This window comes from Eleutherodactylus coqui, chromosome 2 (assembly GCF_035609145.1).
Source record: "Eleutherodactylus coqui strain aEleCoq1 chromosome 2, aEleCoq1.hap1, whole genome shotgun sequence".
Classification (NCBI taxonomy): Eukaryota; Metazoa; Chordata; class Amphibia; order Anura; family Eleutherodactylidae; genus Eleutherodactylus; species Eleutherodactylus coqui.
Window position 1 is genome coordinate 154,899,202 of NC_089838.1, and position 144,179 is coordinate 155,043,380.

The 144,179-nt window shown below is 41.6% G+C and overlaps 1 protein-coding gene across 1 annotated transcript; it reads right to left on the reverse strand.

The window, feature by feature from the left end:
* Window positions 1-23,436: 23,436 nt before the first annotated feature.
* TFEC (transcription factor EC) lies at window positions 23,437-87,763 on the reverse strand. Its single transcript, XM_066589885.1, has 8 exons — window positions 87,715-87,763; window positions 55,246-55,488; window positions 52,836-52,931; window positions 40,891-41,011; window positions 29,759-29,815; window positions 28,833-28,908; window positions 26,097-26,244; window positions 23,437-23,873 (listed from the first exon to the last, which is right to left on the reverse strand). The coding sequence occupies exons 1-8, from the start codon at window positions 87,745-87,747 to the stop codon at window positions 23,526-23,528; spliced, it is 1,122 nt and encodes a 373-aa protein (XP_066445982.1). The 5' UTR covers window positions 87,748-87,763; the 3' UTR covers window positions 23,437-23,525.
* Window positions 87,764-144,179: the final 56,416 nt, after the last annotated feature.

The following is a 144,179-nucleotide window of genomic DNA, read 5'->3' on the forward strand; positions in this document are numbered from 1 at the left end:
GGTAATGTACCTTTAATAGAAGAATAATTTGTACCCAACAATGTTTTACTTCAGAGACTCCGTGAATGCTTATGCAGTCCCAATTGTGTGAAACGTAAAGCAGAAAAGTGTTATTACTATCCCCAAAGTATCATTTTACAGTAGGAAATGTTTGCTACACTAGGAACAAGAAATAAAAGATAGCCCTTAAATATACTCAGGGAAATATTGGATCAGCTTGATAAAATGCACATATTACTTCATTCATCATTCTGCATCCCTCCCAGGTGACGTAGTGTTTGGACTGAGCCATAGTGTTTAGACAGAGCTAGTCACTCGGTGAGGAAATAAAAGAATGTCATCCTGAAAGCATTATTCATGGTTAATACAAATCCAGCATCGTTTCTACAAAGCTGCAACCTTCTCTTGGTCGCAAACAGCATTCAGAGTGCCAGCTAGCATGGACGTCATAATGGAAACATAATTACAGACTGTGTTACACACTTACGGCCCTTTAATATGAAATGATATCATTCAAATTTTCATTGAATTATACGAAAATTAACAATAATCGTTGAGTGTAAACATGGCCAATGATTGAATGATAAACAATAGAGATGAGTGAGTATACTCGCTAAAGGCAATTGCTCGAGTGAGCATTGCCTTTAGCGAGTACCTGCCCGCTCGAGACTGAAGGTTCGGGTGACGGCAGCGGGCACGGAGCTGCGGGGGAGAGCGGGGAGGAACAGAGGGGAGATCTCTCTCTCCCTCTCTCCCCCCCGCTCCCTCCTGCTGACTGCCGCTACTCACCGCTCCCCCGCACCGGCACCCGAACCTGCAGTCTCGAGCGGGGGAGATACTCGCTAAAGGCAATGTTCGCTCGAGCAATTGCTTTTAGCGAGTATACTCGCTCATCTCTAATAAACAATAATTAATTCACTTATCGTTCGTTTTTTATTTTTTGCAGGCATAAAAATCATTGTTCATCGTTTGCCATCGTAGCATGCAAAAGACAATCATTCAGTTGTTTGAAAACCATTCCCAGGCATTTCTAGGATCTCCTGACAGACCAATGATGGACTGAGCAAGCAGAACGAAAAAAATGAATAAAAAATATAAGCAATTATCTTAACGTGTAAATGGACAGCATTTGAAAGCAAAGAATTCATTCACCAGTTAGCTCATTCGCTTGTTGGTTTTGGTTGCCTTGGGGTCTTCTGGAGGGCAAATTAGTGAACTCGATTTTTACTTCCAATTGACTTTAATTGGAGTCGGAATCAACCATCCCAATTCACGATTATTTTTGTGAAATTTGCCTGATACTAGCATAAACCAATTATTCTACTAATCACTCATCTTTACTTTTTGGTCTTCATTTTGAGGTGCCTTGCTGTTATATAAAATTGGAATAAAAAGCAGATTACCCCCTTAAAGCCACAGGATGTAAGTTTACGTCCTGGCTGGGTGGTACTTAACACAATAGGAAGTAAACTTATGTCTAGTGAATGGCACAAGCTCAAAAGTGAGCCCGCAACATCCCACAGTGGGGATGGGTGAGAACAACAATCCCTGTTGTTAACCCCTTACATGCAGTGATCAATGTAGGTCTTGGCGTGTAAAAGGTTCACAGACAGATAACTTTACGCCTAGCCCCTGCAACATATGCAACATGAAATTTCACCATGCAGGCATTTTAAAGTTGAGATGGTTGGATGGTAGTGCTAATTGTCGCTGCCCCTCTGCCAGACAGGAGGCGGCTGGGTGTGAATGTCTAAAGTCTGAGCACAATCGTCTAGCCTTTTCCAGCACTAGATGTTAACCTGGGTAATTGTTTAAAGAAGCACTGAACTACCAGGTTCATCACATGGGCCAGGCAAAGTACAAGTGTGAAATTGCAGAGGCAAAAGGCTGCCAGTAAGTTGGCTCTATTGTTACAAACAGCTTTGCCGGGCTTCAGATTGCGCGGGATCAGCCACGTGTCAGCCTGGGCCTGCAGAGCCATCAGCAGCTCTTTGGCCGTCTGGCTGCACCCCCTAGACATATGAGTTTTAAGAGACAGCATTTTGGCATTTACTATGTGCGCTGCTGTATTAAGTTGGAATTTTGTCATATACGGATGTCTGTGCTGATGTGGAGGGTGTTGAACGGTGGTATGAAGATGTTGAGGAAGAGAAGGAGGAGTAGAAGGGAGGTGAAGAGTGTATCAACAATGATGAATGTCCTGCAAGTCTTGGGGGTACCATGAAATGTAGACCACCACTTTTGGCTTCATGTCCCACCTGAGGGACATTGACTCAGCATGCTGTTAAGGACATGTGGTAACTCTAGCCGTTCTTGTTTACCACGTGTCCATGGTCAAATACACTCTGCCTTTGACAGTATTCCTCAATTTTTTAGGTCCACTTTTTAGTGTAGTTTTATGTAACGAATCAACTAATTGTGTAGTTTGCAGAAAACCATTCCTAGCTGTGTAAGACCTACAAATAATTTGTGATGGTTGGAATGGTGACTTTGAATGATGTCTGAGGCCACTGACATTCATTGTGTGTTTTTGCTGTTTCCCTGTTGATGTTCTTTTTTTGTTAATATGAAACAAAAAGAAAACCAAACACCTAAAAAAGTCACAATTCCTGGGAGGCAGGATATATAAGAAGTCCACGGAGTATAGTTTGTATTTTTGTAAGCTGTTCCTGTTTGGCACAGCAGAATTGAATTCCCCAGACCCCACTGCTAGCTGCGTATGGTCTGCTAATAATTTGTAATAGCTGGACTGGTGACATTGAACAACGTCTGAGGCCACAAACAGAGGACTGCAATGTTCCCCATGCCAAAGTGTATTTTGTCTGTCTACTTTGCTGCTATATATGTTGACAGCATCAGAAATATACCCTCTCCTGATGTACAGACCATTTTTCATATAGGCATATAAACATGATGCACCTTCTCTGCTCCCTCCAACAGAACCCCATTTAACTTATCTACTGGGATATAAGCTTTCACACCCAGCAAAAATACATTCTCTGTAGAATATTTGTCCCTATTAACAGCAGACCACATGATATATAGGCATATAAACATGATACAGTTTCTCTGTTCTGTGCCCAACTGTAAAAGGGTCGCAGGTAACATTGTGCCTATGACATATATAGCTAGGTCATGTGATGCAGGTGTCCAATAAAACGGCTGCCCACATGCAAGTTTGGAGGATACAAGGTGCCTTGTCTGGTAAGTGGCTGCACACTAATCTCTGCAGCAGGCATTATGGGAAATCTTTCCACAATCGTTATGGACTCAACTGATTTAATTTTGCAAAAATCGGGACAACTTTATCGCTTGGCCAATCAAGATGAGCAACACTACTAATAAGTATTGGTGCACTGCAGGTCACACATTAAAAATTAGCACAAGAATCAAAAAAATGTGTGATAACACAGAGACAAACTAATAAGTAGGAGAGATGAATATTTAAGAAAATCTACAATTATTTTATTGAACATATTCAAACAACTGTTGACATTTAAAAACAGACATCTAATATTTAAGGGAAGACGCTAAAGAAACCCTTAGGAAGCCACTGCAGAGTGACGATACATGTGGGGCATCTCGCCTTACTCCACCTTTTTTTTCCATATTATTTTAATTTGTATATATTGTACCAAATCACCATAGGAAAATTATTTTACAGTGTGCTATTGTCTTTATTTTGTTGTTATGTTGTAAGTAGAGATGAGCAAGCACCCAAATGCTCGGGTCCGCGTTATTCGAGTAGAGTTTTTCGTAAAATTCGAGAGCTCTGCTCGAGTAACGAACCCCATTGACTACAATGGGAGACTCGAGCATTGTATGTGGGACGCCGGGTGCCGAGCTTTTTTTTTCTTAGTTCGTTCTCTCTCTCTCTCTCTCTGCCCCTGCCTGCCAGCGGAAAAATTTGCCATTGACGCGCGTGCTGCATCGCGGTGGGGAGGGGCCAAAACAGGCACGTCACAGTGGGGAGGAGCCAAGAACTGGGTTGGGGTCGAATGCGGCATGATGCTCGTTTGAGTAATGAGCACAATCGAGTACGCTAATACTCGACCGAGCATCAAGCTCAGCAGAGTACATTCCCTTAACTCTAGCTGTGAACCTTTCTCAGTGATGCATGCTGTGTGATGGGAGTTTTCTTTCGTAGGGCTGATTTTCTATCATGTTAGTAATCTCCCTTGAATTTTAGGTGTCTGTTTTAAAATATGTTTAACCAGGGTGTTTTGGTTCTAAAATACAAGACACTTTTTAGAGATTTTACCCTCGTTGTGGTTTTACTGTACTATTTTTTTGCTTCAGCTACCAAAATTATTTTTGCTGCATTTTTTTTCTGTGATATATAGGGCTATTATTTTATATCTTTTTTTCACTAACTTTTTTCTGTTATTTAGTTTTATTAGGTGTAAAAAGCTAAAAAAAAAAGGTGTTTTTGTACATTTCTTTATTGATGTTTATTTTGAAAATAAGTATATTTACACTAAAATAAAGTATGGGAATGGGTTCCTCATTTTGTTTCGGACGTTTTGATATATAATTTGTAAAGACCTGGATTACAAGGCACATATGGCAATGGTATTGGTTGGTATTGGGTCATTTTTTTTTACATATATATTTTTATTTTATTCTGTATTTTAAAAAATATATATTTTTGTAACCATTTTTTTACCATCTATGTCCACCATTATGTCATTATGACCTCTGGGGGTCAATCACATAGGGTTTTTCTTTGTTTTATTTCATAATTTTCCTCTATAGCAGCAGCATCCATAGGAGCCCCAGTTACAGGGGAAAACATCCACCTGTAGTGACAATAGTCACTAACAGAGCTGATCAGGGTCTGCTAAAGCCTTGCAACTCTGCTTTGAAAGTGAGCATCCAGCAGTCATGTGATCACCGCCTTTCATAGCGGCATTAACACTTCTACTCTTTAAAAAATGCTTGTCCCTTCTCCTCCAGGTCCTCAGCTGTTTCTGACAGTTAAAGAGCCCACCTGCTCCTGCTTGATTGCAAGAGCAGAGGCTTTAATCCTGCGCCGTATTCTTACTATTGGACGGGATTAAAGCGCAGGACCAAGAGCTGCATATTTACCATGCTTGGTCCTTAAGGGGTTAAATATCAGAAGTTGTTTGAATGTGTTTGTTAAAATTATAGGTGATCATTATAGGGGATCATCTATTTTCTGGTGTGCCTCTGTATTATCACACAATCTTTGATTTTTTTCCTTCAGACAATTTTAAGAATGGCTTATATTTACAGCAATGCTTGTAAGTCAACCACCAAAATCAACAACTGTAAAATTGGTCATGGACTGAGATGTCTGTCGCCTAAACAATTGCTTAGTCAACTTGCCGGATTGCTCATAAGTATACACATTTTCATCAATAGAAACAAAGAATTGTGCAGATTAAAACCCATCTCTCTTGGTCAGAGGCGTAACAAGTAGAGATGAGCGCGTATGCTCGTCCGAGCTTGATGCTCGTTCGAGCATTAGCAGACTCGAAAGTACTCATTACTCAAGCGAGCACAACGCGGTGCTTGAGAAAATTTCACACTCTCCTCCCCACATGTTTATTTTTTGCTACAGTGTATGCAAAATAGTATTTTGCATACACTTTAGCAAAAAGTAGACAGTGTAAAATGAGTACAGTCTTGTTATATAGTGTGGATGGACAGGACACAAACTAAATTGTTTTCAATGGAGCCACGGCTGATGCCGGTGGCTCCATTGAAAACAGTCGCCTGCTGGCACCCCTGAATTGTTTTTCATGGAAGGGCTTTACATATAAGCCCTCCCCTGAAAAACAATAATTATAGTGTAAAAAAAAAAAATAATAAAAAAAAAACTTACCTCTCCACCACTGCCGTGTCCCCTGTGGGGATGCAGAACACATCTGCCGCAAGCGGCAGATGTTTCTTTTATCCCTGCTAGTAAAAGGAATTCCCTGCTGCTGCATCTGCCACATCTGTGACAGATGCAGCAGAGGAATTCTTCAATTCCCAACGGCAGCTGTCACACATGAAAGCTGCAGTAGAGGATCCTGCTGCCGTCACCCATCATGGGATTTCCGAGAAGGGCTTTAAATATAAACCCTTCATTGAAAAACCAGTAAAAAGTAGTGTAACCCCTCCCCCCCCCCAGAAAAAAATACATACTCACCTTTCTTCAGCTGCCGGGGCTCAGCCGCGTCTTCTCTCCGCTGTCCCCAGCTCTGTAAAGCTGATCTATCAGCAGGCGGGGATTTAAAATCCCTGCCTGCTGAAAGAGCTGATTGTGATTGGCTGAGGCGCTCAGCCAATCGCAGGCAGCTCTCGCCGAATGAATGACAGGTGAGAGCTGCCTGTGATTGGCTGAGCGCCTCAGCCAATCAAAATCAGCACTTTCAGCAGGCGGGGACTTTAAATCCCCACCTACTGATAGCTTAGCACTATAGAGCCGGGGACAGCAAAGAGAAGACACGGCTGAGCGCCGGCGCCTGAAGGTAGGTGAATATGTGTTTTTTTGTTTTTTACACTACTTTTACTGGTTTTTCAGGGAAGGGCTAATATTTAAAGCCCTTCCCTGAAATCCAATGACAGTGAACTGGCAGCAGGATTCTCTACCATAGCTGTCATGTGTAACAGCTGCGGTAGGGAATTGAAGAATTCCTCTGCTGCATCTGTCACAGATGTGGCAGGTGCAGCAGTAGGGAATTCTTTTTACTAGCGGGGATAAAGGAAACATCTGCCTTTAACATCTGCCATGTCTTGTGCATCCCCGCAGGGGACACGGCAGCCGCGGAGAGGTAATTTTGTTTTTGTTTTTTCTTTTACACTAAAATTATTGTTTTTCAGAGAAGGGCTTATATGTAAAGCCCTTCCATAAAAAACAATTCAGGGGTGCTGGCAGACCATTGTCTTCAATGGAGCGGCTGGCAGCAGCCGCGGCTCCATTGAAAAATGTTCGAGGCTCCCATTGACTTCAATGGGGTTCTTTACTCGAATCGAGCTCTCGAGCATTACAAAAAGCTTGGCTCAAGTAACGAGCCCCGAGCATTTTGGTGCTCGCTCATCTCTAGTAACTAAGACCCTTGGGCCCGATGCGAAATGTGTAACAGGGCCCCCTATCTACGATGTACCATTTATAATAATAGTGCACTGGTATGTAACAGGGGGTCTTTGGGCCCCCTAAGGCTGCTGGGCCTAGTAATGAGTGCTACCTCTGCACCCCCTACAGTTATGCCGTCTTGGTCAAGGAATCAGAAACATGAGATTGTTAGAGAATCCTGACAAAATCAGTTGGAGTGCCAATAAAAATATCATGCCTATGACCGGCTTAAAGTGTCTGTTTTCAAGACTTTCCAGATGCTGAGATTCTAAATCTCTTCCGCAGCTTTGCATCTTCTTCTATGCTGGTGAGAGTCAGTTTGGTCTGCTATATCACAACAATTGGAATCACCTTTATATAAAATCATTCTGACATACTTCTTCAGCAGGCTTTCTGTTTTGACCAAGGTTCCAGCTGTGTTGTCACACCTAAGATTCATGCTCTAGCATGTAGCCCACGTTGTACTGAATGTAGGTTATACGTCTGCTTAGTTCAGAGTTTCAATGCTTCCATTAACTTCCATTACCTCCTTTAGGAATCATATTTACAGATATATTTTCCTCTAGAAACATTGCCTCTAGGGATGAATACCGCCATGTATATGTGCAATGGAACGTGTCACAATAGTTTTACTGTCTGATTTTATGAAATCCTACAGAAAATACCTCTGCATGCTTCCATATGAAATTGGAGTCATACTGAGGTGCAGTAAACGCCCTATGTATGTCTGCGGCAGCCCTATTATAGCTCCGTACAAAACTGAGCCGGTACACAGCAGTGTTCATTAGTCCTTATAAATGTTCCTCTAATAACAAATTAATATTTATATAGCTTAATATGTTAGGGCAATGCTGGCCAACTACTGAGAGAACTAACCAGTAGGACATTGGGAAACTAGCTGCTAAAGAAGAACCTTGCAGTCATTTCAAGCAGTAATAGTCATTTGCAGTATGTAATATATTAGTTATATTGCTTAATCATTTTAATTGTAACTTGATAGCAATGTATCAACCAGTCGGAAAAAAAACAAAGCAATTTCTTAGTGATTACAACCTTTAATGCAAGTGTATATATTAGACTTCTGATGGCATGCAAGGCAAGCGACAAAGCTACACTGTGGGTGCAATAACGAATGAAATGAAGAGTCATGTTCACATAAAAGTGGATGTCCTTGAAAGATAAAATGTCTGTATGATTGAATTGGATTTACCATATTAAATGTTTTTAAAGTATGCTATTATCCAATATAATATCTAGCAACATTTAACCTTGGCCTTCAAGGGAAAAAAAAAAACTTTCAGGTGACACTCACTTTTTTGTCTTACAATGGATTATGCATTCAGTGTTTAATGTTCATCTTACAGTCACATTTTGTTTCATAGGACAATACACTGCACACAGCTTAATATGAGAGGTAATTTAAAGGGATCTATTGGCATCATAAATCAGGAAAGGTCTGCTGGAGCAGTTTATGAATAGTTGTAAAACTCTGAACCTGAACTGCATCATTAGAATCGGGTGCCACATATTGTTATTTATAATTGTGTCTACTGAATGTCTATTAACTGTTACTAGGGGACTGAATGTTCTACTTTGATGATGAAAGATTATTCGTTCACTTCTCGCAGCATAATTTGATGTGTATTGTGCTATAGACAGAGCAAATATAGTGTTCCGGCGTTTAATAGAATACTATGAAAAATGAAAAGGTGTTGTCACATTTGCAGTCTTTTAAACAGAGTACTGCTTCAATGTAGTTTCAAAATTTGAACTGAATGTCTGTCGAAAGGTAGCATTTCGTAAAAAGGAATATTACACCGTGTCAGCTGTTAAAAACTGTATGATGTTAGAGACTTGTGAAAAAAAAGACAAAAGTATTCTAAAAATGATACCCAAATTGCTCAACTAGAAAAATTAACAAAAATTACAAGTAGAAGCCCTTGTGGGCATAGATACTGATGTCTATGACCCTCAAAGGGTTGCAATTGTAATTTCTCTCATACAAGCTAGCATTTAAAGTAGAGTTAATGTAATCCACATAATAACCCTAGAGGATTGACTGGATTGCTCTTGAAGGTATTATCTGAAAGTTTAGAGCAAAGGGATATTCCAATTTTGTAATGCTCATATGTATTTTTATATCGAGGTGATTTCATTAGGAGAAATGGCATCTTCGTTACCACCCAGCAGCCTATACTTTCCATTTCTCTGCCTGAAGGCACTTTGTAAATGTCTAGAAACCTACTCATCATTAAAAAGCTTGTCTTCAGTTACATAGTGACTGAGGACAGAGGAGAGAGATGGGAGAAGAAGGAAAATGTTGCAGTCTCTCGGCTCAGTCTGGATTTGATACTATGATAGAGGATGTAGTAGTTGAAGGCAACAGAATGGTAAGAGCACACAACACAGCTTTCCAGCTCCACACCAGGAAGAGCAACTCAACCAGCACATTTATAGAGAGAAAATGAGTTTTCACAGAAATCATGAGTGATGAATTTCCTTAGTTCTGATCCTTGCAGAGCATTTATGTAAATTCTGCCCCTCTTTATTACATTAAACCAACAAGGGCTTTGATAATGTAAAGGAAGTGGCCAATAATTTATGAAGATTTTGGGGGGATGATTAGGTATTTAGAGGTAATGCACAGGTGGTTGCTCACAATTCAGTGAAAGTTTTTGATCATGTTGATTAGAACTTTCTACATTCTAGAAGGGTTACAATTTTGAGCAAGTTTTGGGGTTGGGTTGAGCTGCTATATTATGGGGCTAAATCAAGATGAATCATTAGCCTACAACATGCTATGAGGCAGGGCTGTTGATTGTCTACAGTAGTAATGGCCTGATGGTGAAACCTCTGACAGCCTATATGAAGTCTAGGCTGAGACGAACTGATTGTTCTATTTGTTGTTCACATGAAGATGTGCCTAATTGTTGTACAATGTGAATTGAAGGTCCAGCGAGACCTGTTTTCATTTTTCATCCCTATTGCTATTGAAATATTTTGAAAATTTAATAAAAAAGAGATAAAACATAAAGTCTAGGCTGAACATATGGACCCATGGAGAAAACTGTTTTCACAGAGGCAGTAGATTCTACTAGATAACTAAAGAAGGTTTCACTGTGAGGATTCTAATCGACTCTTGAAACATAACTTTTAATAGAAATAAATTAAAAATTAAAAAGACCTCCAGAAGACAGGTCTTGTATAAGACACACGAGAACACAAAAATTCTTTCAACAGATCCCTCGGACGTATTGAGGAAGATGGGAGACTGATGTGGAAGGTTTCCCCTTTGATAAATGAAGGGATAAAATGAAAGAATAACAGGCTGTTATCTCGTTTTCCTAGCCTGAAAATCAATGTATAGTCGGCCTAGAAGTAGAACAGTTCCTGTGACCTCTATAAGCGTGGGTAGATAGAACTATATCCGCTCTGTTCAGAGGCGAAAATATAAGATTTGGTCAAGCTCCAAGAACAAACTCCATAAGGCAGTTGGGAAAGTGATAGAGGTTTGGTCAGATACAGGGCTACAGATGTACCTGAGCAGTCAGGATCGCCCCTTTAATTGGTATAATGGACAGTGATACCGTCCCAATTATCTCAATCAAATGAGAAAAAAATTGTTTTGGAGAGATCACAAATTCTCTTAGGTGAAACTCCAGTGCCAACTTTCCAAGTTGAGGATAGTAATTCTCAACCTTGGGGGTTGGCACCTTTTCACGTCTTTTGTATTGCCGGGTATATCAAACCCCCTTCCAAAATGCTCTGTAGATAAGTCAACCCCAGTGACTTAGATATAGGAAAGGATTCAGTCAGATTTTAGTTGAAAAAGGTTTGGCGCGTTTCCGCTGCATATAGTGTAGCATCATCAGGAACCCAAACACACAAATGTGCAAATAAATGCACGAAGAAATTCCTATACTGGGTCGTATGTAAGGCATAAAGCCCCAAATCTAGTTCCAAATTCTATCTTGCAGAAGGACCAGGTTTTTCTGTGGGGGATAGACGATCCTATCTGATCAGGCTTTCTAACATACTAGCTTGATCCCATTAACCCACCCCAAATCCCAAGCAGGAACAAATCCTCACAGTGAAACCATGGAGAAAACTGTATTCTATACAAACAGTATGCCTATACTACTTGGAAATGTTGTGTACTATTGAGTACTACCATCATTTGAAAGCATTCCTATAGATACTCCAGATCAATTTAGATATATAGGCTTAATAGTTTCTCACTACTGCTATGATATTGTTGAGTATTTTATTTGTTTTTTATTAAGAATTCAATAAATAGAAAATAAGGAATGAAACATTCAAATCGAAAAGCATGGAGGCGGTAAATCGATTTGACTTCACTGGACATTGAGGCAAAGTAATTGAGTAAATGGGAGAAAATTAGGACAAGTGGCATAATTCTTACACTTGAGAATAGTATTTTCAAAGTATAACACTTCGAGGCTAGTAGAATAGAGAGATTAATAGAATAGATATCAAATTATTTCATACGTGAACTGCATTATATTCAGTTAAAGGGGTTGTCTCGCGAAAGCAAGTGGGGTTATACACTTCTGTATGGCCATATTAATGCACTTTGTAATATACATCGTGCATTAAATATGAGCCATACAGACGTTATTCACTTACCTGCTCCGTTGCTGGCGTCCCCGTCTCCATGGCTCCGTCTAATTTCGGTGTCTTTCTTGCTTTTTTAGACGCGCTTGCGCAGATGGGTCTTCTCCCTTCGGCTCGGCAGCAGCGGCGTTTTGGCTCCGCCCCTTGTACGCGTCATCGCGTCGCTCCGCCCCCGTCACATGTGCCGATTCCAGCCAATCAGGAGGCTGGAATCGGCACATGTGACGGGGCGGAGCTACGCGATGACGCGTACAAGGGGGCGGAGCCAAAACGCTGCTGCTGCCGAACAGACCCGATGGCAGAAGACCCATCTACGCAAGCGCGTCTAATCGGGCGATTAGACGCTGAAGTTAGACAGAGCCATGGAGACGGGGACGCCAGCGCAGGGAAGGTAAGTAAATAACTTCTGTATGGCTCATATTTAATGCACGATGTATATTACAAAGTGCATTAATATGGCCATACAGAAGTGTATAACCCCACTTGCTTTCGCGAGACAACCCCTTTAAAGCTAATCTGTTTTTTCAGATCACCTTTCAGAATAAACTGCTGTGTAAATAACACTATATCTAGCCACTATATGTATCCTGTATTTTTCTTCACTTTCGTCCTCTGTAGTTTGCATATGTGATTCTCAGTTCTCTCAGAACTGGTGGGAGGAGCATTAGCTGTTATGTTGTATTCTACACAGCCTGCACAGAGAACTATAAATACTGCTTCCTAGCTGACTGTGACACACAAAGAGATGTTATATCATCATGTAGGACAGTCAGTACTGACTATTATAGGCGTGAAGGAATAGCATTAAGTCACACACTATTAGTTCTAACAACACTCATGTGTGAGTCTCTGCTTCTCTCCTCTCTCTCTGCACTCATAAACTACTTTAAGTAGGATGAACCATCTCCCTTTTACTATTCTTTCTCCTGCTGACTCAATTAACATAAATGTCAACAGGTAGTAAACAGCAAATTATGAGGAGAAAGAGAAACCCCCAGTCGCCAGCACTTTATTTTTCAGCACAAAAAACATTGTGGGAAAACAAAGTGAACTGCAAATTTGCTAGTTATCAAATTGGCACAGAAGCACAACTTATTTGAAAAGTTAATGACCTTTTAATAGTCATACATCCCATCTGTTTCTAAATCAACTATATACACATCTCAGTGATTGCTGTTGGTGCTATTTATAATTTCCATTGGTATCTTATTGGGTTTCCATTATTTCACTGTTTTCATTATCACTACAGTTAGTGTCTATTAGTCTAAAATTCTACAGGGGAGAGAAAGCTTTTAGAGGTTATGCTTAGAAGCACTAAAGAAGCATCTAACATAACAGGGAATCCACAAAAAAGGATGTACTGGTAGCACTATTACTTAAAAGACAGTATTGCTAAAAAGAAGTACTAGGGGGCACTGTTACTAAAAAGAAAGTACTGGGGACCACTATTACTAATAAAGAGGCATTTGGGGGCACTTATAAAGAGTGTTTGCTTAGGTCAGGACAAGGTTATTGGGGGGAGGGGTGCAACAACAAGGAGCCAAAGATGTCAGTGTTGCAAACTTTACAGAGTCAAGTCATGGCTAGAAAAAACCTTTATGGCGGTATGGGCAGGATAGAAAAAAAGCAGGGAAAAGTGAGCTACAGAAAGGACATAACCTATGAGTCACTAAATATAACTGTACTGTAATCACTTGTATGGTATTCCAAGCACCTGTCTACCATGATCTGGTTACTTTGTACTGAGAATATTTGGCTTTAAATACCCATTATAATTAGGATGCAACTCTGTGATCTTTTGATTTTGCGTCAATAGACTTGCGGACAGGCCATGCCAGTCATCTGTATTATGTGCACAAAAATGTGCTTATAATATGCTAATCTGAAACTGACCTGAGAAGGATTATAGGATTCCTGGTTCTGGTGCTGTATTTATGTAATGAGATTAGTTCTGGTATTATATTTATGTAGGTTTTGGTGCTGTATTTATGTTATATTAGTTTGGTCCTGGGGCTGTATCCTATGTTATGAGCTTGGTTCTGGTATTGTAGCTATGTGCTGAGCTTGGTTTTGGTGCAGCATGCATGTTATGATCCTGGTTCTGGTATTGAATCTATGTACTGAGTTTAGCTGTTGTGCTGTATTTATGTTAAGAGGTTGGTTTTGGTGTTGCATTTATGTTCTGAGCTTGGCTATGGTACTGTGTTCATTCTAGTGCCATATTTATGTTAAACAACAGGTTAAGAGTAGAAACACATAGTGCAATTGGTTTTGTCCTGCCAAACTACCCCCACCTGTAGCGGCCACTGCCCACACAATTTTGGCATAAATTTTGCTGCCATGAGCTGCAGTGGGTGGGCATCATTAGGCTGCATGCAGCCATCCACACCATGTATTTACACCTTTAGGATGAACCTCTACTCATGGACCAGTGCTGCGTGCTTGCCCCTGGGTTTGTATAAGATGCTGTACACAGACAGTTGCTTCCTTGCTTCTCCTTGTTACTTCTGTGAGTGAGCAGCTACAATGAGCTCAAACACAGCAGTGTATAATGATTAAGGGCTAGCTGGGTACACTGACCTGGGGTAGGAGATGAGGCATCTAAAGGGCTGCTTCTGACTGGACTGCAGTCCTGGGACCTGGCAGACACAGAAAGTACAGATTGTCTGGGCTTAGTATCCCTGCATTGGCCACTGCTATCATATTAGTAAATAGCACATGGAATTGCACTGACACTGTCACCTCCCCTTCTTTCTCCACTGTTCAGTAGAGCAAATGGCAAGATGGAAGGAGGCAGTATAAAGAAGCAAAGCCCTCCCAATGTGGTTCACTGCAATACACTTTTAGTTTGCAGTCTGCCTCTGGTATGGATTATTTAGCATTACTGGTTGTTATGTGGATTGTTGGCATTCTCGACAATTTTAATGTGGGGGGAGGGCGGGCTTTTTTGCTGTTCGCCTTATTGATCAAATTCCCTAGGAACTGCTGTGACTGCCACTGATTGACAACTTACAGTACGTCTCTTCTCATGTAGGAAAAGCATTGTGGGAACATGGAGGACGGGCACTAAACTAACTAGCTATATTATGAGCACTACTCTACACTGGCTCTATTTTGGTGGCATTCTTGTAGATGGCCTCTGTTATAGTAGTTTTCTTTCAAGCTAGATGTGCTATTTGCGTAAAACTAAATCTATAGTGGGAGAATTACTATAACTTACTTCTGTTTTAAAGGCACAGTTGCATAACACAGGAGGCTGGGGGGGAAGCATCTGTGATCTTTAAAGGGGCACCAACAACCTCTAATACAAGCTGTAACCACTTTTTGTTTCACCACCATGTACTATAGTGAAATGTAGGGGTGCTTCCAGCTGTGCTGTCCTCAGCTATGTTGTTGCGTATAATGTGAAACAGGTAGATGGTATATTATGGCGTGGCAATGACAAACGGGAAGTTAGAATTTGTGTTTAACAAACAAACTTTACTTACTTGGCAGCAGCAAGGCACATGACAATATGTGCCTCTCTCAACCATGTCCATGGCTGTTTTCATTTGAATGAAGCACAAACGTTTTACGGCACCTCACATCATAACCCAACCTCTAATACTCAACATCTATAGCCACAAGATCCCCAACATCATAGATGTCATTCCACAAAGGTCTCACATATGATCATAAATCCTAACTGCTGCCATACATCAGGTGCCTTGCTGCACCATTACAAATGTCATTCATTTCACATTAAATCATGGACATATATCAAACAAAGTATTGATATTTACCCTTTCTTGACCCTATGCAAGGCCTTGCAATAAACTAAAGTATGGCATCATGACTCAGTCACACTTGCAAGCATCACATGTCCATGACCCCCACCCTGGCCAAGGATTTTACATTACACAGTCCCGAGAAACAAGTACACTTACAATGGATTGTGATATCCACTTTGCTGAATTTTGGCCTCTCTGTGATGTGTGGTCTTGTGCTAAAGCGACCATATGCATGATCAAGATATACTCCATCTTCGATACCGGCACTTTGGGATTAGGTATCTGCGAGGAAGGGACTAGCTCTGCTCCCATTTGCTGCAGGGTCCTTCATCTTGGTTGTCTGGCCAGAGAACAAGTCTGCACAGATCTTTTGCTCACTCCTCTGTGTCTCATAAGGTCCCTGAGAGTTCCCCAGAATGCCCCTTAACACTGCATCCACCACTTAAATGCTGGCTCTATGCTGCACTACAGTCTCTCTTTACTGTTGCTGCATTTCTCAGAGAAAACTGTGATGCAGTTATCTGCTTTTTTATATCATGCCCTTGCTCTCTCCCTCTTCCTGAGGTTTCAACCACTAGAAATGGGCATAACTACAGTCCAAGTAAAAGTTTACTTTCATACTATCTGGGTGCCCTTCTCAAAGATGGCTGCCACTGTTTGTGGGCGGGTCCAAAAGTCATTCAGTTATGTTCCCTGACTGCTCACTTATCATAACTGAGCTCTATTAAATTATGTGAGCTCATTCTGAAGGTCCTGGCAAAGCCATAAAACAAGGTACAGCAGTAATACTTCCATAGGCAGGTAGACAGGAGTGTTTAATTCCTTACATAATGCACCCCAAAAATGGCCAAGAGACAGGAAAGCAGATTAACTCACATTTGCTTGTATCAATATTTGATGGTTTCTCATCTGCATCCCAGAGGTAACACACATGAGCAATGACTCCTGGTGGTGGTTGTAATGCTTTGTCTCCTTCTCAGTCAGCGTTACTGGACCTTGGATACTCATGGTTAAGGCAGGCTACTCCCACTTAGATCTTCTTATTGCTAAGGACTCTAGTTAGCTGGTCCGTGTTGGCTCTCTGCACTTCATTGCACTGTTTCTCTTTAACTTTTTGCAGCATCTCTCCTATTATATAAAGTCAGGTGCCGATGTTATACAGCTAGTTTTCTGCTCTCACCTTTCCTGTTGGACAAGCAGAGTTAGTTGTACTTCAGACTATTCTGCTGGGAATCAATCACTAGGTCACACCAACCTCTGGCTAAACTAATGGCTTACAGACATTTCTCAGTAATGTATAGGCTGAAATAGCACTGCATATAGAGATTGAATGACTGAATATAAGTTTTTGTTATTTCATAACATTTTCTGCAGTTAGCCAATTTTTTTTAATAGTGAGTTGATTTTTTTAACTTTTGCTTTACACGAGTATTCAAAACAGTTACTCAAAACGATCTAGAAAAGCTTAAACAGTGGGCGGCGACTAACAGAATGGTATTTAACAAGGAGAAATCAAAGTCCTACATCTGGGCAAGAAAAATGAAAAAAGTACATACAGAATCGGAGGAATTAGGCCAAGCAGCAGCACATGTGAAAAAGACTTGGGTATACTAATAGATCATAGACTGAACATGAGTCAACAATGTGATGCAGCAGCCAAAAAGGCAAACACATTTCTGGGATGTATTAAGAGAAGCATAGATTCTAGATCACGTGAGGTAATTATCCCCCCCTACTCTTCCTCAGTCAGACCTCATCTGGAATACTGTGTTCAGTTCTGGGCACCCCACTTTAAAAAAGACATAGACAAATTGGAGCAAGTTCAGAGAAGAGTTACCAAGATGGTGAGTGGTCTGCAAATCATGTTCTATGAGGAACGCGTAAAGGATCTGGGAATGTTCAGCTTGCAAAAAGAAGGCTGAGAGGAGACTTAATAGCTGTCTACAAATATCTAAATGGCTGTCACAGTGCAGAGGGATCAACCCTATTCTCATCTGCATAAGTAAAGACTGGAAACAATGGGATGAAACAGAAAGGGAGGAGACACAGATTAGATATTAGAAAAAAAAACTTTCTGACAGTGAGGGTGATCAATGAGTGGAACAGGTTACCACAGGAAGTGGTGAGTTCTCCTTCAAAGGAAGTGTTCAAAAAGAGGCTGGACTAATATCTGTCTGTGATGATTTAGTGAATCCTACATTGAGCCCGATGACACTGGAGGTCCCTTACAACTAGTTTATTTACTGGTTATTGCTGCAGAACTGAAGCTTTTCTGCTGATGGTTACACACAGCTAGTAATTACAATACTGAAATGCAACCTCGAAATGTCATTAGAAAGTACAACAAAGCTGAACAATAAACTGTTTCTTCAAAAGTCTTTTAATATCAATATCAATGAATATATGGTCATTTGCTTACAAACACATGTAGTATAAAATTGTAAATTTTATAAGATTTATAAAAGGGAATATTTGAATAGTCAGTATAAAATATCCTCATAATACTGTACAGACATCAAAAATCACCTAAAAATGAATTGAAGGTGTCGTAGAGGTTTGTTCCAAAAATCTCTGGAAGTTATTACATTTTTTTGGCTTGTTTCATCATACTTGCATTACTCTCATAAAAATATACATGGGGTACTGATGAATAAGAAATCCAGAAAACTATGGTTTTTAGGGTTTCAAAATATGGAAATCAAAACATGTTTTTGAGCCAGAACAATACATGTAATTACTGCACTACCTTAAGGCTAAAGGTACACAGCGAATTTTGGCCACAACAGGGGCTATGTGCCTAAAGATTGCTGCATAGTCCTGTGACCTTGCACTTGCATTGAGGTCAGTGGGGTCACTGATTACAAGTGTTCATGGCTACAGGTTAACCTCATTGGGTTATTTTGCGAACTCTGACCTATACTCATGGTAACCTGAGACTCACATTGTAATCCTACTGACCTTAATATAAGTACAAGGTTACAGGGTTATACAACAATCTGTGGTTGTATAACCCCTTTTGCAGTGAAAGTCACCATGTTATCCTAGCCTAATGATTCCATTCCTGTTTTTCCTTCAAAAGAAGATTAGGTGATGTCTAAAATCATATCAATGCCTACCAATGATACCTCTACACAAATACTTCACTGTGCAAGCTGGACATTAGAAAATAATTTTTCAGCTTTCAGATTTTTTTAAGTCTTTTATCAGAATTGTATGCCCATATAATACGTATCAGATATTATTTTATTGCCCATTTCTATATATGTTGGAGAAATGTTTTTCACTTTCATAAAAATCACAGGAAATAACTGTGTTAACCCTTTGCAATCCAATTTTGGATTCAGAGCTTCATAGGGGGATTTCTCTTTCTGCCATTATACAATGGTGCTATCTGCTGGCTAGAGCCAGTACTGTGCTATGGGACATGCTGGAGAGGCCCCGACAACAGAGCGGCCAGTAATATACAGTAAGAATACCCTGCCGGACGTCTTCCAACATCGGAGCCGTACAGGCTTCAATCAGAATGTCTTTAGACGACAGACATTGGATTGGAAAGGGTTAATGTGCAATTAATAGTTGTGAAAACAGGCTCCCAGGGAACTATAGACACAAACTGATATATAATTATTATTAGGAATGTTTATGTTGCTAAAATATACAATATGCAGTAATATATAGTACAATATAAGTTAGATTGTCTTCAGTTGGCAATAGGATTTCCAATAAATTTGCCTTGGACATCACAAAATAATTCTACAAACATTTGCTTGAAATATTTCTTAAACAATTACAAAACTTTCTATAAGGAGCAAAATATCCTTACAGAATAATTATTGCTTAAATACATAAACTTAGAGTTTGAGAAAGAATTTCAGCTACTAAACTGTTCACGCCATAAGGTACCTAGAAGCTCTGGCACACACCTAAGGGCATGTGAAATGAATAGGCTGAAGACTTTTTTGCTTGTGGAAAGATCTCTATGGCTTTAAACTGCATAATAGATATGGAGCACACTATAAATTATATTTGGAAAATACCTATTTAAGACACATTAGCGTAAATATAGCCTCCGGTATATAAAGAATTTCCCAGGAAAACGTATCACACTATGTTTGAGTCAATTTATTTGGTTATTTCTTTTGTTTTACTGAGGTTTTAGGATACTGAAGTTTTTAAGTGCTTCTGTAAATCACTGAGCAACTCTACAGAGTTTATAATATCAAGGACCAGATTTAATCTTATAGGGATATTTGCATTTATTTAGAATCTCGAGAGATCAGTCTTAACCATGAATCCATTATGCCTGCTTCCATTGTAGAGCTGGAATGAAAATGAATGATTTGATATTTTATAATGTAATAATGGCTAACTAAAATGAAAATTTGTAAGAACAAATTATAATTGTTCAATATGGAATAATATCCTAATTATAATGTCATGATTATAACATTATACTTACCATTTCCATTCACAATTGGTACTCAAAAGAAGAAAAAGTACATTGAGCATTTTTCTGAATTACAAACATAATCATAATCTCCTTATTCTTTAATATACTATTTAAATTTGCAAGTTTTTTCGGTTTGATAAGGGTGTAGTTAAAAGTGGCCCAATTATCTTTCAGTCTTAGACCTCAAGCACACAACCTTACTAACTCTAATCTAATGCATAGTTTCATCTAGAGTGGCGTATGTCTAATGAGATTTCCCCTAAAAGCACTGAAAATAGAGCTTTTTAGGGAAAACTTTGTTCAATATAGATTATCAAATGGATGATTTTGCATTTTTAATGCAAGCTCTCATAAAAATATCTGCATAAACATACAGCAATATTCATGGTCCCATTGAAATGCAACAAATGTGTGATAAGGATGCAAAATATGGGTGTTTCCAAGTGGTTTAAAGCAACGTTCATCCTCTTGATAGAAGGGTTAAGAAAAGAAACAGCAAAATATCTAAAGTATTTCATTACAATTTGCATAATTTAAATTTTGTATAATAACAGTATATGATACTACAGCTACTTAAGGCTTAATGCAGTAAAGCTAATAATTGCCTAAAATTGCCAATAATGTATTTTTCTAGTCTTCTTAGTATTTAGATCTTGGTCCTACTGAATGTTTCCAGCTTGTGCTAATGAGGTAGCTCTGCATACAGTGACTGTGACAAAAAGTTGACAATCCACTTCACAAAAGTAATGAATAGCACTTGAGTCTCTTGTGATATCATGACCAATCTATACAGTGTATACTGTAGCATTGTTAGAGGAGCTAGTGTTTGTCTACACAGACTAGAGTCACACTGTAGACCAAATAGCCCTAATCAATGCAAAAGTACTATAAGTGATAGAAAATTACTTAACCAGGGGTTAGGAAACATGTTACAGTATCTAACAGTACAGATGTCATGCAGTATTTAATACAGATAATATTTGACTCTTTTTAAAGCTATGACAGCATTGAGAAATCTGGTGATACAACAGCATTACCAGTTGGAATAAAGCAACAGGCGATGTCCTTTCAAAACACCTTAAGGCATATTCATCAACGCAATTCTAATAGTTTTATAGCATAATTGCATTGAGAAGAGTGACACTCAGACTGAGCACCACATTAAACACACTTCTGATGACTTTTGAAAATTAAAATAACCCTCCGAGCCTGGATAAACAAAGATTGCAAATAAATGATGCATTACTATTAGAGATGAGTGAGCGTACTCGCTAAGGCAAACTACTTGAGCGAGTAGTGCCTTATGCGGGTACCTGAAAGTACCTTTACATCTCAAAAGATTCGGGTGCCGGCGGGGGAGAGCGGTGAGTTGGGGGAGTGAGCAGGGGGGAGCGGGGGGGGGGAGTATAAAGAGAGAGATCTCACCCCCATTCCTCCCCGCCGCTCCCCGGCCCCTGCCGGCAGCTGAATCTTTTGAGACGAGCGGGCAGGTACTCACATAAGGCACTACTCGCTCGAGTAGTTTGCCTTAGCGAGTACGCTCACTCATCTCTAATTACTATGCATCATTAGTCAGGACACTACATGCATCTCTAATCTGCCTGCACTACCCATGTGAGCTGCACTTACTAGTCAGAACAGCATGTAGTGTCTATAACGGCCCTTTTACACACAAAAATAATCTTTTAAACTTTTTGAAAGATGTAGCGCTCTATTTGCATAAAGTGTTAATGTACATTAACACATTATTATCTTCATTTGCATATAAAAGGACCTCTAGGAGTTGTTTGCAGAGCCCAGCCTGTGTTTAAACACACACCCAGCTGTGTAAACAGCTGCTATCACATTCCTTTGTTCTCCTTGGGGCTGCCAGCAGATTCCATTGTTCTCCTCCCATCTAGTGTAAATATGCCGAGGGGAGAACATCCTGCAGTCTATTGAAAGATGAGCAAAATACATTCAAAAGGAATATATTGGCTCAGTCTTTCAGAGGTGTAAACAATGGATTTTAAGTGAACTGAAATCTGCAAATGCCTGCGTTTACATGTAATGATTATCACTAATTTTCAGCCGTTTGGACAAATTTTGAGCAATAATCGTTGCGTGTAAATGGTCCTTTAGACTAATGATGCATACTAGAGATGAGCGAGTATACTCGCTAAGGCACATTACTAGAGCGAGTAGTGCCTTAGCTGAGTATCTCCCCGCTCGTCTCTAAAGATTTGGGGGCCGGCGCCGGTGACAGGTGAGTTGCAGCAGGGAGCGGGGGGAAGAGAGGGAGAAAGAGATCTACCCTCCGTTCCTCCCCGCTCTCCCCCGCTGCTCCCCGCCCCCCACTGGCCCCCGAATCTTTAGAGACGAGCGGGCAGGTACTCGGCTAAGGCCCTACTCGCTTGAGTAATGTGCCTTAGCGAGTATATTCGCTCATCTCTAATGCATACTAATACACAGTGTGCTTTAGGCAGTCAGAGAAGTGGTGTGCCCATTTTGTTTGTCCAGGAGGGTTACTTTAAGGATTTAGCTGTAAGTTTCGGAAAAAAGCTAATATGGTTTGCAAGTAGTATACTGTGTGACTTATTTACTAAATATTTCTGCCAGTTTCGGCGCAGTAACTGTTCATCAATTGATGTCTGCTTAGCAGAGGTATTTAGCATGCTGTATAATCTACAAAGTTCTAGAATACTATACTGTTCATTGGCAGGTCCGTGTTTGTACATATGCCCCATTGCAACTATTGAATTAAAACTAATATAGCCAACAAAAAAGAGAGGTTTAATGTCCTAATCTGTGCTGGAGAAATGCCAATTGTAGTTATTTTTGTCTGTGTTAGTTTTCACGCTTTAGGCTCATTGCTTATTATTCAGTATCACAGAATGATAGACTACTACAACACAGTGGTCCCCTGATGTCAGTATGCATGGAGTATAAACTAAATTATTAATGCCTTAATGAGTTAGTGAAAGCTGATTGTTCAAAATGGTTAAAATGATGCTGTAGAACAGTGCATCAGAAATGGAGAACAGCAATTTCCTCATGAAAATCCGAGTCAGCTATGAAATTAGGAAAATGGAAATAAGTTCTTCACATTGTAAAGGCCACAACATTTTCATTATACTGGAGTGTAAGACTAGTACTTTTTGCAATAAATATCTGTTGCTATGGTCCACTTCAAACACCCTTAATTAAATTTGCTAACAGGATGATCCATTTACCAAAGTAGCAAAATAGCAACTTAATTACAAGTGGGAAATGTTATACTGTAATAAATATGCACAAAATCATTAAGACTTTTCCAGTCACCAGGTGATTTTAGCCCCAAGGTAAATATGCTGAGCAATATTTACTAATTGGAGCTGTGATAGTGGAAAATCACTTAAGCCCATGTAATTTAATGGGCGCAAAATATAATGTACAACCATGTCACTTTGACATTCATGTTTCAGAGAATGAAGTTGTTTATTCTGCACTCTTTCCCTGCAGTGAAAATAGCTTTTCCTTTTAGTCTGTATATACTTGAAGCATAATAAAAGTCCCGATCACAGGTTCCTGCTCATGAGCTACTGTCTTTAGGGTATATTCTGTGTTTTTATAGTTCATCGTCATTATCAGTGCTGAAACTGCTTCTTCTGCTGCTTCCTTTGGAAAGGTCGGGTGATGTTGCAGACAGAAAGGGGTCAGTTCCGTATGGAGACAATTCTTCTAACATCTGTTCCTTTAAAGCAGCGCTGAAGGACAGATCTGTAAAGTGTGAGAGTGGATCAGAAAATCCTGATGATCCATCACATAAGTCAGTTGGTTGTCCATTAGACATGGGAAGCTGATGCGCATAATCTTCTGTCATATTTTCACCATATGTTTGCTGTTTGATTACTTGTGAAGCTAATTCTACTGTGCACATTGGCAAACCATGAGCTCGGGCTTGTATTTCAAGTTCCTGCAATAAAAACATTGTGAGATATATTTTTTTTTTCATTAGAAAGTAAGATAAGTTTTTAAAGCGTGTCTATTATTTAAGGATGATCTGTCAATTATCCGGTTATCCCCATTAAATTTTGGCACTCTGGCTAAAATATCAATTCTGGATCATCTTTTCTTACTATGTTGTCCTGTTTCTCTAGGTAGACCCTCCTGGAAATGTATGAATAAACTGACAACTGGACGTTTCCATTCCCATTGCTAATTGACCTGTCCATAAGCAACGTTAACATTATCAAATCAGTGCTAAAGGTGTATTTACACTGAGCGATGATTGCTAAAAAGCGATTGTTTTAGCGATCATCAGCGTGTCTAAACGTGTGCCCATCGTGCGCTTTTCGGGCACTGCTAGCTGATCGTTAAATTCAGTCCAACCTAAAAATCGTTGTTCAACCTTATCAGCAGTTCTCCATGGGGAGTGCTAATAGCATTGTTTCCCTCTGGAGAACAAAGGATCTGAGTGCAGATAAGAGCCCTCTGGCTATTAACTGCATTCAGTGAAGGCTTCATTTACACACTTAATTGCTCTTAAGTAGCTGAGTAGCTACTTAATAGTTTATGCAAAATGATCGCTCAAAGCTGTCACTCAAACTGTCATTTGAGCGATCATCAGCCTATGTAAATGGGCCTTAACAGTGTCAAACTGATGGTCCCTTTACACAGGACAAGTTGTTGGGCAAACGATGCCTAACAGCTCGCACCAGTGATGCTGACTCCTATGCTGTTGTACATTATTGAGTATCATTGACTTCGCTCACAGTGCTCCCGGCCTAGAGGCAGATCGGGAGCGTTTCTTCCCCCGCCAGCCTCCATCCACAGTAAGCAGACAGTCATTCAAAAGTGAACTACTGCTGTTTGCACTGAATAGCAGGTCATTCATTTTTCTACATGCAGAAAATGAATAACTGAAAAATTCTCATTCCGTTTGATGCATGCATCTACATGGGACGATTATCGTTCAGATTTCCAAGAGAGCATGGGAATATTGATGATAATCATCCTTTGTAAAAGGGCCATGAGACTGTGTAGCAGAACACCATATTGCCAAGGAAAACAACAGCACCCAATCGTCAGTTTATCCATTGATTTCCAAAAAGAATAATACTGTATTGACAGAATGTGAAATTTTAAGAATAGATGCTTTATAATTGGTATTTTATAAGGAATGCTTGTATTTATGAATACAACATGGCAAGATAGCAGAAAGAGCCTCTTTAAAAAAATTGTATGACATGTCATAGAGACGTGCCAGAAGCTTGGGTCAGATAGGGGTTGGGGTCTTCAGACCCCAATCAATGAATAAAAACAAAGGGACACTCTTTCTTTGCTGAGTTTCATACCACTTTGACTCCTTATGTCTTTCCTTGTAGCATGCAAAAGTTAAAGACAATCCAAAGAAACTATATCACCTATCTTGAGTTAAGTCAATAGCATCTGTAACATTCAGTGAAGTGCAACTCAATGAGGTTGCTTTATTCAGGTTAGCGTGGGTCATAGTACCAAGAAATATGTTAGCATGTTTATAATACTGACATGCAAAATTGGGGGGGGGGCAATATAATAATAACTATCATCTTCATTCATAAAGCACATGCATATTACATCGCTTTATATTGGGTTACTGTTACAAACTATATTCACCTATTTGTATATTTTGGGAATGTGGAGGAACGCCAGTGTACCTAGAGAAAGCCCATGCAACATCTTGGGGAGAACAAACTTCATGAAGATATTGCCCTTTGTGGGATTTGAATCCAGGATCCCAGTGCTGAAAGGCAACAGTGCTAACACTATACTGCCCCTACTTATATATGAGAAGCCAAACCAACTTATCTTTGAATATAAGTTATAAAGGAAACCTTTTATGTAAACCGGAGAACACTTTTAAAGGACCACATTTTTTTCTCTTACACGACACATTTTTTTTATATCTCTTGTTTTACACCATGAAAAGGCATTCATTGGTGCCCTTGATTCTTAGCACCTAATAGGTTTCGAATCAAATGGCTCCTCATTTAGTAATGTCAGAGTGAATTCATCTAAGCAATCTTTTCAAAATGTTAAATCTATTCTGCTGCTCCAAATGGTTCCAGCGGGTTCCGGTTATAATAAATAAATATCTAGTAGTAGAATAGGTGGGAATAATTTCAAGAACTTTAGAACTTTTTCGTACTTAACCAACCTGAATACGCAGCAGCAATCTTCTGTTGGCTTGTTCTAATTTTTTCTGCCTGTGTTCTAATTCTCTACCTCTTTGTTGTTCTTTTTGTAGCCACTTGATGTATTCAACTGAAGCTTTTAAAATAGTTCCTTTGTTCCAGCGCATATCACTGCAAAATGGCGAAATAACCTTTTCACAATTGTGCACATCAGCAGAATTCATAAGAACTTACAAAATCTTTTACATTAACCTGAAATAATGATTTACATGACTATTATTCACTGTTAGATATTATTGCTTCTGAATGGAAATTTTAATAGAATAGTTAAGAACTCCTTATATAGTAAAATTGATCCTGGAATGAAAATATGTGTCAAAAGAAACTAATAGAGAGACTTTTTGTGAGAGCGCTAAATGTATTATGATTCCACCATTACAGTTTTTATATTTTAAGTGAAAATTGCTTTTATTATTAAGTTTTAGATTAAAATCTATGTGCAGTACTTATACATTAATGGAGAAGAAAATGTTCATTGCCAAGGACTTCAGATTACATTTTTAAAGATCATTTTACGTATAATATTCTTTATATTTGACTCTTTTCAAGAAAAGAGGAACGTTTCATTGTTAAAGTAAAAAAACTCTATTCTTAGTAGTAATTCTTATTTAAAAATGTACATAATATCAAAGTATAACATCAATGGAAACTACTACTTGGCTGTTTATTTTAGCTATATGTTAAGACCATCAAATCTACTGGCTTGAATCTAATCATATATAAACACAATGAGACTGTGCAAGAAAAGTAATACAGTGTATACTAGGATGCAAAGGAAAACCTTTATTTATAGGCACAGATGTAGCAAAGTTTAACTTGACTCAACGCGCTAAAATAACTTTCTGTGCCACCGTTAGTTTGCCTGTTCAATTGCTTTACATTGGGTTTTGCTGTGCTAAGATAACATAATAATAGTTTTTCAATGGCTTAATGTAAGATAACTTGTAGAAAGTTATAACAGTCAAGTCAAACTTTGCTACATCTGTAAATAAATATTAAAAGGGAATGGTAATATCACCAGAGCTAGAGTAAGGGAAATATTTCTGGTGTGGCCCAACAAGTGGGACCATTTACTTAGCAATACAGGTATTTTCAGGTGTGCGGCCATAGAGTAATTGGCATATTTTCTCAACCCTACAATTTTCTAGATTCCTTGACAAATTTGACCTGATAAAAATTATATTATTGGGTCAACTAGTCATGCCATTGAGCTCTGCTCAAATATACTGTAGATTCAAATGATCACATAGTGTGAAGCACGAGTTTGTACTTCACAAAATGTTTTGTATGCTGTATCAGTTTATAGATGTTGCAAAGCTTAACTTGACTTTTACCACATTAAGGCCTCATTCAGATGAGCGTGTTTTACACGCTGAGGGCTTAGTCAGACAGGCGTTTTTTCGCGCGATTTGTGCATGCGTCCGGCGATTTTATAAAACCATTGCTTTGCAATGGTATCGGACACATGAGCGCTTTTTATGCGCTCGTCCAATAAATTATAGAACAGAAATCGCAGATCGCACCTATCTGCGATCTGCGATTCCTGTTCTCTTCTCTATATGCGCTCAATAGTAGACAAATCATTCTCCTCTGCCACAGCTGTAACAGCTGTGGCAGAGAACAATGATGTTTGCCCATTGAATTCAATGGAGCCGGCAATACAGCCGGCTCAATTGAAAGCAATGGGCTGCCGGCGAGCGCGGGATGAATTGTCGGGAAGGGCTTAAATATATAAGCCCTTCCCTGCAATTCATCCAGAAATGTGTAAAAATAAAAAAAATATATATACTCACCTTGTCCCGGCAGACGGAGTTCAGCGTGGCCGGCCAGCAGTTCTCCTGAACTGCTCTCTGTAGTATACAGCAGCCAGGGATTTAAAATCCCCGCCTGCTGAATGAACTGCCTCTGATTGGTCACAGCCTGACCAATCAGAGGCAGCTCTCACTCACACCCATTCATGAATTCATGAATGGGTGAGTGAGTGCTGCCTCTGATTGGCTCAGCGCAGGGACCAATCAGGCGCAGCTCTCACTCACACCCATTCATGAATTCATGAATGGGTGTGAGTGAGAGCTGCCTCTGATTGGTCAGGCTGGCGATGAAGGTTCTTTGATGACATCACCGTCATGTGACCAGGGGCGAAGCTTGTAAGTCATTCACTCGGGAGGAGAGTCACAGTCATGTGATCAGGGGCAGAGCATGATGGTGATGTCATCACAGGTCCTTCATCTCCAGTGCTGTACTGCTTTTGATCCCTGTTGTATGGGATGAACAATGTATGTAGGAGTGCTGTCTGTGTAAAGCGTATGTAGCACAGCTGCGTGGCACATTGCACCCCCAGAAACTCTGGTATTATAATTTCCTAATAATTACTAGTTTCTGAATAATAGTCTAGGTGCCTATAGCCTAAAATAAAAATAAAAATGCTGTAGTATTAGAAACACCAAAAAAAAATTCAGGAGTAAACACTTAGTGACTGGTGGTCACCATGTCAGCATGTATTTCCCATTGCATTTTTGTATTTCAAATCATTGTGCAGGTAGACTGAAGTGAGGTTCTCCTTTGACCTGCCATCTTAACATAAGAAATAGTGATGTTAATTTTCCTTTGGTATGATTATAAATCTAGTACTGACTGATCCTAAGTATGTATTAAAAATATTATAAATGAAGGAAGAATTGAAATTACTGTAGACTCACGGATCATTTGACTTCGGGATCAGTGTTCCAAGTTCTTTAATCCTGTAGTTAATATTATAACGTCTCCTCCTTTCAACTGAAAAAACAATGCATTTTTCACTAGAGTTTACTGCGGACTAGATAGTAAAGATTCCTAGACACTTATCTGTAAATTATATAGACTTCTTCATTAAAAGCATTTTTAGGAAATTATAGGATATCATCACAAGAAATACTGTACGAACTAAGTAAATAAACCATAATAGTGCACAACAGTTCTGCTAGAGTTTTTGCACAAAGCACGACTAACACATTATTATAGTGTGTGAAGCCAAAGACTATATACATTTTGAAGACTCAAATAATAGGTGCTAAAGAAGAAATCAGCATCAATAATCAATATATCTTTTTCTAATAATGACAATATATTCAGATTTGCCTTACAATCTTAACAAGACCTTAGGCCTGCAATAACTAAATGTTCTTCATGTAATATTAAATAGTTGTTTAGCCCTGACAGAAGTGTTCTTTCCCTATGTAGATAATTCAAGACTTTATCTGACCCGCAAAAGTCAATGTCTAACAGAAACAATGTGGTTTGACTAAGAATATGTTAATGTTACTGTATTAACTCTTCAATTATGGGTCAGTAATTTGCCAATCAATATGTAAGGTGGTTCTTGTTGGCAGCCAGCCAGAATCCAGCCTTAAAAGCTAATTCCACAGGAAAAAAGGCAGATTCTCTTACTATCTCCTGGCATTTATTATCCGAGCCCATAAACTCATTTCCTGATACTTTTTCTTCTATTAAATCTGTAACGCTTATTTTTGTCTGTAACACCTATTCTTGATAAACTTTCTTAAACTGCAAACCAAGAGATCAGATTACTTGAGGCCTTCCCCATCACAAATATAATATAATCCACTAAATAATATGTCATCCTTACTAAGATTATGATTGTCCTTCTTCTGCCTCTCTTTGGCTAATGCTCTTGTATCCGTATCTAAAGAGAAAAAAATAGTAAATGAACTGTTATTGCATACAGTACAACAGGTTTTTTTTTAAATATAAACTTTTTGGATTGTTGCCCTTTTAAATTTTTACCTCTTCCTACCATAGTCATTTGGAAAAGATGTTTGGAAACAAAAAAGCAACGTACATGTGTAAGTAGAAGAATTGATACTGTTGTGAAGCAAAGGGTGGTCACACCAAATATTGATCTGATTTACATTTCTCTTTTGTCCATTCAGTTTGCATTTCGTTAATTGTCAAAAATAAACTATTAACGCATCTATTTTTGAAAGCATTCTTACGGGTAATGCCCACGGACAGATAATCGCTGCGGGATTCGCAGTCAGACACCCACCGCGAATCCCGCAGCAATAGCTGTCCATAGACATGCTATGTTAACAGATTCTCTCCTGCCCACGAGCGGAAATCAACTGCAATTTTCCGCTCGCGGGGTAGAATTGCAGCATGTACCATTCATCGCGGAAAATCATGTGGACAACTTCCATTGCAGTCAACGGAAGCTGTCTGTCCTGCGCTATTCCACGCTGTGAGTACAGCGGGAGTATCGCGGGAAATCGCATCACCATCATGCGCTGCACTGCGCATATGCACCGGCAGAGACTCTTGTTGTGGATCCGGAGAGGTGAGTATGGGGTCTCTGGGGGTCGCCGGGTCTGATTCCGCTGCAATATTTTGCAGGCTAAATCCGACCTGGTCATGGGCATGAGCCCTTACTGTGCTGCATTATTCCCACACCTGCCTCAAAGTGTTGCAAAGTACTGTATGTATGTACTTTGCAACCTTGCAGCATTAACTGCAGCATCTAAAGGAACAACAATCGGGATATATACCACAGCTGGCACCTGCTGGAGAACATTCAGCTCATTTGCCTGCTCCATACTTTCCCTTCAGGCATCCACCATATGTCAGGAAAGGGTTAAGGTATTTTGCAAGAAATACACCAGTATGATGTAGTTCACCTAATTATTTCATTCTGCAGAGAGGATTAACTTCATAACAAAATATCTTCAAATTACATACACTGTAATCAAAAGCATGAGAAGCATATTAGCTCTGGCATATTGTATTACAGTCCTATCATCACATGATATGATAAAACAGCTACAATAATTGCTTAAAGGGTTTTTCCATTAGGAAAACCCCTTCCCTAAAGGCAGAACTACTGCAGGGAAAATTAATTACTCATAGTAAGACATGGTGACACCAAGTCCTCCAGAAAGAAAGATATTTTTTGCATTGACTCTCCATCCTAGCAAACAGAGGATGTTCCCAATTGGAGGTTTCCCTGTCTGATGTCCATACACCCTTTTAATGCACATGGGGAAAACTCTAATGGCTCCTAACTCTATAACTGACTCATTCAACTTTTAAAAATGGATCGCCTATCCTCATGATAGGCCATCCATATTTGATCCATAGGAGATCACCTTCTGGGGCACCTGCTGATCAGCTGATTGAAGAGGCCATGGTGCTCATGTGAGTGCTGTGTCCTCTTCATTGTTTACATGGGAGTATAATCCTGTTCGTACTTAGAACCCTGCACTGTTTGTAGGAGCTGTTCTGAGGACTGCAGTATTCTTCTATAGAAATTAACAGGACTACACTGCAGTACTCAGAGCAGCCACTATGAATAGTATTGTGTTCTTGAGTATGAACAGGATTATACTCAAGTACTTGCAACTGATTGGTGGGAGACCTGGACAACACCTTAGACTTATTCACCCTAGAAAAAAGAGGTTAAGGGGCGACCAAATAACTATGTATAAATACATTAGGGGACAATACAAGGATTTCTCCCATGATCTGTTTATACCCAGGACTGCAACGGTAATAAGAGAGCATCCTCTACATCTAGAAGAAAGCAGGTTTCATCACCAATACAGGAGGGGGTTCTTTACTGTAAGAGCAGTGAAACCTGTGGAACTCTCTGCCTGAGGATGTGGTGATGGCAAAATCCATAGAGGAGTTTAAGAGGGGACTAGATGTTCTTTTAGAGTACTATGATATTACAGGATATAGATATTAACAGTCAGAAGGGTTGTTGATCTGGAAATCTTCCGACAGCCAGACTTGGAGTCAGATAGGAACTTTACTCTGAAGTGTGTTGATCCAGGGATTATTGTGACTGCCATTGTGGAGTTGGGAAGGATTCCCCCCCCCCCCCAATGGGGTAATTTAGCTTCCACCTCACTGTTTTTTTTGCCTTTCTCTGGATCCACATGGGGTGGAAACAGGTTGAACTGGATGGACATTGTCTGCCTTCAGCCTAACATACTATGTTACTATCTAACATACTCCTGGTGATAGGCAATCAATTTTTAAACATCATATTCTACTATAAAATGTCTTTTGCTTATAAACCTGTCAATTAATATATTAAAATATTAATTGCTGAATTGAAGCTGAACTTTTAGAGGTAGTTTATAAGAACTGTCTATGTTGCAATCCTACTGTTAGAATTACACATTTTTTTTACAATGAATGACTCTTGTGATAAAATAATTAACAGTTAAATACACTTATTAAAACACTAATTGTAAAAAAGTATCCTAGAAATTTTAGACAGCTGGAAATACTGATTTAAACAATTTTGTGTCAACTGTTTTCACTTTCCATGTCATAAATTAGTGCAACAGTCATTACTAAAAGTCAAGATAAGTGGAAAACTGATTGTGATGTGTTCCATTTCTTTAGGTGTTTTCAAGTGCAGTCATTTCCAATACTTAAATTCTCCTTCATGCCTTCCTGCCCTACTTTTCCTTCCCCCTTCCCTCACTTTTTTGGTTTATTACAGTTTTTTCTTTATTGTGTTTGTTTTATATCAAGTGCCTGAAGATTGCCCCGTTTAACTTTTTGTGGCACATTCTTGTTTAATTATCTTATGTGCATGTTACGGATTTATGTGACTAAGACTCGGCCTGCGTGATGACATTTTTATAAGTTTATTTTCTATATTTTGAAAATGTTAAATAAAAGAATTTTTAAAAATGTCCGTCATGCCGAATCTCAGAAGTGCAATTAAGGCTAGATCATCCCAGGTCACAGATGGAATCAGAGATTTATAACTGATGTGTTGCCTTAAATCAGAATCAGCAGAGCTGACTGCATGAATGTGCAGCCACTGCCATGCTGACTTGATCTCCATTTTTTCATACTCATCTTCCTTTGCCTGGATTCCTCTTAGGTCCAGGCTCCCAGCACAGTCAATGAGTCAATTGGGTAGTCCGCACTGCTCACTCTCAATGGGTGATGTCTGACTGTCAAGCATTGAGAGTGAGCAGTTGGGGCCGACCATTTGCTGCATTGACAGTTTCGGCAGCGGGATCTAAGAAGATTCCATCTGGCTGCTGTCAGAGAGAATGGAACTCATAGATGGAATGATGCGACGCAGGCTGTAGTTGGGAATGTAGTTTTCTAACAGAGAGCATATTAGTGCTGCATCTCCCACAACACACTGTGTGTTGGCAGTCCTTCCTGTCCCTTCTGATGTGAGCTCCATTCTTTCACTGACAGCAATGGAGGCTCAGACACAACAAAATGTTATCTTGGATGAAAAATCCAAAATTTAGGCCTCATGCACATGGGCGGTTTTTTGCTGTGGAATCCAGAGCGGGTGTCCGCCTCCGGATTCTGCAGCAATAACCCTCCAAACCATGCTAAGGAAAAATGATTCTTCATGCACACAAGCGGAAACCAATTGTGGTTTCTACTGGTGGTTGAAAAATAGCAACATGCTCTGTTTTACTGTGGTTTCTGCACAGACAGCTTCCATAGAAGATGTCCAACCCGCAGCCCATCCACAATTAATATTGCGAACAGCCCACGGATTCCGCAGGAAAAGCAGGGGTTTAAAAACAAAATCTGCACTGCACATGTTCGATGGCGAGCCATGCGGACCATCCATAGGACAGAAAAAGAAAATACAGATACACACTAATGCCATCTTGGGCACAAGGTTGGATTCCACTGTGGGCTCCCGCATGCGGAATCCAACCCGCCTGTGTGCGTGCGGCCTTACTCTTCCTCTCTTTACCAGGCTGGTTACACAGACAGGGAATGAATACTGACAGGCAGAGCAAGAAGGATGGATTAGGTAGGGATTCAACTCTCTATCGTTATGCAACCCATCCTGTGGCAGAAGTAGTATGGAAAAGCTTTGTGTTTATTTAGGTGACAGCTGTCCTTTTAATTCCCCTAATGATTGTCCCCCACAGAAAATCAGCAGTTTGAAATAATTAAAGGTATTTAGTAATCAATTTATAATACTGTGTTTTTTTCACCATTTTTTAAGAATTTCCGAGACACCTTTTTGAAATTGATGTGTTGGAATCAGAAGTAATAAACCAGTGTGAGGATATGAGGGACTTTAACAAAAGCAAAATTTTGATGCCTAGACAACTTGGTTAGAGCATCTCCAAAACAGCAGGTCTTTTGGGGTGTCCCTGGTATGTACTGATTAGTACAAGGTGATTTTCTCACTAGAAAACCCAAACATTCCTCAATAACTTTATAATTTTTGTATGTTTCCCTATGAACATTGATATGTGTTTAACTTCTATGTTGCAAAACCATTTTTAGACCGATTGTCATAAATCTGCTCCATAGTTCTCGCCCATGTCAATTTTCATATGAAACCATACAAAAATTAAAATGTTATAGAGAAATTTTTGGGTTTCCTAGCAAGAGAATCCCCATGTATGTTCCAGAAGTGCTCCAAGGAAGAACAGCCAGTGAACAAGAAACATCATCATGGGTGTGCAAGGTGCATTTATACATGTGGAGAGCAAAGGCTAGCCTGTCTGGTCTGATACCACAGAAGAGCTACTATAGCACTAGATCGGTGGAGGTCTGCCACCTGGCAACCTTACTGATCGCCTGCTTGTCAGGCCGTTGTGCTCATACAGTGAGCGGATTTCTGCAGAAAGCTGACAGCTCTGTTCTTGGTGTAGTGGCTAGGTTTGGTATTACCAGCAAAGTCACCATTCTCTTTACCAGGAACTTTGTCTGCAATACCAAACCTGACCACTACAGTAAGAACGGTGCTGTCTGCTTTCTGCAGAAATTAGCTCATCTTACAATCACATTGTCCCAATGAACAGCTGATCGATGGGGATACCAGGTGGTAGACAACAGCTGATCAACTATTAATGACCAATCCTTTGGATAGGCCATTAGTAATTTTCAACTGGAAAACCCCTTTAAAGGATCTACTGCTAATGTCTTGGTATAGGAGTCTTGTGGAGTCCATGTGATAGGTCAGCACAAACTAAACTCTGTACACTGTATATCTAACTAGACTATAATACTTGATGTCAGGTCTTTGGTCCTTCTGTCCTCCACTCCTCACCATAATGAGCTTGACTGAAACAAGAACATTTAGTCACCATGTTGTATTAGCCTATACATGCATATGCTAAACTTGCAAGCATTTTACCTGTAATTGGGCATTTTAGTTTTGCAGTCCCAATCATAGAACATTCTCAAATCATCCCTCTTCATCACTGCTTGACCTCTACCTGGTGATTAGCCTTCTATTTGTCTCACTTAAGCCCCATTTAGACAGGACGAATGTAGGGCAAGCGATCTCCAACACTCGTCCCCGCACATACATGCTCCTGCACAGGAGCTTGTATCGCTGGCTCACAGCGAGGCGACAGGAGCAGATTTCAGTTCTCGCTCCCCCCCCCCTCCATTCAGTTAACATAGTGGCTGTTCAGTACTGAACAGCTACTATTTACACTGCACTGTCATAGTTAAACTCATCACTCATCGTTTATATGAGTTTAGAGTGTAATGTTCATGTTTATATCAGATATTTTATCTATGCTGTGGTCTCTGGCTTTTGGGGCAAATTTGGTCATATGTTTGTGCACTTTGAATATTACATAGTGGCTGTTTCTATGTTATAAGGGGATGGTTCTACGGTGTCCTTCTGCTGCCTATTTTTCAGACTATACCACATGCTCTTTTCTATGTACCTATAGTTACTGTTAAAATGTTTTTAAATATATTTTTGGTGACTGGGGCTTATTGGTAAAGGTAAAGTCCTCTGGTGCAAGCACCGAGTCAACGAGTCATGACTCCTAAGGTGATGTCACACCTTGACGTTTTCTTGGCAGACTGTTTTTGCACTCAAATGATTGCATTCAGCTTTATTTCTTGTACATTCCTTAGTAAGGCCTCCTGTCCATGGGGTGGCGTTTTAATGACGGGGATTTCCATTGCGGGAGCCGCCACGGGAGAGCATTAAAGTCACCGCGATTTTCCGTGATGAACCTATCATTATGATAGGCTTATCGGGAAAAATTGCGGCATGCTGCCATTTTTATACACGAGCGGAAAATCGCTGCAGATTTCTGCTGGTGCACACCAGGCTGCGCTTTTCATAGTTATCCTATGGAAAGTATTGCATGCGTTACCCGCGTGTGGATTATCGCCGCGGATAATGCTATGCAATATCACCCATGGACAGGAGGCCTTAAGGAAATCAAAAAAGGAAACTTTCTGAGAAAAGGAAGCTGTAGAAACCCCAACATGCAACGGATAACAGGAAAAGAAAGAAATGTTACTTTTTCTAGGGAACTAATCATCATGTCAAGATTTATAGTAGTTTTCTATACAAGAAGTGTATTTAACCATTATCCAGTAGCTAGGGCTTTCTGCATTCCCTAGTTCAATTCTAATCAGATTTCTTAAAAATTTCCACTGAAAGAATCCTGTGTTTCCTTTCCATGACATTAATAAACAGTAAAAGGTTTTATAATGTTGAGTACTAATTGAATGTAACTTTTCAAGCTGTTAATCCGTTAATATAGATACTTATTGAATGGATTTTCTGTAAGCTCTAAAAAGCCATTTGTTCTATCATGAAACACATTTAATAGGAGATAATTAATTTATGCAGTTGATCGCCAGCCAACATTTCAAAGAATCTTGTGTTTCCCAAAATAATTTGATTATGGAAATGCATGATGTTCATATTGATCACAAAGTCACCATTGTTTACAAGCTTCTAAACTAACAGGGCAGAATAAACATGCTTGGAGATCTTTGCTCTGACTTCACTAAAATAGCAAGCCTTGTAAAACACACGCCGATGTGATTGTAAGATCATTATCATTGTTGTTCCATAGAAAGAATTGTTCTGGCCCGAAAAAACTTTGTGGGCGAATGTTTTTTTTAGCTATACATTTTATTTCCCTGAAATCTATCTTCTATGTTCAATTTTGAAATGTAATTATTCACAAGGCTTAGTTCTTAAAGAAATACTGTAAATATAATTTAGATTTCGCCAGTTATCAGTACAGGGTTCTATACATTGAGACTAGAGATGAGCGAGTATACTCGCTAAGGCTAACTACTCGAGTGAGTAGTGCCTCAGCCGAGTATCCTCCCACTCGTTTCTAAAGATTTGGGGGTCGGTGGGGGGCGGGGAGCGGCGGGGGAGAGCGGGGAGGGACAGAGGAGAGATCTCTCTCTCCCTCTCTCCCCCCCCCCCGCTCCCCCCTGCTCACCGCCGCAACTCACCTGTCACCGGCGCCGGCAGCCGAATCTTTAGAGACGAGCGGGAGGATACTCGGCTAAGGCACTACTCGCTTGAGTAGTTAGCCTTAGCGAGTATACTCGCTCATCTTTAATTGAGACATAATATCTTTCCCAAACATCCTATTTTTTCTCACCCATACTACTAGCGGGCAAGAATGTCACCAATGAAAAAAAATTTGAATCAATGGTTTCATTTCATCTCATTTTGCTAATCACGGCCGAATAATGGGACAAAATCTCACCCATGTGAAGAACCCCTAAAAAGAAGTTTGTAATATTGACCAATATTGTTTCCACATGCTGGGCTCTTCAAACAGCTCCCGCTTGCCCTTTTACACGCAAATGAAACTGATAAAGTGGTAATGGACATCAGTGTCCATTAACACTTTATGCAACATGATCACTTAAGCCTTCAATCTTTCAATCATTTGAAAGATTATCTTTTCATGTAAATGGGCCTTAAGCCCTAGATAGATAATACTTCCGCAGGAGATGCTTTTCAATGCATGATAGACTTCATGCACATGACCATATTACCCATCCATAAGAAAGTAAATTGCAGTATGCATAATGGCATCCCATTTTATGGAAATATTCTCCTCTAGAAGTATTTCTCCCATGAGAGGACATACTGTTGCACAGAATCAGCATAGGTTGTAGCAGCAAAAACACACGAGCGTATGCACAACTATGCTACAGAGCTTAGTTGTGCATGTACTTTATTTTTTTCTATTGGGCCATTCAAACTCGGCACCATAGCACACGAGTTTGAAAACAACAACAGGAAGATAGGTCCTGCCCTATCTTTCCCGCACATAGTATTAACTACATGCGTGAAAGATAGGGCAAATCCTATCTTTTCTCGCCCGTACTATTAACGGGCAAGAATACCACTAATGAAAATGAAACCATTGAAAACAATGGTTTCATTTCATCCCGTTTTGTGGCCTTGATAACCACGGTCGAATAATGGGACAAAATCGCACCCATGTGAAGAAGCCCTAAAAAGAAGTCAGTAGTACTGACCAACAGTGTTTCCATATTTTACCTTATATGGTCCCTGCATACAGCAGAGTAATGTGCATGAGTCCTAATTAAATATAGGTATAATGCAGCAGAATATGGATAAGAATTATTTTATTAATTTAGAAACCACAGGAGCCATAGTTTGAAATAATTTCTATGGAGACAAATAAATACTAATCATCATAATATACTCTATAACATTATAAAAAAGGATTTTCATTATGTTATTATGATTACATGTTAAGAAAATAACAGATCTTCACCGTGTAGTATGTACAATGGTGCTCAACAATTTTGTGAACCCTTCAGAATTTTCCATATTTCTGCTTATATTTGACTTTAAAGTACATCAGAATCTTACACAAGTCCTATGGGATAAAGAACACCAAATCAAACAAATGAGTCCACAATGATAGACACGGTCATTTATTTATTAAGGAAGATGATCCAATATCACATGTAAATGGCAAAAGTATGTGAACCTTTGCTTTCAGTATCTGGTGTGACCCTCTGTGCAGCAAGAACTGCATCTAAACATTTCTGGTAATTGTTGATTAGTCGACTTGGAGGAATGTTAGCCAATTCCTCCATAAAAAAACAAGCTTTAACTGTTATGTTGCTGGGTTTCCTCCCATGAACGTCTCACTTCAGGTTCTTCCACAACATTTCTATGCGATTAAGGTCAGCACTTTGACTTGGCTATTCCAACATTTTAACTTCATTCTTCTTAATCATTATTTTGTGGAATGCCTTGTGTGCTTTGAGTCATTGTCCTGCTGCATGACTCATGTTCTCTTGAAATTCAGCTCATGGCAGAAGTCCTGACATGTTCCTTTAGAATGTGCTAGGATAATTTAGAAATAATTGTTGCATCAATGATAGCAAGCCATCCTGGCCCAGATGCAGCAGGACACGCCAAACTATGATACTCCCACCACCATTTATCACAGATGGTATGAGGTTTTTATGCTGTAATGCAGTGTCTTATTTTCTCCAAACATAACACTTCTCATTTAAGCTCATTTAAGTAATATTTTGGTTTCATCCATCCACAAAACATGGTTCCAATAGCTTTACCAAACTGCAGATGTACAGCAATTCTTTTTGGAGAATGTGAGAAAAGCCTTTAGTCTCTTAGAAGTCACCTTGGGTTCATTTGAGACCTCATAGACTATTATATAACTAATTCTTGGTGTGACCTTTGTTGGTCAACTACTCCTGGGATGGAAATAGTTTGTAGGGTACAAACTCTTTAAAAATGTTTTTATAACCTTTTTCATATTGATGAGCATCAACAACTTTTCTTCTGAGGTCCTCAGAAATTTCCTTTCTTTGTGCCATGATACACTTCCACAAATGTGCTGTGAAGATCAGACTTTGTAAGATCCCTGTTCTGTGGGCTGCATTCCCACGAACGTATATCGGCTCGATTTTCACGCCGAGCCGATATACGTCCTCCTCATCTGCAGGGGGGGAGGATGGGAGAGCCAGGAGCAGGAACTGAGCTTCCGCCCCCTCTCTGCCTCCTCTCCGCCCCTCGGCACTATTTGCAATGAAAGGAGGCGGGACAGGGGTGGGGCTAAGTTCTGATAATTAGCCACGCCCCTGTCCCGCCTCTCCCCATTCCAAATAGTGCAGAGGGGCGGAGATGAGGCAGAGAGGAGGCGGGAGCTCAGTTCCTGCTCCTGGCTCTTCCATCCTCTCCCCCCCTGCAGATGAGGAGGACGTATATCGGCTCGGCGTGAAAACCGAGCCGATATACGTTCGTGGGAATGCAGCCTTAGCATGAAACAGGTCATCTACTCATACCTGATTGTCATCCCATTGATTGGCAACACCTGACTCTAATTTCACCTTTAAATGATGTGCTTATCCTAAAGGTTCACATACTTTTGCCACTCATAGACATGTAAAATTGGATCATTTTGCTCAATAAATAGATGACTAAGGACTAATGCCCACGGACGGATTTATGCCGCGTTCCCCGTGGCGTAAATCCTTGGTGGAATATCACAGCTATTAGGTTCTATTGAACATAATAGTTCAGTCCTCACATGCGAGATTCTGCCGCAGATTTACGGGGGAAAAAACTGCGGCACATTCTATTTTAACACGTTTTTCTGCAGCGGGAGGTCTCCATTAATATATTATTAATGGAGACCGTGGACAAATGTGGTAAAAAGCACGTTTTTCCGTGATCGCCAGCAGAGATTTTTTTGTTTGTCTCCGCAGGATTCCTGTGGCATAAAGCCGCTGGCGTATCCTGCTCTGTTCATGGGCATGAGCCTCTTTTAACTCAGTTGTTTGATTTGGCTCTTTTTATCTACTGTCAGGATTTGTGTGGAAATGTGATGTAGTTGTAGGTCAAATATAAGCAGAAAAATGGAAAATTCTGAAGGCCTCACAAACTTTCAGGCACCACTTTTATACGGAGAACAAAACAATTTTCATAAACCAATTAATTGAATAGTTTACCTATAACTTCCCTCTTTACACCGACTCCAGCTGTACAAGATGTGTTAGACAGCCCCATGGTGGAACTGGAAATGCTTTGGTCACTGTTATAAACATCCAAAATACTATTGGATAATGAATGCTGAGAAAAAAAAGATACAATTATTGCATTGTGATCTGAAACAATAAATGAAATGTTATAATAAATTGTAAATCTACTAAAACCTAATGATCTAATATTGTGAACGCATTTATCAGATTCGTGTAATTAATAATATGTGGTATAAATTATTCTGAGTGTTCTTGTGTTATGGCACTGTTGGGGTACATATCCCAAACCTTGGGTCCCAGGCATGCTTGCTACACTGAAATGGATCCCTACTTTCATAATGGCAGCTCAAGCATAGTGGGAGGTTAATGTGCTAGAAAGTGTTACTCAAACCAATAAAATATCTTATTGCCTGTTACTAGGTGACATACAGCTTAACCCCTTAATGACGCGGCCCCTTTTTCTATTTCCATTTTCGTTTCTTCCTCCCCCCTTCAAAAAAATCGTAACTCCTTTATTTATCCATCTACGTCACTGTATGAGGGCTTGTTTTTTTGCGGGACAAGTTGTAGTTTTTAATGGTGCTTTTTAAAAATTGTAAGTGGAGTAAAATGAAAAAAAAAAAAATGACATTCCGCGATCTTTCAGTCCGTCTTGTTTCTACGGCGCACTAACGGCAACAAAAGCGACATGATAACTTTATTCTATGGGTCGGTACGATTACTACGATACCAAACTTGTATACATTTTTTTTTTACTGTACTACTCTTTTTTTTTCAAAGACATTTAATTTTTTTCAATTATTTTCTGCAGCCATTTTGTGCGCGCAATAACTTTTTATTTTTCCATCAACGTAGTTGAGCGTGGGCTCATTTTTCACGGTATGTCCTGTAGTTTCTGATAGTACATACAACTTTTTGATCGCTTTTTATTGCGTTTTTTCTGGGAGACAGGGTAACTAAAAAAGTGCATTTCTGCAGTTCTTTATTTGCTTTTTCGGATGACATTCACTATGTGGGGTAAATAATGCACTACTTTGATAGATCGGACTTTTACGAACGCGGTGATACCAAATACATATTATTTTATGATTTAGATTTTTTAATAATAGATATGGCAAAAGGGGGGTGATTAAGACTTTTATTTTTTCCAATTAATGAAACTTTATAGATTTTTTTTTCCTACAACATGCGATGCTTTGATCGCTCCTGCAGTATGATGTAATGCTATAGCATTATGTCATACTGCCATTTGACAGGCAGTCTATCAAGCCACCCCACAGGGATGGCTGGATAGGCAGTCTGCTAAGGCATCCCTGGGGCCTTTCAGAAGGCCCCCGGCTGCCATGACACCTGCATGACTCCCCCAATCTCATAGCAGGGGGGGGCCATACGGGACCCTCGAACGGCCGATAGCAGCTATTGCCCGCGGGTGTCAGACCTCTCTTCATACATACTCCAACGCTCCATGACGTACCCTTACGTCAGGGAGCAGGAAGGGGTTAAAGAGGCATTCTCATGACTTAAAATTCTTTCGCAACCAAGTTGTTGCTGACCAAGACATGTGACTGATAGAGCCAATCACTGGTCACAGTAGTGACCTGTTATAAACAGTGATTGGCTGCAGCAACCAGAAAGAACAAAGTGATTGTGAACTAATTATAATTAGTGGGAAAAGTCGTTTACAGGAATATAAATGAAAGCGTGTAAGCTACATATACATTGGTTTCTAAGGCCATTATCCCTAGATAGAATTTTACAATATGTGCCCTTGATACATTTGTACTCTGCATAACTGAAATTAGCATCAACTAGTTAATAAAATGTGCAGATGCAAAAGTGTTTAAGTTTATAAGAATAAGGGTGGCTTCACACGAACGTGTTTTTGCGCGTCCATAGGTGCGCACCCATGTATGTGCAAAAACACGCAAGAATGCAGGTCTGTGCAGTGTTTTCAATGGAGTCACGGCTGCTACGGGCGGTTCCATTGAAAGCAATGCTCTGCTGGCACCCTTGCATTCTTTTGCAGGGAAGGCTTTACATATAAGCCCTTCAATGAAAAAGAAACATTTTAGTGTAAAAAAAAACAAAAAAAACCTTATCTCTGATGGCACGTCAGCCAATCACAAACAGCTCTTTCAGCAGGCGGGGATTTTAAATCCCCACCTGCTGAAATATCAGCACTAGAGAGCCGGGGACAGCCAGGAGAAGACACGGCTGAGCTCGGCAGCCGAAGGGAGGTAAGAATGTTTTTTTTTTGTTTTTACAGTACTTTCACTTGATTTTCAGGGAAGGGCTTATATTTAAAGCCCTTACCTGAAATCAATTAGCAGCAGAATCCTCTACCACAGCTGACATGAGTGACAGCTGCGGTAGAGAATTGAAGAATTCCTTTGCTACACCTGCCACAGATGTGGCAGATGTACCAGTAGGGAATTCTCTTAACTAGCGGGCATGAAGGAAACAGATGTGTTCTTTATCCATGCGGGGGTCACGGCAGCGGCGGAGAAGTAAGTTTTTTTTTACACTAAATTGTCTATTTTTCAGGGAAGGGCTTATATGTAAAAAGAATGCAGGGGCCGGCAGAGCATTGTTTTCAATGGAGCTGCCGGCAGCAGCCGCGGCTCCATTGTAAACAATGCGTGCATTCCCAATGGTGCACGCATGTCCTATCTTTGTAGGCACACACTAAAGGGAATGCAATGTTGCAAATACAAGCATGTTTTTGTGCGTGCGTGCACTCACAAAAACACGCTCGTGTCAAGCCACCCTAATTCCAACAGATGTAGAAACTGGGTTAAATAAATTAAAACTCTCCTTTAAAACAAACTATTTAAATTCTGCTTTTGTCCTTCCATTCCTTGCTTACTGTCCTCTCTGTCAGGCCTGTGTGTTCATCAGGCCTCAGAGACATAGCATCCATAGACATGTAATGTAACACAACCATGCTATCCTATCACTATGCTACGAAATATAGTGCAAATGTTTTTTTTTATCTTCTCACAGTCTTTTGTCAGTTTAGTTTTTACATAACCCCTAAATGGAAAAATATTCTATATTCACTTACAGTGTAATTTGCATTTGTTTCTTCATGATGTCTCAAAATTGATGAAATTGCCTTAATTTTTTACATCATGTCTCCTAATCACCAAACAAGAAGGGAGTCTTATTGTTTTATTAAACTTTATTGCTTTTTGAAACTCTTTTTTTCTGCATAGGCTCAATTCTAAAGCCTTCACCAATGCCTAGAAAAAAAAGAGTTCATGGGCACTCGGTAAAGCACTGAAACTCCTTTGCTTTTTCTCCAACATAGCAACATACCTAGTACAGTATCAGTGCAACCCAGGGATGATAATTTGGTTATCGGACTGTTACTGCTGCATTGATATGTCACAATGCCTCGGCAGCACCACCTATAAGAACGTAGCTTTCTTATAAGTCAATGTCTGAGACACAGAAGCTGGTGACAAGTGGTGCCAGCTGCTGTGTCCCATTCATTCTAGACATTGGTGGAAGTCACAGGAGTCAGATCCCCATAGTCATTCACTGATGGAATATCTGAGCAATGTCACCTTATTTGTGGGAATAAGTTGTTAAAATGTTATTTCTCATCTTCACGGAAAACATGTTCTTAGTAAATCCCTGTTGCTGAGATTTTCTATGTCTTTTCCTACTGTATTAGGCTCTGCTCACACTAGCATAATGACGTCTATTTATAACAAAGCCAGAAATGTTACTGCATGATGGATCTGTCTTTGAATGGATCTCAATGAATCCTGGTGGATCCTGTTGACCTATAATAGGGTCAGCTAGGTTTTTACATTCCTATATTTTTGATTGAAAGAACAGCAATGCCGACTGTGCTTTTCTTGCCAGAAAAAATGACCATAACCCCTGACAGGAAGAGAACCACAGTATTTATATTAACCGTTTCCAATCCACTGTCTGACATCTTCTAACATTCTGATTGAACCCTGTACAGCTCCGATGTCAGAAGGCGTCTGGCAGGGTATTCTTACTGTATATTACTGGCCGCTCTGTTGTCGGGGCCTCTCCCGCATGTCACATACTGCAGTACTGGCTCTAGCCAGCAGATAGCGCCATTTTAAAATGGTAGTAAGAAAAAGCCCCCTAGGAAACTCTGAATCCAAAATCGGATTGCAAAGGGTTAATGCTTTATAGCTCAGTACGTGAAGTATAGTAGCAAAGTTATTTTGTCACAGAGTCTCACAGTCTTTATAGTTTTTCCTTTCTTACAAAAAAACATTAGTGTTTTAATGGAATATCTCTAGGGACATTTCCGCATGAAGAGTTATAGCAATAGGCAAAGAATGGTCTTATAAAATGTTTAGTACGATATTCATTCTCAGCTATTATGTTTTCATGTTTATAGAGAGCATACTATTCATTTCATATATTCATACTATTCATATCCTTTCTTCTTAGCTTTTGGCCAAATGCACATGTCAGGGTCAGACCCCGCATGCGGAATCCCACAGCGGAACCCAACCCGGTGCTCGCCTAGTGACCCCTGTGGATGTGCCAGCCGACACACGTGCAGAACAGATGACGCTGTGCTGTCGCTAGGCAATGACGCAGATCCTGTCACCTGTCCACAGTGACAGCTGCTGGCAGGCCGCGGATCGGATGGCTTCCATTCACTTCAATGGAAGCCGTCCGTGCGGAATTCGGCTCAAAATAGAGCATGCTGCAATTTTCCGCCCGTGAGTGATAAAGCACTATTGATTTCTGTTCATAATGAAAATAAAGGTTTGGTACGGTGTTAGCCAGTAGAGCAAAATGTGATTGTTCAAAGCAAGAGAAACCAGGTAATCTTGTAGATATGATACCTTTTAATGGCTAACAAAATACATGATGTAATAGCGAGCTTGCGAACCTCTCGGGCTCTTCATCAGGCTAAAATGGAATAGATCTATTCCATTTTTAGCCTGATGAAGAGTCCGAGAGGTTCGCAAGCTCGCTATTATATCATGTATTTTTGTTGGCCATTAAAAGGTATCATATCCACAAGATTACCTGGTTTCTCTTGCTAGGAACAATCACTTTCTGCTCATAGGCATGGAAATTCATTGCATGCTATGGCCGGTATTTGCTGCGAAATCTGGAGGCAGACGCCCGCTCTGGATTCCACAATGCAAATCAGCCCGTGTGCATTGGACCTTTAATGCATTTTATTCTGTCAGCGCCTCCTTTTTGTATGTTAATTTAGGATTAAAGTATTATTTCTAGCAATTTGCGATCAATAGAAATTAACCGAAATCTTATTTTGCAATCTCACAGGCAGAAACTCCATATTTATTAACTCTTACTGCTGTCATCATGAACATTAGGAGTTGCCTCTATATGTTGCTAATTACATTTTCTGCACTATATATAAATCCTTAATTACATGTGAAAATATGTTCTTACCTTAGCTCTTAAATCTGTATTATGTATGGTGTCTTGAATCGTACGGCTGAGAAAAGATGCTAGAATAAGGGTTTGCTTTTGTGCAGCAAAGTGAACTTTGCTTCCTCTTGTAACTTTGTTTTCCTATTTTTTTCCATTTTTACTTTGCTAGGCAAATTGTCATGTTAATGTTTGTCCAGTGCAGCATGCAGATGTCCTTGTAGAAACTGTCTGCATTCTGTCATGCTAAACATGCTAATCCTATTTACTTTCAAAGCCCTGATGCACACTTAAAGGCACATTAAAGCTTCTGTCTTGCAAATGGTTTCTACCACCATTTTATATTATTAGTACATATGTTTTATCTTTGTTGTTAAAATGGTAAGAACAAGAAAGGTTGAGCTCTTTTAGAGCCAGTAGGGGGCAGCAGAAAGCAGGATCATAATAATCTATAACTTTAGAAAATAAATTTTACACGTCACAAAAAAGTGAACGTACACTAAATCAAAGCAATCAATCATTTTGTACTTGGCAGATCTGTTAACTAGTCATATGATCTATGCCTGTTGTTAAATGTAAACAATGCTGGTAAAAGCAATACTAATTACTACTTTATTATTTATTGTGGAAGTGTCTAAAGAATGTGCAGCTTCACAGTCTCATTGCTTATACACTTAGAATTTGCATGTGTCAAAGGCTCAAACTATGAGACATCTAGGCTTTATCACTGTTTACTAAGATTAGAATGTTTGAGATGTCCTTTCAGTTGTCTATTAACCAACTCTGAGTCACATAATCATGTAATTACAATATAAAAGAACTATGTGTCATGTTGTGCTCCTGGGACCTGTAGTTCCATGGGTTTCCCGGAGCATACTACTGCAGGTGTAATTGATTTGGTTGACTGATAGTGTGGAGTTCTCCAGCCAGCCAATCACCATGCATCTGTATACATAAATACCAACCTCTCTTGCTAGAGCTGCTGGTCATTATCCAGTCCTTATCCTTCCCTCTCAGAACTCGGGTGTTTAGAGTCATGAATGTTGGAAGGCTAGTTTTAGTAATTCACCCACACACTCCCTGAAGATGGTCTGGACACCTGATTCCCCTCTTTGCATGTTCTGTGGGCCCCTGCTTCTTTACCCTTCTGTCAGGTTCCAAACATCAGATGTCCCTTATGCTGACAGATGGGTTATTTCTGACAACTTGTTCCTTCTTCATTAGATGGGTGATGTCTGATGCTCTACCCCTTACGTGTGTGAGTGTGGATGTTTAAACTATGTCTGTTTCTGTGTATATATATATATATATATATGTGCATGAGGTTCTGCAGGGGATTCCCCTGTGTCTGTAGGTGTGCAGATGTCTGGTGTGTATTATGTTGTAGGTTAGAATTCCCTGTTTCTGTAGGTGTGCAGACACCTGGTGTATTATGTCCTATGTTGGTGTTCGCCTGCATCTGTAGGTGTGCAGATGCCTGTTCTATGTTATGTCCTCATCTAGTGTTCCTGCCTATTCCTATCTAGGTTGAGACAGGTGGTCCCTAGGTTCAAGTATAGATCAAAGCAGACGTTGTAATATTCAACAGCACAACCATTAATCCAAAATGAATGGGGAAGCGAAAGAGGTGCATGCTCATCATCCGGTCTCCGACTCTAAGGGATCCATCAATACTCATCAAAGCAAATGTTGTATAAGCAGCACTCAGGAATCTTTTAGTATATAATCACATCCTCAGATGGATCTTTATTCGGTCCAGTAAAAACAACGTTTCGGCCATAATGAAGCTTGACAAAGACCATACATTATGGTCGAAATGTTGTTTTTAGTGGACCGAATAAAGATGCATCGGAGGATGTGATTATATACTAAGAAGATTCCTGTGTGTGCTGCTTATACAACGTATGCTTTAATGAGTATTGGTGAATTCCTTGGAGTTGGAGCCCGGATGATGAGAGTGCATCCATTTAGCTTCCCCATTCATTTTGGATTAATGGTTGTGCTGCTGAATATTACAACTGCTTGAATAGGTTCCAGTATAGGGCTTTCCTTACTGGGACGATTGCCCCACTTGTAGGCAGGGTTCCCTTTCCTTGATTTAGTTTGCTTGTTAGTGTTGGGGACTCACAAGACAATAAGGACCCTTGATGTGGGCTTGTGAACTTAAGTACTTTGTCCAAAATACTAACTAATAGCTTAATAATATTTATATTCCAATGTGCCTTGTTGTTTCAGTATATTGCTAAGTATTTCGCCACTTGGTGTTGGTGTAAGTCTTATGTCCCTGTTTGCCCTTTGTTTCTTGCATATTCAGTTTATATTTGGTGTGAATGATGTCTGATCGTGTGTATATCCCTTTTTACTTCCCTTCAGCCTTAAATATGTTATGTTCATGCAGGTAAGGTGAATAAGACCTGCACGAATGGAACACTATGCATACATACAGGTCTGTGTCTGCATACTATGGATGAGCTGGATGGAAGCAAACAACATGGTTCATATTCATATTCACCAAGACCTGTATACTGCTTTAAATAACTGTATTAGGGCAACTGAAGTTAAAAACAAAATAGCTTTCCAGGGTGTAAGACTGAATGGAGAATAAGCAGAGAAGTGTAAGAATGTTGGTACCTGAATGTAGAGATGGCTAGCAATGTAAATTGTCCTTGTAGCAGCGACCTTCCCCTCGGACAGACTAAGCCTTTTACCATATTCAAAAGTCGTAGGAGAGAGAAAAAGGGGATTGTGGAGTGTTAAGACAATTGACAAAAGGAACCAAGCTAGAACAACAACGTGTTTCGGCACTGATACAGCGTTGAAAGACATTGCTGCTCTACTTTGGTTCCTCCAGTCAATTGTCCTAGCGCACCACAATCCCCTTTTTCTCTTTTCCTTGATTGTATTAGGGCAAAGTTGACTACGTTTAAAATCCTCACTAGAAACCCATCAAATATGGGTTTTATTGTCCCTGAAATTATTTATTACATAATTCTCATTCATAAATATCATTCACACTTGCATAATACCAGCTACTGTGTCCCTATTAATAATATAATAAATTCATCCATAGCAAATTACAGTACATATCAATGGGACTTTCAAAACCCCATACACATGTTCTGTAATGGAAAAAATCAACATAGAAAAACAAGCATGCTGTGAATTCTCAAATCCACAGCATGACAATTATGCTGCAAATGCTCATAATAGATTTCCCAATTTCAATATATAGTATTGTCGTCAAATCTGGGGTTCATCATCAGAATAATCTATCTACATGTAGATTTTGCTTAGAATTGTCATTGACTTGCAGCCAGACAAGCGATGGAAAAATTCTGCCATGTGTAGACCCAGCCTAGCAGTGCCAACAATAGTGGCATCATTAACACTCATCCTTATAGTGCCCTATTTATAGTGCTATCATAGTGTCCCACTTATACAGTACAGTATACAGTAATAGTAATACTAGTATAGTGTCCCCATTAATAGTGTGAGCATAGTGTCCCCTATTAAAAGTGAATGCAAAGTGTTAGCCATTAGACGGATTGTGAGAAGTTATGCAGGATAGGGGATAACTTTCTGATCGGTGGAAATTCCCACTCAATCTGAGATTGGGGGCTCTGAATGTCTCTGTATGAATGGGGTGGCAGTGGTGTACATGCACTGCTGCTCTATTGAGTTCAATGGTAGTATTAGAGATTGCCAAGTTCAAAAACACAGCAATCTGCAGTGCTTCCATTAAAATTTGAACTGAACAGCAGTGTGCATACATGACTCCTGCTCTACTCATAAGGGCACTTCCGGGACCCCTTTCTCAAAATTGGTGGGTATTCCAGCAGTTGGACTCCCACCATCAGACAATTGGATAGATTATAACTAGATATTTTGGCAAAACTCCTTAATAGAGATGAGCGAGCATCAAAATGCTCAGGTCCTCGTTATTCGAGTCAAGCTTTTCATAAAATTCGAGAGCTCTATTCGAGTAACGAACCCCATTGACTTCAATGGGAGACTCAAGCATTTTTGTATGGGACCCGTTGGTTGCCAAGCTTTTTTTTTTTTTCCTGTGTTCATGTTCTCTCTCTCTCTCTCCCCTCTGCCAAACCAGCCACAAGCTACCATTGACGTGCGCAGTGTCGCAGCGGAGAGGGGTCCAATCTGACACGTCAGAGGTGGGGACGGGCTAAAACTAGGGTGGGGTCGAACACGGTGTGATGCTCGCTCGAGTAGCGAGCACCATCGAGTATGCTAATACTCGAACGAGCATCAAGCTCGGCAGAGTACGTTCGCTCAACTCTACTCCTTAAATATTGCCAATAGAGCACCCCATTAACATTGTCAACAAAATGTCTTCCTCCCCTAACATTAGCAGTCTCCTCCTTTCCCAATAATGGTCTTGTGATGAGTGCTAGAGTAATAGTTCAGTCGGAGTGGTCAGTAACTGACAGTTCCAACCAAACACATTCTAGGTTATACAGGTCTTGTTTCACTGTTCAAATTCTCTTGACAAACATCCATTACTGCTTTACCTAGGTTGCAAATTATAGTATTGTCATATATTTCTCCTTTTTTTCTTACATTGTCCGGACAAGAGTCCAGACAATGAATTTAATAAGAGAATACCATATGTGCACCATTTCCATTTTTTGGTTTGTTTGCTAAAACGTTATGTGAAGAGGATCTCCTCTGCCCTATTCCCTATGGATAAATGTAAAAGACATTGGCTGTACAATGAATACTCCTACGCCATCTTGTAGGACATGTTTTAAATATTATTGTTTCACATCTAGTGTAAAGCTATTTGTATTATAAAGTTTAGATTATTCATGTAGAAATTTTATTAAATGTGAAGCTTCCTGGTGGCATTAATACCTGAAGAAGACTTTGATAAAGTTATAACAATTGATTTGCCGAAATATATTAAAATGAAATGCCAATGTAGACAAAAAGTACATAATATCTTTTTTTTTACAGTGTGAAAATGTCTCCTCGCACCTGAGTGCACTGATATTTGGTTTTACTTTTTGTATCAGAATTTACATTAAAGAAATAAAAGTTACAGATTAGGTCCAGCATATTAAATGCTGCTATGCCTGCTACATGGTAACTGAAACAATGTACTCAGCAGTGTTAAAAAAGCACTCAAATATCTTTGGTGACCTGCCTGCCCAAGTCCCTTGGACTTATTCATAAAGCCTGTTAAAAGTTACCATACAATATATGACCAAGATGAGAATCCTAAAAGAAATTATAACAAGCACTACTGGATGCAGGACTTTACCCTGGAGGACATAGAAGTTATAAGGGAAATTTGCCATAAATGCTTCAAGGGGTTTGACCAGGACTAAAACAAGGGGCTGCTGTGTTTTTCCAGAAACAGCACAACATCTGTCCATGGACTGCATCTGGCATTGGATCTCATCCACATTCAAGTGAATGGAGCTGAACCGCAACACCACATACAGCTCATGAACAGATATGGTGTTGTTTCTGAAAAAACATTAAAGTTTTTCTCTAGTCTTGGACAAACTCCCTTAAAACAGTGAGAATTGTAACCAATGCTCTAAGAACAAAATAAACATACAATCCATACCCCCCTTCAGGACTGGAAGAACCTTTTATTTTTGCCTTTCCACATTCTGACTGACAAAACATTTATGTTTGTTCTAACATGGATGCATTAGTATAGCACAAGAAGACTTAATTTAGTGCGAATGCACATGGCCAGGTCAGATTCCACATGCGGGATCTCGCAGTGGACTCTGACCTGGTGCTCAGCCAGTGACCCCTGCGGACCTGTTCGCAGTGTTCCTTATCTGTAATGTGGATGTGCTGTCCGGCACACTAGTGCACATGCGCAGAACAGATGTGACAGCGCCGTCGCTGGGCCTGTCCGCGGTGACAGCTGCAGATGAGCTGTGGATCGGATGGCTTCCATTGACTTCAATGAAAGCTGTTTGAGCAGAATCCATGCCGAAATAGAACATGCTGTGATTTTCTATCTGCGACTGGAAAATCGCAATTGATTCCTGATCATGGACATGGAAAAGCAATTTTCTATAGCATGTCTATGGTCAGTATTTGCCGCAGAATTCAGAGGTGGATGCCCGCTTCGGATTCCGCAATGCAAATATGCCAGTGTGCATCGGGCCTTAAACAGCATATCTCAGTATTGATATATAAGGCAAAAGATGGTCATCAGATCAGCGCACAGGAATCCTTAAACCTCTTTACTGCATCACGGATGCATCTTTATTTACTCCGGAGTAGGAATACATGATGTTTCAGCCAATTCAGCGGTCTTTATCAAGCTTGATATAGACCGCTGAATTGGTCGAAACGTCACCCCTGTGTGCTGCTCTGATGACCGTCTTTTGCTTTGATATTGTAGATTTGCAAGTCTGAAATCCTACAGGTGAGCGTGTACCTAGCTTCCCCAAAAGAAACCGGGTATATGGTTGTGCTGCTGACATTCTTTTGATTTGTTGGTATTGATATGTAACTCTTACATTATTTGGCATTAGCCCTGTAGATTCTGCGCAGTTCAGGCCATCATCATTGAAACTTGATTCCAGACTAATGATGTCGTCAATAACGTCTTCCATCTGTTGAAAAGTAAATATAATATATGTAAATGACTTTTGGGGTATGAATTTTTTTTGCATATTTGACATAATCATCATATCTCTTTCACTAGTAATCAGCCATGACTAGAGGAAGGGCGTTATTTCATAATGGAAGCCATCTACAGTATATGACTATGACACTCATAGCCAGAAGTCATCAAGACATTACTGGCAGAGTCTTAGACACCTTAGATTATTTATGCAATAAATAATAAGGATGCTGGAATTTGCTTAGTCGACTAATGTCACGGTATTCTGTCACAGTATTCTTAAACTGCAGAGTCTTTTTTTATATAATATTACAAATGAACTATTTTTGAACGGCAACCGTGAAAATGTCAAAGAAGTTTCAAGAAAAATGATAAAATTAGATGAAGTTTATTTTAATTTGGTGAATTATCAGCTGAATAAAACTTTTTTGTCATGGTTTTTGCTGCTCTAGAACATGTCAAGTAGAGGGAAAACACAGGTCTCTCCTAATTACTGCGAGCCCTGTGTCACCATGCATACAAGTGCATTACAAGCGCTGCGGAATAAGTTGGCGCTATACAAATAAAGATTATTATTATTATTATTATATTACAGCTCTGTACTACCTCCAAGTTTTGCATGAATTTAACAAAAAAATGACATGCTCCTTTGGACACCATATTACAGAGGTATTCTCCCATAGAAGCATGACATACAGAGCACCATATGTTGGTACATAGAGTGTCTGTGGCTCTGTAATTTGGGGCCTTGGGCACTACTGTATGTGCTTCACTACAGTCTCCAACAAACAGCTATGCCATATCCATGAGCCCTTGTATCTCCTGACCCTGATAACAGTACTTGGAATCCAATGGGCATCCCACCTAGCTCATCTACTGAGTCACTGTGATTGAGGAAGAGCTAGAGTGGTTTGCTTAATTAACATAAAATTCTATGCTTTTATGGACATTCTTGAAAGATAGTGATATCTATACACAGCAAAACAAAAGGACTTCCACAATCACTAATATATTTAATCTGTTGCTTCTATGATGTTAAAGAGGGGGGTAAATAGATGATGGGCCCCTCATATTCTCGGGCTTCAGTAGGCTTGCTGAAGTAGCTGTGCTATTGATACTCAGAGAAAATTAAGCATCATTTGTTTCAAAGTTTTGGTATAGTTAGGCCTGTGTCATACGAGCAAATGCCTATTTGTTTGTGCTTTTGTGCAACAGGCGTATTTGCGTGCGTAACAGCATTTTTTACTGTACTTTTTATGCACGCAGCTCGTGTGCAATTGTGCGCACAAAACAACACGCCCCGATGCTCTCAGCCATTGAAATGGCCAATTCGTTTAATGGCTTCAATGCGTAGGAAAATAAAACATGTTGCGTTTTTTTTTTTGGTGCAACACAATTGCACATGCAAAATGCTCGCTTGTGAATAAACACATTGAAATCAATGGGTTCTATTTCTTGCGTATTACATGCACAAATGCGCGTGCAAATATGCTTACGTGACATAGACCTTAATTTTAGACTTCTTCTATCCAAATGTATTTTTCTCATTGGTGAGGTGTGCAAAATGTTAAAACATTTATAGTTTCTGTACTCTATAAACTGTAATTTGGAACTAGAGCTAGTCGTGTGACTTTTTTAATGGTATCTATTAAAAGTTAATTTTCAAATAAATGTACCTTTTCAGTGTTAAGGATAATAAAACTCATGTCCTTTTATAGTAAGTAATAACTAAGGTGGCTACATTCACAATTAGAAATGAGGGGAACTTAAACAATTCTATTCACTAGTAATTCACTGCGAATCTCCAACTTTATCATCACTATTCATAACTAAAGTAATGGCTGTAATCTGTACTTTGAAGAGCATTCTTGCTATTGCTCAGCAGCTACTGGAAGATCACTTGATGACAGAAACAATGTAGATATTTAGATTAGGCATAGGCCATATGTATACTGTCTATGAATGGTTCCAATCACTCTGCCACAAAATACCTGTAATCCTTATACTGGAGCATGGTTATGAAAACTAAACTTACTATACAATGTGTGACAATGAACACTACGATAGACTATTTCATTGTTACTTAATAGTTTGGACCAGATGACTCTGGAGGTCCCTTCCAGCTCTACAATTCTATGATTATGCAAGTTTTAGTTGTAACTTAGTGAAAATGTAAATCCGTTTCCCCGTTTCCCAAATCTTACATTTTACATTGAAAACTATAATCTGCTTTAAGCAACCATAATTGAAAACATCATGAATTAGATTTAGTAAGTAGAGTGCTGAGAAAGTATCCTTGTTACCTCATGTTCATGGTTGTTCCCCAAAGTTAGCATTTTAGACACAGTGCCATTTGATGTACAGCTTTCTGCCACAGGTGACATGTGTCCATTCCGCAGTGGTGGAGTTATTCCTGCAGGTTGGGCATGTGAATAGGAAAGCGCCTGTGTTGAAAATTTAGTTCCAATTGTTAAGTATTGTTTTACTTGCTGTCTTTGTGATTGTTGCAAGTGATACTTTGTTGGATTTTCCAAGTGTGTTTGAACCTATAATACAAAAAAATAATAAAGTATCTTTAATGACAAGAGTAGAGTTGAGTACAGTGTAAGCAACAGGTGCAGCGGCACAGGGATTTTCTTATATGAAAACATGGGGCATTTAATGGACATATGACAATGTCTGCAATGTGTAAACATGTTAAGTAATATTTAGCAGTAAACAAAAACAAAACATTCTTAGTACATAAAAGTTTTAAGACTTAGTTGAAGATATACACTTACTTTAAAACATTGTGGGATTTATGAAAATGAAGGTACCAGAACCTTATTATAAAATGTGCCAAAATATTAGCGAGTATCGAGTGCTGTGAATGTATTCTGTGTTTTTTTGGCTTAAAGATGCATTAAATGTGTCAAATTTATTAAACAGATGTAGAAGTTTTGTTGCATCTATTTTGATATGCATGCACGCCAGCACATGCCATGCGACTTGCATCAAATACATTATGCATGCCTTGCAAATAAATTTGCTGCATCTTGTTCTATAATTGCTGGGAAATTTGCATCTGATGACACTATTGATAAATATCAATGTAACGTATTTGATATTTTCATAATAATTGTCATACATAACAATTCACACTTAATGGTATACATAGAATACACATATGCAAAATCTTAAAAAGGTCAATTATTGATTATTTTAAATGCCATAAATATAATCAAATGTTTAATAAAGTCATTTCTGTATTCCTTTTTCTGTTATATCTCCAATATATTGTGATTTGTATGAGAAATCGGGGTCATACAATAAGAGTCCAGCATGATACATTGAGTCCAACATCAATTGACAAACAAAAAGCGCATAGAGTTAATAAATAACATAAGTGATCTATTTTCTCCACATTTCCAGCAATATCTCAATAATAAAATGAGTCACATTTTCTCATCATTTATCAAAAAGTGAAATATAATCAAAATATATAAAAAAGGAAAAACAAATCAAAATGATTTAGAACCTGTAAATATATATATAATACATCCTCCTCACCTCATAGTACGAACAGTCTGCTAAATGAGGCATTTTCAAGAACTCTCACAGCTCAGTCCTAGCGATGGAGGTACCAACCACACAGTCCTCTGGAGGTTGCAGATCAATAGGGACAATGTTTGAACTCAGTAGGACTTTATAATCTTACTAAGCATGATAAAGGATCTAATTGGCTACGACGAAGCCATCCTTTGATTGCAAAGATTGACAGTTACTTCAAATAGCTCTGCTTCTTGTAGATGTCACATTCCTTTAATTTAACCACGACAGGAACACTAGATACAACATAAACTGTATTGTCAATTGAGTCTTGCATCTTTAGTCCAGTGGGGCTTTTTCAGTGGTTAATTGCAAACTTGTAGTAATAAATTCTTCTCAAGTGCCTCATGTGTGAGTATTTTTAATATGCTCTTAATTATCATCAGTAGTAATGCTTGATTTACAACACATATTTATCTCTCTGCTGTGCTCCAATTATACAACCCATTTAGAATTCCCCTAACATACATTAACATGCAGCAGTAATCCACATGAAGTATTTGCATGTAAATGAAGCATATTTTGTCATCATGTTGTGTTAGTTATTTTGTCTTTTATATCTTAGTCAGTTGGCATTTTTACTATTACTTAATTATCCCTATAAAAATGAATAAGAACCAATCTGTGAAGTCTGATATCTCCAACAGAGATTTAATTTAAGGATTACTTAATAGATATTTAAAGACAAGCTACCAACAAAACTATGATACATATGTCATTTGCTAATCCATTAGACACCCCACCACCCCAAAAAATAACTTGAAAATAAGCATAATTAAATGTAAAAAAAAAAGAAACACTGCATGACTCAATGTGAATGACCTGGCTTACCGCAGAGGTTGGTTCTGAACTTCTGGGTGGTGTGGTTCCAGCCGCCATGCAACAACACCATCCCACAAGTCCCCTTGGCAGCTTATGGGATCACAATGCAAGGTCTCAATATTCAATATTTATCAATCTTATTTTTTTTCAGAGTGAAGTTCTAGTATATTGAAGGTTTGGTGTTCCTTCTTTGTTTTTTTTCTGATATATTGTATGTATTTAAATGGTTTTCCAGGACTCCAATCTTGATGAATTAGCTGTAGGATAGGTCCTCAAGAGTGTTGAAAAGTTTGGTTCGGCCCATTCTCAACATTTTAGCAAAAAGTTTGGTCCCAATTAGTTAGAACTAAACTGGAACTTCACCGATATCCCTAAAAAATGGTGTACAACATCAGTGACGGCATTCTCCTATAAGTAGTAAGCACAATGGCATTGCAGTACTAGGGTCCTAGGTTCAAATCTGAATAAAGACAACACCTACATGGAGTTTGTATATTTGCCCTGTATTTGTGTGGGCTTATTCCTCATAAAAATAATTATGTTTATTTCTATAGTGCATACATTTATCTCCCTTGTTCTCATTTTTGGGCTGTTATAACTAAGACAGTCTGTAATAATATTTTCTGTCATTTGCTGGTAAAAAGTGGACATTACATGGGAAATAATCAGCTTTCACCAGCAAATGGCAGGCAACAATACATACAGGCAGCAGTGCAGTCTGGAAGAAGAGGGAGTTGGAGGGAGTTTTTGTAGAACCAGTGTCTGCACATCACTGCATCTATATATATGGAAGAGCAAAGACATCAGCATTACAACAAAGATCCAAATAATCAGTGCAATCATTTTCCCAATAACTACATATGCAAGTGAAATCTGGAAACTCAAGAAAGTAGACAGAAGAAGGATTGAGGACTTTGAGCAGCAGTGCTGGCAGCGTATGCTGCGCATACCATGGACAGAGGTGGTCTCAAGTAACGCCTCATGCCCACATCCGGGTCTGATTCCGCTGCAAGATTTTGCAGCGGAATCAGACCCAGTGCCCCCCAGAGACCCTATACTCACCTGTCTGGATCTGCTGCGAGAGTAGCAGCTGGTTAGCTGGTGCGCATGCGCAGTGCAGCGCATGATGTGACGGCACTGGTGTATGATGCAAATTCCTGCAATACTTCCGCTGTGCCCACAGTGTTGAGTATCGGAGGACGGACAGCTTTCATTGACTGTAATGGAAGCCTCACGTGCATTTTTCTGCACAAATTAGAACATGCTGTGATTCTCCCCCGCAAATGGAAAATCACAGCTGATTTCCGCTCATGGGCAGGGGAGAATCGTTTTACACAGCATGTCTATGGATGGACATTGCTGCGGAAATTGCCACAGGTGTCTGACCGTGATTTCCGAAGCGATAATCCATCTGTGGGCATTCAGCCTTAGGCGATCCTAGACCGTATCAGACCCAAAGTATCACTAGAAAGCAAAATCACCAAACAACAGCTTCCATACTTTGGTCATATGACACGAGCCAATTCTCTTGAATGCTAGGCACAGTCAGTGGGTCCAGAAGAAGAGAACGCCAAAGAACACGCTGGCTAAACACAATCAGGTTTGACACGAACATGACTGTGGAAAATCTGAAGGAACCTGCCAAAGACAGGGAAGCATGGCGTATGCTCATTCACAAGGTGACCGGAAATAGACAGCAACTGAAATGATAAATCATCATATATGTGTGTGTGTCCTTGTGATGAGTATATGTAAAGTATGTCTGAAATGTGCCAAATTTATTGAAAAACTTGTCAATCATCTCTTTATTTTGTTAAGAATTGATAATAAAACTTGATTGCAATTAAACTGAGTGCATGTCATGGGAGTAGGTATTATAAACACTCATCATGTGGCCCCTATCTTGATGTTAAAGCAGCTGTATAATCTACCCATGTACTGTACAGGTTTCAATGGCTGGATTGATAATACACAGTATGAAAAGTTGCATCTTTCAATGGATATATGTGATTCTGAGGTGCTGAAAACACCGTAGCTCAGACAGCGCCAAGGGATTAGAAGCGGGTTATCCATTTTAGCATTTTTGAATCCTTTACAGGAAAGGAGAGCTGCAACGACAATTTGGGGGGTTCTCAAAAGGAAAACGGACCCCAAGAGAAAGAAAACAGAAAGTTTTATAATAAAAACGTTTGTGCTCGTGAAAATGCAAGAAAGTAGCCCGAATTCGTTGTCACGTGAAAGAGAAATCAAGGCGCACTTACTCAGGAGGAGAGGGGTGTATGGAACAAGAAGCCCCCTCCTTGAAGTGTCGACTCCTCAAAGAAACTCCCAGTCGCGGAAAGTTTCTTTACACCGAAACGCTTTGCCAACATTATTCTACAATAAATAGAAGACTTAATCCTCCTGTGGCAGTACTTTCCGCGACTGGGAGTTTCTTTGAGGAGTCGACACTTCAAGGAGAGGGCTTCTTGTTCCATACACCCCCCTCCTCCTGAGTAAGTGCCGCCTTGATTTCTCTTTCACCGGATGTGACAACGAATTTGGGCTACTTTCTTGCATTTTCACGAGCGCAAACGTTTTTATTATAAAATGTTCTGTTTTCTGAGGTGCTGAGAGATTTTTTGACAGTGCACACTATAAAATTGAATTTAAGACTAACATAAACTACAATAAGTCATAATAAAACAATCTCGGAATTGCATCAATAAGTAAAACCATTCGAAAGTTCTTACCATATAAAGTTACTGATGTCAGATTTGAAAAATAAAGCTTGGTCCTTAAGGCCAAAATAGGCCATGTCCTTAAGAGATTAATTGTTGAATCTTTTTACTAAATCTATGGTATTCACCCATATATCTTGTTTGTAGACTGGCACTCAGTACTGAGCTACATATTCTAGATGAGACCAAACTAATTTTAGTCTTAAAATGATGCTTTGTAGAGATGAGTGAGCATACTCGATAAGGCAAATGACTCGAGCGAGTATTGCCATTTTCGAATACATGCCCGCTCGTCTCAAAAGATTCTGGGGCTGGCGGGGCGCGGGGGCAGCAGGGGAGAGCGGGGAGGAATGGATCTCTCTCTCCCTCCCCACTCCCCCATGCTCACTCCTGCAACTCACCGCTCACCCCCGCCGGCCCCCGAATCTTTTGAGACGAGCGGGCATGTACTCGAAAATGGCAATACTTGCTCAAGTAATTTGCCTTAGCGAGTGCGCTCGCTCATCTCTAATGCTTTGTCTCTTGAGTCTCCGTCTTAATAATAACTGTACCTTGCTGGTCTTAAAATCAGCTGATTGGCATTCCAAGTTGTTACTCAAGGTAAGACTACACAGAGTAGCATTCACTCAGCCAATAAATTGATTGATAAATGGCAGCATGATTTTGCAGGCAACAGTTTCACTTCCAAAGCTGTGCGGCCATTAATATTGATTGTTACTGGCTGCACAGTTTAGCAGGTAAAACTATTGTTTTCGCCTGCCTTGCAGCCATGTCTATACGGCCCCAACTGGCCTTGCCCTGAATCTATTTTTTATAAGTATACAGATCTTTTCCACACATGTCTACATGCGTGTGATATGCGGGAATGCACAGTGCACTTGCAAGCATTCGCAGTCTCTGACGGCTCAATGGATGGATCAATTTTATTTCCTTCTGGATATGCTTCGGCCACAACTCACATTCAAAAGCACCAATATGGGGCATAGTATATCTCTTGAGGAGCGACTGCTTGTGATGCTATGTTTTTTTTGTTTGACATATAATCATTTTGCAAAGTAGTATATATGTGTTTTATATCTATTGAAGAATCAGCAATAGTTACGCAGCATACCCAAACCAAGTCTAAAATAGGTATGCATGCAAAAGTAATGTAGTAACTAGAGATGAGCGAACGCGTTCGTCCGAGCTTGATATTCGTGCGAATATTAGGGTGTTCGGGATGTTCGTTATTCGTGACGAACACCATGCGGTGTTCTGGTTACTTTCACTTCCTTCCCTGAGACGTTAGCGCGCTTTTCTGGCCAATTGAAAGACAGGGAAGGCATTACAACTTCCCCCTGCAACGTTTAAGCCCTATACCACCCCCCTGCTGTGAGTGGCTGGCGAGATCAGGTGTTCGCCTAATATAAAAGTCGGCCCCTCCCGCGGCTCGCCTCAGATGCGGTGTGAGTTAGATGAGGGACAGTGCTGTTTATACCGGAGCTGCTGTAGGGAAAGAATTGGTAGTTAGTGTAGGCTTCAAGACCCCCCAAAGGTCCTTATTAGGGCCACTGATAGCTGTGTGTTGGCTGCTGTTAGCAGTGGGATTTTTTTTTTCTCAAAATCGCCTCTGCAGACCGTTGCACCTGGCATTAGGGACAGAAGTGCTGCATAGGCAGGGAGAGTGTTAGGAGTGAGTGTAGCCTTCAAGAACCTCAACGGTCCTTTCTAGGGCCATATTTATCCGTGTGCAGTACTGTCCAGGCTGCTGTTGGCTGTGCTGCATTTTTTTTGGGCTTCTCAAAATCGCCTCTGCAGAGCATTCCACCCTCCATTGATACTGCAGGGAAAGAATTGTATAGGCAGGGCCACAACACAGTTATTATTCATAGAATATACGCAGTGCTGCCTGTTGGTGGGAAAAAACTGAAAACAAATCTATTTGTCCAGCCTGTGTCCGTCCTTACGGGCGGTGGACACGTGTGAGCTGCGTGAAAAACATTGCTAAATCATACGCAGCCAGCTACGCTTTACTGCTGGGTTCGCCATTTGCTTTCCTTAATTGGGAAAAAAAATACCTGCTCTCCAAGAGTTATAATAACTCTGCTACCCTCACGTTCTGTGACACATAAGCAGGGACACAGCACAGTTATTAAACTTCTCAGGTTCATTGAATATACGCAGTGCTGCCTGTTGGTGGGAAAAAACTGAAAACAAATCTATTTGTCCAGCCTCTGTCCGTCCTTACGGGCGGTGGACACGTGTGAGCTGCGTGAAAAACATTGCTAAATCATACGCAGCCAGCTACGCTTTACTGCTGGGTTCGCCATTTGCTTTCCTTAATTGGGAAAAAAAATACCTGCTCTCCAAGAGTTATAATAACTCTGCTACCCTCACGTTCTGTGACACATAAGCAGGGACACAGCACAGTTATTAAACTTCTCAGGTTCATTGAATATACGCAGTGCTGCCTGTTGGTGGGAAAAAACTGAAAACAAATCTATTTGTCCAGCCTGTGTCCGTCCTTACGCCTGTGGAGACGTGTGAGCTGCGTGAAAAACATTGCTAAATCATACGCAGCCAGCTACGCTTTACTGCTGGGTTCGCCATTTGCTTTCCTTAATTGGGAAAAAAAATACCTGCTCTCCAAGAGTTATAATAACTCTGCTACCCTCACGTTCTGTGACACATAAGCAGGGACACAGCACAGTTATTAAACTTAGATTATTCATTCACTAGAGGCAGTGGGGCCTTTCGTTTTCCAAAAAGGGCAAAAATTATATTTGGCCTGCAGTCTTGCGCCAATTTATTTCCTGCCTGGGAAATCTAATCACTGGTAATACAGCATGCTGAGGGGTAGGGGTAAGCCTAGAGGACGTGGACGTGGACGTGGCCGAGGACGCGGAGGGCCAAGTCAGGGTGTGGGCACAGGCCAAGCTCCTGATCCAGGTGTGTCGCAGCCGACTGCTGCGCGATTAGGAGAGAGGCACGTTTCTGGCGTCCCCACATTCATCGCCCAATTAATGGGTCCACGCGGGAGACGGTTATTAGAAAATGAGCAGTGTGAGCAGGTCCTGTCCTGGATGGCAGAAAGTGCTTCGAGCAACCTATCGTCTACCCGCAGTTCTGCGCCGTCCACTGCTGCCAATCCGAATCCTCTGTCTGCTGCTCCTCCTTCCTCCCAGCCTCCTCACTCCACTACAATAACACCTGCTCAGGAGCGGGAACACTCCCAGGAACTGTTCTCGGGCCCCTGCTTAGATTGGGCAGCAGCGGTTCCTCTCCCACCAGAGGAGTTTATCGTCACTGATGCCCAACCATTCGAAAGTTCCCGGGGTCCGGGGGAAGAGGCTGGGGACTTCCGCCAACTGTCTCAAGAACTTTCTGTGGAGGACGATGACGATCAGACACAGTTGTCTTGCAGTGAGGTAGTAGTAAGGGCAGTAAGTCCGAGGGAGCAGCGCACAGAGGATTCGGAGGAAGAGCAGCAGGACGATGAGGTGACTGACCCCACCTGGTGTGCAACGCTTACTCAGGAGGACAGGTCTTCAGAGGGGGAGTCAAGGGCATCAGCAGGGCAGGTTGCAAGAGGCAGTGCGGTGGCCAGGGGTAGAGGCAGGGCCAGACCGAATAATCCACCAAGTGTTTCCCAAAGCGCCCCCTCGCGCCATGCCACCCTGCAGAGGCCGAGGTGCTCTAAGGTCTGGCAGTTTTTCACAGAGACGCCTGACGACCGACGAACAGTGGTGTGCAACCTTTGTTGCGCAAAGCTCAGCCGGGGAGCCAACACCAACAGCCTCACCACCACCAGCATGCGCAGACATATGATGGCCAAGCACCCCACAAGGTGGGATGAAGGCCGTTCACCGCCTCCGGTTTGCACCCCTGCCTCTCCCCCTGTGCCCCAACCTGCCACTGAGATGCAACCCCCCTCTCAGGACACAGGCACTACCGCCTCATGGCCTGCACCCACACCCTCATCTCCGCTGTCCTCGGCCCCATCCAGCAGTGTAGTTCAGCGCACCGTTCAGCCGTCGCTTGCGCAAGTGTTCGAGCGCAAGCGCAAGTACGCCGCCACGCACCCGCACGCTCAAACGTTAACCGTCCGCATCGCAAAATTCATCAGCCTTGAGATGCTGCCGTATAGGGTTGTGGAAACGGAGTCCTTCAAAAGTATCATGGAGGCGGCGGCCCCGCGCTACTCAGTTCCCAGTCGCCACTACTTTTCCCGATGTGCCGTCCCAGCCCTGCACGACCACGTCTCCCGCAACATTGTGCGCGCCCTCACCAACGCGGTTACTGCCACGGTCCACTTAACTACGGACACGTGGACAAGCACAGGCGGGCAGGGCCACTACATCTCCCTGACGGCACATTGGGTGAATTTAGTGGAGGCTGGGACAGAGTCAGAGCCTGGGACCGCTCACGTCCTACCCACCCCCAGAATTGCGGGCCCCAGCTCGGTGCTGGTATCTGCGGAGGTGTATGCTTCCTCCACTAAAGCACCCTCCTCCTCCTCCTCCTCCTCTGTCTCACAATCAAGATGTGTTAGCAGCAGCATGTCGCCAGCAGTCGGTGTCGCGCGGTGTGGCAGCACAGCGGTGGGCAAGCGTCAGCAGGCCGTGCTGAAACTACTCAGCTTAGGCGATAAGAGGCACACGGCCCACGAACTGCTGCAGGGTCTGACACAGCAGACCGACCGCTGGCTTGCGCCGCTGAGCCTCCAACCGGGCATGGTCGTGTGTGACAACGGGCGTAACCTGGTGGCGGCTCTGCAGCTCGGCAGCCTCACGCACGTGCCATGCCTGGCCCACGTCTGTCTTTAATTTGGTGGTTCAGCGGTTTCTGAAAAGCTACCCACGCTTGTCAGACCTGCTCGTAAAGGCGCGCCGGCTCTGCGCACATTTCCGCAAGTCCCACACGGACGCTGCCACCCTGCGCACCCTGCAACATCACTTTAAGCTGCCAGTGCACCGACTGCTGTGCGACGTGCCCACACGGTGGAACTCTACGCTCCACATGTTGGCCAGGCTCTATGAACAGCGTAGAGCTATAGTCGAATACCAACTCCAACATGGGCGGCGCAGTGGGAGTCAGCCTCCTCAATTCCTTTCAGAAGAGTGGGCCTGGTTGGCAGACATCTGCCATGTCCTTGGTAATTTTGAGGAGTCTACCCAGGTGGTGAGCGGCGATGCTACAATCATTAGCGTCACCATTCCTCTGCTATGCATCTTGAGAAATTCCCTGCAAACCATAAAGGCAGCTGCTTTGCGCTCGGAAACGGGGGCGGGGGAAGACAGTATGCCGCTGGATAGTCAGGGCACCCTCCTGTCTATTTCTCAGCGCGTACAGGAGGAGGAGGAGGAGGAGGATGAGGAGGAGGGGGAAGAGACAGCTTGGGCCGCTGCTGACGGTACACCGGCTGATTGCCTGTCATCCTTTCAGCGTGTATGGCCTGAGGAGGAGGAGGAGGAGGAGGAGGAGGATCCTGAAAGTGATCTTCCTAGTGAAGACAGCCATGTGTTGCGTACAGGTACCCTGGCACACATGGCTGACTTCATGTTAGGATGCCTTTCTCGTGACCCTCGCGTTGCACGCATTCTGGCCACTACGGATTACTGGGTGTACACACTGCTCGATCCACGGTATAAGGAGAACCTGCCCACTCTGATTCCCGAAGAGGAAAGGGGTTCGAGAGTGTTGCTATACCACAGGACCCTTGCGGACAAGCTGATGGTAAAATTCCCAGCCGACAGCGCTAGTGGCAGAAGGCGCAGTTCCGAGGGCCATGTTGCAGGGGATGTGCGTAGATCGAGCAGCATGTACATCCCAGGCAGTGCAACAGTCTTTAAGGGCCTGGCCAGCTTTATGGCTCCCCACCAAGACTGTGTCACCGCTCCCCAGTCACGGCTGAGTCGGCGGGAGCACTGCAAAAGGATGGTGAGGGAGTACGTAGCGGATCGCACGACCATCCTTGGTGACGCCTCTGCCCCCTACAACTACTGGGTGTCGAAGCTGGACACGTGGCCTGAACTAGCCCTGTATGCCCTTGAGGTGCTTGCTTGTCCTGCGGCTAGCGTGTTGTCGGAGAGGGTGTTTAGTGCGGCTGGGGGAATCATCACAGATAAGCGTAGCCGCTTGTCAACCGACAGTGCCGACAGGCTAACACTCATCAAGATGAACAAAGGCTGGATTTCGCCAGACTTCTGTTCTCCACCAGCGGACAGCAGCGATACGTAAGCAATACGTAGGCTGCACCCGCGGATGGAAGCTACGTTCTCTCTCACCATCCAAAACGGGGACATTTCTGCTTCATCAATCTGTGTCTAATATTCCTCCTCCTCCTCCTCCTGCTCCTCCTCCTGAAACCTCACGTAATCACGCTGAACGGGCAATTTTTCTTAGGGCCACAAGGCTCACTCAAATAATTTTTCTGAACAATTTTTATAAGTTTCAAAGCATTGGAACTTTAACTTGAACCAATTTTTCGTTACACTGGGCTGCCTCCAGGCCTAGTTACCACTTAAGCCACATTAACCAAAGCGATTAATGGGTTTCACCTGCCCTCTTGGCTGGCCATGGCCAATTTTTGGGATGTACATTAGTACTGTTGATACAGCAATTTTTGTGGGCCCTCGCCTACAGTGTAATCAAATTAATTTTTAGCCCACCTGCATTACAGCTGACGTTACCTCAGCTGTGTTGGGCAATGCAATGGGATATTTTTGTGTACCGCCGGTGGGTTCCAGGGAGCCACCCATGCTGTAGGTGCACACTGAGTTTTTAATACTTCTGTACACTTCTAAAGAACCCGTCTGACTGGGGCATGCAGTGTGGGCCGAAGCCCACCTGTATTACGCACGACATTACTACCTCAGCTGTGTTGGGCAATGCAATGGGATATTTCTATGTACCGCCGGTGGCTTCCTGGCACCCACCCAGGCAGTGGGTCCACAGGGAGTTAAACCTACATGTGTCCACTTGTAAAGAACCCCAGTCTGACTGGGGCATGCAGTGTGGGCCGAAGCCCACCTGCATTACGCACGACATTACTACCTCAGCTGTGTTGGGCAATGCAATGGGATATTTTTGTGTACCGCCGGTGGGTTCCAGGGAGCCACCCATGCTGTAGGTGCACACTGAGTTTTTAATACTTCTGTACACTTCTAAAGAACCCGTCTGACTGGGGCATGCAGTGTGGGCCGAAGCCCACCTGTATTACGCACGACATTACTACCTCAGCTGTGTTGGGCAATGCAATGGGATATTTCTATGTACCGCCGGTGGCTTCCTGGCACCCACCCAGGCAGTGGGTCCACAGGGAGTTAAACCTACATGTGTCCACTTGTAAAGAACCCCAGTCTGACTGGGGCATGCAGTGTGGGCCGAAGCCCACCTGCATTAACCCTTTCCAGTCCACTGTGTGACCTGTGAAGACATTAGGGTTTAAGGCTGTACAGCTCCGTTGTTGGTAGACGTCCGTCGGGGTTCTCTTACTGTATATTGCCAGCCTCTCTGCTGTCGGAGCCTATCCTACGTGTCAGCTCATGCAGTACTGGCTTTAGCCAGCATATAGCGCCGTTGTATAACAGCAGAAAAAGAGTAAGCCCCCTAGGAAAACCATATACAAATTGGATTGGAAAGGGTTAAGCACAACATTACTACCTCAGCTGTGTTGGGCAATGCAATGGGATATTTCTATGTACCGCCGGTGGCTTCCTGGCACCCACCCATGCTGTAGGTGCACACGGAGTTTTTACTACATCTGTACACTTATAAAGAACCCCAGTCAGACTGGGGCATGCAGTGTGGGCCGAAGCCCACCTGCATTAAGCACGACATTACTACCTCAGCTGTGTTGGGCAATGCAATGGGATATTTCTGTGTACCGCCAGTGGGTTCCAGGGAGCCACCCATGCTGTGGGTCGACAGGGACTTCACAATAGGGAGTTGTACCTGCCTGTGTCTATGAATTAAAAAGCCCGGTCTGACTGGGGCATGCAGACACCTTGACAGAATGAATAGTGTGTGGCACATAGGTTCCCCATTGCTATGCCCACGTGTGCAGCTCCTGATGGCGGTGGCACAGGATTCTATTTCTCATTGCTTCTGTACAGCATTGTGGGCTATCGCTCCGCCACTTTTAAAGAGGGTCGCTGCCTAGCCGTGCCAACCTCTGCAGTGTGTGCCTGCGGTCCCTCGTCATGGCAGACGCAATTCTAAATAGACATGAGCGTGGTGTGGCATGAGGGCAGCTGAAGGCTGCGCAGGGACACTTTGGTGTGCGCTGTGGGGGGGAGGGGGGGCGGTTGGGCAGCATGTAACCCAGGAGAAGTGTCAGTGGAGTGTCATGCAGGCAGTGATTGTGCTTTGTTGGAGGTAGTGTGGTGCTTAGCAAAGGTATGCCATGCTAATGAGGGCTTTTCAGAAGTAAAAGTTGTTGGGAGGGGGGGGGGGGCCACTCTTGCCGGTATTGTGGCTTAATAGTGGGACCTGGGAACTTGAGATGCAGCCCAACATGTAGCCCCTCGCCTGCCCTATCCGTCACTGTGTCATTCCCATCACTTTCCTGAATTGCCCAGATTTTCACACATGAAAACCTTAGCGAGCATCGGCGAAATACAAAAATGTTCTGGTCGCCCATTGACTTCAATGGGGTTCGTTGTTCGAAACGAACCCTCGAGCATCACGGGAAGTTCGTTACGAATAACGAACACCCGAACATTTTGGTGTTCGCTCATCTCTAGTAGTAACATTAAATTTGTCAATGTAATTTTTTAAAGGTTCCTGGCGAGTGTGAGTTCATACAGTTCTTTTCATAGTGAACATTGGTAAATGAACTAGGTCTCAGAGCTGAATTTAATTGTAAAGTAATATGCAGGGAAAAAGTACTGATGAGATGGTGCATCTATATATAAAACTGATGGCGATCACGGGACCCCAAGCAGAACTTTTGCCTTAAGGCCTATGACGCTTTAGCTATGTCCTTGCTATTAAAGGTGAATATTCCAAAGAACTGTGTACCTCCAATCAATTTTGGATATTACTGAAATAGAATAAAATGGATTTACAAAACTATTGCTCACCATGTTCCTGTTTTTTTTATCTTCCCTCAGCAAAATCTTTAGAAAACCGTCCGAAGACCATTCAGACACATAAACTATTGCATTGTACATTGGTCAATAGCATCTACTATTTGGACATAAATAGAGATGAGCGAGCACCAAAATGCTCGGGTGCTCGTTACTCGGGACGAAATTTTCGCGATGCTCGAGGGTTCGTTTCGAATAACGAACCCCATTGAAGTCAATGGGCGACCCGAGCATTTTTGTATTTCGCCGTTGCTCGCTAAGGTTTTCATGTGTGAAAATCTGGGCAATTCAAGAAAGTGATGGGAACGACACAGCAACGGATAGGGCAGGCGAGGGGCTACATGTTGGGCTGCATCTCACAAGTTCACAGGTCCCACTATTAAGCCACAATACCGGCAAGAGTGGCCCCCCCCCCCCTCCCAACAATTTTTACTTCTGAATTGGGATATAGTTTGCTATTAAGTAACAGAAAATCATAGGTTACACCAGAAGAAGGGGACATTTTACAATTGTGCCCTGCCTCCTCAGAGTAAACCCTTGGTCACACCTGTATTCTATTTGTTTGCTATGTTGAAACATACAGTTATGACTTATAAAGAATTTCTTGCAATGATAACTACATATTACTTCTCAGCATTTCTCGACTATATGTGTATGTCTTAAGCATGGCCAGGATTGATTTTCATAACAAATATACTCTATTTTATAACATTACTGTACTTTCTAATTGCATAGTAGAAGTTCATAGATACCTGCATTAAAGTAATATTACAAAACATTGTCAATGCCTCTGCCATTGAAGGGGTATTCTCAACTTGGGATTCCTATTTCAAAGTGTTCAAAATCACAAAACAATGCATTCACCCATAAGATTATTTCCAAAATGCTCCGTTCTCCAGATATTGCAGATATTGATTCCTCTGCCCTCTGGTTATTTACTGCTTCTTGCCAGGAAAACTGACCACCTCTTCTATGGAAGAAATAGCAGAGCACAGTGGTAGCTGGTGGCCGGGCCCTGAGGTGGCATGCATGCTCTCCTGAGATCCCAGCCACCACATTTAGATAGAAGTAAGAAGTGAACAAGCACCAACCTCCGGTGCTTCTTTCCATAGAAGAGGTGGCCTATGTCCATGAGCAGTAAGCAACGAGAGGACAGAGGAAGCAATAGGTGAAATATTTGGAGAATGGAGCATTTTGGAAATAAACATCTGATGGGTAAGTGCATTGTTTTCTGATTTTGAACACTTTGAAATAGGATTCCCGATATGGGAAAACCCTTCTGAGCTATTAATTTATAGTAAAAACACATATTTCATTACACCTACCAATACTTAAAATATAGTAACATTACAAGATTTTACCATATTCCATTATATTAATTTCAGTTTTTATGAATAGTCTTACTATCAATACTTTCAATAGTGTCATGTCTAGTGAAAGTGTTGTTACAGACTTAGGACAACTAGTTTTATACATGCTGTACTGTAGGTGTACTGAGAAAGCTGACTCTGCAAGACAATGGTGTGATAAATATAATGAGACCTGTCTTGCTTAGTCAGGTTCTCAGAACTCTGCAATACCGACTGCTGACAGTTCAGATTATGTCTACATAATCTTATTTGGTTGTCAGTGTGTGAGCTTCTAGACATCTTCCCGGTTACTGACAGTGAATTCGATATGGAATAGAACTAAAATGAACTTTTTGTTAATCTATTGTATTAGATCAAGATTTTATTTTCTAAGTCTTAAATAAGAACAACATCCTGATCCATGCATCTCAAGAAAACAAGTAAATATTTTAAACTATCTTATGCCCATGTATTTTCCCCACTCCTGGGTGGCCAACAAATGTTTAAAGGGTCATGTAAAAGTAATGGAGGTGAAAACAAACAGCACGTCCTTTTGCCCCGGGTGACAAAACCCAGCATCAATGGTCATTGGTGGTGTTAACCCCTTCCTGTCCACCATCTGTATATATGTTCTAATTGTTGATGCACCGTGCAGCTAGGATGCATGTATACATCCTCCAATTTAGTGGAGCATCTCATTGTATAGTGTTCTGCCAGTAAAAAAAATTGGCCCGGCGCTTTGACAATTCTACCCTAATGAAGTGACAGGCAGTTGTAATGATCAGCTCTCGCCAATGGAAAGTGATAAACATAGCTGTCAATGTAAGCTAAATTACCAGCTGACAGGAGAAACAAAAAATAAAAATGAGGACCTTTGTTTCCAGGTCTTCCATTTTTGATAAGTTAATTGGACTACACATATTTGATATTGTTATTTTTTTTCATAAATTTGTGTTATCAAATTTATTACATTAAATTAGAAAAAAAATGAAGAAAATTTTTATTTTATGCTATTTCTGCCATTTCTTCTCTGTACAAAAAGTAAAATTAAAAGATACTGGCCCTGTCCTGGTACCACATGAAAACACAATCTTGGCCGCAAAAAGATTAAAAAAAAACATAGGCATCAAATAAAAGAAATTAAGCCTTAAAATGTATTGTTTTAAACATATGATTTTTTGGTATAAATTACTTATTTATTAATTTTGGGGTGAATACAGAAAGAAAAAAGAAATCCGCTTATCCGGATCGAAACCCGGGAAGCATGTGGGAAAGAAAAACAACATATAATTTTTTTATGTGGACATTTAAGTGTCAAAGGTCACAAAGGGGTTAAATGAGTGCCTTGCCACCAGAAGATGAAACACTCTAAAAATTAAATAAAGGCGTCATTGAGATTAGAAAATATTATCTTACAAACTGATTTAATTTCTAATGGCCAAAATAAAGGAACTATTTGAATGGAAAAATATTTCTTGTTTAGATTTCCAAAATGCTGGCATTCAAGAAGAGCTCATTTTTAACTATTTTAAAGGAGCTGTGTCAGCGTTTGGATTTTAGAGAATATTTTAAACCATGCCAAAATAAAACATTTGCGCACTTAGTGTGTGTAGTAAAAATGCATCTTTTACATATTTTAGGTGCTGCAGTAATGCCCCTGCATGCCAGGATATTGGCTCACCATTGCCCATGCAGTAGTTCCATGGGCAACAGACAAGCATGTGCCAAGATATTGGCTCACCATTGCCCATACAGTAGTTCCATGGCAACAGACAAGCATGTGCCTCGGTAACTGTTATTTCGCCTCTCAGGTCTCCACTCTGTTTTCTGGTCTCTTCTCCCACCCCACTGCAGAGGGACAGTGTATGCACAATAGCACAAGTCATGTACAGATATATTCCGATCTTTTTATGACAGAGGTAATTGGAATAAGCTAAACCAGTAAGTCTGCTGTAAACCTGTAAAAAGAGGAGTGGGGCTAGGAATAGCCATTTTATATTGGAATTTACATTTTTGGAATTCTTTTGTTTCAGTTTGGGCTGCAGATTGTCTTTGTCTGTTCGGTCAAGCCATACAATTTAAATTTTGAATTAGGTTAAATCCTTGTCACTGGCATTTTCCATCGAAAAGAATGTCTTTTATCTACCAGGTAGATCAGTTGTTGACAGAGTGTCCTAACTAGAAAATGATTTTAAGCAGATTTTTATTCTACGTAGTATGCAGAAAAGGCTTGAAGCTGAAATTTTTTAAATAAATCTCAGTCTATTGACTTCATGTTTAAAAATGCATCTTAAGGGGGATTTAAAAGGAAATAAAGAGGTTTCTTCAATATTGTACATTACATTGTTAGCAATATTGTACATTACATTGTAAAAGACTGTAATAATATATTCATTGTTGTAAACAAATATAAATTCATAGATCTCTACAAAATAAACAAATACAAAGCTCATACCGGTCTACGTAAAGTTTGCACCAGCGCAAGTGTGACAAATGTAGTAAGAAGCCTCTTAATGCATTTATCGCACTTGGCACCTCCTTGTGCCAGACCTACAAGCTGGCATAGATTTTAGCTATACTTTACGTCAGCTTCTAGCATAAATTATATTAAGTCTGACAGGCCAGCTACATCCTGTAATGACAGGTACCACCTACTTTTTGAAAAAGTTTCTGGAGATGGTGTAAACTCTCAAAAAGTTGCAATTTTGGCACGTGCACCAAAACTGCAACTTTTTGATGACAGAACTCTTGCACAAGCTAGCTAGTACATATGCTCCATTGTTAATACATAGAACAGAGCTGAATTTACAATTTAACTGAAAAATGTGCATATTATAACTATGCATGTAATTAAGAGAACTCAGTTAGGATCCTTTTGTACAGCAGAAGATCAGTCCATATTGAGCACCAGTTGGCGATACAGCATATCGACTGGCGCATCCATCAAACTTTCATTTACATGCAACAATCATCTTGAAAATGATCATTACTATTATACAATCATTCATCCATACTCATTTTCCATTATTGCTGACTGCCCATCCCTGGTTTACACAAGGTGGCAGGCTGTTTGCAAATGATTTTTTTGTCCACATAAAAGATGTGATCAACGACAGACCAACGTTTGCTCATTTGTTGGCTGACCACTGGAAATGTTCACATGAGGCAATGATTGGGAATAAATGTTTGTTTGACTAATCACCTGTTCATGTAAAAAGTTTACTTGTCCTCCTATCTGCAACCACAGATAACACCTTTTATGGTTATAAATCATGACAAGTGACAAGCTCAAGAAAAAATGTCAGTTTTTAAAAGTCATCGAGGTAAGTGAAAATAGGTTTTCAAATTTATTTTCGATTATTTTGTTGCTTCATGAGATTTTTATAGTTAACAGAAGGCTAGAAGGGGTAATCCCATCTCAGGCAAACATGGCTGAGATGAAGATAAAGGTCTGTTCTCCATGGTCATTTCTTGTACATATGTCATAAATGTATGAGAAAGGAAAACCCCCTTTAATAGAAACTGTTTAAAACATCTGCCACTTGTAAGGTTTCCTAAATTACATACTTTATCATGTGATAGATCGTATTCAGCCCCAGCTATTAGAAAATAAGAATGTAGAATATATGACCTTTTCCTAATTGCATCACACTCCTATTAAAGTAATGTGTTATAGGAATCTGCAATATGGCTTTTTTAGACTGCTGTTAGCCATATTGTTCATCCATGCATCTCTAGTTTTATACAGGAACATACATAGACTTTTTATATGGAAATCTGACAGAATTCACCAGAATACATGTATTTTTCCTTAGGTGTACTACTTCTAGGGGAATTTCCAGTGCTTCACAAATTTGCAATATGCCTCTATGAGCTTGAGCTCAATTGTTATTACTTATACAGTGCTAACTACAGTACCTTCTTCAAAATATGGTTACAGTCTCATGTGCCAGCCAGAATTCATACATAGCCAAAAGTGTTCTCAGAGAGAGCCACAGTCTAACCCAATACTTTCAATCTGCTTGGCCAAAGTGCATCTACACAGTGCCAGCCACAGTGCCCATGACTAAAATAAGGTCAATCAATGTGTTTGTCAAAAACAGCAACGGCTCCATTCTATTCTCATTTCCTCTGTGTTGTTCCAATTTCATAGGTACAGTTGTAAGAAAAAGTATGTGAACCCTTTGAAATTAACTGGATTTCTGTATTGATTACTAATAAATTGTGGCCTGATTGCTATCTAAATAATAATTAAACACAATCTAAGTAAAATAATAACACAAATGTACTGTCCATATCTTTTTTGAGAACATTGAGTAAACATCCATAGTTCAGGTAGAAAAAGTAAGTGGACATCAATGTTAATGACTGATTAGCAAAAGGTGCTTCAATTAAGGAGATGAGATTGGAAGTATGGATTTTGTCAGAGCAGTGGGTGGACTCACCAAGCCACTGGCCAGTTTGGCTTTGGGCTACACCTAAAGGCATCATTTAGGGTTAACTAGTTTTCACATGTTAATCATTGAAATAGGAACTGGTTTTAGTTGCAGAGGGCCCTAGGCTGTAACCTTAACAGTAGTTTCGGTTCAGTGGCACAGACAAGTCAGAAGCACCACAGTGTGGTACTAAAGGCATAGGCAAAAACATAGATAATATACAAAGCCGAGGTCAGAACAGGCAGAGTTTTTGAATAATGAAAAGAAATGTAGAGGGTCAGGGCATGCAGCTGATAGATATAATGTAGTAAAAGAACAAGCTGAGGTCAGGATAGAAGATGGAAAGCTGAATAAAGCTTGCACGGGTCAAACTAGCACATTTGCAGAACTATATTGAACTAATTGCTCAGGTACCCTGCATTGGGGAAGGAGTGTATTGGTTGGAGATGGAAAAGCTAAGTGGGTGGCAGTGACAGGTTGTATCACAGATAAGATGGTGATAACTTTGCTGCAAATGACAGCTGGAGAAGGTCAGGGACTGTAATTGGCAGATATGGGAGCCAGAAGGCACACAAAGCATAGCTAGTGTTCTTCTCAATAAAGATTACTTGGTCTGAATGGTACCTCGACACAAACAACTTTCAGAAGACATGCTATAGTAATGCATGAAGTGTCATTGAGGGAACAATGAATTCTAAAGTGTATCAAAACATTTTACAGGAGAATGTAAGAGCAGTAGTTGATGACCTCAGGCTGAAGAGAATTTGAGTGATAAAACAAGATAATGGCCCAAAGCCCACAAGTAGTTCAACTAAAGAATAGTTGAAAAAGATTTCTGCTTCAAAATGGCCAATTCCGAGTCCTGACTTTAGCCTTATTGAGATGCTATGGCTGACCTAATAGAGGGCTGTACATTCAAGGCATCCCAGAAATATTGATGAACTGAAACACATTTGCAGGTAGGAATGGCCCCAAATTTTTCCTCCCTGCACTGTGCATGTTTTCTCAATGTAGCCAATAAAACATTTACTTTCTCTTGAAACTCTACATGTGAAAGTTTAGTCAGTAGTTAAACTTTTTGAAATACATGATGCTAATGTAGTGGCATAATCACTATGTTCTGGCATTAAGCATAATAAAATTATAGCTTACATACATATCCGTGCTAAAGGTCCATTGACATATGTGGGATGCATTTGTGCTAATCTATGTGTGTTAATCCTATTAATCTATTCTTATTACACCAAACCTTTTTAGCAGTTCATTTTTTTTAAAGAAACAATTAAATGAAGCAACAACTATACTGGGTCCTTCTTCACAAAGGTCAGGCTTTAAATATCTCACATATTTACCACTGCCTACTCTATTTTGGTAAATGAATGACCTAAAATAACTCCAACAGCTATAAATAATGGAGTATGACATAAAATCTTACATTAGCAGTCATGACTGTCAGGGGTAATTAAAAATAAGCTATAAATATATTAATGGGTTTTTATAACGACTCAATGTGCCTATTATTAGATATCATATTTATATATTAACTTCTCTATTTCATCTTCATGTTGGAATAGATGTATATTATATGACATTTAATTTTTCATGAATGAATAAGAAAAAAAGGAAACTATATTTGGGTCAGAGTCTGAAATTAGTCATTCAGAATTAACCAAAAGCAGCGCTGAAAAATCACAAATGACACTGCAGTATTATAGTAGAATGACTGCTATTATTTGTATATCAATGCATGCATTCATATGCTAGGTGTAAGTATATAGAAATTTTCCTTTCTAGGAATTACTTGCATTTGGTTGTATGTTTCTTTATTTGAACAGATGTACTTATTAAACTTCAATCACATTTTCCATTTTCGATAAACAGAGAAACAGTACATAACAAACATATACAATATAAAACATAAAGGAATACAAAGCAAAAACAAGTAACCATGCATATCCCCCCCCCCCCCTCGGAGTAACTTAGACTACTAACATCATATTCATATGCCAGTAGAAATCTCTAATAGATACACCATCAAAGCAGCTCATCAAATGTCTATATATATATATATATATATATATATATATATATATATATCCCAGCAACCAGAAGATACAAAAATATAGCCTTGTAAGTCTAAAACTCAGACCCATTAAACAACAGAATTGAACAAATGCTCTTAAAGAAGTATATGAGAAGGCAGGCCTGAGAAGTCCAACCAAGAACGGCATGGTTGTATGTTTCTAGTTGACATGTTGTGCTTTGTCTAGAAGTACTAAAATATGTATTGAAATTAAACCACAGTTTTTGTGGCAGTTTTGGATGCAGTATTGTGAGCAAATGTCTGTAATGGATTCATATGGACTGGAAAAAAAAGAGAGGGTATAGGGAGGTTTCACATCTGCAGCAGGGTTTCCACTTTCCTGCTCCATTCGAGGAGCAGGAAAGGGGAATCATTGCTGCTGAACTGTTCCTTCTTTTGGTGGAACCGAACAACGCTAGACAAACCCCATTGACTATAATGGGGTCCGCCCACTTTCTGACCACCTGCTCGGCTTCGGGACAGAAAAAAAAGCGCTGCATGCAATGCTTTTCTTACACTATTTTCAGCTGGATGTGAAAGGAACCTCCAACCCAGAGGTTCCGATGAAGATGTGAAACCAGCCTTATATGTCTTCTTCCTTCTATATCCGTTTCTGGCATTGGCTCAAAAAGTGGCATCAAAAAGCACAGTTGTGGGCAGGTGTTGGCTGTGTAGCATAGCTGGCACCCACTTTGTTAGAAGGAGCTCAGTTCTTGAGCTGGCTCCATACAAGCCCAGTGCACATTCACTGTACATATACAGTGGATGTTACCAAGGGGTTAAAACAGTATGTGTTGCTGTTTTAGGCATTGTTTTAGGTATTTTAAGTATTATAATTAATTTTCACATGCACCACCAACAGCCTCTATAGCAGTTATAAACTATGACAATGTACACTTGTCCTTGATTGTTCAAATGAATTCCAATATAAAGTGATATGTTTGAAATAAAACACAAAAATCTTATTTTTTCATGTCATAACTTCTGGCATTGAAGATAACCTCAAACACAATAGTATAGACACTTAGATGTTTCTGTCAATAGAGAACATGGCATCTAATCAGTTAGGCAGAAGGAAGGGACTACCACTGTCACTCTATCCCCCATGATGTGAATTTATGGCTCTTAGGGTGGCTTCACACGAGCATGTTTTTGTGCGTACATAGGTGCGCACCCATGTACGTGCAAAAATTCGCGTGAATGCAGGTCCGTGCATTGTTTTCAATGGAGCTGCCGCTGCTGCCGGAGGCTCCATTGAAAACAATGGTCTGCCGGCACCCCTGCATTTTTTTGCAGGGAAGGGCTTTACATATAAGCCCTTCCCTAAAAATGAAAAATTTTAGTGTAAAAAAAAATATATATATATAGTTACCTGTCCGTCGCTGTCATGACCCCGCCGGGTGTGCACACGTCCGTGCTTTACAGGCGTGTGCCTGCAAAGATAGGACATGCATGCACCATAGGAAATGCACGCATTGTTTTCAATTGAGCCACGGCTGCTGCCAGCGGCTCCATTGAAAACAATGGTCTGCAGGCACCCCTGCATTCTTTTTCAGGGAAGGGCTTTACATATAAGCCCTTCCCTAAAAATGAAAAATTTTAGTGTAAAAAAAAAAATATATATATAGTTACCTGTCCGTCGCTGTCGTGACCCCGCCGGGTGTGCACACGTCCGTGCTTTACAGGCGTGTGCCTGCAAAGATAGGACATGCATGCACCATAGGAAATGCACGCATTGTTTTCAATTGAGCCACGGCTGCTGCCAGCGGCTCCATTGAAAACAATGGTCTGCAGGCACCCCTGCATTCTTTTTCAGGGAAGTGCTTTACATATAAGCCCTTCCCTGAAAAAGAAACATTTTAGTGTAAGAAAAAAAAAAAAAAAAAAAATTTATATATATATATATACTTACCTGTCCACCGCTGCCCTGACCCCCGCGGGGATGAAGAGCACATCTGCCGCATGTTTCCTTCATCCCAGCTAGTTAAAAGAATTCCCTGTTGCTACATCTGCCACATCTGTGACAGATGCAGCAGGAATTCTTCTTGCTGCCGGCAATTGATTTCAGGGAAGGGCTTTGAATATAAGCCCTTCCCTAAAAATCCAGTAAAAGTGCTTTAAAAAACAAAAAAAATAGATACTCACCTCGCTTCAGCTGCAGGGGCTCAGCCGTGTCTTCTCCTGCTGTCCCCTGCACTGTGGTGCTGATCTGTCAGCAGGTGGGGAGTTAAAATCCCCGCCTGCTGAAAGAGCTGAATGTGATTGGCTGAGGTGCTCAGCCAATCACCGGCAGCTCTCCCTGCATGAATGACGGGCGAGACGGTGCACGCATGTCCTATGTTGGCAGGCACACGCCTGTAAAGCACAGACATGCACACACACCATAGGGAATGCAATGTTGTAAATAGAAGCTTGTTTTTGTATGCACGCACAAAAACACGCTCGTGTGAAGCCACCCTAAGGGTGAGTTCAGACATGGCCAGAGTTTCATTCAGTTCACACTAAATACTTGGAACTACTTGAAGAAAAAAAGGCCAAACTGGATCGATTAGAAAATAAAGAAAAAAAAAGTTTATAAGATCCATTAAAAGGATGACAGCTATATGCAACCATATACTTTTTTGACAGATCCATTTGATGGGTTTGTCAAAAAAAAGTTACAGTTGCCATACAGTTGCGTGCCTTTTGGGCAGTATGCTATTTTTTTAAGGACACAAATAGGGTGTGAACTTAGCCTAGGGTCTGTTTCATAAGTGCAAGACGCATATTGTACCAGACTAAAATAAACTGATTTTAAAGTGACAGCAAAAAAAAACCCTCGGTCATCTGTTTGTCTATGAGTAAAGAGATTATGAAACAGTTTCACTTCAACAGAGATAGCAGCTATTGCTGCAATCTGTACTCTGAATGTCATAATAAAACAGATTATCAGTTTCATTTCTTCATATTTATTTTAAATGTTGAAACAATAAAAGTATTGAGGAGTCTCCCATTTTATATACCTACTCAAGCCACCCTCACCAATGATTGATGGCCACAGATGTCTATATCCCAATATGTCATTTATCATTGGAGAAGGAGGCAAGACAGCTGGACTCATGAATACAATGGATTCATAACTATAAGCCGGTGCGCCTGTCATTATTATATGTTACTCTTACATAGGGTACACAGGGTACTACGGTAATTCTGTGCATTTGGCAAAATTGTTAAAACTTTATGACCAAATAAGTCTAGTAGGGCAAAGTCCGAAAATGAACAATGCTGCAATTCTAGAAGTTATATTGGTTCAATGTGACAAAATATATAAATGGCTAACAAGTGCTTAAAGGGGTTGTCCCACTTCTAGCTGTTTTGCTGCAGGAAGCAGACGGCTCTAGACATTGTGAAGTGACCCATGCTGGTATGTTGAGAACTCTCCTTCAATGGACTGCATGACCAGATGGGTAGTTTTCGGCCACTATGTGGTTTGAGATCCTCCCTGTAGCAAAAACTGTTAAGTCCATCAACACTCTAGTGATCCCTGCTGGTATTTGTATATGTTCATGAGATCAATCACTGGCCTCGGCGGTCTTGTGCCATCCATGCTAGAATGAATGCTGAGGCCAGTAATTGGCTGCAAGGATTGCATAGTTTTACGGCATCTCATCACAGCTGTAAAATAAGCAAAGGCTTGCGAGGACCACTTCAGTATCAGGGTTTTAACAAATATTGGTTTTGTTTTATTTTACAATTTTTCCTACTGTTTACCAAATTTCCTAAACTCTTGGGCAACCCCTTTAACAATGTGCATTTTAAACTGTTGAAGCAGTGAGTATGTATAATGAGGCTATTCAATAGTCATACCATGTAAAAGTACCCTTAGGGCTTCTTCACATGAAGATATTTAAGCGTGCAAGATTTGCACACACAATACGCATAGAACAGAACCCATTGTTTTCACTGAGTTCACTTTCACCTTCACTTTTGCTCAAAAAAACAAAACGCAACACGTTGTATTTTGGTGCTCAGAGGTGCAGAGAAATAGAAATTTTATTCCAAATTGATTTCAATGTCCTTTTTGTATTGTCTGTATAGACACCTTCAATAGATGGAAGCTATTGGTCAAAAATATGTTAACAGACTAAAGGCCCTTACATACATTAGAGAAACGTTAGATGAACAGGAATGGAGGATTTTTTGATGTCTATGGGAGCCTCCTGAGTTTTCCCTGACAGATGATGTCATAAAAAAGGATTGGGCATAATAAATGTAAAGGCGTGATCCATTTGTTCTCCCCCAGGACAGGCCACCAGCTGTGTTTTGCAGCAACTCTCTCCATGCTCCCTATTAAAAAGAGAAGTCTAGAGGACAGCTACTGAAGGTGTATGGGCAACGTAATACAGTCTCTAGGAAGTGATCAATTAGACCTGCCCATGCCCCATAAGGACAACATAATCGGAAAGTTTAAATACAAAAGTAAAACCTACACTGTTGCTACACTATAGTGGATCTGAGGCTGAACTAGGCAGTCTGCACACTCAATGGAGCAGCACAGCAGAAAGAAGCCTGCTGCTCCACCAATCACTGCTCACACTACAGAGCACAGGGAAGAATCATAGAATGGTAGAGTTGGAAGGGTCCTCCAGGGTCATCAGGTCCAACCCCCTGCTCATTGCAGGATTTACTAAATCATCCCAAACAGATATTTGTCCAGCCTTTGTTTGAACACTTCCATGGAAGGAGAACTCACCACCTCCCGTGGTAACCTGTTCCCCTCATTGATCAAGAGCTTTGGTCATCTTCGTCCCTCATCTAGCCTCCTATCTGTGCCCTATATGTTCTGACTGTTCATCTCCCACCCCCACGAAAAAAGCAGCACATTAGATGTCCAATGGCAGGCATGAGAAAAAAAAAATCCCTGTACACTAGCACTGCCCCCTACAAGGAGCCACCCTAGGCACTTGCCCTCTGGTGCTTAGTGGCAAATATGGGCCTTCTATGTCAGAAAGAACAAAATAATTGTGCAATGAAATTCAAAATATCTGATCCTTCTTTCTACCAGCATCATTTGTCAGAGGAGAATCATTAGACCTCCATAAACATCAGAGAGATTAAAAAATGACCTTTTTCTATATGAGGACCTTAAGGCCACTCTCACACATACATTCGCAAAACGCCACATCTGAAACCGCTGTGTTTTAGTGTGATACTGCAAAGCCCCATTGAAATTAACGGGAGTGTTGTACCACGGTTAGCACAGTCTTTAAAATGCTGCGCTAGTCACGGTAAAAGGTGGGCTGTGTGAGCGCAGTCTAAATGTCATTTGTAAATAAATCCCCACCCTCTACTGACCATGCTGTCTATACAGCAGAACTGACTAGTAAGTTGCAAGTAACAGGTAAAATAATCTCTATTAGCTATGGCATTTTACTAAAATGCCAACCATAACCAAACCGGAGTTTGTGAAAGGAATTCTGTTGCCATGTTCATGCTGCCCAAACCACAGGCAGCATGAGCCAGGGACAAGGATGCCTGTTGCCCCGATGTATGTAGTATTCTGAAACGCTGCAGTTTTTCACAATAGGCACAATTTGAAGACTGACTCAGAGCTGATCTCCAAGCTATAGAGGCAGGTCATGCCGGCTTCCCCCCTGCCTGCACTATGTTGACTGCCAGCTCTCTTCACTTTTGTGTACAGGGCGAGAGCAGTCCCTCTGGATGATGCGGGTGCCTGCCTCCATGACTCAGAGCTCAGTTTCGAGTCAAACTTCAAAAAGTGCATATTCTGAAACACCACAGCATTTCTGAATAAAACATACCCAGCGGGCAACCAGCATACCTGTCCTGGGTTCATGCTGCCCATGGTATGGGCAGCATGACCCTGGTGACAGAATCCCTTTAACATCTTTATCAGTAAACAAACATACTATGTTTTTGTGTGCTTGATAAAGTCTGTTTAGACGAAACGCGTTGCACCGAAGGACCTGTGCGTCCTAATAAAGAATCCTTTTTTGTTATTACTACTTGGTGGATTCTTTGTGCTATTACAGACCACTGTAAGCAGCGCTGATGCACTTTTTTGCACTTACGTGCAACCTTTCTGGCTCTTCCACAGTGGGTACTATTTGCCAATAGCACCCACCATCATCATCAGCTCTCCGGACCTAGCCCCCCTGGATTGGCGCAACGAATCTCCACCACCCATTTATATATATACTGGAGTATATATAAATTTCTACAGGCTGGCTTGGATTTGGAGGTGATAGTGAGGCTATTTCAGTCCTCACTTGTCACCGGGTAAGTCACCTATATTTACCGGTTTACCCACCCTCATTGATTGTGTATTGGTTTCTGGCTTGAGCGCCCTCCTGATTTTTATCTTCTTTATCAGTAAACATAATGTTGATCCTGCAGAAACCATCAAAATATACACAAAATGTACAGCACTATTTTGGAATTCCCTTTTGATATATTCTTTTTCTAGAATTAGAAAGACCATATGAAGCTCATGGTTAAAGGGATTTTCCACTATTACACCATGTAGCTGAGCAGGCTAGAAAACAATCAGGCCTCCATTGGATGTTCAGATATGAGTTCAGCTCCAAAAGAATAGAGCAGCACTTCTACATTACAACTGTACTTCAAAAGAATATACAGTATGCTCATCATGGAAGACTTCCAGTTTTGGAACTTCCCTTTTCCACTTTGCCACTTCCTCCTTCTTTGTAGAATTAGAATTCACACCATAAGTCACCTTTATACATGATTGAATGAGTTCTTTACTACTTCACTAACCCTACGCCTGAGCAGCCAAGGGGGATGATTTGGTCTCCACCATATATGTTGTATGTCTATGGCGCTGTAGGAATACCGCAGCATACTTACACCACAAACAGAACCACACCATTCAATAATAAGATTTGAAAAAATTAAATGCATGCAATTTTTTGCTAATTTTTACAGCATTTAATATTTTTACACCATTACTCTTAAAAACATTTAGAGATTTCTTGGACAGGCATTAAAAGGAGGAAATAATTTACAATTCAAACATAAAAGTTTCATTTCAGCTCATTTTTACCCCTAAGGGCTCCCACCCACTGGCGTTTTTTTCTCCACTGCAATGCGATTCTAAAGTTAAAGTCTCGCATCGCAGTGCTAGAAAAACGCCGGCAGATACCCAAAAATCGCTGGGATATCGCTGCGACATCGCCAGTCTCTTCAATGGGGCCAGCGGCAGCAGCGCTAGCCCCATTGAAAAGATATGGAGAATGCCGTGGACTTCTGCCACAGCTGTGGCAGGAGTTTCCTTCATCCCCGCTGAAAGAGCTCAGTAGCAGTGCCGGGGAGCAAGCCGAAGGACGCGGCTGACAGCAGGAGAGGTGAGTTACTTTTTAATTATTTTTTTTAACCACTTTTTGATGATTATCGGGGAAGGGCTTATATTTCAAGCCCTTCTCCAATAATCATTCTGTGGGGCTTGTCAGCAACCACTGCTTTCAATGGGATCAGCAGCAGTGCCGATCCCATTGAAAGCAATGGGATAGCATGCCGCTGACTTCTGCCACAGCTGTGAGAGCTGTCACAGCTGTGACAGAGGGTTCCTTCATCCCCATGGTCCCAGCGGGGATGAAGGAAACTCCTGCCACAGCTGTGGCAGAAGTCCACAGCATTCTCCATATCTTTTCACTGGGGCTAGTGCTGCTGCCGCTGGCCCCATTGAAAAGACTGGCGATGTTGCAGCGATATCCCAGCAATTTTCTCGCACTGCTCTGCGAGAGTTTTCACTTACTCTCGCAGCGCAGTGGAGAAAAAAACGCCAGTGGGTGGGAGCCCTAAGGGCTCCTTTACTCGTGCATGTTTGTTAACGTTTTTGTGCATGGAAATACGCTCGCGCAAACTGCAGACGATACAACCCATTGATTCAATGGGTTTGCTCACATTGTTCATTTTTGCGCACGCATCTCCGTAGGGCGAAAACATGCATGCAGACACTTGTCAGGACGCTATAAAGTTTGCAGCTAATTGCAAGGCAGTCACAGTAGCCATTTTGGAGATTGTTTAGAATAATCTCATTTTGGTGGCATGTTCAACCAAGTTGAGATGGAGGTACTCATCAATTTAGTTGAGCGGAGGCCAACCCTCTGGGACAACAGAGGATGAACCCCGAACCTCCTCCTTCTAGGAACAACCTCCGCCATTGCATGTGACTGCCCAAATTTGCGCGACAGCAACCAAGGCAAACAAACATCCTTGTGACCAGAAGACATGTCCAACCTCAGTTACTCTCTCAAAAACCCAGAAAATACCAGAAGCGCCGCAGGATAGCGTCTCACCACACATGTTGAATATTTATGGGTGATGACAGTGGGCTGGGTCAATGATGACTGCATGATGTATTGCTAGCGTGTTTTTATGAGCACGCAAATGCACGGCTATTGTGAACAGAAAAAGAAAATGCTGTTATGTGTGCAAAAAAAGGACTTGTTCAGTGCGTGAATTCGTTGCGCAGAAGTGACCGTATTTGCGCTTGTGCTCGTCTGAAGGAGCCCTTAGGGTACTTTCACAGAAGCAGAATATTTCTACGATATGCACCGCAAGATGCAGAAAACTCTGCTCCAAAATCTGCATGCATCTGTGTTGATTTTCTCGTGGAATTGAAAATGGTCTAATTTTCCGGCCGCCGGTGGATCTGTGGGTTTTGGAGGGGAATTCTGCACTGTTTTGAGGTGCGTATTGCGAAAATATTCCACTCCTGTGAATGCATCCAAAAGGACACATCCAGGTTTGACTTTAAAGAGGACCTACCCCTTCTGAGCTGGACTCAGGAAATGACTACTTATTAAGACATTTTCTAAATATATTTAACCGTTTAAGGACCAGCTATTTTTCATTATTCCGTTTTGATTTTTCATCTCAGTCATAAGAGCCAAAGTTTTGGTTTAATTTTCTGTTAATTAACAATATCATTTGCATTTTAATGCTGCTTAAATAGTGCGAAATAGTAAAACAATAAAATTGTGTCATCCTTTTTTTAGGTATTGTTTTTTGTGGTGTTTATGATGTGGTAAAAATTATTTGTTCAGGTTATTCCGTGGGTCAGTGTGATTATGATGATACCAAATTTATGTAGTTTTTACGCTTTACCGGTGACCGCACACGGGGGTAAGCGCATATACGCTCGCGATAGCGTGACATATATGCACTATGCAGGGCACACAGCCACATGCTATTATGCCTTTTTCAGAGCTTTTTACTGTATTTTTTTGCGCTGCCAGGATCACTCACATCTGAGTGGTCCTAGCGGCTCCATGTTTGAGTGGGTGGGCCAGCCAACTTTGTTCGAGGTGTTTTTGATTTTCCATGTGATTTTGTGATGACGGGGACCTTTTGGTGCGCAATTGCACACCAAAATAGAGCATGTTGCGTTATTTTTTGCGCGCTTGAAATGTGCATTGAAAATAACACTGTGTGGAGGAATCCATTTAAATTAATGGGTTCCATTCACTGGGTATTCCGTGCAAAGATTTGGCAGGCACAAATACGCACACAAATGCACCTGCGTGTGGGAACCCTTAAAAAATAATTTAATTTCTGCTGCCATATTTTGAAAGCCATAACTTTTTAAAATATTTTTATGTCAAAGAGGCTATTTGAGATTTTTTTTTTTGCCGAGTGAGCTATAGTTTTTAATAATAGTACTAAAATGGGGTTCATATGGCTTTTTAATTATGTCATTATACCTGTCTCTGTTTAATAGAAAGCCTATCAATTTTCATTGAGCAAAAAGATGGAAGACCTTTAGGCCTCTATTAGAGGGTAGCTCGGGGGTACTGATGGGGTGACTGATAGATCCCTCGTTCTCTGTCTAACTTCCTAGATGTTGCAATTACTATTGATGTCAGCATCTAAAAGGTTAAAAGACCACAGTTGAATCTAAAACCAATTTTGGCCTTTGCAGCAGAGTACCAGTGCGTCGTGTTACGTATCACCCACAAGCTCCATAAATTTATGCCACCGGGTTGGAAGAAACTGAAAACCCAAACCAGAATTGGATAAAAAATAAAATTTAAGTTACTAATTAAATTATTATAAATAATTGAAGAATTCTAAACATTTTTCTTGCATTTCTCCTCTTTATGGCATCTGTAGTGTGAGATACAAGAAACTACTACTGCAAGAATACAAACCACCAAAATGATTTTAAACCCTATTGTTTTCAGTATGCTTCTGTGCCAAGCTAGAAGTTGTGATAACGATATTGGCAATAACATTGTTCAGTGATATCAGAAAGGACATAAAGAAGGAAATAGCACCAGTGTGACTAATACCAATATTATACACCTCTAGCCTAAATATATGAGATTGCAGTCCAGCATTCAGGCACTAATGAAGCTACCATCTCTTGCTCTCATGCCACCTTCAGTCATACAAGTTCAGTTTTTCCTTTTTAGTTTCCAGTTGTAATGGCAAATTCTTATTGTTCCAATCAAATGTTACCAGCAGTTTGAGATGTAAGCATTTATAAGGTGATTCACACAAGGCAGCCGCTGTCATATTTTCTATTTAATATGAATATATAGATTGTTAGTTTTTCAGACAATTTGTAAGACAATTGAGAGAAAAAATGAATATTAAGATTCAGTGAAGCATATCTCATTATTTAGCAAATACATTTCAAAGATAAACAAAACTGGACTTCAAAAACTGCTCCTACTTACTGTTAAAGGCTGGATTCGCAGAACAGTGAGCATTTTATAAGACACAACTCCAAAGGTGCAGCAGGAGAGGTAGTTTTGCTAATGTCACCAATACCAGTGCACAGATTCAGAGTGGGAGAAGAAAAGAGAAGTGGCTGACTAGTGTATTTCCTAAAAACTGGCTGCAATAATAGCCTACATGGAAGACATGACTGTGCATTTTGGAAAGGAAAATAGAATAAAAAACACGAACATAGTTTAAGGACAATGCAGGACTGGTATACACTTAAGCTTATCAAAGGGATTTCCTACTGTCTTAAAGATCCAATTGTAAGGAAAAAAGTAGCAAAAATAGATTTCCTTTGTTATTGTGACATTTTTCAACCCAAAATGAAATGAAAAAAAAAAAATATATATAGGAAAGTAAATGAGCAAACTAGTAAATCAATGTGAGGTTTTAAGGTTTAAAAGTGCTAATTAGATTGCAGTATATGTTTTGGACATTCAGGCCTCGTTCACACGAGCGTGCATCTGCATGTGTGTAGATGCGCACAAATCCGCACATCCACGCACGTGCCAATACGTGCGTGAACAAAGCTCCGTGCAGCATTGCTCTTAATGGAGCTGCTGCTGGCGTCCAATTGAAAGCAATTGCTTGCCGGCAACCCCTGCAGTGATTTTTGGGGAAGGGCTTTAAATATAAGGCCTTCCCTGAAAAATCATCCCTAGCATGTGTAAAAAATAAAAAAATATATATACTCACCTCTCGGCCACTGCCAGGCTCAGGTGCGTCTAGCTGCCTGGTCCACGGCACTGTAATGAAGTTTTTTCAGCAGGCAGGGATTTAAAAATCCCCATCTGATGAAAGGGCTGCGTCTGATTGGCTGAGCGCTCAGCCAATCACAGGCAGTGTTCAGCCATTCATTGAATGACAGCTGAGCACTGCCTGTGATTGGTCACTGAGCTCGACCAATCACAGGTAGAACATTCAATGAATTCACGCGGAAAATCACTGCGGTGGTGCCGGCATCCTATTGCTTTCAATGGGGCCACCAGCAGCGGCATCCCCATTGAAATCAATGGGAGAGCTTTGCAATCCTCTGCCACAGCTGTTACATCTGTAACAGCTGTGGCAAGGAATTATTTACTCCCCGTGGGGAGTCCCGTTGTCACTGAACACTGTGACAGTGCACCACGGACCTATGCAATGCATGTATGTCCTATGTTTTGCAGGTACGTGCGTAAAACACGGACATGTGAACACACCATAGGGAACCAATGGTTCTAATAGATGCACGTTTTTGTGCGGACGTATATACGCACACGCTCATCTGAATGAGTCCTAAGTTATTTTATCACATTTAGTTGCCAGATATTTTCTGAAGGGAAGCCAAAAGAGCTATGGTAGGAGCTTTATGCTTTAGTAGGTACTAGGCCACATGTGCAACTCCTAGCAAAAAAATGATTGAATCACCACACTTAAGTAACTTTTGCATATGTCATACTTTTTGTGGAAGTCAACTTGCGAAATAGAGACCAAAATTTCTCAACAAAGTAAAGTTCACTGTTAGTTTTAACAAATCACATTCACTCACAGCATAAAAAATCCACAGTAGTTTCTCAGCAGGCTATGAATTTTCAAATCTGAAGCATGCCTTATCTTTTGTGGAAAAGCCATGAATTTCACTGTGGGTTTCAATTAATACAATGTATTAAGAGAAATAAACTGCTAAATTTTGCATCAAAACCATTATCAAAATCTGCATGCAAAACATAAGGATTCCATTGTGGATTTTAAGGGCTCTGTCACACGGGCGCATCAGCACCCGTACACCGGCGCCGATGCGCCTGTGTGACTAAGCCGTTACTGCAGAAAGAAGAGGGCCGTACCTGAAGACGGACATCTCTCTGCAGCGCTGATGAAAGTACACATGACCGGCAATGAAGCCGGTCACATGTTTTTTCCTCCGGCGCTGCAGAGAGACGTCTGTCTTCAGGTACGGCCGTCTGCTACCTACAGTAACACGGGCGGCGATGCGCCTGTGTGACTGAGCCCTAATGAAGATTCTTAATCCGTATTCACAGCGCAATTTTTACACTGTGTATGAAAGTAATCTAAAAAGGTATTCCCCCAGCTTTTCTATTTCACAGAAATATACAAATAACCAATATGACACCAAACAATGTTTGTTTAATATCAGAACATTCTGGCTTAATAAAACATACCTCAAACAAATGAAAATAAGTGATTCTACTAACTAGCATATGTGTATCCAGATCAAGTAGAGTAGAACTTTGTTGTGAGATTTTCCACAAATTGCACTCTGCATTGCAGGGGGTAAAATCTGCAGTTAAAATGTGTCGCTTGGCCAGACTGGAGGTATCTCTTGTGTTGGCTGTTACATAGAAATGTCAGCTGCTAGTTACAATTTACAGCCTCTGGTGATGGTGCACACACAGCTCCTGTACCTGCACCATCACCATGAAGTAATAGTATGCTGATAGGAACAACCCACTGACCATGACATACTATTACATTATGGAGTGAGAAGAGATTAGTAATCATACAGTGGTGAAACCGGTGTGTAAGACGATATTCCTGACTAGTGTTGAGAGAACTGAATCAGTTTTGTGTCAAACTCTGCTAAAAGTTTGTTTCAGCATGAACCCGATCCGAGCTTTTAGCAAAGTTCTACCTGGAACAGTTTTCTCTGGTTCAGTTCATTCAACAGCAGTCCTCAACATGATTATATAACACTGTCTAAGGGCCATAATAACCCTGTATGACACTCTCGTAGTGTTTTACCAGGTTTTTATAGCTCTTAGGCACTGTTATACCCTGTCTTTTATGGTTTTTGATGGCTTTCTGGTTCCGTTTGAACTAATTCCGACCAAACTGAACCTTTTGCAAAAGTTCAGGAAACAGTATGAACCAAACTTTTCAAAAGTTTGCTCATCACTATTCCTGACTGTAAAGCTCATCTCCTGAGAATTAAGCAAGACTGGGAATTGGTGCTTGTACCAGCTAGTGTATCAGACAGACAGACAGATGCAATCTAAGAGAAAAAAATCATGCTGTGTTTCACTGAATGTAGTATTATGGAGATATTCTTGTCAAGAAACAGTGAGAGAGATTTATCAAAAGCAATGCAAGTCAAAAATAGTTTGTCAGCAGAAAGTAGGCAGATTTCTCCTTTCATTTGCCTAAAGGCCCTTTTACACGCAAAGATAATCTTTCAAATGACTGAGAGACTGAGCGATCTATTTGCATAAAGTGTTAATGTCCATTAACACGTTATCATCTTCATTTGCATGTAAAAGGACCTGCATGAGTTGTTTGCAGGGCCCAGTGTGTGTTTAAACATAAGCCCAGTTGTGCAAACAGCTGCTGTCAGATTCTATTGTACTCCTCATGGCTAGTGTAAACATGCCGCGGAGAGAACATCCTGCAGTCTGTTGAAAGATGAGCGAAATATATTCAAATGGAAAGTATTTGCTCCGTCTTTCAGTAGCTGAATGATGGATTTTAAGTAAACCAAAATCCATCGTTCAAACGATAAGTGCTGGATGCCCCCGTTTACATGTTACGATTATTGCTCATTTTCAGCTGTTTGGATGAATTTTGAGCGATAATCGTTGCATGTAAAAAGGCCCCTTTGGAAAATGGTCAACATTACAATTTTCATTTGAAATAGTTTTGATAAATTTCCCTCCCTGCTTTTAGCAGAGAATAATTAATAAAATGGCGCAGTAGCTACCTGTCATCATGCAGACTCTGCCTGCCCTGTGGACTGTGAGTACTGAGGAGTTTTATAATAAACTTGGGCAGCAACATGGGACTCAAATTCCCCATTACACAAGCAATATATTGTTTAGGGCGCCCACCCACTGGCGATTTTTTTCCCTGCGAAATTCGCAGCATTTTTTTCTCTGTAGGGGTCTATGGGACTTGTAATGTTAAAATCGCGATCGCGCAAAATCGCGATTTCGCGTTAAATTGCGATTTTGCGCGATCGCGATTTTAACATTACAAGTCCCATATACCACTGCAGAGAAAAAAATGCAGCGAATTTCGCTAGGAAAAAAATCGCCAGTGGGTGGGCGCCCTTATGGAGAAGTAAGTACAGATTATGTCTGTGATGGGCTTGAAGGGGTGCTGTGGAAATCAGTTTTCCCACCACATTCTTGCTCATAAAGTAAGTGATTCTATTTATAACAAAAAATATATTATGGAATTATTAGGGTTTCATCATTTAGGCAATATACAGTATAAGTGTATACATTTCACAATAGCTTACACTTTATACTACATATCATTTTTCCCCAACCAGTGGCTCACAACCCCCTACTCAGCATAATACACCTGAGTAGAGATGAGCGAGCATACTCGCTAAGGACAATTGCTCGATCGAGCATTGTCCTTAGCGAGTATCTCCCCGCTCAGCAGAGAAGGTTCGGCTGCTGGCGCGAGTGACAGGTGAGTTGCGGCAGTCAGCAAGGGGGAGCGGGGGGGAAAGAGGAAGAGAGAGATCTCCCCTCCGTTCCTCCCCGCTCTCCCCCACTGCTCCCTGCCCGCCACCGGCAGCCGAACCTTTGCTCCTAAGCGGGCAGGTACTCGCTAAGGGCAATGCTTGCTCGAGCAATTGCCCTTAGCGAGTATGCTCGCTCATCTCTACACCTGAGTTCTGACTCTATGGACTGGTTACAGTGTGACTTTCACATAAACACTATAACTGACATATTATATGCCCAGAACAGTGGCAATTTGATAGTACAATAAAATATAGCAACATAGCATGTATGCCTGGAAAAATATACACTTTAATAGGTTCAGCCTATTATCCTGCAATGTTGATCCAAAGGAAGGTAAAAAAATCCCCATGACATAGCATATTAGGAAAAAAAATTATTTCCTGTCTCCGGATCTGGCAATCAGAATAAATCCCTGGATCAACAATCCTTCTGAAGCAAGCTAGAGCTTGAACTTTTTAGTTCCATGTTGCCTGAACCACGGGGAGCATGAACCCAGGACATGGATACCTATTGACCCCATGTATGATTTTTCCTGAAATGTTTTGTCGTTTCAGAAAAAAATACTTTTATTTTTTATTTTTTTTAAACAATTTGGTGTTTTCAAATAAAACATACACAGGGACAATAGACATCCATATCCCAGATTTATGCTCCCTGTTGTTTGGGCAGCATGAACATGATGCAAATTGAAATTTCATAATTTTATGTTTTAACATGTAGAATATGTCACATTATGTTAGTATTCATGTAAAATAAAACCATAAACGTTACAAAATCTAATTTACATACTAATCTATATATATAAAAATGAATGTCTGTCTGTCTGTTTGTCCTTTATGCATTACTACACCATTCATCCGATCGCCATGAAACTTTGGGAAGTTGTTGAGTACACTCCCGCGAAGGTTTCTGGCATACTACATCTATCCTATGATAGGTGGCGCGCGTGCATGCAAAGTTCTCCAAACATGTTAACTTATCATATGGGACAATGGCTCGCAAAAAAGCATTGGAAGCGCTTAATCGTACACTGCAAGATTTGAGGGGAAATGGACAGCCCTTCGGTGGAGCACTCGTTTTATTGTCTGTTGATTTTCGACAAACTCTGCCAGTTATACCACGTTCAACACTCGCTGATGAACTTAATGCATGACTCAAATCATCAGTTCTATGGCGACATGTAAAGAAATTGACTTTGAAAACCAATATGCGTGTTCAACTACAAAAGAATGCATCCGCCGAACCTTTCGCCAAACAATTGCTGGATATTTGGAATGGGAAGATGGCAATCGACAGATCTACACAATATCACATTGCCAACCAACTTTGGTAAGATGATATTAACCAAAGACGAATAGATTCAAAAGGTTTTCCCACATATTGTGCGGAATTACAAAAATCATCAGTGGCTCAGCGCACGGGCTATATTACATGAATTACACAAATCATCAGTGGCTCAGTGCACATGCTATATTAGCAGCTACCAACAACGATGTCAATGCCATCAATTTCAGCATTCAAAACAGAATACCAGGCGAAGCGATAACGTATAAGTCCACCGATACTGTGATGAATCAAGACGAAGTTGTCAAATACCCAACAGAATTCTTGAATTCGATTTTCCAGGTATGCCACTGCACATTTTAACAGTCAAAATAGGCGTGCCTATCATTCTTCTCCGAAACATCAATCCACCACGACTTTGCGACGGTACAAGACTTTCAGTGAAAAAGATGATGAACAATATCATCAAAGCTACAATTTTGAATAGGAAATTCAAGAGTGAAGATGTCCTGTTGCCACGGATTCCAATCATCCCAACAGATATGCCATTTGAATTCAAACGTTTACAGTTTCCAGTGCGACTCGCTTTTGCAATGACCATCAACAAAGCACAAGGACAATCACTGCAAGTGTGTGGGCTAGATTTGGAGAATCCGTGCTTCTCACATGGACAACTGTATGTGGCCAGCTCACGAGTCGGAAAAGCGTAAGATTTATTCCTGTACGCACCAGACGGAAAACCAAAAAATATCGTGGATCCACAAGCACTCGAATACCTAAATAGAATTAAAACGACACTTTGAAATGTTTTCTATATGAAAATGAATAAGTTTCAATAAAAAGGACACAATGTAAATTCAATGTTATCAGAACGAGTTTCCTTTCTTTCTGAATGTCCTTTCTTCTGAGATCGCAGCAACGCGCGACGGGTAAGTTATACTAAATAAAATACAAGACAGCCAGTTAAATTTCCTAAAACTGGTTTGAATTGCACAACCATTCATTGTAGATGGTAGTAGGAAAAGGCAAAGCAAATGCAAAACAGGAATCTAATTAATAAGGGAAACATCTGCTATTGATTCATAAAAAGTCATGGACCACTTCTGCATTTGTGCAAAATGAGTGCAGCATTGCGATATGTCAGTACAAACTCAACAAACACAAGGAACATTCTTCTAACAGTGGTTTCACAGGGTTTATAAGAAACACATAACTTTCTTAAAGTTGCTTTTCCTGGTGTTTTTTGCTGTATTTTTATATTTTGTGACAAACTCGACTCGAATATATTATCTGGAAGTCAATGGGGAAATATTAATTGTGATACAAACAGTTCAGTTTTTTTGTAGATTTTTTTCACTAGTTACATGTGTTTTGGGACAATGCAATGATGTTACTGGACTATCTTGCTTTATCTATATCAAGTTTAGATGCATATAATAACTTTTATGTTTTTATGAAGATCACATGAGTGCTGTACGTCATTGTTTCTACAGTCAGCATTAACCAGAGCAACAATGGATTTCACTCTGTCTTGTGAAGCACTAGAAAAGTGCAAATTATGTGGTGTAGAACAGATTGTTCAAACACCTTCGCAGTCTTTTTAAAGGAGTTGCACAGGGTTGGAAAAACTTGGTGGGTTTCTTTCAAACACAGCACCACCCTGTCCATAGAGTCGCGTGTGGTATTGCAGCTCAGCTCCATTTATGTGAATGGGAGCTAAGCTGCAATAATATGTCTTTTTAACATGCATATTTTAGGGTAGATAAAAAAAACTCACAAAAAAGCACATGTGCTGTAAAGGAAGCCTATAATTTTACCGCTAACCAAAACGCATAAATGTTTATTCATGGCAATAACAGGCCTCAGTAATAAATCAAAATTTATTCTGGCACCTTTGGGGGACTTTTGGCTGACAATTATTTTTGCGATAGCTTTTGATTAAAAGTTTGTCTTCTGCAGCTTCTACTTATCACTGTAAATAGACACTGCAGTCTAAGTCTCAATAGGAGATCTGTCAATGAGGCTGGACTAACAATTTAGATTGTATCTACTCTCTTCTGTCCTGCACCCTCTTATCAGCTTAATTATAACCTCAACATAGTTCATCTTTCTTGTGGTTATAAATTAGTTGATAAAAGGTGCAGGAGAGGAGAGATAATGGCTGAAAACCAAGTGTCATTCCAGCCTCACTAATTTGATCTCCTACTGAAATTTAAACTGCAGTGTCTATATACAGTGATATGTAGAAGGTGCAGAAGACAAATGGTGAACATTTTTTAATTAAACCTTATTTTGCCCCCTACAGGTGTCCATAGCCTTTAGAGGTAATCGACAAAACAATAATCTAGGTATTACACAAAGGAGGGGCTATCTTTATCATTAGATGAAATGTTACAGAATTTTGTGCAGCTATATATGCACAATTATAAGGGTTCATTGTGTGGGGGCTCTGTGGTTAGTACTCTTGTGGGAGCTGTGCAGCTGTTACTGATATGCTGTGTATCATGCAAGATATTTTACATACAGTACATTAAGACTAATTAATATAGATGGGAGGGGCTAAGTTTAAAGTGGAAGGCTAAAAATGGCATCTTTGTGCATCTAGGCACCTTGTGATACAATGAATCATTGTTTCTTGCTGCATATACTGTACTTGACAATATGTCATAAAACAACATGACTACCTATATATTCAAATCAAATGCAAAACCAGAGCAATGTTATACACTCAATGAACATGCTTGTCATAAGACCCAAATTCATTAAATGACATCTTATTCTGCTCTATGTCAACAAATTTATGATACTTAGAGTGAATCTATGAAAAGTTTGCATGACTCATTCAGGTTGACTGCACACGACTGGGTCGGATTCTGCATGCGGGAGCCAGCAGCGAAATCCGACCCTGTGCCCAGCCAGCATCCACGCGTACCTGCTTTTCTTCTTGGCCAGCTGTAATGTGGGTGATCTGCATGGCTCGCCATCAGACATGCACAGTATGGCATTTTTTTTCCCTATCTTGGGTCAATGGAAGGCATCCATGTGGAATCCACACAGGAATAGAGCATGCTGTGATTTTTCCTCCACTACCAGAAAACTGCAATTGATTTCCGCTCGGGTAGAGAAGAAAAGCATTTTGCCATAGAATGCTATGTGCGGTACTTGCTGTGGAATCCCGATGCAAACGTCCGCTTCGGCTTCCATAATGCAAATCTGCCCTTGTGCAGCTGGCCTTACTGGAATATTGTGTTCCCATGTGAGGCAAGAAAATATGCTATATGTATATAAAGGTAATAAACATAGAGACTTTCTATTTTATTATTCTTGTATACATTTTCCATCTAATTACAGTTTAACTGTTAATTGGTTTTGGTGACGTTTGAGTTACAGTAATGTCCTGGTTATATGAAGAATTGGAAAAAAGAAATTCAAAAGTGAAAGCCCTATACAGCATATTGTAAATACTATTTAATTAACTGGTCATTCAAAATGAACAAAGACTTGCTTGAAATGACTTTAAATCAGGTTATATGTTTATTTACTGTAGTGTTTATCAGCGTAGATATCATGATAATGACAAATGGATTGATTTAGAGTTTTCCATAAATGTTCAACTTTCTATATAAAGCTACACAGTTCCCATGATATTTATCCCATTGTTAGAAAAGTTTAATTTCATCTACTGGTTCAAGGAAATGTGAATCAAGCATGAAATTATATTTCAATGATGAATGTACCGATTGTTCAAAGACCTTTTTAGACTTCAGTGGAAACCCAGAACCAAATGTAGATAGAGCACATTGGGATTTGATTTAACATACGCCCATTGACCTAAATGACACATTTTGTTAAGCTCACTAGTTTTGGCTTTTTCTTTTGCAATCTCTGAAATTAGCTATACACAAATGTTAAGAACATATAAAGACAGCAATTTTATTTAAGGAAAATGGTACAATGGGGGCAAAAAATTGAATGTGAAGTGTTGAGCAAGAAGCTAGCAAAAAGTCAGTGATGATCTGCTTGTCTAAACGCTCTACATGAGCACTGACAACTTAGCGTTTGGGCAGCCGTTTAGCTGACAGTTATGCCGTGTAAATAAAACATTAGGGCAGAATTGTCTCCAGTCACGTGTACAAGAATTAACAGAGATACTGCATAAGTCAATCTATTTTTTTATTTTTTGGGTTTGGTGGGTGGAAATGAATGGTTGAAATCAATGATTACATGCACTACCCACAAAACAATTTCTTCCCATTACTCTTGTAGTTTTATCAAGCAATTACATTTGTAACTAGAACATACTTCTCTATTTTCTTCTGCTTTCTTGGAATCGTTTTTTTTTTAGCCTGTGATGTGTATACCCTGTCTGTTGTTTCGAAATCAATAAAACTTGAATATCTAAAAGGAAGCTCCATTTTCTGGAAAACACTTGACAATTTAGTAGTAGAGAAAAATAAGAAACTATCTATGTAATTCGACCCCGGTTAAAAGTATAGGGTGCAATCACACCAGTGCCTAGTCTACGTAAATGTGCTTCAGAAGAGAACAGTTCAGTTTGGGCAGTTGTCTCAAAAGACATTAGTATGAACATGATCATAATCTCCATGCCCCTGTGATATTTCTTGGCTGCTGTTTTAAGAATGGAGCTCACGTGTCATATACTGAACAATGCAGGACATTTATCAAGAATTACAGGAGCTATACTAATTTATATAAGTGCTGAATATCATTTTCATGGTTTGTTTGAAATGTATTCAGATTTTAAAGGAATGTAGAAACAACCTCATCAGAACATAAATAAGTTTTCACTTTTTTGATATACTATTGTTGAATAAGGAAGTGTCACATTGTGCTCCCAGGACCTGTAGTACTATGGGTTTACAGCAACACACTGCTGCAGGTGTAGCTGATTTGGCTGGCCGAAGGTGTGGAGTTCTCCAGCCAGCCAATCACCAGCAGTCTTGTGCACATAAAAACCATGGCCATTTATCCATTGTCCCTTTCCCACACAGTACTTGGTGGTTTGTGTTATGCATGCTTCTGGTTTAAGTTGCTTTCCCCATCTTCTCTGTAGATGGTCTGGCCATCGGATCTCACTGTCTGCATGTTCTGCAGGCCCCTTTTTCCTTCCCCTTTATCATGTGTGGCCTCCAGACATCTGATATCCTATACGTTGTCAGGTGGGGGATACCAGACACTGCTCCTTTTACATCAGATTGGTGTCTAAAGCTCCTTCCCCTTTCTCGGTGTGTGGACACTTGAACTAGCTCCTGTTCATTTATGAGATTCTGAGTGGGGTTTCTTTCTGAGATCAGCAGACTTTTGGTGTGAACAATGCCTTGTTCAGTGTATGTCTGAAGGAATAGACTACACTTGGTGTGAACAATTCTATGTTCTGTGTGGTGTTTCCTTCATGTTGCAGTAACTTGGTGTGAACAGGGTTGTGTTCTGCGTATGTCTGTAGTGTTGACTACACTAGGTGTGAACTGTCCTGTTTCTATGTGTGTTGTATTTCCTTTGTCTGGTGTTCCTGCCTGGTACCATCTAGGGTGAGACAGTTGGCCCCTAGGTTCTAGCATGGGATTATCCCTGTCGGGCACCAAAACTCGATCTGCACTTTTGCAGTGTCTGTTGTAAATTGCCTCAATACTTAGTAAAATACATATGGTTTAGCTTTTTTGCGTGTGTTTTTACTGCATCCAAACACCTCTTGTGAATAAGGCCTCATGTCCATGGGGAAAATCAGGCCCGCTCCGGATTCTCCATGGAGAATCCGTAGTGGGTCCCTCCTGCCCCGCGGACATGAGGCATAAAAATAAGAATTAACTCACCTCTCGCCCGCTCCGGATCTTCCCTTCACCGCGGCTTCATCTTCTCTCCGTCGCGGCCGGATCTTCTTTCTTCGGCCCGGCAGATGCGCAGGGCACGTCGGTTGTGTGCCCCGCGCATGCGCCGGCCCGAAAAAAAAAGATCCAGCCGCGACGGAGAGAAGATGAAGCCATGGCGAAGGGAAGATCCGGAGCGGGTGAGTAAATTCCGATTTTTGTCTCCCGCAGATCCGGACAGCTTCCATAGGCTTTAATAGAAGCCCATGGAAGCCGTCCCCGCGGGAGACCCGCACGAAAATGGAGCATGGTCCAGATTTTTTCATGCTCCATTTTTTTTAAAATCACTTTTATTGACCATCCGCGGGTATTTATCTACCCGCGGGTGGTCAATGCATCCCTATGGGATGCGGATCCGCGGGCAGGAGAAGAGTTAAAATCTGCTGCGGATTTTAATTCTTCTTTTGCCCGTGGACATGAGGCCTAAAGCTTATTTAGAATCCAAAGTTTGCAGAATAGGTAAAACAAACCTGGAAAAATTCTGTTCACATCTGCGTTCTGCCTTCTACTTACATGGACTAATCCTAGTGATGCTTGACAAACTCAATCGACTTATAATGGAGTCCCTCAGGGTTCCATTATGGCTTCCACAGTTTACAAAGCTGCTTCCTACTGCTGACAGGGGTCATAGCCTTAAATGATCATAATTAAAATACAGCCATACACATATTTACATATCCATATACATAGCTACAATACAACCACTCTACAAATTGGGGCTAAGTGCTACCTTGGATAACGACAATACAATCATACACATATTTATATATCTGCACACATAAAATGTATAGTTACAATACAGCTACAACCATTAACTTATTTTTGAAGACTTAAAGATTAAATAGATTGTTTGTGATGTGTCTTTGTTCCTCAGATTTCCACAAAAAAATGACCAGATTTTATGTAACTGTCCTTCTTGTGACAGGAAACTAGTTAAACTTCAAAGTCATAAAACATGTTATTCTCTGGACTTATTCCGTTAGGAAATGAAAAGTAATGCGCGCAAAACTTAATTACAGCTAAGTGGTTATTATTGTGTTAGTTAAATTATATCATTCTACAGGTGAAAATACTAGGAGCACTAATAAAAAAGAAGAATCAGAACAAAAAACTGCTATGTCTGATGTCTGCAACTATTACAATTTGCTTGGTGCTTTTGTTGTTTTCTGCTTAAGATAAACGAACTTTTAGTTACGATGTCTTCTATAGTTCACTTCAGAGTGTCTATGCAGTAAAAAGATATCATTTTAGATGAATAGAGTGACTTGCACTTTTGCTAGTTATCACATTGAGTATGACATAAGCATAGGTTGTTTGAAAGGTTAGTGACTAGAGATGAGCGAACGTACTCGTCTGAGCTTGATACCGTTCGAGTATTAGCGTGTTCAAGATGCTCGTTACTCGTAACGAGCACCACGCGATGTTCGGGTTACTTTCACTTTCATCTCTGAGACGCTAGCTCGCTTTTCTGGCCAATAGAAAGACAGGGAAGGCATTACAACTTCCCCCTGCGATGTTCAAGCCCTATACCACCCCCCTGCAGTGAGTGGCTGGCGAGATCAGGTGTCACCCGAGTATAAAAATCGGCCTCTCCCGCGGCTCGCCTCACATGCGTTGTCACATAGCTGAGGGAAAGTGCTATCGTGTTGGAGCTGCCGTAGGGAGAGTGTTAGGAGTTATTGTAGGCTTCAAGAACCCCAACGGTCCTTCTTAGGGCCACATCTAACCGTGTGTAGTAGTGTGGAGGCTGCTTTTTGCAGTGTTGCCCTTTTTTTTTTTTTTGGTATATCGGCCGTGCAGAGCATTGCGCCCTGCAGTAATACTCCAGGGACAGAATTGTGGAGGCAGGGACAGAAGACATATATTATTGATTGAATATACGCAGTGGGCCTTTTCTAAAAAATATTGGGCAAAAAATCTATTTGGCCTGCCTGTCACTGTGCTCAGTGTTCTGGGTCCGTGTGTGCTGGGTGTAGTAGTTCTACAAAATCATACGCAGCCAGCTAAGTGTTACAGCAGGCTTGCGCCAAATTACTTCCTGGCTCTGAAATCACTGCTCTGTTGCAGTTAATAACAGTGCAACACTCTGCAGTTCTGTGACACACTCCAGGGACAGAATTGTGGAGGCAGGGACAGAAGACATATATTATTGATTGAATATACGCAGTGGGCCTTTTCTAAAAAATATTGGGCAAAAAATCTATTTGGCCTGCCTGTCACTGTGCTCAGTGTTCTGGGTCCGTGTGTGCTGGGTGTAGTAGTTCTACAAAATCATACGCAGCCAGCTAAGTGTTACAGCAGGCTTGCGCCAAATTATTTCCTGGCTCTGAAATCACTGCTCTGTTGCAGTTAATAACAGTGCAACACTCTGCAGTTCTGTGACACACTCCAGGGACAGAATTGTGGAGGCAGGGACAGAAGACATATATTATTGATTGAATATACGCAGTGGGCCTTTTCTAAAAAATATTGGGCAAAAAATCTATTTGGCCTGCCTGTCACTGTGCTCAGTGTTCTGGGTCCGTGTGTGCTGGGTGTAGTAGTTCTACAAAATCATATGCAGCCAGCTAAGTGTTACAGCAGGCTTGCGCCAAATTATTTCCTGGCTCTGAAATCACTGCTCTGTTGCAGTTAATAACAGTGCAACACTCTGCAGTTCTGTGACACACTCCAGGGACAGAATTGTGGAGGCAGGGACAGAAGACATATATTATTGATTGAATATACGCAGTGGGCCTTTTCTAAAAAATATTGGGCAAAAAATCTATTTGGCCTGCCTGTCACTGTGCTCAGTGTTCTGGGTCCGTGTGTGCTGGGTGTAGTAGTTCTACAAAATCATACGCAGCCAGCTAAGTGTTACAGCAGGCTTGCGCCAAATTATTTCCTGGCTCTGAAATCACTGCTCTGTTGCAGTTAATAACAGTGCAACACTCTGCAGTTCTGTGACACACTCCAGGGACAGAATTGTGGAGGCAGGGACAGAAGACATATATTATTGATTGAATAAACGCAGTGGGCCTTTTCTAAAAAATATTGGGCAAAAAATCTATTTGGCCTGCCTGTCACTGTGCTCAGTGTTCTGGGTCCGTGTGTGCTGGGTGTAGTAGTTCTACAAAATCATACGCAGCCAGCTAAGTGTTACAGCAGGCTTGCGCCAAATTATTTCCTGGCTCTGAAATCACCGCTCTGTTGCAGTTAATAACAGTGCAACACTCTGCAGTTCTGTGACACACTCCAGGGACAGAATTGTGGAGGCAGGGACAGAAGACATATATTATTGATTGAATATACGCAGTGGGCCTTTTCTAAAAAATATTGGGCAAAAAATCTATTTGGCCTGCCTGTCACTGTGCTCAGTGTTCTGGGTCCGTGTGTGCTGGGTGTAGTAGTTCTACAAAATCATACGCAGCCAGCTAAGTGTTACAGCAGGCTTGCGCCAAATTATTTCCTGGCTCTGCAATCACCGCTCTGTTGCAGTTAATAACAGTGCAACACTCTGCAGTTCTGTGACACACTCCAGGGACAGAATTGTGGAGGCAGGGACAGAAGACATATATTATTGATTGAATATACGCAGTGGGCCTTTTCTAAAAAATATTGGGCAAAAAATCTATTTGGCCTGCCTGTCACTGTGCTCAGTGTTCTGGGTCCGTGTGTGCTGGGTGTAGTAGTTCTACAAAATCATACGCAGCCAGCTAAGTGTTACAGCAGGCTTGCGCCAAATTATTTCCTGGCTCTGAAATCACCGCTCTGTTGCAGTTAATAACAGTGCAACACTCTGCAGTTCTGTGGCACACTCCAGGGACAGAATTGTGGAGGCAGGGACAGAAGACATATATTATTGATTGAATATACGCAGTGGGCCTTTTCTAAAAAATATTGGGCAAAAAATCTATTTGGCCTGCCTGTCACTGTGCTCAGTGTTCTGGGTCCATGTGTGCTGGGTGTAGTAGTTCTACAAAATCATACGCAGCCAGCTAAGTGTTACAGCAGGCTTGCGCAAAATTATTTCCTGGCGTTCCGTAAGCGAACTCAGCCTCCAACCACAGGCCAATAAGCGGCACATTTAATTACAGCGTTCTTTTTCTGCATTACTGGTAATACAGCATGCTGAGGGGTAGGGGTAGGCCTAGAGGACGTGGGCGCGGCCGAGGACGCGGAGGCCCTAGTCCGGGTGTGGGCACAGGCCGAGCTCCTGATCCAGGTGTATCGCAGCCGACTGCTGCGGGATTAGGAGAGAGGCACGTTTCTGGCGTCCCCACATTCATAGCACATTTAATGGGTCCACGCGGTAGACCTTTATTAGAAAATGAGCAGTGTGAGCAGGTCCTGTCGTGGATGGCAGAAAGTGCTTCCAGCAACCTATCGTCCACCCACAGTTCTGCGCCGTCCACTGCTGCAACTCAGAACCCTGTGGCTGCTGCTCCTCCTTCCTCTCAGCCTCCTCACTCCATGAAAATGAGACATTCTGAGGAGCGGGCAGACTCCCAGGAACTGTTTTCGGGCCCCTGCTCAGATTGGGCAGCAGTGGTTCCTCTCCCACCAGAGGAGTTTATCGTGACTGATGCCCAACCATTGCAAAGTTCCCGGGGTCCGGGGGATGAGGCTGGGGACTTCCGGCAACTGTCTCAAGACCTTTCAGTGGGTGAGGAGGCTGATGACGATGAGACACAGTTGTCTATCAGTGAGGTAGTAGTAAGGGCATTAAGTCCGAGGGAGGAGCGCACCGAGGATTCTGAGGAAGAGCAGCAGGACGATGAGGTGACTGACCCCACCTGGTTTGCTACGCCTACTGAGGACAGGTCTTCAGAGGGGGAGGCAAGGGCAGCAGCAGGGCAGGTTGCGAGAGGCAGTGCGGTGTCCAGGGGTAGAGGCAGGGCCAGACCAAATAATCCACCAACTATTTCCCAAAGCGCCCCCTCGCACCATGCCACCCTGCAGAGGCCGAGGTGCTCAAAGGTCTGGCAGTTTTTCACTGAGAGTGCAGACGACCGACGAACAGTGGTGTGCAACCTTTGTCGCGCCAAGATCAGCCGGGGAGCCACCACCACCAGCCTCACCACCACCAGCATGCGCAGACATATGATGGCCAAGCACCCCACAAGGTGGGACGAAGGCCGTTCACCGCCTCCGGTTTTCACCGCTGCCTCTCCCCCTGTGCCCCAACCTGCCCCTGAGATCCAACCCCGCTCTGAGGACACAGGCACTACCGTCTCCTGGCCTGCACCCACACCCTCACCTCCGCTGTCCTCGGCCCCATCCACCAATGTCTCTCAGCGCACCGTCCAGCCGTCGCTAGCGCAAGTGTTTGAGCGCAAGCGCAAGTACGCCGCCACGCAGCCGCACGCTCAAGCGTTAAACGTGCACATTGCCAAATTTATCAGCCTGGAGATGCTGCCGGCCCCGCGCTACTCAGTTCCCAGTCGCCACTATTTTTCCCGATGTGCCGTCCCAGCCCTGCACGACCACGTCTCCCGCAACATTGTACGCGCCCTCACCAACGCGGTTACTGGCAAGGTCCACTTAACAATGGACACGTGGACAAGCACAGGTGGGCAGGGCCACTATATCTCCCTGACGGCACATTGGGTGAATTTAGTGGAGGCTGGAACAGAGTCAGAGCCTTGGCCCGCTCACGTCCCACCCACCCCCAGAATTGCGGGCCACAGCTCGGTGGTGGTATCTGCGGCGGTGTATGCTTCCTCCACTAAACCACCCTCCTCCTCCTCCTCCAACGCAACCTCTGTATCGCAATCAAGATGTGTCAGCTGCAGCACGTCGCCAGCAGTCGGTGTCGCGTGGCAGCACAGCGGTGGGCAAGCGTCAGCAGGCCGTGCTGAAACTACTCAGTTTAGGAGATAAGAGGCACACGGCTCACGAACTGCTGAAGGGTCTGACAGAGCAGACAGACCGCTGGCTTGAGCCACTGAGCCTCCAACCGGGCATGGTCGTGTGTGACAACGGCCGTAACCTGGTGGCGGCTCTGCAGCTCGGCAGCCTTACGCCTGTGCCATGCCTGGCCCACGTCTTTAATTTGGTGGTTCAGCGCTTTCTGAAAAGCTACCCACGCTTGTCAGACCTGCTCGGAAAGGTGCGCCGGCTCTGCGCATATTTCCGCAAGTCCCACACGGACGCTGCCACCCTGCGCACCCTGCAACATCGGTTTCATCTGCCAGTGCACCGACTGCTGTGCGACGTGCCCACACAGTGGAACTCTACGCTCCACATGTTGGCCAGGCTCTATGAGCAGCGTAGAGCTATAGTGGAATACCAGCTCCAACATGGGTGGCGCAGTGGGAGTCAGCCTCCTCAATTCTTTTCAGAAGAGTGGGCCTGGTTGGCAGACATCTGCCAGGTCCTTGGAAAGTTTGAGGAGTCTACCCAGGTGGTGAGCGGCGATGCTGCAATCATTAGCATCACAATTCCTCTGCTATGCCTCTTGAGAAGTTCCCTGCAAAGCATAAAGGCAGACGCTTTGCGCTCGGAAACAGAGCCGGGGGAATACAGTATGTCGCTGGATAGTCAGAGCACCCTCCTGTCTATATCTCAGCGCGGTGAGGAGGAGGAGGAGGAGGAAGATGAGGAGGAGGGGGAAGAGACAGCTTGGCCCACTGGTGAGGGTACACATGCTGCTGGCCTGTCATCCTTTCAGCGTGTATGGCATGAGGAGGAGGAGGAGGAGGATCCTGAAAGTGATCTTCCTAGTGAGGACAGTCATGTGTTGCGTACAGGTACCCTGGCACACATGGCTGACTTCATGTTAGGATGCCTTTTTCGTGACCCTCGCGTTACACGCATTCTGGCCACTACGGATTACTGGGTGTACACACTGCTCGACCTACGGTATAAGGAGAACCTTTCCACTCTCATACCCGAAGAGGAAAGGGGTTCGAGAGTGTTGCTATACCACAGGACCCTGGCAGACAAACTGATGGTAAAATTCCCATACGACAGCGCTAGTGGCCGAAGGCGCAGTTCCGAGGGCCAGGTAGCAGGGGAGGCGCGGAGATCGAGCAGCATGTACAGCACAGGCAGGACAACACTCTTTAAGGCCCTTGACTGCTTTATGGCTCCCCAGCAAGACTGTGTCACCGCTCCCCAGTCACGGCTGAGTCGGCAGGAGCACTGTAAAAGGATGGTGAGGGAGTACATAGCCAATCGCACGACCGTCCTCCGTGACGCCTCTGCCCCCTACAACTACTGGGTGTCGAAGCTGGACACGTGGCCTGAACTCGCGCTGTATGCCCTGGAGGTGCTTGCTTGTCCTGCGGCTAGCGTCTTGTCAGTGAGGGTGTTTAGTGCGGCTGGGGGAATCATCACAGATAAGCTTACCGCCTGTCAACCGACAGTGCCGACAGGCTAACACTCATCAAGATGAACAAAGCCTGGATTTCCCCAGGCTTCTCTTCTCAACCAGCGGACAGCAGCGATACCTAAGCAATAGGTAGGCTGCACCCGCGGATGGAAGCATCGTTCTGTATCCCCATCAAAAACGGGGACCTTTTCGCTTCATCAATCTGTGTATAATATTCCTCCTCCTCCTCCTGCTCCTCCTCCTGAAACCTCACATAATCACGCCGAACGGGCAATTTTTCTTAGGGCCACAAGGCTCAGTCATATAATTTTTGTAAACAATTTTTATACGTTTCAATGCTCATTAAAGCGTTGAAACTTTCACCTCAACCAATTTTTATTTTAACTGGGCTGCCTCCAGGCCTAGTTACCAATTAAGCCACATTAACCAAAGCGATTAATGGGTTTCACCTGCCCTCTTGGTTGGGCATGGGCAATTTTTCAGAGGTACATTAGTACTGTTGATACACCAATTTTTGGGGGCCCTCGCCTACAGTGTAATCAAATTAATTTTTAGCCCACCTGCATTACAGCTGACATTACATCAGCTGTGTTGGGCACTGCAATGGGATGTATTTATGTACTGCCGGTGGCTTCCTGGCACCCACCCATGCTGTGGGTCCACAGGGAGTTGTAAATGCATCTGTGTCCACTTCTAAAGAACCCCAGTCTGACTGGGGCATGCAGTGTGGGCCGAAGCCCACCTGCATTAAACATGACATTATTACCTCAGCTGTGATGGGCAATGCAATGGGATATTTTTATGTACCGCCGGTGGGTTCCAGGGAGCCACCCATGCTGTGGGTCCACACGGAGTTGTAACTACATGTGTCCACTTCTAAAGAACCCCAGTCTGACTGGGGCATGCAGTGTGGGCCGAAGCCCACCTGCATTTCATCTGACGTTAGCTCTGCTGTCCAGGGCAATGCAATGGGATACATTTATGTACAGCGGGTGGGTTCCAGGGAGCCACCCATGCTGTGGGTGCACACGGAATTCCCATTGCAGAGTTGGGGATTCCCAGTTGTACCTGCCTGTGACTATTTATAAAAAAACGCGGTCTGACTGGGGCATGCAAACACCTTGACAGAATGAATAGTGTGTGGCACATAGGTTCCCCATTGCTATGCCCACGTGTGCAGCTCCAGATGGAGGTGGCACAGGATTGGATTTCTCATTGCTTCTGTACAGCATTGTGGGCTATCGCCCCGCCCCTTTTAAAGAGGGTCGCTGCCTAGCCGTGCCAACCCTCTGCAGTGTGTGCCTGCGGTTCCTCTTCATGGCAGACACACGTATAAATAGACATGAGGGTGGCGTGGCATGAGGGCAGCTGAAGGCTGGGCAGGGACAGTTTGGTGTGCGCTGTGGACATTGGGTCGTGGGGGGGTGGTTGGTCAGCATGTAACCCAGGAGAAGTGGCAGCGGAGTGTCATGCAGGCAGTGATTGTGCTTTGTTGGAGGTAGTGCGGTGCTTAGCTAAGGTATCCATTGCTAATGAGGGCTTTTCAGAAGTAAAAGTTGTTGGGGGGGGGGGGCCACTCTTGCCGCTATTGTGGCTTAATAGTGGGACCTGTGAACTTGAGATGCAGCCCAACATGTTGCCCCTCGCCTGCCCTATCCGTTGCTGTGTCGTTCCCATCACTTTCTTGAATTGCCCAGATTTTCACAAATGAAAACCTTAGCGAGCATCGGCGATATACAAAAATGCTCGGGTCGCCCATTGACTTCAATGGGGTTCGTTATTCGAAACGAACCCTCGAGCATCGCGAAAAGTTCGTCTCGAGTAACGAGCACCCGAGCATTTTGGTGCTCGCTCATCTCTATTAGTGACCATTTAAATCTGATCAGTTTCAGTGTTATTTGCAAAAACCTAAAGGCAATAATAATGCACATCAGGAATGGACAAGGTCTAGAAATGTTGTGTGGCAGCATAATACTTCTTAATGTCACACCAGTCCCAGGAATTGGCTGCAGCAGTCATTTGCCATCTACCAGACGAGCAAGCTTTCTGGAAGAGGAAGGAGTAGAGCGGTGGGGAAAGCAAAATAAATGAGTTGTCAACCCTGACTGAGATGTGTGTTCTATTCAGTTGTATGCCAAGATTATTGTTTGTTGTACCCCGAGTGTTGCATATTATACCTGCACCTTATGTCCCTATTATTGGCAAAAATGGGCTAATATAGTATTGAAAACACTACTTATTAGTTAGCTACATTACTCCTTGTGTCTTCGGTCTGCCACGAAAGGGTGCAAAAATAGCAGAAATTCTATATTCTATAATTTCACACACCAGAAGACTCTTTGGAATATTATGTTGTACACAAAAATTCACACTAAAATCTACATCTAAACTGCAGATTTTGATGCAGAATTAAAAATGGCCTAATTCTGCCAGCGTATTGCACTTCAAAATCCACATTTAGACATGCAGCCTTAAGGCTCATGCACTCAGCCATATGACAGCTATGTTTCATCTGGAACCATAAAAGGGCCACCATAAAGGTACATATGGGTCTCTACTGTACCTTTTAAGCTTCCAATTCTAAGCGCCAAAGAATTAGCGTCCAAATTTTACGTACGGAATCTAATTTTCTCGCTTCCCAATATCATAGAAACTTGAAATTTGGCACGGGCATTGATTATGACATAAATAGGAAAAGTTAATGGGTCCCAACTAGATTATTCAATTCGATTATTCAATTCTAAGCGCCAAAGAATTAGCGTCCAAATTTTACGTACGGAATCTAATTTTCTCGCTTCCCAATATCATAGAAACTTGAAATTTGGCATGAGCATTGATTATGACATAAATAGGAAAAGTTAATGGGTCCCAAGTCGATTATTCAATTCTAAGCGCAAAAGAATTAACGTCCAAATTTTACGTACGGAATCTAATTCTCTCACTTTCCAATGTCATAGAAACTTGAAATTTGGCATGAGCATTGATTATGACATAAATAGGAAAAGTTAATGGGTCCCAAGTCGATTATTCAATTCTAAGCGCAAAAGAATTAACGTCCAAATTTTACGTACGGAATCTAATTCTCTCACTTTCCAATGTCATAGAAACTTGAAATTTGGCATGAGAATTGATTATGTCATAAATAGGAAAAGTTAATAGGTCCCAACTCGAATTTTCAATTCTAAGCGCCAAAGAATTAGCGTCCAAATTTTACGTACGGAATCTAATTCTCTCACTTCCCAATGTCATAGAAACTTGAAATTTGGCACAAGCAATGATTATGTCATAAATAGGAAACGTTAATGGGTCCCAACTCGATTATTTAATTCTAAGCGCAAAAAAATTAGCATCCAAATTTTACGTACGGAATCTAATTCCATCATTTCCCAATGTCATAGAAACTTGAAATTTGGCATGAGCGTTGATTATGTCATAAATAGGAAAAGTTAATGGGTCCCAACTCAATTATTTAACTATAAGCGCTAAAGAATTAGCATCCAATTTTACGTACGGAATCTACTTTTCTCACATCCTGATGTCATAGAAACATGAAATTTGGCATTAGCATTGATTATGTCATAAATAGGAAAAGTTAATGGGTCCCAACTCGATTATTTAACTATAAGCGCTAAAAAATTAGCATCCAAATTTTACGTAGTACGGAATCTAATTCTCTCACTTCACGATGTAATTTGGCACGAGCATTGATTATGTCATAAATAGGAAAAGTTTTTGGGTCCCAACTCGAATATTCAATTCTAAGCACAAAAGAATTAGCATCCAAATTTTACGTACGGAATCTAATTCTCTCACTTCTCAATATCATAGAAACTTGAAATTTGGCACGAGCATTAATTATGTCAAAAATAGGAAAAGCTAATAGGTCCCAACTTGGTAATTCATTTCTAGCGCAAAAGAATTAGCGTCCAAATTTTACGTACGGAATCTAATTCTCTCACTTCCCAATATCATAGAAACTTGAAATTTGGCACAAGCATTGATTATGTCATAAATAGGAAAAGTTAATGGGTCCCAACTCGATTGTTCAATTCTAAGCGCCAAAGAATTAGCATCCAAATTTTACATACAGAATCTAATTCTCTCACTTCCTGATGTCATCTATGTATATATAAATGAATGTCTGTCTGTCTGTCCGTTATGCATTACTACACCATTCATCCAATCACCATGAAACTTTGGGAAGTTGTTGAGTACACTTCTGGGAAGATTACTGGCATAGCACAACTATCCTATGATAGGTGGCGCGCGTGCGAGCATCGTCGACAGTTATGCCCCCCAGACAAAGATCGTTTGATTTCCATCTCAAGCACGAAAGCAAAAGGCATTACAAGGAAGCGTGTTCAACTACAAAATGATACATCCGCCGAACGTTTCGCTTGACAATTGCTGCATATTGAGAATGCTGAGGCAACATGAAAGCTGTGCTGTGATTGGTTGCTACTTCTTATACTACTGAGGTTACATGAAAGCTGCGCTGCGATTGGTTGTTATATATTATACCGCTGAGGTAAGTTGAAAGCTGTGCTGTGATTGATTGTTATCTAGATATTTAAAAATGAATGTATGTATGTATGTATGTCTGTCTTCGCAGCAACGCGCGACGGGTAAGCTAGTCTATATATATAAAATTGAATGTATGTCTGCGTGTCTGTCTGTGTGCGTGTCTGTTTGTCCTTTATGCGCTACTACCCCATTCATCCGAACGCCATGAAACTTTGGGAAGTTGTTGAGTACACTCCTGGGAAGATTATAGGCATAGTACAAATATTCTATGATAAATGGCACGTGCGCGAGCGTCGTCAACGGTTACGACCCGCCACGTAGATCGTTCGATTTCCATCATTGCCACTAATACTCTCACTTCCCGATGTAGTAGAAACATGAAATTTGGCACGAGCATTGATTATATCATACATAGTAAAAGTTAATGGGTCCCAACTCGATTATTCAATATTATGCGCAAAAGAATTAGCGTCCAAATTTTACGTACGGAATCTAATTTTCTCGCTTCCCAATGTCATAGAAACTCGAAATTTGGCACGAGCATTGATTATGACATAAATAGGAAAAGTTAATAGGTCCCAACTCGATTATTCAATTTTAAGCGCAAAAGAATTAGCGTCCAAATTTTACGTACGGAATCTAATTTTCTCGCATCCCAATGTCATAGAAACTTGAAATTTGGCACGAGCATTGATTATGTCATAAATAGGAAAAGTTAATGGGTCCCAGCTCGATTATTCAATTCTAAGCGCCAAAGAATTAGCGCCCAAATTTTACGTACGGAATCTAATTTTCTCACCTCCCAATGTCATAGAAACTTGAAATTTGGCACGAGCATTGATAATGTCATAAATAAGAAAAGTTAACAGGTCCCAACTCGATTATTCAATTCTAAGCGCCAAAGAATTAGCGTCCAAATTTTACGTACGGAATCTAATTTTCTCACCTCCCAATGTCATAGAAACTTGAAATTTGGCACAAGCATTGATTATGTCAAAAATAGGAAAAGTGAATGGGTCCCAACTCGATTATTTAATTCTAAGCGAATTAGCGTCCAAATTTTACGTACGGAATCTAATTCTCGCACTTCCCAATGTAATAGAAACTTGAAATTTGGCACAGGCATTGATTATGTCATAAATAGGAAAAGTTAACGGGTCCAAACTCAATTATTCAATTCTAAGCGCCAAAAAATTAGCGTCCAAATTTTACGTACGGAATCTAATTTTCTCGCTCCCCAATGTCATAGAAACTTGAAATTTGGCACGAGCATTGATTATGTCATAAATAGGAAAAGTTAATGGGTCCCAACTCAATTACTCAATTCTAAGCGCAAAATAATTAGCGTCCAAATTTTACGTACGGAATCTAATTCTCTCACTTCCTGATGTCATCTATATATATAAAAAGGAATGTATGTCTGTCTGTCTGTCCTTTTGGCGCTACTACACCATTCATCTAATCACCATGAAACTTTGGGAAGTTGTTGAGTACACTCCTGGGAAGATTACTGGCATAGCACAACTATCCTATGATAAATGGCGTGCGTGCGAGCATTGTCGACAGTTATGCCCCCCAGACAGAGATCGTTTGATTTCCATCTCAAGCACTAAAGCAAAAGGCATAACGAGCAAGCGTGTTCAACTACAAAATGATGCATCCGCCGAATGTTTCGCAAGACAATTGCTGGATATTGAGAATGCTGAGGTAAAATGAAAGCTGTGCTGTGACTGGTTGCAATTTCTTATACTGCTGAGGTAAAATGAAAGCTGTGCTCTGATTGGTTGCTATTTCTTATACTGCTGAGGTAATATGAAAGCTGTGCTGTGATTGGTTGCTATATATTATACCGCTGAGGTAACATGAAAGCTGTGCTGTGATTGGTTGCTATATATTATACTGCTGAGGTAACATGAAAGCTGCTGTGCTGTGATTGGTTGTTATATATTATACCGCTGAGGTAACTTGAAAGCTGCGCTGTGATTGGTTGTTATCTAGATATATAAAAACGAATGCATGTATGTATGTCTGTCTTCGCAGCAACGCGCGACGGGTACGCTAGTTTTTCTATAAAATGCATGCCTCCTCTGCCACCAATGTAACAATAAGTCAGAAAACCCCTCAAATCTTAATTGGAACTTAAATGCATGTTTTCATTTAACAATATGCTGCCTATTCACATTTAGTGAATCAATATCTTTAAGGCAGGAAGGGAAAGTCAGGAATCTTCCTTGTCAGGAAATTGTAAGATATGGAAATATACATTATTCCTTTCATACTTTTTTAAAGAAAGCAAGTCAATACCAAGTTTCAAAGGAAAAAAATATGCATTATTTGTTCTTTGTGCATAAATTTGAATTGCTGTGAATAATTTTGGTTAGTACAGTAATCAATAACTGAAGCTTCTTATCACTGCCATGTCTAAACAAGCCTTCCATTTGCATTCATATGCATGCCTTAATTGGAAAAATGGTAGAATTAAAAGGGCTGCCCCCTATTCACAGAGGCCAATGTACTCCCCAACCATACCAACCATCTGTGGTCTATAGGGTTCAGCATGATTATTGTCAGATGGATAATGATTCATTATATTGCCCCTGGCATGCTAAAGGAAATCCTTGATACCTACAGTATTATTGGTAGCTTGGTCAAAGTGTTCACTTACTCCTACAAAGAAAATAAAATACAAAGTAATGCTTTAAATCTATAAATCACATCCCTACACATTAATGGTATGTATAAACAGCAACCTAAAGATGTCTCCTTCCTTAGGCCTCATGTCCACGGGGAAAATAGGAATTAAAATCTGCAGCGTTTTTCCCGCACGCGGATCCGCGCCCCATAGGAATGCATTGACCACCCGCGGGTATTTATCTACCCGCGGATGGTATTTAAAAGTAAATTAAAAAATTTCTGGAGCATGAAAAAAAATGGACATGCTTCATTTTAGTGCGGATCACGCGTGCGGAAGCTCATAGAGCACATAGCTCAATTGATCTCCCGCATGAAAAATAAAAGACAATTATAGTGCATCCGCAGCCCAAATCCGCGTTACAAATCCGCAATGGATCTGATTTTCCCCGTGGACATGAGGCCTTAGCTTGTCTCTAAACTCAACATCATATCCTGAGATGTGTGGCATGAAATGTTCACTCTTTATTGTCTGTCAACGCCGATTTTGGCCTTACTTCAAAAGCTCCACTATTCAAGTCTGACATGTGTTGCTATATATGGTAATAACTGTGCAATGTTTTTAGCTATCCAAGTAATTCACAGAATGTATTTTCTTGACTCATTATACTTTATGGTTATGGTGAATTTTGGTTGATATGTTCTGCGTTTATTTACACAAAAATCGAAAATTTGCTAAAAAATTGTAAATATTTGCAACTCTTCAAACTTTGAAGATTTCTGCTTGTAAGGCCTCATTCACACGAGCGTGGTTTTAGCGCAGAATAGGCACATGGAAACATTGCAGCTAACTTCATGAAAAATAGCGTGAACGTGTGATTTCCAGCTATCAAGTCTCGAGCTTAATTAGCAGTGAAATTACTCATTCTCAGAGGTGCATGTTGTGTGTTATCCAGATCCCATAGGAGTCTATAGAAACTCCTGAGCAGCACGCACCAAAGATAGGTCAGGTCCTATCTTTTCATGCACCACGGACCTTAGATGTGAGCTTTGCACATGCATGTCCTATCTTTGTTACGTGCGAACGCTTCCATAGGAAACCATTGGTTCTATTAGACGTGATCTTTTCACGTGACTATTCTGCGCTAAAACCACGCTCGTGTGGACGAGGCCTAAGATAATCATACCTCACATAATAGTGAATAAATAATATTTATGATATGTGTACTTTATATGGTTATAATTTTTTTTTTTTAAACTTTTTTTTAGGACATCAGAAGTAAGTTTTGCAGCAAGTTTTCAAAATTTCAAGAACATTTTCCAAAGTCTATTTTTTTAGGGACAAAAATCAGTTCCGAAGAGCTTTGAGAGGCCTATATGCTAGGTACCCTCAATAAATCATACAAGTAACACCCCCTTCCCAAAAGGTAAAGGTAAAGTCCCTTTGTGCAAGCACCGAGTCATGACTGACTCCTAGGGTGGCATCACTTCTTGATGTTTCCTTGGCAGACTGTTTTTGCGGGGTGGTTTGCTATTGCCTGTGTTCTCATTTTACCGACCTCAGAAGGATGGAAGGCTGAGTCAACCTTGGGGTCCCAAATTAGAAACTACACCCTACGAGAAATACATTTAGTGTTGTGGTGACCATTTAGACTCCACAGATGTTTCAGATTTTATTAGAAATGGGTCCTGGAAAACAAATCCCACAATTTTCTACACAATTTCTCATGGGCATTGAAGTACGTGTGGTTGTAAAATGCTGATTGGACACATAGCCAGGCTAAGAAAGGAATTAGCACTCTTTGGCTCTTGTAGTACAGATTTTGCTAGAATAATTTTCAGGTGACATGAAGCATATGCAGAGCCCCTGAAGTACCAGCACAGGGGAAACTCGCAAAAGTGACCTCATTTAGAGACTGCACAAGTATTTTCAAGAACTTAATCTGCAGTGGATTGTGCACTTGAAATTTGCAATATTTCATCACATATGCTAATTTGGTGTCCAATATGTTGTCCCCTGGTTGTACCACTGCTAAACCTAGGCTCTCTTATATAGGCTCACATATTTTTTAACTGCACACTGCTGCAGCTGTGTTGGATTGGGCTAGCTGATGGTGTGGATTTCAACCAGCCAGCAAATCACCATTAGTCTGTACACTTAAATAGAGGCTGGGTAGAGGGTACTGGTCATTCATAATTTTACATCTAATTACTAAACCTGAGTGTTAGGATGCATACTTTGCAGCTCTTTGTTTTTTTGTGTCTTGATCTGGCCATCTAGTTTGTGGTCTGCATGCATGCAGTTCAGTTTGTTGTCTGTCTGTGGTTCCCTCATCTGAATTCCATCTGTTTTGTTTTGGCTTGTGTCCGAACTATTTCCTATGTCTGATCCACTCGACCGTTGGTTGTCGGATGCTCGGTCCATCTTTGTTTGTCTTATCTGTCCACTGGTAGGCCGGAGCCATGTCCTGTCCCCTTTGTCCACTGGTAGGTGGATGCTAGGACCTTACTTTGCTTGTATGTCTGTGGGTGTGCAGATGTCCTGTCTGTGGGTTGCTTTCTTGTTTGTATTTGCTCTGTTCCTTCCTGTTACCATCTAGGGTGAGACAGTTGCTCCTAGATAACAGCATGGGGCTGTCCCTATTGAGACAATCCCCTCACTTGTAGGCAAGCTTCCTTCTTTGTGGTCTTAGTTGTCTTGTTAGAGTAAGGACTCAAAAGACAAGAAGGACCCTTGACGTGGGCTTGTGAGCTTACCTGCTTTAGCCAAAACACAAACCAATACCGCATACCTACCTTTCATATTACCATCTGTTTGAGTTGCAGTACATGTGGTAAGTATTTGGCCACCTGGTGTTTGTATGCATGTCTGGTTTATGTGTAGTTGTCTGTTAGAGTGCATATTGCTTCCTGTTTCCCATCCAGCCTACAGCTAGAGGAAACATTCATGTAGGTCGCTGTTCACATGGCCTGCACCAGTGTCCACGGACCTGCATACAGGTCCAATGTATATAAGAGTACCTATTCAATATGAGTGAAACATATTTTCATACCAATTGGTAAATAGTAGGCCCCTTTCACACAAGCATATGCGTATTTGCGGCGCATGAGCACAGCGTATTTGCGGACTGAACAATGTTTTTCTTGCATAAATATAGCCTTATTTTACTGTACTTTTTCCTCCTATAAGCCACGTTCATTTGTGTGCAGCAACCAAAGACACACCAATTGAAATGGCTAATTAGTCTAATGGGTTCCAGATGTGATCTTCTTCCAGAGAAAATACACAGCATATCCCACATCTCCTAGTGTATTGCGCATGCATCACCCATTGACTTCTACAGAGACTTCGATTGTGTAAATGCACAGGAAAGTAGAGCACGCTGCAGTTTTTTTTGCGCAACGCAATGCACGCACAAAATACAAACATGTGAACAAACCCATTGAAATCAATGGGTTCTATTCTCTAATATGCACACAAGCTGGCCTAAGTCTATTATTATATGTCCTCCACTAATCTGTCTGCCAGTACCATAATTAAGGATGTTTGCAAAAACCTGTCCACTCCAACTACAGAGTGCCATAGGCTGTTTATGTACAGTCGTTAGACCAAAGGGAACAGTTAGCATTTTGCAATGATTTTTTTGCTTCATGATGCAACTTCTAAAATGCACATGGCTTTCATCTTCTGCAATAGGCTTTGTCTCAGCAAATAAGTAGAGAGGCAATTCTGCAAAATAATTTACACAATTTTTTGTTGGAAACGTTTGCTCAGTAAAACAATTAAAGATGCTCTTCACATATGTACATTTTCCATTGCTTGATAGCTCTCTGGTTAAATATATATTCAAGCCATGTTGCTTCATTGTACTATTATACAAACATTTAAGTCAAATGAAAGAACAGCTTGCTGGATTTTTAAACCACTTGCTTTTGCAAGCAGAAATAATTCAATTTAAAAGCTAACAGCGTGCTAGCAATTAGTACTGCCTTTTAGTCATTATTTAATTAGTCATAATTGCAAATTTAAATTCATTTTCCTAAAATGAAAAAGCATAACTACGCTATACTTCTACTTCATAGAAAAGATGGGCTAATCATTATACTGCATCTTCAAAGTAGCCGACAAAAGACACTTCAGTAGGCACCAAATCCTGCAGACTAAATAGCCTACAGATATGTAATTAAAACTGAAATAGAGTCTACAGTTTCTATGAATTAAAAAGGGTCAGCTGTGACGTCTCATAAGAGATGGCTTAAGCCATAATTGTTCAAGAAGGTCAAATTGTTTTTTCATCATTTTTTTGAAGTTGTTTTTAAACACAGTTTGAAACTGAAAAACGATTACACTATTGAAGTTAAAGGATGCAGTAAAAGCTCTTGGGTCAATTAAAGTTGCATGCCTGGCATCAATGTGTACATTGTGGAGAACTAAGAACGCTTAAAAACAACAAATTCAATGGCCTATTCAAGTTAATGCAAGACTTCGTAGAACAATGGCAACCGGACTACTAAACTGTAGTCAGTGGCCCCATGTGGGTTATGTTGTATTTACAAGTGTTAAAATATAACTGGAATGAGTCATGCTGTTTAGGTCTTTAGATGTCAAACTAGGCTATCAAACCTGGCCCAAATCACCATGTGTTAATGTTTTAGCCACCGGTTTTGATATTTCCCCTTACAATAAGATACAAACTGTCATAGAATGTCCCAATAATGTTAGCAAAAAGTTTAGTAGTAAAAATAATAGCAAGTATATTCTTTATTGCAGTTTATAGATAAGAGATAACGTAGCATCCTTTATTCCTATGTAGGTTGGCTGCAATGGGAGTTGAATAATTTTGTTTGCAAAGGTAGGTAAAGGTAAGGTCTCCTGCGCAAGCACCAAGTCATGACTGACCCCTAGGGTGGTGTCACATTATGACATTTTCTTGGCAGAAAGTTTTGGGGATTTTTTTTGCCATTGCCTTACCAGTCATATTTTACCCCCCAGCAAGCTGGGTACTCATTTTACTGGCCTCTGAAGGTTAGAAGGCCGAGTCAACCTTGAGCTGGCTACCTGAATCCGTAACCTTCAGGTCGTGAGCGAGAGCTTAGGACTGCATTTCTGCTGCCTTAACACTCTACGCCACACGAGGTTGCAAGTGTAGGTCTACACAAAAGTTGTAAGGGCAAAGGAGTCGTTTTTTTGAAGACCATTTGCAGAGTTAGTTCAGTTGCTATTTAATGGTTGCAAAAGTGTCCATACAGGAGCCTTTAGGAAACAATTGAGATGTCTGCAATGCAGTTACAGACTTTCCATTCATAATCGGCATATTGTCATGTTTATGTTCTAAACCAGCTCTCATCATTTCCTCGATCCTACCATCTAAATATTGCAGAAACCAAAAGGCAGTTCAGTACTCTATTCTGAACAAATCTGGAAACAATAGTAAAAGCAGCAATGCTTGTTTTTGTGTTGAGCATGGCCCAAGCAGTCACCTTTACTGGACATGGTCATGCCACATTAATATTACCCCAGCAGCACATCTGCAGACTGGTGGGTGGTTACGCTGTTCTCCACAGTAAGGAATAAAAAGCTTTAGCGTTAGTCACCTTGGGTACAAAGACAGGCAACTAAATTAATAAATGGAATGGGATTACTGGAATACCCAGAGAGTCTATCAAAATTGGGATTATTTACCAAGGAAAAATGGTGGTTAAGGGGCGACCAAATAACTATTTATAAATATATTAGGGGACAATACAAGGATCTCTCCCACGATCTGTTTATACCTAGGACTGCGACGGTAACAAGAGGGTATCCTCTACGTCTAGAGCAGTGTTTTTCAACTCCAGTCCTCAGGGACCGCCAACAGGTCATGTTTTCTGGATCTTCTCAGTCTTGCAGAGGTGATGTAATTATTGTCAGTGCCTCAGACATTGCCACAGGTGTTCTTACTATAGGATATCCTGAAAACATGACCTGTTGGGGGTCCCTGAGGACGGGAGTTGAGAAACACTGGTCTAGAGGAATGAAGGTTTCATCACCAATACAGAAGGGGGTTCTTTACTGTAAGAACTGTGAGATCATGGAACTCTCTCCCTTAAAAAGTGGTGATGGCAAAATCAATAGAGGAGTTTAAGAGGGGGCTAGATGTCTTTTTAGAGTGCTACGACATTGCGGGATATAGACATTAAATAACCAGAGAAGTTGTTGGTCCGGGTTTTGGATTCAGGTAACAACATTCAAATGTTGATCCAGGGATTATTCTGACTGCCATTATGGAGTTGGGAAGCAATTTTTTCCACCAAATGGGGTAAATTGGCTACTGCCTCATTGATTTTTTTTGCCTTCCTCTGGATCAAATATGAGTATGGAAACAGGCTGAACTGGATGGACAGTTGTCTTTTTTCAGCCTTGCATACTATATTACTATATTACCTACTGGAGGTAGCACTTCTACATAATCATATGTGATGCCCAGCAAACAGTATACATATAAAATTATTCATTAATGAGTCTCCTTAACTCCCTAAAACATAATTGTAATATTTATATATTAATGATAATAATTAATTATAATTTTTACAAAGGACATATTTTTTCCTATAGTCAGGCATGTAAATTTCTAAAACTATTTCACTTTAATATGATAATTAAGCTGTGTTTAAACACTACATCTAATAATGTAATTAAGCCATTGTACATTGTATGCATCACATATACAAAAACACATTGATGGAAGAAATGTTACTTTAGTATGTCATAAATCCCATAAAGAAACTATTTTCATACTTTAATGCAATTACCATGGATAGAAACAGTGAATACATAAAATAGGATGACTATTGGCTATACTGTAGGATGAGAAAGCACTTCTTTGGATGTATTATGAATCAGCCTTAAGTTTGAGTTCTAAGAAGTCAAAAGTGCCTGGTAGCCTTTTGCTGACTGAACTCTGAATAGAGCTTATTGTAATAGTTATGTAATCGCTTGTGCAGAAAAAGTTTATTTTGAGAATTATTGATAATTCTATTTCGGTCACTCCTTAAATAGAACATGTGAGGGTAAAAATATGACACTGGGAAAGGCTATATTTATTATTCTGAATCCAAATTTATGCATTTGTCTTTCTTGAGGGTATCAGAATGGTGCCACATTTTATTATGGTAAAAAAGAGATATGGAGAGCAAAAAGCAGGGCAAAATGTTAAAAATAGCCAGTAAAGCTAATACGAAGCAAATATTATATTCCCATTCTATAAATTTACTATTGCATTATTTTCATAGTACTAATAAATATACAAGTACATGTTGTGAAGGGGATTAGCTTGGGATCATCTTTGATGCCTATGATAGGTCACACCTTCAATGCAAGCAGCCTGGACATGGACTAAACAAACTCAAGATGTGTTTTTTTTTTTACTTGAAGTGCCATTACATCAGTCACTTAAGGTGATAATACAAAATAAACATATGCCTGTCTGGCTCTAACTTTACATAGAATGATTCTAACTGTTGATTGGTTGGCTACTCCCTCTCAACCTAATGGTGCAGTTACACTGAAAGATGATCGCTCAAAAATCGCTCAAACGACAGTTTGAGTGACAGTTTTGAGTGATCATCTTTGCATAACTCTTAAGTAGCTAATTAGCTACTTAAAGAGTTAAATGCAGGTGGAGCGGGACACCGCTGATAACTCCAAGTACAGCAGCTGTTTTGTATATGCAAACAACTGCTTTGTTCTTAGAGCCTTCAGCTGGTATCCTGCTGAGAAGTCATAGCGGGATACCAGCTGAAATCAGCGGATATCAGCACCGCCCGCTAAGAAAATCAGTTTGCGGTGCTGATAGCAGTCATCAGTGATTTCTAGCTTGCTAGAAATCAGCGATGAACAAATAGTGCACGAACAGTGCTTGATGGCAGCATGTCTAGACACAATGATTATCGCTCCAAAAATTGCTTTTGAGCGAATTTTGAGCGATAATCGTTGTGTCTAAATGGGCCTCTAGCCACATAAGCAACACAATTCCAATTATAGGTTCTGTACTCACATAAGTTTTCACAGTATAGCAGCTTACAGAGCTTTTAGTGTCTGTGTCTCCAGGAGAGCGAGATTGCACAATTCCTCTGCCTTTGTAACACACACCCACTTGAGCTGGCCAGTAATTAACTAGCAGGTGAGCCCGCTCCCTACTGTTTCACAGAATGACAGGAGTCTGGGAGAAATATACCTCTCAACCACTACAACTCCTGTCATCCTGTCACATTTCTTTTCCCCTCTGCTCAGAGCACTTAGCTTGAGCATTTATAATGGTGCATTTATATGCCCAAGAATGGACATTTCCTTGCAATTTTTCTGATCAGTATTCTACCAAGAAAGTGTAGGGTTGGAGAGCCAAAAACCAACCAGCTATCCTTTTCTTTATTTCTGGACATCCATTTTAGGGCCATATGGTCCGTTAGCAACAAAAATTTTATTCCCAGTAGGTAATACCTCAAGGCCTCAAGAGCCCACTTAGTAGCCAACACTCTTTATCAACAATTGCATAATTTTTATCATGTCTGTTCAGTTTCAGACTTAATTATAAGCCCGAATGCTCTACTCCATCAGTAACCTAGGATAAAACTGCTCTTAGCCCAGTGCTGGGGGTATCCATTTGCACTATGAACTCTTATCTAAAATTGGAGATCATCAATACTGGTTTGAGACACAAGGCAAGTTTCAGGGTCTGAAAGGCAGTTTTGGCAGTTTTCCTTGTTGGGCATAGGCTATGCGTCAAACTTAGATAATGCAATCAATTTCCCTATAAAATCATTACAAAATTTGATAGTACTGTCTGGTTTTGTGACCAGTACTGTTAGGCTCGATAACTCACTGTGCAATTCCTCAGTCACACTAATTGCCTTGCCCACTTCTTTTCAACATGTGATAACTTCCAAGCAATCTTAACCTCCGTTACCGTCCGGTCAGTTGTAGCTGGAACCAGTTTCGTAGACAAAGATGGATTCTCTTTCCAAGGCTTGATCAAATTTACGTGGTTAACCTGTTCCAGTTTTCTTTTTCCTTGTTGATATACCCTATATGTTACATCAGTAAGTTTTTCTTTAATTTTGAACGGTTGAGCCTGCTCCATGTGTTGTTTAACAATGGGCATTACAGCTGTAACGAGACTATGCATTTGGGAGGCATGTTCCACAGCAGTTTTAAAAGGTATAGTTTGTTTTTCTCAGACCTATTTAGCAATATCTAGGAGAACCCAGGGTCTTCTTCTATATAGTAATTCAAAGGGTGAAAACTCAGTGGATGACTGTGGCACCTCTCTTATAGCAAACAGGTATGGTAATAGGAAATCTCAATCTTTTCCATCCCTGTTGGCCACTTTTTTTAACATTAAAATTTTATTAAATCTTTCTACCAGCACATCTGTTGGAATATGTTAAATGGAGGTGCATATCTGCCCTACTTTTAATAACCGTCAGAGTTCCTTTATCACTCTCGACATGAACCGTTCCTGTGGTTAATAAATATCTCTTTAGGAATACTCATCCGACCAAACACTTGGACTAATTCCTTTGCAATCACTTTGGAAAAAGTATTATGTGAAGGAATAGCATCATAATTGTCCCAATAAGACATTGGAACAATTAACTGTTGCATGGTGTTGTCACCTTTTATATCTGCCTGATACAGCAAATCCTTTTCCAACATTATTATGGGAAAGTCAGTTTAACATTAGGTTCTATAGTTACACCATTAATTACTCTTATATTTTCCCTTAGACTGGAAAGGGTCAGGTCCCTCAGTTGCTCTGACTGGAAAACATTCTTTCTGATCCTCATGTCCAGTAAAAACAGAGGCTTGAATGCCCCATTGCCCCATGATCAGCCCCTGGCACTGGGTCATCTTTTTCTCTGGATATAAGAGATATCAAGGAAGATAGTTCAGAAGGTTCCGGGTTTACAGTGACTTCATCCTTAGTTCCTTCTTTGCTCTCGCACAAGTGCCAAAAATGTGGAAAGTCTCTTCTCATGATAAGATTATACATCAGAACTGGTAAAGGTCCTACTTTATGATGCACAGTGCCCTGGGAACATTGAATACACACAATAGCAGTAGAACATTAACAAGCATGACCATGTACACACTGTGTATAGATCCGCTGTTTTCTCTGAATCTGCAACCAGACTGGCTTTAAACAGAGATACCACACTTTTGGAAACCATTAAATGCAACAACCTTTTGCTGTTGACCAACAATTCACATAAAGCATTGGCATAAGCTGCCATACAGACCATGTGTGAACATAGTTGTGTGTTTCTCCATACTGATAAGGTCAGATTGCATAGGTTTTGACATGATAGGATAGTTGGCCACCATATGGCCATAGTCCCAGCAATGGTAGCACCTGATTGGACTTTTATTTGGTGCAACAGTAAGTCTTTGAGCCCTTACTGAGCCTCCAACCTCATCCTCATCACTTAAAGCCTTACCAACCCTCCCAGTACGCAGTACCCCAACACAGTCTTACTGTGGATTTCCGAGGTCCTAGCCTTGCGAGGGCCAGAGGGCAACTCCTGAGTAGGTCCCAAGAGTCCTTCAGCTTCTGAATACCATCCCATGAGCTCCACAAACTGATCAGCCATTTTAGAGTCTTCATGATTGATCCACCTTCACAGTGCCAGTGGTAGTGCTCTCAGATACTGATCAAGGACAACTCTTTGTTTAATTTTGGGTGCAGTCAAAGTTTCTGGTTCTATCCATTTTTTCATCAGATAGATAAGGTCATACATTTGTGACTGTCGTGGTTTGTCTGACTGGTAGTTCCATTGGTGTACCCAATTGCAATTGGTGGGCCTTGAACCACTACTGTCACTCCTAAACAAGCCATAACCTCAGATTTCATGGTACTGTTTAATCCCATGAATGCCGCCAGCCATCCATCTTCACTCCTAGATCTTGGGGACTTTTGGATGATCTCTTTCTCTCCATGGCTGCTCCTGAAACAGGCCTCTGGCACTTTAAAACAGGCGTTTGCTGCTCTTGGGTCTGCTCTGCTGGAGCTGTGTCTGCTTTTCTTTGCTGTGATGCAGCTCTCCCCTTATATAGCATGACTGGTTGTGTGTCAAAATGCTCTGCAACACTCAGAAAGGGGGGCAAGGCCTAGATCTAAATTATTCGCTAACCAGGACAAAATCTTCTGAGTTGCGTCCGCTTCCAGATCAAAATATGCTTTCTATACTTCTCTCGTCAGGAAGGGAGTGATCAGGCAATGCTTCATGTGTTTCTTTCCTCTTAAATGTTGCAAGGAAGGCCTTGACAAACCTCATAATTAGCTGTTATCTTCTGTATATATTGGCTCACATGAATGGCTTGCAGGCCTCTGTCTGGCTGTGCTATGGATTGTGGCATGGCTAGTTCAGGCACACACCATAGCAACATTTGGAGAAGCTGTGGCTCATAATGACAGCTGATTCGCCCCAAAGTGATTTGCCTTTGTGTCGCTGTAGACTGCACTCGCAACTTCCTCCATAATGCTGCTTATAGTGCATTTACCTACATCCTCCACCATAAATGTGAGGGAATTAGCTGGGAATTGCCTGGGATGTGTACCACAGGTCATACCTTCAATATCAGCAGCCTGGATGCAGACTTTCCACACTCAAGATGGAATTTTTTTCTTTAACTTGCGGTGCAGCTATACAGACATCAACTACTTTGGGTGACTACACAAAAAAAACATCTGCTTGTCTGAATCAAACTTTACAAAGAATAGTTCTATCAACCAATGGGGGGCTACTCCCTCCAGCCTCATCATATAAGCAACACAAGTCCAATCGTAAGTTCGGTACTCACACACAGGCTTTTTCAACATGTCAACTCCCACTGCTTTAGGTGCCTGAACCACCAGGCAGTGAAAGAGACTGCACAATTCATCTTCCCTTTTAGCACACATTAACTGGAGCTGGCCATTAATTAATTAGCAGGTGAGCCTGCTCCTTGCTGCTTCACAGAATGACAGGAGTCTGGGAGAAATATACCCCCCATCCACTGCAACTCCTGTCATCCTGTTACAATATATATATACAACTGTACCTATGCTGTGACCGTGCAAACACAAAAGATCTAGTAAAGCAGCTAATAAAGAACAATCTAATAAGAATTATGCTGCTTCTACCATAGCAAACTGGAGACGTATATAATGCCTCTAACGGAAAGATAAGTGCATATAGTACGTTAGGAAAATAACACATCATGACAGTCAGAGATTGGGCACACAGTGACTGCAGGTATGAGAGCTGTGTGCATGTGGGGAAGCTGAGGCTGTGAAGACAGCTCAATGAGCTTATCATACATAGCTAATGTCCTAATGTCTCAGTGGCTAGAGAAGCCAAAAGCTTAACAACAGGCAGTGGATTGCAAGGGGCTGCACTTAAGACCTGAGTTTCAGTGGTAAAACAAAACATTTGTAGTGAAAATCTGTTACAAGATTTATGAAACACACACAGGCTACCAATGAAAAGTCAGGTATAGAGTTGAGCGAACGTACTCTGTCGAGCTTGATGCTCGTTCGAGTATTCATGTACTCGATGGTGCTCTTTACTCGAACTAGCATCAAATTGTGTTTGACCCCGCCCCAGCTTTTTGCTCCTACCTGCTGTGACGTGCCTGTTTTGGCCCCTCCCTGACGCAATGCAGCACGCGTCATTGGAAAAAAATTTTGTCTGGCAGGAAGGGGAGAGGGGGAGAGAGAGAGAGAAAACACGAACCAAGAAAAAAAAAAAAAGCTCGGGACCCGTCGTCCCACATACAAAAATGCTCGAGTCTCCCTTTGTAGTCAATGGGGTTCGTTACTCGAGTAGAGCTCTCGAATTTAACGAAAAGCTCGACTCAAATAACGTGGACCCGAGCATTTGGGTGCTCACTCATCTCTAGTCAGGTATGCTATAACCCCTTAGATACTATGGTCAGTGCTGATTGTGGCATCTAATTACTTTTACATGACTTGATGTGTTGTAAGTATGTGAGCTTTTTATTTTTTTATTAATGTGGATATGCAGTTGCTCAACAAATACATTTACTCTTCTATATTTTTTGAACTGATTTTTTTGAGTGTTGACCTAAACTGATTGGTTGCTGCTTTTTGAGATTTGACTGTACAGACAAAAACAGATGCATTTTGACATCAGTTTGAATCCAATACTAATGAACTATCAAAGCACTAATACCTTCATGTTCCTGACAAAATACAGTATGTATTGAGAAAAAAGACTACTATAAAACAAACTTGTCAGCTGACTTCTTAAACACAGAACATAACAAACTGTGTTTTTATTGGTTTTGCAATATTTAGCATGTTTTAATATAATGTACAGTAGTTTGAAGAATTTATGCAAATGATCTATTGGAAAGCTTTATAGTTTGCAGTGGATTATATTCTTGGAAAAAACTACATACACTTTCTTTAACTTTTCAATTGAAAATCGATCAGCGAGTAAAGTCATTATTCTTATTTAAATGGAAATATGATTTCTAAAGTGTCTTTTTGAAAAGAAATTCCACATTGGAGCCACATTAAATATCCAACCAGGTAATTATATAATGTTATTGAATAACAAAATGCATATACGAATTAACACATATATTATTAGTATCCCTACGATAACAGGTTGGATAGATTCAATAGAAGCGCTCAAATGCTTAAGCTGCCCTATAGCTGTCATGAGCAGTCTATAGGCATCATCTCCAGCAGGCTGTAATCTGTGTATGGAAGGCTCCGATAGATTGTTGAGCTGTTAGATTGTTCTTGTGTTCAAAAGGAACAATTTTTATAATAATGTTATAATAGAGAATGTAAGGAAATGGCAACTTTTGAAGTTTTCCTTTTCTTTTAATTGTAATACTAATTAGATATGGAAATCAGGGGCCACATCACAGTAAAAACACTCCAAGTATTCATGTTCTGGATAACAGTATTTGGTGACCTGTGCAGGATGTGACACAGGGTTCATACACCAGCTCCAACCCTATATCTCTGACCTACTGTTAGTTAAAGGGGTTGTCCCGAGGCAGCAAGTGGGTCTGTACACTTCTGCATGGCCATAATAATGCACTTTGTAATGTACATTGTGCATTAATTATGAGCCATGCAGAAGTTATAAAAAGTTTTATACTTACCTGCTCCGTTGCTAGCGTCCTCGTCTCCATGGTGCCGACTAATTTTCGCCCTCCGATGGCCAAATTAGCCGCGCTTGCGCAGTCCGGGTCTTCTGCAGTCTTCTATGGGGCTCCGTGTAGCTCCGCCCCGTCACGTGCCAATTCCAGCCAATCAGGAGGCTGGAATCGGCAGTGGACCGCACAGAAGAGCTGCGGTCCACGGAGGAAGAGGCCATCTTCAGCGGTGAGTAGAGAAGTCACCGGAGCGCGGGGATTCAGGTAAGCGCTCCGGTGAGCTTTCTTTACCTCCCTGCATCGGGGTTGTCTCGCGCCGAACGGGGGGGGGGTTGAAAAAAAAAAAAACCCGTTTCGGCGCGGGACAACCCCTTTAATGAGTTACACAGAAACGTATGTCCATTCTTGTACTTGTTTGCACAAGTATTTAACAGGTTTCCACTTCCCCTTTACTGTACCTCACCCTGTAAGAGCTTACTTCTCCTGTACACAGTGGATAATACATAGATTTATCATTCTACATGTAAATCAGAATAATATCACACCCTGTGTTATTCTCAGGTCCATGCACTAGTTAAAGCTGTACTGATGCAAATAAGTGTCAACTTTAGGGCTCCTTCACATGAGCGTATGCATTTTAACAGTAGCCCGCACACGCTGTTAAATCGAGTGAATGAAGAAATGACATGATAAAGTCCCGAGCTTAATTAGCGTTTTCTCGCCCATTCACATGGCTGGGTATGACGTATTAGCCCAAAAAAATGCCACAGCCCAGAAGTCCCTCACTGAGCAGAATGGCTTCAAATGCCTAAATAAAGGCACCTATTGGACTATTGCATTGGACACCACTAAACTACCTCTCCCTCCCTGTATTTCCAGCTCTCATAGGAGCTTATGGGAGTCGCCAGCGCATTCCGGCTGCAAAATAGAACCAGAACTATCTTTTCCAGTCGCGTGTGAAAAAGCCTGCCAGAATTGGCAGCATATGTGCAATTTTCCTTGCGGGGCAATTGTTCGCTGCGCACAATCCCCAATGTGAACAAATGCATTGGAATCCAATACCTCAGATGGTCATGATATTGAATAAAGCCTTACACACATTTACATACAATACACAATAAGGAAGGAACCTTTCTCACAGGGCCTGAATTTTACCACAGGACACACCAGAACACACTGCTGAAGCTGCTACTACGGAAATCTGCACAGCACTGGGTGGCTTTTGATGCAGAATTGCAGGTAGATTTAAAGGGAAAATCAATGCTATAGTTACCGCTCACTTGGCCTGAAACTATGAAAACAGCCGAGTGCTTCATCCCAGCACTATTTGCGTAGCTCTCATGGAAGTGAATGGGAGCTGCGGAAACAGTATAGCACATCACACTCTGCTGTTCCCACAACTCCGGGAGTTGCAGAAACAGCATAGCACATCATGCTACACTGTATCCTTAGCTCTAATTCACTGTATAAGAGCTATGCCAATAGCACTGGGATGAAGCACTGGGCTGTTTCTAACAGGTGGTCGAAAATTGAGGGCCACGTTTTTCCGTCTCGGCCTTGAGAAGTTAACATGGGTATACCCATTTGAGACATTTTCATTTCTGCATCAAAATCTGTATAGAGCTCTGCAGATTTTGGTGGAGAATTTTCTGGGTTTTATGGTCCATCCTGTGGCCAAATTCCATTTGTGTGAAAGGTCCCTAATGGTGCTTTAACACAGAACAGAATATTCTCCAACAGGAATATGCTCTGTTATGGAATATTTAGCAACAAAATCCGTACTGATTTTCATGCAGAACTGAAAATGACAATGTAATCGTCAATTCCACGTCAAAATATAGAATTCAAGCACAGCCTATTCTGCAATGCCCTTGCAGAATATTCCTTCCCAATGTGAAGGTACGCTAAGGGTTGTATCATTTTTTACTTTTTTGTACAATACATTTGTTTTTCTGTAGAATGCTGAGAATTCTGCAATATAATTTCAAATGTCACATTTTCACCTTTACAACCTGGACTGGAGTAGTCCCTTTACAATGCAAAGCCTGTTGTGCCAATGCACCATTGGTAGGAATTACACATCACACATTGCAGTATTACAACTACTTAGCCACAGTGAGGAAAATGTCACAGCTTTGGACAATTAGAAGGTAAAATTTGGCAATCTTGAAAAATATTGTACATGTTCATAAAGCTATAATTTATGATTTAATAAAGACATTTTTTCATCAAAACATTGATATGCATGTCTTTATCGAAACAAAGGGGGGAACTAGGTAATCTCACACCCTTTTGTGCTTGTTTTGGCTAACATATACATATTGAGATAAAACATAAATTAAAGGAATTTTTCAGTTGCATTTTTATTAAATATCGTATTAATTATTTAAGGTGTATTCATAATATTTAGATATTACATAGCGTGGAATGCTGAAATTCTGGGTAAATGGGCTCACTTTAACAGAAGTATTGGGACACGGATTACAGGGAGCTGAAGCAATATACAGAATTGATCGTGCACACATGTAGTGTAATCGCTATGGAATACTTGCAACAATCATGCTGGAATTCTGTGCTAGGCCAAATCCGCTCCTGGACAAATGTGGCCACGTTTTTAATTGCGTATCAGCTACGGAATTAAACCCTTGTATAGAAAATATAGAGTAGCTGTGTATTTAGAATCGACAACGTTTTTGAAAATTCTACAATTTCGTTGCAGAAAAAAATTCCTGCATCATGTGATTTTAAATCTGCAGCATGCATGTTTAAGCTGCGGAATTCAACCCTTTCAATGCAAGGGTTAAAGTCCGCAGCCAGTCTGCAATTAAAAACGCTGTCAAATCCGCACCATTTAAGAATGGATTTGGCCACCATGAATTTCCAGTGTAATTGCTGCAGGTATTCTGTTGTGGAATGCCCACAGCGATTTTGCCATGTGTGAAGCCAGCCTAAGGGTGGAGTTACATGTAACATGTCAATTTTAACTACTGAGTGTCAGCTCTAGTCTACAGAAATGTACTGAGCTCCATGCATCTCAAAATCACCTCGATACTATAGCTGTAACACAATAGTTAAAACTGCAAAGCTGCTCTACAGAAAGTCTCAATCTAATACCAGTCTTTGCTAAATGGAGAAATTGTATTAACTTTAATCTTGATAATGACATTTAAGAAATTAGTAACAGACTTCTTACCAATAAGTAGCCAATGTATTTGTGCTTTCTACATGTTTATAGTGGAGGGCTATAAGCACGTTTTATTATGTATAACTTAGATGTATAACATTTTGTTATTATTCCCACGTTGTATCTTGGCCATGTAAGATATGAGTAAGTAGAAGAAGTCGTTGATCCCTATCGGTTCATCTTCCCATCTAGCCTTCACGTGCATGACTAACCAGATTTGTCTGTATGACATTCCAGCACAATACATCTTCAGTATTCTAAAATAGACAGCCAGTGTATATTCACTCAACTAATTATACACACGGAATAAGCAAATTAGATTGAGAAGAAGTTCTAATTTAGAAGGAAATGTTCCTACATGCTTTACATGTATCTTCTGGTAATCTAATCTGCGAAATGATCAGTCGATTGAACTGTTGGAGAATGGCACAACCACACTACATTCAAGGTGTTTATCGCTCTGAAATGTCTTTTTACATTACCTTCTATATAAATCTGCAGCAAATTAAATCACTTATAGAATTGTAATAGTAATTTTTTGTGTTTTGCCACACATTAACTTTACGTTTCCTACTTAGTTTTCAGGACGATGCTCAGTACACAGGGTCAAAGCTAAACAATAGAAGCACTGTGCAAGTAAAATTCATTAAACCAAACCTATTTTTGAACTCATAACACATAACTTGGTAAGTTTCTATACAAATCCTTGAATCTAGTACAGGAACTGCCTAGTAAAATTACACCTAATGTATCTTACAGTATCAAGAAGGAATTGGTAAATACATAGACCTATATATGAACATGTGTTCTTTACTTGCCATTTTTTCCTAAATTGTTATTATTACCACCTATAATTTTATCTTACGTGTTTAATGTTCTGTGTGATCATGCTGTAAGCATTTCCTATGTATTATTATCAAAATATAGACATTTTTGTGTAAAAGAATGACCAAAGCTCATCAATTCGAATAAATGTGTAAGAATCAGATAGCCGATTCAAGCCGAAGTTGAGGGAGGGCCTTGAAATCCACACCCCATGCTCTCTTTCAGATATCAGAGAATGGGTTAACAAATCACCAATATCCAAATTAACATCCAATGCGCTTGCCAGAATGCCAAAACTTTTAGCCTTGCTCATCTATGCTGCTTACAAAATACACTTTGTCCAGTACACTTTAAGCTTATAGATCACAGAAACCCAGATTACGTAATAAAAGGTACAGTATAACAGGAAGCAAAACACTTAGACGTACCTGTCCATACCAGCTGTATTCCAGCATTGTAATCGTCAGCTCCTTTGACAAGTTAAACTTTTACAGGTACGTTGAGCTGATGTACAGCATGCACCTTACACTTTCCTTATTACCTTTCCTTTTAAGGGAGTATGAAATGGTCTCAAACTCTTTTCCTTAACCACCAGTCCAGTTACAATCATAGCTTTGTTGAAGTGTTGTGCTCTTACAGCTTAAACCTGTTGATAATGAACCTGAACCTATTATTTTGAGTCAATGAATTGAAAGAAATAGGGCAAAGAATGAAAGCCACAGGGCCAATTACCAACATTCTTTGATGTATTACTTGCTAGCACCCACCAAATCACTTTGTGTCTTTGTCTTGATCCCCTCTGTTATTCATTAATTATTCTAGAAGGGTTAGAGTTCAGATAGCTAATTGCACAGACCGTCTTACTTGGTGGGGATTCTCCCTACACTGACACTTTCCCCAACTGTGCCCAGCCACCTTGCATTAGGCCAATTAATACAATTCTTGGCATATTTGTACAGTATCCAAAAGTCATTTTACAGCCTTGTCTGTAATGTTTCCACAAGGACATCCACAGACAAAAGGTAGATCAAAGACTAGTTTGGGAAATATTTTATGCTCATGATATTCTTTTACATACATGCCCCATGACTTTGCCCTTAACTATTCACTTAGAGTTAGCATTACCAATTATGCATAAAAAGAATATCAACTCTTTTGTAGATTACTGGGTAATACTATAGAAAATGTTACTAGATTTTCCATAAAGGTTTCCCATTGCTATATAGATTTATCTTGGAAACTTGCAATTGACATTTTAGTGCTTTCATCTTCAGTGTGCTAAATGTAAAAAGATGAGGGACCAAGGAGAGTTAAGGTCCATTTACACAGGACGAGTGCCTGGCAAACGATGCCCGACACTCGTCCCTGTGTTTCATCGCTCCCGTGCTCCTATACGGGAGCTAGCAGTGCTGTCTCGCTCAGAGCGGCCAGGGGGCCGGGGCAGTGCAGAAGATTTCTCTCCCCTTGCTCCACCCCCCCCCCCCCTCTCCATTGAGATACACAGTGGCCATTCACTACTGCACGGCCACTGTTTAAACTGAACGATGAGCGATGGGCTCATCGCTGATCTTTTATGCTGCAGAAACGATGGACAATGAGCTCATCACTCATCATTTAGTTTAAACAGCGGCCGTTCAGTAGTGTTATCTCAATGGAGAGGGGCGAGGGAGCGAGGGGAGAGAAATCTCCTGCACTGCTCCGCCCCTCTGCTGGCTGCTCATGAGCGAGACAGCTCTGCTAGCTCCCGTGCAGGAGCAGGGGAGCGAGGAAACACAGGGATGAGTGTCAGGCATCGTTTGCTCGACATTCGTCCCGAGTAAATGGACCTTTACTCAAATTCGTATTTGCAATGCTGGGAAATTTCAGCTCTGAAGCCTGTTAAATGGTGAATACTAATACAGCACTGGTTTATAATACATGTATATAGTGGAGGGAGTGCATATTTCAACTAGGAGGGCTGGGTGAGGTTAAAGAAAAAGGTCAAGAAAGTTGGGTTAATTCAGCACATTTAGTCCGTTTTTGACTCTCTGCCCAATGTAATAAATGCTGATTGAGCAGCAGAATGTTTAGCCTGGAGATTTGATCTTCATCCTACCATCCAGGCTGGAGATTCCTCTCTATTTATTTATTTTTATGTTTATTGTGGTCTGTAGCTCTAGTTTAGTGTTCTGTTATCATCTGAAGAGCTCTAGATAGGTGCAATGATTATTATATGACGAACACTTAGGGGTTTAGCTTGTAGATATTGATCTCGTTAGGACTACTACGATTAGCTTAGGGAGTCCATTATTTAAACAACATCTTGCTGTGTTTATCTAGTATAGACTAGTATTAGGAGAATTCAACATCTAAGAACTCCTCAGTTAGGTCATGTGATTACATAAGTGGGCGGTATTTAGTTTCACTATTTATTTGGTGAATCTGTTGTTTTGATTTTGCAAACTTATAGACCCGTCCATAAGCATGGTCACCTGGATGTGGTGGATAGGCCTATATTCTTTGATCCAAATATGTGCTAACATCCTTGCATTTTTATGTGGTTACTTTATGCAAGAGTTTTACACTTTTATTTAGATATTAAGGCCTTAGTCACACGGGCGTTTTTTGCCGCGATTTGCGGATCGCATGACGGATGCGCATCCGCAAATCACGTGACCGGGGCCGAAAAATCGCCCAAAAAAACTGTTCCTAGCCACGTTTCAATAGAAACGGACCGGAGCTGTCCAGCGCATTGAATTCAATAGAGCCGGCAATACAGCCGGCTCCATTGAAAGCAATGCGCTGCGGGCGATTGTGGGATGAATTGTCGGGAAGCAATGCGCTGCGGGCGATTGCGGGATGAATTGTCGGGAAGGGCTTAAATATAGAAATGTGTAAAAATAAAAAATATATATATACTCACCTTGTCCCAGCAGACGGAGTTCAGCGCGGCTGGCCTGCAGTGGGTGTGAGTGGGTGTGAGTGAGAGCTGCCCCTGATTGGCTCAGCGCTGAGCCAATCAGAGGCAGCTCTCACTCACACCCATTCATGAATTCACACCCACTGCAGGCCGGCCGCGCTGAACTCCGTCTGCCGGGACAAGGTACCGTATATACCGGCGTATAAGACGACTTTTGAACCCCGAAAAATCTGCTCTGAAGTCGAGGGTCGTCTTATGTGCCGGTAATACAAAAAAAAAAAGTGTAAAAAAAAAAAATCATTACTCACCTCCCCCGGCGTTCTGTCGCGCTCCGGCAGGATGTCGCTCGCTCCTCGTCCCCCAATGACATCATTGAATGGGTGTGATTGGCTGAAGCCACGTGCGCCTTCAGCCAATCACAGCCATTCAATGCTGTCATTGAATGGCTGTAACTGGCTGACGGCGTGTGTATTAGCTTTCTGGAGGCGGGGATTCCAAGCCCCGCATTCAGAAAGCAATGCTGCGCCGGGGACGAGGAGCGAGCGACATCCTGCTGGAGCGCGACAGAACGCCGGGGGAGGTGAGTAATGATTTTTTTTTTTACACTATATTACCGGCGTATAAGGTGAAAGTTGGGGGGTCGTCTTATACGCCCCGTCGCCTTATACGCCGGTATATACGGTAAGTATATATATTTTTTTTATTTTTACACATTTCTAGATGAATTGCAGGGAAGGGCTTATATATTTAAGCCCTTCCCGACAATTCATCCCGCGATCACCGGCAGACCATTACTTTCAATGGAGCCGGCTGTATTGCCGGCTCCATTGAATTCAATGGGCAAACATCATTCTTCTCTGCCACAGCTGTTCCAGCTGTGGCAGAGAAGAATGATTTGTCTTCTATATGTTCTCAATGGGGTCGGCGCTGCTGCCGCCGGCCCCATTGAGCGCATATAGAGAAGAGAACAGGAATCGCAGATCGCAGATAGGTGAGATCTGCGATTTCTGTTCTATAATTTATCGGACGAGCGCATAAAAAGCGCTCATGTGTCCGATACCATTGCAAAGCAATGGTTTTAAAAAATCGCCAGACGCATGCGCATGCGCAAATCGCGCTAAAAAAAGCCTGTCTGACTAAGGCCTAAATGTGTATGAGTGCTGTTGACACACGTTTCTGTTGGTACTGTATTGTAGCAGCCATGGTTTACTTCCACCTACACACTTAATTTATTTGCCGGATGTTTTTTATGCTCAATTAAAGACATGAACGGTACAACCATTTTGTGAGCTATCAGTTCATTTACATTGTGTTGTAATTGTGACTGAGCTAATAAACAGACCATATTTATTAGTAATCAATGCAGAAATCCAGGAAGTTCCAAAACATTCACTTACTTTTTCTTGCTACTGTATGCATTTGGTACATATTCTCTGTTGCCAGAATAGTCAGCTAGAATATACAGGACTATTATTAAACCCTCAAATATTCTATGTCTACACCTAAAAAATGTATTTTATTTCTTAATTTTGATGGAATGAGTCTTCTTTGTATGCAATTACCAGACGTATTTAAGTGATTTTCCAATTATGAGATTCACTTTTGACTAAAAATTTGAGCAATTTCTTAATAGATATGCATAGGCACTAGAGATGAGTGAACGTACTCGTCCAAGCTTGATACTCATTCGAGTATTAGCGTGTTCGAGATGCTCGTTACTCGAGACGAGTACCACGCGATGTTCGAGTTACTTTCACTTTCATCTCTGAGACGTTAGCGCGCTTTTCTGGCCAATAGAAAGACAGGGAAGGCATTACAACTTCCCCCTGCGAAAAATCTATTTGGGCTGCCTGTGACCGTCCCCAGTGTACTGGGTCTCTGCTGCGGGTAGTTGTCCTAATTCATACGCAGCCAGCTAAGTGTTACAGCAGGCTTGCGCAAAATTCTTTCCTGCCTCTGTGTTGCCTCTTACATCACCGCTGTATTCCTGTCCACAAGTGTACTGGGTTTCTGCTGGGGGTAGTTGTCCTAATTCATACGCAGCCAGCTAAGTGTTACAGCAGGCTTGCGCAAAATTCTTTCCTGCCTCTGTGTTGCCTCTTACATCACCGCTGTATTCCTGTCCACAGTGAAACAGTCTGCAGTAATTTTACATTGTCCAGGGCCAGTAGTGATGAGGCAGGGACAGAAGACATATTTAGTGTATATAGGCAGTGGGCCTTTCCAAAAACATTTGGAAAAAAAAATCTATTTGGGCTGCCTGTGACCGTCCTCTGTGTACTGGGTCTCTGCTGGGGGTAGTTGTCCTAATTCATACGCAGCCAGCTAAGTGTTACAGCAGGCTTGCGCAAAATTCTTTCCTGCCTCTGCTGTGCATTCCGTAAGCGAAGTCAGCCTCCAACCACAGGCCAATAAGCGGCACATTTAATTACAGCGTTCTGTTTCTGCACTACTGGTAATACACCATGCTGAGGGGTAGGGGTAGGCCTAGAGGACGTGGACGCGGGGGAGGACGTGGAGGCCCAAGTCAGGGTGTGGGCACAGGCCGAGCTTCTGATCCAGGTGTATCGCAGCCGACTGCTGCGGGATTAGGAGAGAGGCACGTTTCTGGCGTCCGCACATTTATCTCACAATTAATGGGTCCACGCGGTAGACCTTTTTAGAAAATGAGCAGTGTGAGCAGGTCCTGTCGTGGATGGCAGAAAGTGCATCCAGCAATCTATCGACCACCCAGAGTTCTGCGCCGTCCACTGCTGCAACTCTGAATCCTCTGGCTGCTGCTCCTCCTTCCTCCCAGCCTCCTCACTCCATTACAGTGACACATTCTGAGGAGCAGGCAGACTCCCAGGAACTGTTCTCGGGCCCCTGCCGAGATTGGGCAGCAATGGCTCCTCTCCCACCGGAAGAGTTTGTCGTGACCGATGCCCAACCTTTGGAAAGTTCCCGGGGTCCGGGGGATGAGGCTGGGGACTTCCAGCAACTGTCTCAAGAGCTTTCAGTGGGTGAGGAGGACGATGACGATGAGACACAGTTGTCTATCACTCAGGTAGTAGTAATTGGAGTAAGTCCGAGGGAGGAGCGCACAGAGGATTCGGAGGAAGAGCAGCAGGACGATGAGGTGACTGACCCCACCTGGTTTGCTACGCCTACTGAGGACAGGTCTTCAGAGGGGGAGGCAAGTGCAGCAGCAGGGCAGGTTGGAAGAGGCAGTGCGGCGGCCAGGGGTAGAGGCAGAGCCAGACCGAATAATCCACCAACTGTTTCCCAAAGCGCCCCCCTCGCGTCATGCCACCCTGCAGAGGCCGAGGTGCTCAAAGGTCTGGCAGTTTTTCACTGAGAGTGCAGACGACCGACGAACAGTGGTGTGCAACCTTTGTCGCACCAAGATCAGCCGGGGAGCCACCACCACCAGCCTCACCACCACCAGCATGCGCAGACATATGATGGCCAAGCACCCCACAAGGTGGGACGAAGGCCGTTCACCGCCTCCGGTTTGCACCGCTGCCTCTCCCCCTGTGCCCCAACCTGCCACTGAGATCCAACCCCCCTCTCAGGACACAGGCACTACCGATTCCTGGCCTGCACCCACACCCTCACCTCCGCTGTCCTCGGCCCCATGCACCAATGTCTGTCAGCGCACCGTACAGCCGTCGCTAGCGCAAGTGTTGGAGCGCAAGCGCAAGTACGCCGCCACGCACCCGCACGCTCAAGCGTTAAACGTGCACATAGCCAAATTTATCAGCCTGGAGATGCTGCCGTATAGGGTTGTGGAAACAGTGGCTTTCAAAGGTATGATGGCGGCGGCGGCCCCGCGCTACTCAGTTCCCAGTCGCCACTACTTTTCCCGATGTGCCGTCCCAGCCCTGCACGACCACGTCTCCCGCAACATTGTACGCGACCTCACCAACGCGGTTACTGCCAAGGTCCACTTAACAACGGACACGTGGACAAGCACAGGTGGGCAGGGCCACTATATCTCCCTGACGGCACATTGGGTGAATTTAGTGGAGGCTGGGAAAGAGTCAGAGCCTGGGACTGCTCACATCCTACCCACCCCCAGAATTGCGGGCCCCAGCTCGGTGATGGTATCTGCGGCGGTGTATGCTTCCTCCACTAAACCACCCTCCTCCTCCTCCTCCTACGCAACCTCTGTCTCACAATCAAGATGTGTCAGCAGCAGCACGTCGCCAGCAGTCGGTGTCGCGCGGCGTGGCAGCACAGCGGTGGGCAAGCGTCAGCAGGCCGTGCTGAAACTACTCAGCTTAGGAGAGAAGAGGCACATGGCCACGAACTGCTGCAGGGTCTGATAGAGCAGACCAACCGCTGGCTTGTGCCGCTGAGCCTCCAACCGGGCATGGTCGTGTGTGACAACGGCCGTAACCTGGTGGCGGCTCTGTAGCTCGGCAGCCTCACGCACGTGCCATGCCTGGCCCACGTCTTTAATTTGGTGGTTCAGCGCTTTCTGTAAAGCTATCAACGCTTGTCAGACCTGCTCGAAAAGGTGCGCCGGCTCTGCGCACATTTCCGCAAGTCCCACACGGACGCTGCCACCCTGCGCACCCTGCAACATCGGTTTCATCTGCCAGTGCACCGACTGCTGTGCGACGTGCCCACACGGTGGAACTCTACGCTCCACATGTTGGCCAGGCTCTATGAGCAGTGTAGAGCTATAGTGGAATACCAACTCCAACATGGGCAGCGCAGTGGGAGTCAGCCTCCTCAATTCTTTACAGAAGAGTGGGCCTGGTTGGCAGACATCTGCCAGGTCCTTGGAAACTTTGAGGAGTCTACCCAGATGGTGAGCGGCGATGCTGCAATCATTAGCGTCACCATTCCTCTGCTATGCTTCTTGAGAAGTTCCCTGCAAAGCATAAAGGCAGACGCTTTGCGCTCGGAAACAGAGACGGGTGAAGACAGTATGTCGCTGGATAGTCAGAGCACCCTCCTGTCTATATCTCAGCGCGTTGAGGAGGAGGAGCATGAGGAGGATGAGGAGGAGGGGGAAGAGACAGCTTGGCCCAATGCTGAGGGTACCCATGCTGCTTGCCTGTCATCCTTTCAGCGTGTATGGCCTAAGGAGGAGGAGGAGGAGGAGGATCCTGAAAGTGATCTTCCTAGTGCGTACAGCCATGTGTTGCGTACAGGTACCCTGGCACACATGGCTGACTTCATGTTAGGATGCCTTTCTTGTGACCCTCGCGTTAGACGCATTCTGGCCACTATGGATTACTGGGTGTACACACTGCTCGACCCACGGTATAAGGAGAACCTTTCCACTCTCATACCCGAAGAGGAAAGGGGTTCGAGAGTGATGCTATACCACAGGACCCTGGCGGACAAGCTGATGGTAAAATTCCTATCCGACAGCGCTAGTGGCCGAAGGCGCAGTTCCGAGGGCCAGGTAGCAGGGGAGGCGCAGAGATCAGGCAGCATGTACAGCACAGGCAGGGGAACACTCTCTAAGGCCTTTGACAGCTTTCTGGCTCCCCAGCAAGACTGTGTCACCGCTCCCCAGTCAAGGCTGAGTCGGCGGGAGCACTGTAAAAGGATGGTGAGGGAGTACGTAGCTGATCGCACGACCATCCTCCGTGACGCCTCTGCCCCCTACAACTACTGGGTGTTGAAGCTGGACATGTGGCCTGAACTCGCGCTGTATGCCCTGGAGGTGCTTGCTTGTCCTGCGGCTAGCGTCTTGTCAGAGAGGGTGTTTAGTGCGGCTGGGGGAATCATCACGGATAAGCGTACCCGCTTGTCAACCAACAGTGCCGACAGGCTTACACTCATCAAGATGAACAAAGCCTGGATTTCCCCAGACTTCTCTTCTCCACCAGCGGAAAGCAGCGATACCTAAACAATACGTAGGCTGCACCCGCGGATGGAAGCATTGTTCTCTATCACCATCAAAAACGTGGACCTTTTAGCTTCATCAATCTGTGTATAATATTCATCCTCCTCCTCCTGCTCCTCCTCCTGAAACCTGACATAATCACGCCGAACGGGCAATTTTTCTTAGGCCCACAAGGCTCAGTCATATAATTTTTGTAAACAATTTTTATACGTTTCAATGCTCATTAAAGCGTTGAAACTTTCACCTGAACCAATTTTTATTTTAACTGGGCTGCCTCCAGGCCTAGTTACAAATTAAGCCACATTAACCAAAGCGATTAATGGGTTTCACCTGCCCTCTTGGTTGGGCATGGGCAATTTTTCTGACGTACATTAGTACTGTTGGTACACCAATTTTTTGGGGCCCTCGCCTACAGTGTAATCCAATTAATTTTTTGCCCACCTGCATTAAAGCTGATGTTACATCAGCTGTGCTGGGCACTGCAATGGGATATATTTATGTACCGCCGGTGGGTTCCAGGGAGCCACCCATGCTGTGGGTCCACAGGGAGTTGTAACTGCATGTGTCTACTTCTAAAGAACCCCAGTCTGACTGGGGCATGCAGTGTGGGCCGAAGCCCACCTGCATTAAACATGACATTACCTCAGCTGTGATGGGCAATGCAATGGGATATATTTATGTACCGCCGGTGGCTTCCTGGCACCCACCCATGCTGTGGGTCCACAGGGAGTTGTACCTGCCTGTGTCTATGAATTAAAAACCCCGGTCAGGTTGGGGCATGCAGTGTGGGCCGAAGCCCACCTGCATTTATTCTGACGTTAGCTCTGCTGTCCAGGGCACTGCAATGGGATACATTTATGTACAGCCGGTGGGTTCCAGGGAGCCACCCATGCTGTGGGTGCACATGGAATTCCCATTGCGGAGTTGTACCTGCCTGTGACTATTTATAAAAAACCGCGGTCTGACTGGTGCATGCAGACACCTTGACAGAATGAATAGTGTGTGGCACATAGGTTCCCCATTGCTATGCCCACGTGTGTAGCTTCTGATGGCGGTGGCACAGGATTATATTTCTCATTGCTTCTGTACAGCATTGTGGGCTATCGCCCTGCCCCTTTTAAAGAGGGTTGCTGCCTAGCCGTGCCAACCCTCTGCAGTGTGTGCCTGCGGTTCCTCCTCATGGCAGACGCACTTATAAATAGACATGAGGGTGGTGTGGCATGAGTGCAGCTGAAGGCTGGGCAGGGACACTTTGGTGTGCGCTGTGGACACTGGGTCGTGTGTGTGTGTGGGGGGGGGGGCAGCATGTAACCCAGGAGAAGTGGCAGCGGAGTGTCATGCAGGCAGTGATTGTGCTTTGTTGGAGGTAGTGTGGTGCTTAGCTAAGGTATCCATTGCTAATGAGGGCTTTTCAGAAGTAAAAGTTGTTGGGAGGGGGGGGGGGGCCCACTCTTGCCGCTATTGTGGCTTAATAGTGGGACCTGGGAACTTGAGATGCAGCCCAACATGTAGCCCCTCGCCTGCCCTATCCGTTGCTGTGTCGTTCCCATCACTTTCTTGAATTGCCCAGATTTTCACAATTGAAAACCTTAGCGAGCATCGGCGATATACAAAAATGCTCGGGTCGCCCATTGACTTCAATGGGGTTCGTTACTCGAAACGAACCCTCGAGAATCGCGATAATTTCGTCCCGAGTAACGAGCACCCGAGCATTTTGGTGCTCGCTCATCTCTAATAGGCACATACACTATATAGATAAAAGTATTTGAACATTGCAGAAAATCAGCAAATATATAAATACTGAGTTTGCCGAACGGTATGCTGGGAAAGTCATGGGTAAAATAAAAAGCTGCTCATTTTGTAATAACTATTGATTCATCCGATTGAGCACTTGTGGGACGAACTGGTACGACGGGTACGACACCGCCACCCACGCCCATCTTCACAACAATCTCTTCTCACAGCCTTGCACGAGGAATGGCGAGCTATTCCTGCCCAGACTGACAGAGAACTTGTGGAAAGTATGCTGCGACATGTTACCGCTGTCATACAAGCAAAAGGAGCGCCGACATGTTACTAAATAGAAGAATAAAGCACTTTTCTCAAAAGCATGTAGTGTCCAAATAATTTTGTCCATATAGTGTATAAAGTCATCTAAAAAAGTGATCAGCGAACTGTGGGTAACATGACCAATGAGACTACGGAGTACCAATTACACTTGCTGCAAAATGTTCAATGTTCAAGGCACTTTAATTGCAATAGAATATGCCAACAGCTAGGAAATGAAAAGAAACTGAAAAAATGAAACATTGCATACATTATATACACATATCTATAGCAACCTGATAAATGTAGGCATTTTGTCATCTATATTAATTGTATGAAGGAATGCACTTAGTAACACCTATTCACTATATACATCCTGATTCCTGCAAGATTTTGTTTTTTGAACATCATCTTCATAAACAGGATGAAAAAAACTGAACTCAATGTTTGAGTGACATGGTGAGCTATGGGTTTCCCCGCCAATTAGTATAATGATAGGCCATGGTCCCTTGTTCTTATTGTTGCTGTTTGTGCAATGATTACTCCTAGGAGGGGGCTGTCCCTAGTAGGAATGCCCATTTGCAGGAGTGCTCCTACCACTTTGTTGTACTGATTGGTGGGGTCCCTGGTTGTGAAGCATTTTCAAAATATTCTACTGTAATTCTTATTGTGTGACATCACTAATAAATAAGCCAAAGACCACCATTATTGACCGTGAGCTAAATGTCTAGTTTATATTGTACTAACGTGTATTACTTCTTTAGGGTTTGATATGAATTTAGACTTGAATTTTTACATAACTGAAGAAGGCTAGGATCTTCACTTAATTAGCAGTAATGAGATCAAACCATTGCTATGGGAAGGAATTCTCAAATAGAATATTCTATAAAACAGCCATGCAACCATGGGCAACATCTTGTATGCATAGTTTAACCTTCACAATACTTGATAAAAGCAGAATATTTAGAAGCATAATTTTACTTTTAACGTCATATTTTTAAACTGTTGTGATATTTAAAGAATGAAACTTTGAAATCAAATTTTTCACAAAGGAAATACCCTAATTTTAAACCAAGCCAGAATCCATACACAGACAGTTGTTTAGGGGCGTTTTGCCTGTCATCAGCGTACAGTAGGTTTCTGGCTTGGCTAGTGAGAGGCCTATGATATGGGTCGGGTAGTGAATTGTTTCTCCTTAAGGAGAGCACTTAGAAGGTGTGTGAGGAGACCTATAAGGCCATCAATGCTCCTCTGGGAAATATGCATATAAGGAGGATGGAACAATACCTCTGCAGCGTCACCTATTGGAAGGCAGCATTCCAGCAAGCCAATGCTAGACTCTTTATACAAGCCTTAT

Excerpts from the sequence above, each read along its gene's own strand:
- TFEC (XM_066589885.1), bottom strand. The coding sequence starts at position 87,747 with ATGCTCACTGTTCTGCGAATCCAGCCTTTAACA. Across the intron at positions 55,489-87,714 it reads TGCGAATCCAGCCTTTAACA|GTTCAAACACACTTGGAAAA; the intron begins GTAAGTAGGAGC and ends TTTGTATTATAG. Across the intron at positions 41,012-52,835 it reads CAGGGCTAATGCCAAATAAT|CATTCATTATCCAATAGTAT; the intron begins GTAAGAGTTACA and ends TTTTTTTCTCAG.